This window comes from Brachyistius frenatus, unplaced genomic scaffold (genome assembly GCF_029030835.1).
Source record: "Brachyistius frenatus isolate BFR_SWC_R1_liver_20210118 unplaced genomic scaffold, ASM2903083v1 Contig_94, whole genome shotgun sequence".
NCBI lineage: Eukaryota > Metazoa > Chordata > Actinopteri > Embiotocidae > Brachyistius > Brachyistius frenatus.
Genome location: NW_027210693.1, coordinates 1,477,143 through 1,610,505, shown reverse-complemented (window position 1 = coordinate 1,610,505; position 133,363 = coordinate 1,477,143). Strand labels below are relative to the sequence as shown.

At 39.3% G+C, this 133,363-nt stretch overlaps 1 protein-coding gene across 1 annotated transcript; it reads right to left on the bottom strand.

Annotated features, from left to right (window-relative positions):
* Positions 1-14,684: 14,684 nt before the first annotated feature.
* On the bottom strand, positions 14,685-118,605 carry brinp1 (bone morphogenetic protein/retinoic acid inducible neural-specific 1). Its single transcript, XM_069710713.1, has 8 exons — positions 118,203-118,605; positions 93,128-93,395; positions 70,473-70,663; positions 60,586-60,755; positions 41,901-42,006; positions 28,684-28,920; positions 24,540-24,762; positions 14,685-19,293 (listed from the first exon to the last, which is right to left on the bottom strand). Exons 2-8 carry the CDS (start codon positions 93,343-93,345, stop codon positions 18,153-18,155), a joined length of 2,286 nt encoding a protein of 761 aa, XP_069566814.1. The 5' UTR covers positions 93,346-93,395; positions 118,203-118,605; the 3' UTR covers positions 14,685-18,152.
* Positions 118,606-133,363: the final 14,758 nt, after the last annotated feature.

Below are 133,363 nucleotides of genomic sequence, written 5' to 3'. Positions count from 1 at the left end.
TTTAAAGAGGCTAAAAAAAAAAAACTCTGTAGAGCTGCAGAGCTGGGTGTTAAAGCTCTAAAATCTCTACTATAGGAGTCATTCACATACGAAACATATCCGTGACATGCAAACTCATAAAAAAAAATCTGCATTCTGATGTCATCTGCTGTGTTGTCATCAGAGTAATATTTCATCCCATCACTGACTGGCAGCAGCTTCGGTACCTGGCTGTTAGTGCAGCGGCAAGAGGCACATATTAGATCTGATAAATTTTGGTGGCAGATGGCAAAACTGTGTGCTCTCCCATGGGGTGGCAGCCAGCTGGCCTCTCTTTGGGCCCATGTGGATTTAAAAAAAAAAAAAAAAAAAACTTGAAACTTCTCAGTTTGCACACAGGAAGTGTCCAGTGCAGCAGGCAGTCGGTCTTGGAAATGGCAACGGGACAAGATAAAGTGCAGTTGGAGCATCAGCTCCCATCATGTTGATCAGCTGTACGGGAGCTTTATGGGTTTAGTGCTCCCTATAACGAAGATGAAAAATGATGACGATGAAAAACGTGGTGGATAAAATGTCGACTTTGTGCAAGAACTGTGCGACGTGTCGTTTATTCTAGCAGCGAGACTTCCAACATGACGAATGCATTCAAGGAGACTTTGCGATGACGTGCAGTGAGACAGCGAGAGGAGGCGAGAGGAGGCGAGAAGAGACTCCTCCCCCTTTAGGAGAGACACAAAAGCAATCACCTTTCTAATGCACTGACAGACTGGAAGCTGGAGAGGGGCCGCAACACAACCCGTCACCACAAACAATGCAAAGAACATTATTATTATCAAAAACGTACCACACTGGACCTAAAACCGTGATGTGTGTCTATATAGAGCATATTCTGAAGAGATATCGGTTAGCAGCAAAACCGCTCCACACATTTTCCACTGTCCTATGATGGCTGACTGCCATGGTATCAGCATTAACTAATTACTCGTCCCACAAATCATAATTTGTTTTGCCTAAGATTCCTCTCAGTGGCATGCAAAATAAGGCCAAAGGTAATCCCATTGATTAGTGTCACGTGAACTCGGCACCTTTCTACAATGAGGTGAGCATGCCGTCCCATTAAATTAATTAATTACCTTTTGCCGTTTGGGAACCATTTAAATTTGTAAAAATGTGCCTGGGCCAGCCAAGGTTAATTGGGCATTTAGCTCTCAGAGCTCCCCCTCAACACCCAGGAGGAGCTCGTCCCTAAAACAGAAGCAGGTCCTTAATAAAAGTAGCACAGTGACCCTTCCAATAGACAACATGTGGTTCCATGTCTTTGACCTCAGCCTTCCTAATCTTCCTCCATCCTACTACAATACCTAGAAAGAAGGAGGAAAGGAAGGCTGGAAAGGTGCTCCTGGCTTGTGTTGGGAGACTGTGATCATGGTGTGTGTGTGTGTGTGTGTGTGTGTGTGTGTGTGTGTGTGTGTGTGTGTGTGTGTGTGTGTGTGTGTGTGTGTGTGTGTGTGTGTGTGTGTGTGTGTGTGTTTTCCCCCCCGACAAAGACAGATGGAGTGGGAGCCACCAGATTTACCAGAGGAAGCAGTTTATAGAATATTGTCAGGGGAGAGGAGGCAGTTTGTGAAATACAGCTTTCAAGTCACAGCCATCAATCTCACCATTGCCTGTCTAGATCAAGCAGGCTGGAGAGCCGGTTTGTTAGTGTTCACAAAGATGAGTGTGTTATGCTGCACTACTCTGCGGCCTCGGAGACAAAAAAAAAAACAGCTGCCAGCAGCTTCATGTAAGGATTGTAGTGGTAAAAGGTGAAGCTGCTGGTCATTAGTATGTAAATAAATTGCCCCATTCTGTCAATCACAGAGTGAAACTGGGACAGTAAAACTGGTGGTTCTGTGATAATATTAAATCTTTTAGCACTACTTGCAGGCACATATATACACATATAGACATATATATATATATATATATATATATATATATACACACACACACACACACACACACACACACACACACACACACACACACACACACACACACACACACACACACACACACACACACACGGTAAACAAAAGCTGACTATCCCTGTTTTGACTGCATTTTAAAGGCAATCCTAAAAAGAACTATGCTAATCAGGATTATTATTACTATTTTCCTTCTTCCCCTTGTTGCATCTTTTCATGCAGTTTTTCTGTCTACTGCACCACATTTCAGATAAATATCATAACAATATTGTACTTTTATTTAACAGCTGCACTTACCAGTTGCTATAAATGTACAATATTTACATTTACAAGTTCATCCCTCAGAAAATTTTTAAAAAGAAACTACTTTAAATAGAAGAAATTTGTTGAATGAATAGATGTTAATGATATAACCCTCCACGCATGAGAGGAGTATTTCAGTATGCAGTGGTCTTATAGGACTTAAACTATGATTCATGCAGATGAGAAAATTCAATGCTCTTCAATTCATCATTCAGCAAGCAAGACAGAGCTGCGATAAAAAAAAAAAAAAAAAAGAAAGAACAAGAAAAGAAATGTTACTGCTTCCATGTACGACGTTTGATTCCTTATTAACACCAGCCTGCAAGGCAGCGACACTGGAAATGCCATCTGATATATAATACAAAAAAGAAGAGGGTGTTCTTTTGAAATAAAATAGAAGGTTTCAAATACCATTACTACCATTATTGTTTTTGTTCATGCTGTGCAGCGTCCCGCTTCAGCTTCCTTCTGCCAGGCTCCAAATTTGATTCAGCCATTTGGCTTCCGAGACTATGACTGTAGGAGTTATATTATAAATTATGTTCTATTCAATATATGAAATACATTTATACTGAGATCCAATAACCTTAATAGTCCAAAAACAGTGTTGCTGGCACTGTGTACTTGTACAAGTGTCCAAACCAACTAAAAATGGATTTTCTGAGAGCAACCGAGGAGGCCAGGAACACCTTGAAAACAAAAAAGATCATATATTTTGACCAAGAGAAAAAGTGAATCCATCATGTGGGTCAAAAAAAAAAAAAAAAAAAAAAAAAGCAACTCTGGAAAGAACGTGAACTCTCAGTTTGAACTCACTGACGAACAGGAAAGGAACAAAAAAAAATAATTCTGAACACTACAGGATGTTCTGTGTACGTACAAATCTATCACAACAAGAAGTCAACATTTCCAATTATCACTGAAATCAGCCCGACAGTTACGCCGACGTCTTCACAGTCAGCAACAGCGGTTTCATCATTTGTGTGGATGATATGAAGATGTAAAGATGGCGCTCATTATAAGGTGAAAGGTGATGATTCATATTTATAGCAGAAGAATCTGTCATGCTTGAGATTTTGTTTCATAAATCCAAATAGGAGAGATTACCGTGTGCTTTATAATGTTATTGTGTTGTTTTGATCATTTTAACCTATAATGTGTCTTTCAGTATCTTGAAAAGCACTAAACAAATAAAATCTATTATTATTATTATTATTATTATTATTATTATTATTATTATTATTATTATTATTATTATTATTACTACATTCTGTTGTTTTGGTTGATGAAAATTGCTTTCTGATTTGTGTTTGTTTCTTGCGTGACTTTGTGTTGTGTGCTGATTAATTGTTGTATCCGTGCGTCTTCAGTCATTTATTCATCTTGTTGCGGTCGTATTTTGTGTTTTGAAAGGTTTGCTTTGATTCATTAGTTCATGTTTTCGGTGTAAATTTGCTTAGTAGCTTCGGGCCATCATAAGTAACGCCACCTGAAACCCCAAAAACATCACAACATGGAGACAGACTATTTCACCACGCACAAAACTGCATTAAAGGCGTTTCAAGTCATTTTCCTCTCGCTGCGAGACACACGACAACATTTTAGCATCTAAAGATACGTTCTGCTGTTATTTTCGAGCGACTTGTTGCTAAATTCACTCTGTTGAACATCAGCACTCGCACATTTCTGTCATCCACAGATGTTAACAAGATTTCAGAATAACAACAGCCTTGAGGTGTTTACGGTGTAGTGTCTTCAATTATCAGGAGAGCTACCTGCCAGGTTGTGTCTAATTCCTTGCAAGGCGAGAGTGTACACTAACAAGTGTGTTTATTCCTGTCAGCTGCTTCTGTGCCCAAAGGAAAGCGCAAACTTAAGTTCACCTCTTCCTTGTTAATTGGCTTCATTTATTTGACATTTATTTAACTTAGGCTGGATTGTTTACTCCATTTATCAATTATATAAAAAAGGTAAGTTGTGCATTGTCCTGCTTTTTCTTTTTAATCACTCAAAGCTGCTTCACTATTGACCAGAGGCTCTGGGTTTGCAATCTTTAAGAAATACATGTCTTTCCTCAAAACATCAGCAGTCCCTATGAACCAGGCTGTCAAAAAAATAAGAATCAACAAGATTTTGCACTTCCCACATAAATTTCAGCTGTATTAGATTCCATATTTTCTTTTTTTGTTTTTAACCCGTGTGACTTACGTTGTCGCCACCTTGTTCTGATTAAATGAGTCACAGAGAATTGATTCTTAGCCAAACTGCTATTGGATGCAATGAATTTGATGGAAGGCATCTGTCTCCTCGAGGGATTCTGCTCCTGCTGCACTCTGCCAGGTGTTAAGTATGAAGCTTCAGATACTGCACCACAAAAACCGAGACCCAGGACACCAATTTAAGCACAATAAACGTGCAGTAAATAACAAAGAAGCAGCTTCATCACCCCTTGCTAAAAACAATTTAATGTGAAAAGGGAGATTTTTATAATCGTTTGCATTATAATTATGTCGGATTTCTTTTAGGAAATTACAGGCGAGTGCTGGTATTTATTCATTTGGTTCGTCTAAATATAATTAAACTGCAAGTTTATCCATTATTCATTTGAATAATAAAAAAAAAAAAACTGCATACTGCAAAGCAACAAAGGCTGCACAAATCTCTTTAACTTCATAGCAATAAGCCTTGACAGAAATGACAACCATGCCATTGGCCAACAATGCCAGCAAGCAAGACACAAAACAAACCTGAGCAAAGTCATTATCCCAAAAAATAGCAGAATAGAAACCGACTGAAAAAGCCATTTTCTCTTGAGACCATTCTTCACAACCACTAAAACTAAAAACCCAAGAATTAGTGAGATATATTTACATAAATATATTCACATTGAGACAAGTGTGCACAAGTTCATGTGGAAGCAAAATCTAGTCTCCCTAGTTTATTGTTTTAGATTCAGGCATTATACCAAATCATTTTCAAGATGAGTTCAAGCACCTTTAGTTAAGACAAGCTTTGTTAAGGGTACGAGTTGTACTACTAAGTATGCAGTTTCTTATATAATATAATAAATAATAATGATTGATTATAAACTACAATGGAGCACACAGGAAACCATGTTACTGTTCATGCATAAATTAAGCTGACAATTCATTTACAATGGACATATAGAATGTCTAATATAAATCTGAATGACTTCAATAATGAGAAGGACATTTTAGTAACAGTGTTCCAGCTAAATTTGATTAATTTTAATCACAGGGGTTTAACATATTTGGACTGCAAAATGTGACTAAATTAAATAAGAAAAAAATACATAAATACATAATTTATTTTACTATCAAAAACAACCTTGCACATTTTCACATTTAAAAATTCTGTTTATGTTCATCTTCATGTCCAACTTATAAAAAAATAAATTTATTTTTCATCCCAATTAGTAAACAAGACATTAAACGGTTCCTGGCTTCGTCCCAAAATGAACACCTACACGACTGTTTTCTGCTTCCTTCATTTTGAAAGCACAAATAAATCATATTATAAAGTAATATTTATGAAGGCGAGTCGTATTGTGGCTGCAGTTCAAGTAACTCCATGTACAAATTCCCGCATGTTCACAGTATTCATATTATTAGTGCGAGAGGTTTACAATACGCCTGTAGGATTCTGTAACGCAGCGTTTAGTTACTGCAGTGGTTCAGTTACTCCTCCAATGAGAGGAGATGTTAACCGAGGATGACAAGGTGCTGGCTGAACAGGTAGCTTGTTGCATTGGCAGAATTTACTAATGGCTTAAGTGTCTGTCTGAGCCCATCTCTCACTGGGAGGATATGATGGGGGGGCAGGGGGGAGGCACTGAAGCAGTAGGTGTGCATACCGTGCACTTACCAAGACAAGAGATCTCATTAGGTAAATATATAATCTATGGCTGTGTCACTACTTGTTATAGAGAAATGGGTTAAATGCCAATTAGATAGATGTATGTCAGTATCTTACATCTTGGCCCTGTAAGGAGGATTAGGAGTCAGGCACGGAGACTACTTCATGCAAAAAGACTATATATATATATATATATATATATATATACATAAATATATTCCATTCAAACACATACGTATGTATACATACATACATATAGAAATAAATATCGTTCGAATGCAAGTTCCCTTCAGTTCAGTCCCAGTCAACTAAGTCTAAGTTCAATTACAACCACTCCACATATTTTATTAAGTTAACCTTAGAAAAGAAAAAAAAATGTTTTAAATATATTTTATATTAAAAAAAAATAATTAAATAATATATATATTATTATTATTTATTTATTTTTTATAGACACACACACACAAGGTTACCTGTAATTCAAATGGTTGCATCCAGATCCTTGAAGTGGCTCCTCTGCTCCTCCTCATGCAGCAGCAGGAGTCATCGTTGTGCCTCCAGCTTGCAGAAAATCCTCAAATCATTTTCTCCCAGTAATCGAAATAAAATCCATCCTGCATATATTGTACAGGTTACATTTAAATTAATGTCAAAGTCTCGAGAAAAAAATAAAATAAAAATAAGGCAGCTTTAGTCATAGTTTTTCAAATGCTCATAAAACCAGAAAACAAATGTTTGTCACCTACTAGCAGGATAACTTGCCAAGAAAAATGTTTTTAAAGCAATAAAATGTCATGTTTTAATATCTTAAAACGCAGCAACGTCTGCAGAGCCGAGTTTTCCCACCGGAGAATAAGTTTGTTCCTTCCGGTGAACAATAAAACACCGGAGCACGCAACTTCCGCCTTTAATAAATTCACCATCAACTTTTGTGTAGTAAAATACCGGTTTGCACACCTGATACTTGGTGCTGCGCCACGTTGTCTTCCTCCATCGATCCTCGGTGACTCCGTCTAATGACGAAGTCTGCCGGCGCTTACCGCCCCCTACAGGTTGATTTTAAAACTGCAACGGTTACGCTCCAATTAAATCTTGACATGTTTCTGTGAAAAATGAACGTGGGTAGATCTCATGAGGTCAATCGTGTGTTATTAAAGATAAAAAAAAAAAAAAACCTCTTAAAGAATGTTAAGAAGTAGTCGTGGAAATAGAGGATAATCACTGGCAAAGTTATGAGAAAACAAAAGCTTGACAAGAAAGACAACAAGAAAGAATGATTATCTTTATTAACAAAGATGAGTTGTGAGGTTTGGCAGGCGGAGCTATCATTTGTAATTCTCACTCAATAGCGAAGCAATTATTACCAGTTAATTTATTGAGACTGCGATGCCGTTTCGGAAATTAGAGCGCCTTAGGCACAGGCAGGTGTGTGTGTTGGTACAGCAGTTTCAATTTGACTTCATGTCTTCGGCAAAAGTGTTACATCAGGCACAGTTGTGGTCATCCACCACAGACGAAACGAGGGAAGTCTTCCAACAAAAGCCTGCTGAAATCCTTCATCTTCATCCATGTTGTATTTTCCAGTTTGATTGTCACATTGGTCTGTCATCGTATATTTTAAAACATTTATTTTTTTATTATAACAGGGAAATTCCATCTTTCAGGCCTGACATCCTCTGAGACTTATTTTAGAATGATGCCAAACATCAAACATGTTGGGTTTGAGTTCCTCTCTTACTAACGTTAACATGTCAAGCTTCATGTTTTCCTTGGATTTCATTTTCTGTGTCTCTCTGGCGGTGAGAATAATTTTAGTCTTGCACGTCGTGGTTAGTTGTGTTTCACACAAATAGGAGGAAGTTGATCTCTGAGCTCATAAATATGAGAAAGCCTCCCTATTGTAAACATGCATCAAACTGTACGTAAGGTCAACAACACCGGCTTCAGGGGACATGACTTTACAGAGCTGGAAATATTAATAGTTTATGTTATGGTTACAATAAGATTTACGAGCAAGGCTTTTGTGAATACTGACAAATCAACTTCACATCTGAACATTGATTTTTCAGTTACCAAGGTTTTTAACAAACGTACTTTATTTGTATGTTTTTGTTATTAATCCAATGTTCAAGGCTTCAGTGGACCCACAACTTCGCTGGTTTAGAAAACTATGATCAAAAATTCATGTCAAACACTAAACAGAGGTTGACTTCATCTCAATTACACCAAATATTGACAGAATCAATGGTTGACATTTCTCATTTACTTCTGCTGGATCATATTGATCAATAATCCCAACATTCATTTTATTGTGATAAAATGTATTGTAAAATGTATGTTAAGAAAAAAATATATCTTTTGTCTTCAAAATCAAAATGTTTTCATCATTATTAAAGTTTATTGTCTTGAACAGACACACAATAATTGACCACATACACATGACCAAAAAGTGCTGCTTCAACACGCCACGAGGGACAGAAGTTTAAGTTTATGCAAATTACTGTCTTTCTGTCCCTCCTGGGTTCACACAGTTCACAGTGCTTCCTCTTATTGCCTCTTTTCTGCAAACCAAAATGATGTAAACTGTTTAGGAATTTTAATTACAACTCACTCTCACACTCTGCTGGTACAAGGCCGGCCCTTTTATGAACACAGTCTTTATGCAATGTTTCTAAGGCGCAAGTCTATTTCTTTTGCATCAACGTCTGTTCGGTAATTTGCTGGCATCAAACACTTCTGTCTGAGCTGACATGGGAGGATAGGTTAGATTCAGGCTGTGTTTATGCAGATTAGGCATCACTGGAATATTTGTTGCTTATTTTGGCACAGAAGTGGGGTTTTTTTTAGCATAAAAACCTGCTCAGACCATCTCCGCTCACAAAAGTAAAGGTTTGGTGTAAAAATACCTGGTGACATGAGTGGACGCTGTCTGAGGGACATGACTCCTTAATTTAGGACAAATTGTTTTATTCCTAAAGTCGTCCAAAGGGATGCCTCTTTAGATGTGTGGCAGCTCAGTGACAACAGCTGTCCTTTAAAAACATGGCTCTTGACAACATTAATATTTTGTATGAGCAGAAGAGAGCATGTTTTCATAAGATCCAGGTCAGTCATGGAGAGGAAATGTGTCATTCCACCTCCTTCTAATGCGGCCTTCAGAGAATCAGTGCATTTGTTTTTTAAAGGCAAGATGTATTTTAAACAAGATTTCTGAACAATATGGATATAACTCTAACCTCATAGAGGAGAAATACAGGACTTAGCACACAGCGAGGTGGAATATAGCTGCATGTATCCTACTGAGAACTGGTGGAGCAAAGTGCACCGGAGAGGACGGGTGAGGAGAGGAGTGCTTACTGTGGAAAAATCTGAACATTCAAAGATTCAAACTTTCAAACTTCACTAGAACACAGATATGTCAAATCAAAACAAGGATTTTCATTTAATCGTCAGCATCACTGTCCTCTTCTGTGCCAGAGGTAAGATGCTTAAAGTACGGTGATGTTGGATGGAGGATCTAAACATTCATGCAATTGTTAAGGGTCCTCCTATGAGAATTAAGTAAGTAATGCTGTGTATTTCATGTTGAATAGAAGAACTGAGTCCCTGATGTGCACCTCCCTTTACTCCTCCAAATCCCTCAACACGGTCCGCAGAGGCCGACGGATCCTCTGAGGGAGCGATGGGCTCTGTGCTTCATGGTCCACCTCAAATGGCCGGGGATTACCTCCTGTTAAAGGCTAACTTTTGCTTAGCCCCCTTTTTTTGACTTCATTGAAGCGCTTCCAATACTGGGTAGCGGTTGTGAGGAAAGCCAGAGGAGCAGGGGAGGGTAACTTCTGCCAAATCACGTCCTACTGTAGGCCAATGGGAGCCTACTGGCTGTAATGCAGATGTGCTCGTGGCAAATCTGCACATCGTGGACACATAGATCAGCCTCATCTAATGTCAGCCATGGTAAAAACCACAGCTTGTTTTTCCTGCAGTGCTTTTAAAGAGGTTGATGTGAGCGGCTATAATTGAAGGCTGCTCCAGCTCCACCTGTACATAATGCATTCCTCCCACTAATAGTGCAGTCAGCTCCAGGCTTGTATCCAATTCGCACCAGGTAATGCCATATTTACACCAACACTGACAGTCAGGAAAACTGCAAAACTGTTTTGGTTGCACCGTCACGCACTGGGAATTTATACTTGTGGCTGCTCCTTCACTCAATTTCAGGCACATATAGATATAGCAGGAAAAGGCAGAAGAGAAACACACACATGCAACAACAAGGCACACAACCTCTGTGGATTCGGCAGAAGGATCCTCTTCTTAGCAGAGATTAGCATCCGTGGAATATGTTCCCTGATTTTGGTCTTATCAAAACTTTGCCCATCTCCTGAGGAAAGAGCATTTTCTTATTGACCTTCTCTCCCTCCAGTCTTGATTCAGTACCAAACAACAAATGTATTGTATGCTGAGATATCCAACATGTATCAGAAGTTCTTCCTTTGCTGCTGCAGTCCGTCTCGAGCTTGTTTAAATGTTCCCATCTCTGTGCAGCACGCTCACAAGCATCACAGTTTTGCTTTTTTTGCAAGATAAAACACCAGGAGAGCAACTGCTGTGAACCAGAGACATCTCGGGGTGGAGGTGGAGTGGGGCGAGTGTGGTATTTAAGGCACACGGTGGCTTCCCTGGAGATGCAACAATGATACAGTGTCTAATCAATTAAGCAGTCGGTGACCTTTTTACCAATAACTTTGGCAGAAAGCATCAACTGCCCTTTGCAGCTTGAACACCTCCTACTGACCTACCACCCACAAGGGCAGCACCCAAGAGCGGACCGATTCCTCGGCAATGCCAATACATTTGACACTCGGTGAGGGATTCCACCGACGCTGGCAGGAAAAAGGTCACAAACCCTGCTGAGCAACAACATCAACACATATCAGACAAAGTTATTTGCTTGTTCCCACATAGATATATATAAAAAAATTAAAAAAAAACACACACAAATCATCAGTTGTGCACAGAGTGAAAAACTGGGCAACTAAACTAAATTGTATCAGTAAATAAGCAAATACTGCATAAACGATGCCACTGAGTTTCTTTATGGGATCTACATCTAGGAGGCCCTTACTTGGACAGCTTAGTTTCCAATACATACTCATTGAGCTTGTCAATTAGTTCAACTGGAATCTGTTCCAGATAATAGAGTACAAAAGGAAAACTGCTGCCAGGCTTCTAAAATTGACCTGAACATTGTTTTCAAGATGTTAACTTTTCTTAATGTTTTTTTCAATAACCTGGAATCTTGGTTGCTTTAGTGCAAAACTCAAAGAGTCTATGGTTTCTGCTAACTGAGGAACTTTCAGTATGTGAAGCAGCTGTAGCTGCAACTGCTTCACATACTGCATTAAAATAAAATTTTCTTAAAAGCATTCCGTCGGTTTCTTTTTTGTAAAACCAATCCTTTTAGTTCAAAACACGGACTGGGATGACAGAATATTTTCTTTAAACGGGAATGAGCTCCTGGGAACTAAACAATCATTTATGTCCTTCAAATCAAATGTTATTTCCTTTAAAAAATATTTTGTTCATTCCTCCTTTCCACTTAATGTTTTCAAGTACATACTGCCAAAAACTATGAAGATGTACAGACAACAAGGCTAAACTTTGTGTGAATAGAAATAAAGCTTCATTTAGACACATGATCCAGTGACTGAACTAAATTGAATTATATAATGTAGCCTAAGTAATATTCAAACATTGCACCTTTCTTTAAGTAATATTCAAACATTGCACCTTTCTGTGTACACTCTTACATGCGTTGTTTGAATTTGTGTCAACATGTACATACTAGTAAAAGTCATGGATTTTCAGTGTTTTATGTGTTTGGAACTGTTTGTGCTGAAGCAAAGACAGTCGCACACAAACATGGGTTTACACCTACAGTATGAAACCATGCTAGAGGAGTGTGCAGGTGGCACATCACTGCAGAAACCTGGGTTTGATTCCTGGCAGAGGTTCTCCTGGCTTCACCGTGCTTTCCAATCACCGCTGCTGGCAGAGCCGGCTGGTGGGAAGCCAGTGAGAGAACGTGTCCAGGATTTTGCAGGAGCGCTGGTGAGAGTATAAATCTAAACATTTATCTGTATCCATGAGGGAATACAGAGGAAAGTTGCTGGGTAACAGGTGAGGTGCCTTCGGTTTTGTTGTTTGATCTGTTTTGTAACTGCATTGTTTTTTTCTTCTTTTTTTTTTTATTGTATGTTTAAGTTCTTAATCTTGCTCTGTGAAGCTCTTTGGGATGCTTTGTTGTATCAAAGGTGCTATTTAAATAAAACTGAGTTGAGTTGAGTGTGTGTGGCTTGCAGAAGTCCAGAGAGAAACTGGCATGCACACTGTCAATATCACTAATCTTAAAGAGGATCGCACTAAGTCTCCGACAAGCTTAAAAAATAAGACCTACTGTTATTCAGCGTCACGGCGCCATCCTGAACCTTCCTCCTGCTTTATATCCAGTTCACGAGCTACCTGGATTTTCCCTACCTCACTTAATTATGCTGTTATGATATCATTGCTGAAAAAAAAAGACAAAAGAGGGTCTTTCTTATATCAGAAAAATATTGGAAAAAGTTGTAGTAAAGGAAATTAACAATTAGCTTTCATTTATCCATGATGCTCGACAGTCAAGTTTAAAATCAATAACCTTGAGTCCAACAGGGATTTTAAAAGAATCTCTATTTTAGTCTTGTTTGACCATTTCTTATTAATCTATACATGCTCCCACTCAGCAGCATTGTAAAAAAAACATCTATACTATAACTTGTGCAAATGACACACAGCTGAATGTCTCTGTCATCTGAGTCCCATAAACAAGCAGGTAAACCGTATGGAAATAACAATGTTAGGAATGTATAGAAAATACAGCTGAATACAGTAATGATATGATGGGAAAAACTGGTAGTCAAAAAGAGAGAGAAAAAATATACTTATATCTGAGTCTCTGTGTTTAAAGTTTGGCAAGTGGGTCAGGAACATTAGAGTATTTCAGTAACACAACTGGGACAGCTTTCTATCACTTTTTGATCACTCACATCAAGAATATATCCAAAGTTAGAGGAATCATATCTCAAGCAAACTATGAAAAAGAAAACCCTCTCTAGGAGATTGGAGGACAGTAATGCTCTTGATGCTGGATTATCCAAACAGATAATCTCAAAATTGCAGCTCATTCAAAATGCAGCAGGGAAATTCCTTACTGAAACATGCAAATACAAACATATTAAACCAGTTTATAAATCTCTCCCAATGCAAAAGAGAATTAACTTGGACTTCATGGTTTTATACGTGTATATAAGTAACTGCACCTCGAATAAGAGCCAGGTCTTCAAAGGAGGCTTTTACTAACTTCGGTCCTGACTAGTCAGTATGTGTGGGTGGCTGGATAACTCATTTTATCCATTTTTAATCTAATTTATGAGTGTGCTTGTGTATTACCGACGAACAACCACAACTTCTGCCAACTGCTGCTGAACATTGACCGGGTGACCCCTCAGTGATCCAGAGACAAAGTCCAGAGTGCTGCATGCTGGCAGGCAACTGTTTTGTTGAATGAGCATATGCCTGTGCCTGTCTGGTCGGTAGGAGAAGGGGCAGGAGTTGGGGGGCGGTGTGTGCTGTATGAATGGGGCTGGTGTTTCTTCTGCTTAGGGTTTAAATTAGGCAAGTAGTAGCTATGGTGATGCTAAATCTCCAGGAAATGAATATAAATCAATTTGATGTCCTCCGATGGAAAGAAAAATGACTGTATGTGTCGATTTGGTCTTAATTGATTGTATTTTGTAAACTTTTGTAAAATGATTTTAACCTGTTGATCAATTGCTTCTATGTTGATGTGAAGCACATTGAACTACAACTGAAGTGTGTAAGAAGAAGCTAGACGGACAGCTCTAAAATCTGCTGCCTTGTCTGTCTCACGAGTTCTGGTTGTCTGAGCAGGGAAGAGTCTCTGGAAGCTCGCAGGTCCAGTTTACCCAGCTGTTGTGTTCACCACATCTCAATGCATACATGTTAGAGATATACAGTTCTGCTGAAGCAGGTTCCAGCACTGCTTTTAGCCATTGGACTGCTGTAAAGACAAAAAGCAGGAAATGATTAAGTGGATGAGCAGATGCACGGACCAGTTGGGGTCCGTATGATAAGGAAATAAATACAGAATCTGGTGATGATGAATGCCACTGATTTACTGGGTGGAAATCCTTCAGCGAAAGCATTAGTTCTTTCATTGCAATCAGGAAACAATAAGATGTGAAACCACACAAAGAAATGGTTGGCGAGGAAATAAATATTTGTTATCAGCAAACGTCAGAGACGGGATAATGCTCATGGGTGAGAGTCTTCAACAAGAACTAAAAACTTTGGTTAAGAGGAAGTATTTTTGCCAGGATGGGAAAACGAGGCAGCTCTCAGGATTTGATCAATACTCCACATATCGTACTGCTTTGTTGTGTGCTAGATGCTTGTGTTGTTTCTACAAAGGGAAATTGTACAAACAAGCCTTGCTCTTCTTATTAAATATAGCATTTTAATGAGAAATAGATTATTATATGAAACATTCATTTAAAATAAGCTGATATAATGATACCAACAGAATAGCAAAAAAAGTACATAGGCAAGGTATTAGGTGTAAAAATCTTCAGACATATCCATGGGTACATGTACAGTAAGCAACACTGTGGTAGCATAATGCCATACGAGTAAATGTGCTTGTTTTATGGACCTTGCAAGTGGCTCAAAATGAAATTGTAATATACAGCATGTTTTGACAGTATAAAAACAGTCATTAATGGTCATGAATCTAATTAGATACATAAGACATGGGTGCCCTGTATTTTGTGCTAATGTACTCAAATGAAGGGCTTTTTTTTTTTTTTTTTTTTTTGAAGTAGTCTTTGTATTCCCTTTCGATACTGTTATATTTTATAATATTGTTACCGTAGCAGAGCGTTGTTACTGTAACAGAGTTAATATTTACAGACATATTGTACAGCAGGGGACCAAAAAAAAATAAATAGCCACCATTACTTTAAGTCACGTGTTGTCTCTGTCTGGTGGTCCGTGTCCCCACATGCACAAACCTCCTCAAAGGTGGAACTCTCAGGAGGAGGTGAAAAGACTATATTTGATCAACATGAATGGTCTTAAATTCTGAAGCTAATTCAGTGTCACTCTTCCGTGTAACATCTAAAAGTTTTCTCCAGCTCTAAACATGTTAAAGGGATAGATAACAGGCACTTAATAATAATAATAATAGTAATAATAATAATGACGATGATAAGAATAATTTGGAAACAATTCATTTGGATAGTCCAATATTGATGCTGAACAATCAAGACAATATATTCAGGGCACCTCTGTAGGTTACGAGTTGAGTTTACCTTCAGTTTGTCAGACTCAGCTCTGTTTATATAAACTTACAGCAATCTCTGTGTATCCACATTACATTGGTACCGTTAACATATTTGTAAAAGTGTAAAGTTTTATTATACTAACATGAGCGCACTAATGAGCTCAAAATTCAGCAAAGTGAGCGCTGTGAGCTCGCGCTGTAGCTAACGACTTTCAGATGACACAACCCTGATGGAAGTTTTGTTCTGTGAGAATAGTTTGACCCACAGAGCTGAGCCTGATCCTAACCCATACGTGGGGAAACCAGTCATTCATATACTGTAATTGGATAAATTGGTATCTATGAAGCAGTTCTGAAGCATTAAAAGAGCTTCATAAACAAGCTGGCAAAAGAAAACACCAAGTCACACCGAGCCAGACATGTTTCTGTTAGCCTACATCCTGACATAACACACATCGAGTGAGGTAAAATTCTGGATGCAGTGAAATCTTGAGCTGAAAAAGCTTTTTTTTTCTTTCCTTTTTTTTATTATTATAAGGTTTTCGTGTTTAAGTGACAACCCACCACTGTTGTCCAAAGAAATATCACATAACTCTGCTTACAGCTGACCCCGAATGACTAGTGTCACCAAAATGTTAAAGAAAAACACGTATTTTAAAGAACACAAAGTTAAACAATAATACCAACACAACCGAAATATCTACATCAAAAAAATAACCAACATTTACAGAAAAACAAACAAACAAGTAGAACAACCAGAACAAGTGTAGTTTTTTTTTTTTTAGCTGTTTAGAAGTTGGGCAGCAGCCTTTACACTGGTAGGAGGGTTATTTCAGAGTTTGGGTGTCACAGCAGCAAATCTGACATCTCCTAATATGTTTGAATCCCCTTAAAAGGCCTGTCGAGCTATAGGTTGTACAACATGAGCGACCCTGGCATTGTTTTTGTCAACACACATCTGAATAAATGACTGTACCTACACAAAGTCATCGGCAATAGAAATGTTTCAGCATTGGATTACCCAAAAAAAATGTGTGACCATCAATACATAGGTAGTGTGTCAGATGTCAGTTCGATGATTGAGAGTGTAAAACACAGTTGCAGTTTTGTTGATGCTTCCAGCAACATGCAAAATTTTTTACATTTTATATCTTAACAGAAAAACAGACACTTTTACACGTGGTCATAAAAAGCTTACAGATTAAACACTGCCAAAAAAGGTATTTTAGGCTTTAATATATCAATTTCTTCTTCTTCTTTTTCTTCTTCTTGTTCTTCTTCTTTTTTCTTGTGGCACAACACAGATTCAATGGCTTTACAACACGATCTTATTCAACATAATATGAGTCGCTTGTCATCTTCTTATTTGCTGTGCTCTTATCTGAAATCATTTGAGAGAGTAAAACAAAAACATACAAATGCAACATCTTTTTTTTCTTTTTTCGGTATTATGAAGACGGTGAGGTGGCGATGACCGTTCTGCCTCACTGTATGTCTACCTCAGGGAAGTGTATGGCTTTAAGTTGTCTTGCAAATGTGCCTGAACGATGAATGTTTACATTTTGCTCTTGGTGCTGAAAAAGCTCCACAAATCAGCAGTCACGACATGTACATTTTGCAAAGCTGTACAAAATAGCATTGATTGTTAAATCTTCAGACCACAATATTGCACTCACGCACCAGGAGGTACTGCCTTGTGAAAAAACACAGCTTGAATTCCAAACACGGGAAGAAGCGCTCCAAATGCAAGATTCAGCAAAGACTGGAGTCGATCTCAAATGACACATTCAATTAATGAACAGCAATAAGCATCAAGCCCCCCAAAAAAAAAAAAAAAAAAAAAAAAGGAAAAAAATCAAATACACACAAGCACACACACATTCACCCACATATATATGTATATATAAACAGCTGGCTTTTGTTATTTGACATGACTATCCGTTACCGCCCTGCTGTGTGCCTTACGTGTCAGAACAATGATGAAGAGCCTCATAACTCACAAAGAGCAATGCAGATTCACTGTGGGTCTGAAATGTAATAAAGACTCTATAAGTAATGTGTTGACTACTTACTCACTAGGGCTATTTAATCCTTACAATGTATAAACATTTTTTTATATTAAACTGTCCATTAGATCTGAAATATTTTGCACATTAGCTGAAATAAAATGATATCTGGTCTGCCCTTGTGTTATATCATGATTCCTTTAAAAATGTTTTTTTTTTTTTTTCAATAAAGAATGGCAGTTTCAGATATAACCATTGATCCCTTAGAATAAAATCAAGGCCTCTTTTTCATCACCTCTTTACATAGATTTAATTTTTTTTTTCTCCTCTCTCTCTTTTAAGTTCTTTTAGGGAATTACAGACATGCTGGGACAAATATGATACAGTCCTTATAGTGGTTCCATTAATCTTCTTTATCTGCCAGAAAAGCTTTTCATCAATGCCTTTTCCTTTTTCTCTTTAAGAATTATGCTTACAAAGTTAATATTACATCAAAAGGCAGAAAAGGTCCAAAAAAAAAAATGAAAAAGAGAACAAAAAAAAGATTAATATCCCCTCATAGTTCATTGGTCGGGTGTTTCTGTTTAGTTTGCTGTCCTTGTGTTAATGTTACGTTCAGCAGAGTTTAGCAGTCAGATGATCTGATTGTTTTAGTATCTCTGTGCTGTACATGTCCAAGGCATGATTCACTCGAATCATCTCGCTGTTGTTGAGCTTGAGCCGATGCTTCAGCATACAAGAGAAGAGGTCCAGCTGGGGTTTTCCAGGAGCAGATGGAGGCGCTAGACGGTTAATTCGATCCCTAATGTCCAGTAACAGGAGCATAACAGATGAGGACGAGTAGAACTGAGTTCCTTGTGTGTACGACTGGTTCACCTGCTGCACAGCACTACGTAGCAGGTCGGCGTTAAAGCGCAGGCTGTAACCGAACACTTGGATGTCAGAGATTTTAATGTAGATCTGGCGCTTGTTAGGGTCTGCAAGATCCACGGGGCCCTGCCCTGTATCATTGCGGAGGCCAGTTGGGATCTTAGTGCGGCTGCGCAGGTAAATGTGCACCGTCTCGAAGAATGTCTTCCAGCGGTTGCCCAGCAGGAGAGTCCAGTTGAAGCACTGGGAGTTCTGCAGTCGTACCTTTTCCCAGCGCGGGTAACCGTGTTCGCCGAAGGGCATGCTCCAGCCCTCCGAGTGGCTGCCACTGAAGGGGTTGACGTACACGAAAAACATGGGGTCGACGCTGCTGTTTCGCATCTGGCAGATCTTCATTGACAAACCGATTATCATGTGGAGGTAGTCCATCCGGTTCTTGTTACTTTTGAGAGTGAGGGACATGCGCTTACGCCATCGCGGGTCAAAGAAAGTCTCCAGCCGGATCTCATTACTAATGAAAGTGGTATGAATGTACAATCGGGAATCCATTTTCTGTAACAGGTATTTGAGTTCCAGGTCCTGAAAGTCCAGATCAGTTTCAAAGCTGATGAACTGCTCGCTACGTTCTGAGTCCACATTCTGGGGCTCGCAGCGGCCGCGGTACAACTTGTAGCCCTTGTTGCAGGAGCCACATTGGGAGATGTTGGCCAGGCTGCACATGGCACAGCTGTTGTTGCCGCCTATGACACACGGGATGGGCCGCTGGCACAGTGTGACGCCTGTGTGGCACACGCATGTCCTTTGGCTCTCCAGGAAGGTCCCCCAGAAGCCATTCTCATTGCAGTACAGGAAGGACTGAACCCTGTTGAGCCACTGCATGACAGATCTAGGGAGACAGAAGGTGGGAACATGGGAGAGGAGCATTAACAGAGATTAGAAAGTTGAAAACTCAATTTAGCCCGAGCAAGATGGCCTTTCCATTCTGAAATGAACAGACACCCAAACGCCGACAGGAAAGCAGCGGGGAAAAAAGATAACAAAGATAGCTTTGTTAAATGCAAATCAGCCATGTGTACATATAAAACACCAAATCAGGGAGGAGAATAGTTTTTCCTTCAAGGGGGAGGAGTTTGATTATTTCCCTCGGGTGGAAGGCATTACTTGCTATTCTTACCCTGTCTTTTCTTTTCCCCTCAGGCATCTTTTTCCTTGTCATCTTGACAGTACTGGAACTTCTCTTCTGACTACAGAAGGTGAATTCTGAATCTTGAGTTTTCAGAGAGGAAGGCTGGTCAAGGTTAGTTTGACATGTAAATGAACTTAAACACTAACTATGATGGATGACGTTGCATTTTGAGCAGGCCCAAAAGCCCCCAAGCTGTAGCCAAGTGATTCAGGAAAAGACTTCTTGAAGAGGATGACGGAAGTACACTCTTTGATTCCACTATCTTTGGCTTCGTAATGAGAAAACAAGATCTTAAGTAAGATACATTTCAGACATTATTTGCCTGTCAGTAATAAAATATTTTGTTCGATATTCTTTAAGGCTTACATTCATAGTTTGCACGTCTTTGATGTCCCTTTCAACATCTTATTTTAAATCCTTTATAGTACTGAAGTATTTTCAGTAATTGCAGTAGTCGGAGGAACACGAGTGCACGGAGAAAAACAAATCCATGTCTGCCTGTTTTGTGAAATGGTTTGTCAACACTAATTTGTCTCTCTTTTTTGGCAATAAATAATCTCTCTTGGTTGATTATTATAGTTCTCATTTCATCACTCATCAGAGGGATTTTTAATATTAGCAACACCAAAATATTTGAAATTGCTGAGACACTGTTAAAGGCTGAAAACTGGATCTACGTTGAGAGGCTACATATGCAGCATGCTGTCTTTGAGATGGGAAACCCGTAAATGCTGCTTCAACCCAAAAAGGTTTGACATGTATAACAATAACTCATCAGCATACAATGAGACTTTGTGTTTCTTAATGAAGAGACACGGCAGGGAATCTAAGATTATAAGTAGCTCAATGCCAAGGATTAATTGAAGAGGGGAAAGAGATAACTATATCTGATAAAAATGAGTACAGTGACTAGAATCAATGCCACTGTTGCAAAAAAACAAACAAAAAACACCACATTAAAATATTTCTGTCAAGAAAACTTTGAACAGAAATGTACCAAAAAAAAAAATGCTGTTTTCATGAAGCCTGTCTTATTCAGAAAACTAAACCAAAGAAGAACCATGCAGGTGGGTCAGCTAGATCTTGTCATAAACATCGAGTAAGATCACTTGACTTTATAGTTCTGCTTTAGCTTTTTTCATCAGGAAGATACTTGCGTGATTAAAAGTTTGTGCAAGACCTGAATTTTAAACGTCACATTTACACACAATAAATCAAGGAGATGAAAATATATTGAATTTCTCATTTAAGTCTTGTAAAATCCTATAATCTAGTATTATTTATTATGCATAGCCGGACTAATTTGTTCTACAGTTAAAGTTTTTTTTTTCTCCAGAAAATCATTTCATGCTCGTCTATCTAAATTGGTTGTGAAGAATATATTTTTAAAAACCTCAATTTTAAATATATTATCAATGTCTTACTGTATTGATTACTGTCATTTCTTTAATGAATCTGAGTGCAGCTGTTTCCTTGATTTAGTATTTAGTAATTTCCCATGTCTCCCAATAGGAAAATGTATGTTTTGCATGGTTCAGGGGGTTAGTTGTGTCTGTGTGGAAAGAAATGCATTACATTCATTCTGAAATGAACTATTCTGTCTTTATTTACAGGGTGAAGAAGAGACTGAACAGCACTGATTTCATTTTAATGTTTTGCTCTCAAGTTGGGCATCTTGTTTTCTGTCCTGAATGAAGTGTTGATTAAAAAGTGTTCTTGAGTGAGTGAGTAGTGCTTTTGGTATTTGTAGTTTATTTCTATATTTATCTGTGTAGTCTGTATTTGCAGAGTTTCTTTTTCCTCAATGCTGCGGCTGTGTCGTAAATTGGACAAGATGTTTTCTTAATTTGCCGGCGTTTTGTCTGCTCGCATGTGTTTTGTCAGGTTGCAAGGAAAGGCATCAAACAGCTCTGGTCGTCAGATCATACATCACTGCTCCCTCATATGTTGGTGCGAGGCAAAGAAAGAGAAAGAGAGCATCAGAGCAGGAGCGGGGAATCTGCGCTGATCAGAGAATACAAAAAAAGACCAACAGATAGGGCACGCAAAATCAAAAAATGGAGTAAAAGCAAGGAACCAGTACTCTCACGATAACATGCGACAGGATATCTGCAGTATAAAATGAAATACAGTAATTTGGCCAGGATGTATTAAAGCAAAAATTGAGTTGCTTGTTTGACTTTAAACATGAATAATTAAAGGAAATGCATAGACCGGATGCAAATGATTTGGCAGGGAGTGATGCTTCTTCATGTCTGTCACTATTAATCATTCATAGTGAAGATGTGTTCATTCTGCTTGAAGCAAGCTGCTATATTCATTCCAGCAAATGCAACAGCAAAGCCATTTAAGTTTCCACAGTGAGTATTCACAGCAGAATTTACAGTGCTTGTAATGGATGGATGTCTTGTGGTGAGGTAAACCTGGAGCAATTATAAAGTGTTAATATGCATTTGTAATTATGGCCAGCCAACAATGCATTGGGTGCCTGTGTTTTCATTAGCTGATATAAATATGTTTATTGGCTGACCTTATTTGAAATATAATAGTAAAAGGGCAACTTGATTTAAAACTTTAAATATTTTGGGGATAAGTTTAACGAAGTTAACATCCTAATCGTTGCTCTCAGGGAGAACTAACTTGTTCTGTGTTGCATCCAGACTGCATTATCACCACCTACATACTACAATGCCTGTATTTTTAAGTTGGCTGTATACATGCTGTGCATTTTCACACAATTTAGTCTGCACTAACAACTGGCATGATAAACATCGTTTATGAAGTGGCGAGCAGGTCACTTAAATGAAAGACATTATTCAGAAAATAAGATTTACTCTGGAGTCCACGGATACCACAATGACCGAGTCATCTTTAGTATGTTGCCTAGGTAACATAGCATCATAAATGCTTTTCCTTTCCTTTTTTTTTGTCTTGCTGTTTCTCACTCTGCAGCACATTGTGACACCTACAGCCAAAGACTTGAAAGAAAAAGAAACATCCCCTTCGTATTTCATATTGCAGTCCATATACTGACATTATAGTTTTCCTGTTAATAAATCTGGAGAATGATTTCACCTCTCAATAGTACTTCATCATATTTCTCATCTTGGTTATATTGAGCTCATAGTAATTTGATTTGACTCTGCTGTGGCACTCCTGTATTCTCCTTCCGTGCTTACTCCTTCTTAATGGTGAAGCCACGTATAGGAGGATAAGCATGCGGGATAATACACCGCCCTGAGAGACCGCCATGATCCCACTTGTTGATCTGACAAAGAGTTAAGTGGTGTTTGTGGGGCGGTCTGTGACCCACCGGGGCTTTCACATGTATAGCTCGGCGAAATTCACCCTGCAGTGGTGTCTGGACGGTCTAAGGACCACCACGATTCTCACAGCACCTCTCCAAGTGCGATAATGCAAAACAGCAGGTGGAAGACGACGTCATTTTCCCATTGTGGGCCCTGATATATGAACGTGGAGCGATCCAAATGGCCTCTCACTGGGGATCTGTCTTGCTGTCATTTAGAACCCCAGTGTGTCGATGCTTTGCCACCGGGGCCGGGCAAGATGCTTTTTCACATCTTCATCAGCATCCTCTGCAGTCTCACTGGCAGGTTGGAGATGTGCTGGAAGGCCTCCCTGAGGTGGTTGGCACATTCCTTGAAAGCACTTGGACTGATGCTATATGGGCTCTCAGCTCTACCTCGATTCCCTCATTCTCTAATCAGCTGCTCGCTTGCCTACTGAAGAGGTAGGAGTTGGGGTTGGAGGCCCTGATGGTAATGTGGGATACTTCTTCATGAATCAGGGACTGACGCAGGTATATCTTAACGGACTGACAGCATAACTGACTCCGGACAAACTCACGCATGTTGTGATTGTGAAGTGAAAGTGATGAAACACATCATTTTAACACAGTACCTCTTATAGTGATACGTGTTCACAGTTTTAATTAAAATGAACATATGGGGGTTGAGACTTGGTAAATGATACTCATTGTGCAACATTAACAACTCCTGAAACTGTAACAGCATATAGAAGTGAGATAATTTGTCTAGAAGCTCTGTGTCAGCTTTAGACCACTCACACATGATGCAGATGTGATGAAAATAAATAAGTCCTCCATCTGATGCAAAGCTGCCTCACACGAGTAAACAAATAAACATGCTGCTCTTATTTCTAGTGCCATCAGGCACTCTTGATGCGTACTCCATGGAAGAGCAAGCACATACTGCAGCTCTTTGATAACACTTCAGAACAAACCTTTGCCAACTCACGCACAAATGTGGGTGTGCTCCTTTTTCTGTCAGTGACAGTCGAAAACGGCTCATTTTCAGACCACTTAAATGAATATTTTACGGATTCTGTTTCCATTTATACGGTGACATCCCCTACACGGAACAGTTTTAGGGGCGTTTCATGTGGCAGCCGGAAAACGTTGCACATTTTGCATAGTGTTTTCTGATATTTGCCACAGTGGACGGGGGGAGATTTCTGGCATTTAATGCAGTGCTGACACCACGGCACATCTGCAGCACGGCTGGTAGGCTGCAACTTGCAGTAGGTGGTGACAGATGTGTGCAATGACCTATCTGAAAAGTCCCACAGCTACATTTTCTTTTCAGACTGCAAAGTGAAATACAAGAGTGAGCTCAAGTGTTTTGGGCGTGTGCAAAGCCTCAGCACTAAGTTGACTTGATAGACAGAAACAACAGAAGCATAAGTTAAAATATATAATGGATGACATCCTTACTGTGTACGCTTCAAGAAGTGACAATGAAGAACCCATATATAAATCCAAAGGAGAAATTTCCCTGAAAGATGTCTCTCCTCCGTCTTTTCAGGTAAAGCGGGAGAGAAAGTATCCAAAAATATCCACACCAAACATTTTGGTTCATGTCGCTGAGTGACTCCACATCTAATATGGAAGTCTTGCTTCTACCTACCTCTCCCTAGGCATCTGGTGGTTGGGATTGTGGTGACAACGGATGCTGAGGCCAAAGAGCTTGCGGGCGGTGCGCTGGATCTTGAGTCGCTGGATCTCCAGGGAACTCTGAAGGAGCCTGTAGCGGGCCTGCAGGTCCCAGTCGCTGCCCCACAGAAGATGCACACTGCTGATGGGCAGGAAGTGAGTGGAGGGCAGCCTCTTCAGGAAGGACTTGAACTCATCTGGATGACAGCGAGGGATGGGGAGGGAGACCAGATTGCAAAACAGAGAGATAAGAGCCAGGGACTACATGTATATCTACATGTATTATTACTGTAGAATTAGGAAAATGCTAAATTAAGTTTAAATTGGTACAACAATTGTTAAATGAAAAGAAGATGCATGTTTTGCTCGTTTAAAGTTCACGTCTAATGTCTTTAAAGGTTGTTTGATTTCTGTGGTTTGCAGTTGTGGATTGTGAGTATTTTTGGAGAAAGAGACTCTCAGTGCAGTAAACATCCTCGTACTCTGTGCTTCCAGACACCTACTCCAGATTACTGCCCCAACAAATTTGTTCCAACCAGTGGTGATGATTGTCCCCGTGTCTCTCTTGCTGCCTCAGATAATTCCTGCTCGTCTCCCCCTCACAAACCTCCTGTTTACAACATTGGCTTCAATTTTTTAGTAACAATGGGCACCGAGATGTTACTAAAACTCCAGCGGCAAATACACAAGAAATATTTTAGTCAGTGTACTAATAAAAATATAATATAATATAAATTATTGACCCAGAGTAGCTAATTGTTATATCCCAAAAATAAATCTTAGCACATCTTTATAGATGGTATCATAAATATTTAAATTCCTAAAATGTCTCCTTAGCAATGTCACTATTTAATCTGAAAACTGTTCAAAAGTAGCCAAATAAGAAAAAAGAAACCACAAGCGCATTTTCTCTTCATACTATCACAGTTTAGAAGATGCATAGCTGAAAACCTGAAACCTAAATATAACATATAATGATGATAACAGAAAACCACCTGTGCTGTGGTTGAACGCATGGCATAGCTGTTCTTGGAGACAATACAAAGCTCCCCCACAGAACAGATATTGAACAGATGCACCTGTACAGCGTTGAAGGCCCCTCCTACCGTCCTCCCCGAGACAGTTTAACTGCATCAACCGCAGAGTTTGAGAGCTCTTTTTCAGCCACAACCATGAAATGTCTGAATGTTCTTCCACTCTCCTCCCAGGCATGTCAGATCTCCCTTCCCCCCTTTTTTTTTTTTCTTCAAAGAAGCCAGATTCCCTCTTCTCCCCTGTTTTTAACTTGCCATATTCCTCCACCCAGCTTTTAGAGATGTCTTTTTCATTCCTTGTCCTTTGTCTTGAAAAAAGACGGCAGCCAACATTCAAAATTATTACTGATTACCTGACCAAACCCCCCGCCCCTCCAAAAAAACCTCATCTCCATTATGAAGTCACTCACCAATGCCAGTTCAATAGTCACCAAGTCTTTTTTATAGAAGCTTTAAAGCCATCTAGGATCCCTTCCTTGATACACCATCCAAAGAGTCCATACAGTCCTGAGAGTGACTCTTATCTCAAGTCAGCTAGCACACCTTATCTAGAGATTACAGCTTTCACAAAGCAGCCCCACATTACTCCTGGTTCTATTACATCTTACTATGTTGGCTCCTACAAATACTTCATCCTGCCTACTGGTTTCCCAACCTACCAGGTCTTATAGATACCAGGTTGCCTTCCAGATTTCTGCTTTTAAAAAATAAATCCACAGAATCAGAGAAAATGCAATGCGGCCAATTCAGCTGCTCTTGTTGCAGGTAACAGATTTCCCGGGTTATTAGAAATTCATATTCAGGAGAGCACAGCGGGAGAACATTCTGTTCATGTGGGATATCCAGCACGTTACACAACTGCACCAATGAGGTTATCAGTTATGATTAATCGAATCCCCCTTTTTTAATTTTAAGAGGCAAACAACTGGTTTAATAAAGTTCTCCCAGAGGAGACACCTGTCTTTGTAGAGAGAGCACTGGACATAAATGATATGCACAAAAGAAAATGTTTTGACAGGATATATCTAAATTTGTTTACTAAATATATTCTGACAACAGTGGACACTTGGCAAATCACAACTTACAAAGCTGCAGAAGGGTCACGATGGGAAATTCTTTCTTATTTTCCCCCAGAATACGTCTTTGTGCTCCCTTTCATTACCTTGCAACACATTTTTACGATTGTTTGCATAACTTATGCATTCCCTCTGATGCATACAAAGGGACTGAGCTGTGTCCTGGTATAGTATTATATAGTGGGCTGCCGCAGTGCTCGTGGGCGTACGCTCAGCAGCTCAGTAGCAATCATTGCAGCTAGATAAATAACAACATTAGCTAGTTTGCCCGTGAGTGCTCTCGCCAACTGCTGCCAAGGCCAACTGAGAAAGGCTGTAGCTGTGATTATTACTACAGCCATAATATGACGTGTGACTGTGACTGCGGCCATGGCTGCACTCTTATTGTTATGATTATAGGTGAGACACATTAGTTTATGAAAGGTGGAACTCTAAGTACATGCAGCGGTTTATTGTGCGCAGGCTATGTGTTGGATTGAAGCTGCAGTGTTCCTGAACTCTCGTTGTGTTTAGGCGACATGTCTGTCATATCTGATCAAAGCATTTTATGTTTGAGTCCTGTGTTGCATAATGACTCTTTCATGGCTAATTTTAACTGCAGCAATAGACCCGTCACAGTACTGGTACCATTTATCCATAGTTACATTCAATCCCAAAACGCAGCTATAGTCTGAGCAACAAGCATCTCGACCACCGCAGCTTCACCCGGGACAACCGGGCAAAGCAGCAGCAGCTGTGGTCACGGTCAGGGACTTTACGCTGTCGTAGCTCTGCCTTTAAAAAAAAAAAAGTACTGAGCAATAAATGCATCATGTAAAGTGCCAGATCGTCTCTATTTTCTGTTGTACCTGCAGAAGATTTCCCTCAACTGGCAGCGTAATAACAAACCAACTGCTTATATGAAACAGAGAGGATGCAAAAAAATATTGCGAGGCCAAGCAAAACTATTTCAGGAAATGGACATGTGACATCACAAACTAATACAAAAACAAAAGTGAATAATGTCAGTTTGGTTCCGTCAGCAGCAATTCTCTCTGTGGCCATTCGGTTAGATTTAATTTTGGTTTCATCGTGTAGGGGTAAGATCTTTACGACAGACAACTTACGAGCACTCACAAAATATATCCACTTCCAAAATATTAGGAATATGGCTGACATTTTAGGCAACAACTTGTGCTCAATCCAGTAAAAGTATTTGGCTTAATGTTATAGTATAGTTAATTTTACAATCTGTACAACTTGATATAATATTTTTGGATTTACGCATCTGCTTCCAAGTTAGAAATAAAAACTAAAAAAGTATTATTTGTTTTTATAGTCCAAAGCTAAAGTGAATACGTTTGGCCAAAAGGTTCCACGCAGATCTTCTTACTTATTGATTCCTTTATATCTGATTTTGGGGCATGTGAGAACATCATTTTGTGATGCAGGAAAGTTGTTTTTAAAAAAAATCCTTGGTTTTCTTAGGTCTGTGTACTTCATTTTCAAGCAATGCGTTTGAAGATATTCTGCACTCAGCGACCTTCATGACTAACATTAACTTTCTTCTATGGTACATAAATATATTTATCTGTTGCTGGCAGGTTTTATTGGGACACTTTTATATCATATCAATAATAGATATAAATGGTGTCTTGCCATGCAACAACGAGGCACTAGCTGAGCTTTTCCCTCCACTGAGTCCAAAATTCTACAGCCCCTCTGGAGCTGGCATTCACATTCACTCCTCTACAAACAAAGAAGATTGTTTGCAGAGGGTTTCATTCATCTTTTTAATTGATAATTTGACCCGATAGTTGTCGTATTTGTTTTCATTCATTCAAAATATTCATACTTGTATAAAACAAAAAATAGGCTATTTGTCAGTGTGTTCCAAAGATGATACTTCAGATTTAAGAAGAAAGATATAAGATAAAAAAAATTAAAAAAAATTCTAAATATAGTATTGGACCTCAGATTTGACTCGATGTTAATAATTGTCGACCGTGAAACGGATTTTCCAGCTTACCAGAGTTTTCAAAGTCTTTATAAGAAGCTGCCCACGACTCAGACATTCCCAACAGCGTGTTCTCCATGATCTGGATGTCGGTGATGGGACAGTTGCATTGGGGATACTCCTCGGCACACTGACAGATGCACTGGTTGTTATGGCACACATACTCTCCCTCTCCATTGCACATGATGTAGCTCAGAGCTGACTGGACAAACTTCTCCTGCAGGTATTCTGGGAAAATGACCTGAAGACCTGAAACACAGATAAATGGGAAGTTATAATGAAACACAACAGAAATTATTGACTGAATAGTATATAAAATATTAAAGAAAAATAATTGCTTTCAGATGTGTTCCATTTTTTTTTTTTTATGTTCAAAATCAAAGAAACAATTTGACACATAAAAGCTTCCAAAAGCTCAAAACAAGATCTTGAAACTAATCTGTATTTAGAATAAGAACCAAAATAAAAGAGGAGAAAGCTGGCGCTGCTGTCAACGCATGATACATGTACGGGATCTCTTCACAGATACAGTCAGCACACACATGGGGAAAAAAAAGTTACGCCGAATGGGAAAAGTGGCAATGAAATGGCTGACTGCCCTACCAAGATTGCTTTGTGTTATAAGCACTCATTTATTTTTCTAAAGGATGTGCTTCAAAGATCGCCTCTGTTCAACTTGAGCTGTCTGTTCTGTGGCGAGTCGCTCGTCCTGATGTGACAATGTACAAACGTGATTGATGCCTGCTCTCTTGTGCCGTATTGGTTTATTTAGCAGTGAATTTATTTAACTTTGCGTGCATTTTCTCATGCGTACACATGCACTTCTCTGTGTGTTGCAACGCTTGCGGTTTGCACACCCAGACCTCGCAGCATTCTGCTAATTGTACAGTAATTGCGGCAGCTGAATATGTAATCTGGAGGTCAATTTGGATCTGTAGCTGAAAGCACCTCTTCACTTTTCACTATCACTGACAAGGTATTTATAATTTTTAGACTCGGAGGCAATCCATATCTCACCCTGGGGATCTCACAGAATTGAAGCCTGGACAGCTAACAGTATAGGCTTTCTCTTCAGTCCAGGCCCGGGGAAAATAAATCCCCTGCTCTACAAGCCACTGGATTGGAAAAGAACTAAATAGATTTTTCCTCCATGTATGAAACGGCATCTTGGCGGGGCCATATTTTCTTAATAGGTTTTGCTTGAGCACAAGCAGTGCCTCAGCAGAAAATATGCAACCAGGAACCAGAACAAAACATGTTATTGAATGATGAATGATTGCGTTATTATTTTTTTTTCACATATTATTTTCACCTTTGGTTGAAAACGGGAATCCATTTATGCAAAGTCAACATAATGTCGGCAAAATGAAAGGGAAAGTAAGCATATCATTTCATACTGTACACATGAATCATTTTCAGGGTCTTGTCAGAGTCAAACGGCATCTCTTAGTATGCACATGCATGCTGCAATTAATGCTCCTCATTTGCACCCACAATATATGCTAAATTATTTACTGTGAGTAATAGTAATCGTCATGGTGACAGGCTTTGAATGAAAGAAGCACAACTTGTGTTGCTATAAGGCTTTATACTTATTTCAAAGGCTAAAAATGGAGGTTGTATTGTTAAATTGAATGCAAACTCGTTACTTCAGACCAAATATAAGGCAACCAGAAAAGCATTTGCAACTACTCAAGTATTCTGCTGCTCTTTAACATGCTTTGCTTGTAATGTGTACGCCTTCTTGGGTAATAGTAAGCTCCTTCCTCCTCCACACCTCATCAGGACCACTGCCCATCAGCGATGAAGGGAACAGAAGGAGGAAGGGATGGAGGGAGTAAAGGGGATGGATAGATCATGTCTGACCACAAAAGAGTTGGGTTGCGCGGGGCTTTTTCTCCATCAGGCCTGTCTGGATCCAATATTCATTTAGCTTGATGTATTCCTGGGCTTGAAACTTTAATGTGATTTGTGGGAAAATCCAGATGGCAAGTTCACGGATCAACGCTGCTCACTGACAGTGCCGGTGCCAGCGGCCGGGTGCACAATAACACAGAGTGCCTCAGCCCTCCCCTCTTTCTCTGCTTCTGCAGAGCCTCATACCTCATACCTCTAACCCTACCGTCAACACGTACACACAATTTCTGTTTCTGATATCAGGAGCTGGAAGATTGCAGAAGGAGCCATTTGGGATGCCGACATTCGGCTCGGCAGTATCAGTCAAAAAAATCTATTGTTTTCCACTCTCAGTGTTTCTGTCCGTTCTCTCGCTCTCTCACTCCGTCTCTGTACACATCTCTACCGTCGCACTTTATTACACTCACTCCTACTCCAGCCACACATATGCACATGGCCCTTGACTCTTCCCCCATCATCCTTTGGCTCTCGCTCACTCCATCAATCACTCTCCTCATTCCTGTTTCTTCACCTCTTCTGCTCCCCTCTACATTCCCCCGCTGAGCACGCACTCAAGTATTGGAAATGTGATGTCTTGTCCTCCCACTCCAGTGTAGAAGTGATGTCATGCAATAAAAGTAAGTTCATCAACATTTGTTAGTGCAGTGGGGGATGAGTGAGAGAACTGGAACCCTGGGGCCAAAAATGAAATGAGAAATGAATCAGACTAAAAACATTGATCTTGCAGCTTTGCCGTGTTACAGCGCAGTAACATGTGAAAACATTAATAAATGATTGGGCTATAAAGGCGCACTTTATATGGCTGTGGGGCAGGTGTTACTTGAGGAAAACACCAGTTATTGGAGGAGGGAGTTACACTAACCGTCATTAAAGAGGAGAAGATGAAATGAAAGGTACATATTGGAATTCCTACGCAGCTATTTGATAACCTCCAACTTCATGCTCTGTCAGTGCACATAATTCCCTGCAACCCTTATGCCTGGCTTGCTCTAAATAAATAGCACCTCAAAATGGCAGTTAATCTCATTGCATACATCAGAGCCTGATATATTTCCTCCACGTAGTTTGGAGGATATCGGCCTGCAAACATTCCATGAATGCTAAAAACGGAGAGTCTGCAACAGTGACTTTGCCTTTCCAGAATGTCTCTTTCTTTCAGAGAGCTCTATTTTTACATGTTGATAGATTGGGAGTATAGGCTGCAACTGAGGCTTGTAACTGCTTTGGCAAGCAGTTGCCTGCTTATTGGAATGCCACGCTCCGCCTCATAAGTTACAGTTTCATTAAAGATTAATTGACCATTGTGTGGCCGCAATTTCACAAAATAATCATTACTTAATCCACTGGTGCAATAAAGTGCATTACTTTCAATGGGGGGCATTAAATTACCATTGGAGGTTATCGCTGCAGCCATGATACAAAACCAAAGACCTCTGAACTGGAAGATCGTCTGTTTCGCCTCGGCTCGGGCCGGCCCAGCAACTCCCTGCTGAGCCCATATACTTAATACAAAAGGGGCATATAGTTTTAAGATTTGCTGCGTTTGCTCATTTTACATGAAGGCTCCTCTTCTGCAGCGACGAGGTAAAGGTGCAGCTAAAGTAGCTATTTATCCACTTTTCATTTCTTTGCATAAAGCGCTTTAGGTCTCTGACAGTGTGTGTGTGTGTGTGTGTGTGTGTGTGTGTGTGTGTGTGTGTGTGTGTGTGTGTGTGTGTGTGTGTGTGTGTGTGTGTGTGTGTGTGTGTGTGTGTTTTGGGCTTGACAGAGGATAACATGTTCCACTGAAGATATTCTCAGCTCTCAGAATATGTTAGCATTTTTTAAAGTTCTGAATGAGGTGCACTTTGCATTCAAATGGATGATGAGGTGGTGTGTCTGTGCCGAGTAGATTATCGTAGATTATCATAAATGTTCTGAGCACTTTGGAAGGCAGAAGCTTGTGTTGTCAAACGGGAGTGTCGACTCCAAATTTTGTATTGCAGTGTTATTTACACATTTATGTGTGGGGGGAATTGTTTCGGACCATTTAGTCATTATTGTCACCTCAAATATCCTTTCCCAAGACAAAGGATGTCTGTTTTTTTGTTAGTTTTTTCCTTCCTAGAGAGCTCTATTCAGGTTGTTTGGATTTTTATGGTACATGAATACTTAGGACTGCACAATATTTGAAAAGGCAAAACAACAAAGAAATGGAAAATCCCATTTTCCTAGGACACATTAACATACAAGTGTCTGCATAAGCATAATATGTAATACACCCTTGTGTGTCTGTGTGGAACAGAACGACTTGTGGACAACAATGTGCTTCACACAATATCCCTACATAGCTTTAGCTTGGATGAAGCCCTCCTATTCATATTTTCAACACAAAAAGCAAGCAAGGATGCGAGAGCAGCAATCACTGTAAAAGCTCAAATTACGTATAAAAATGGTCTTGGCATTCAAGGTTTCCTCCTGGGGGAAAAAAAAAAAAAGGGAATTGCTGAAATTACATGTTGAAGCAATTGCTGGATTGAGGAGGGCAGGTAGTCTGGAGGGGAAGATGAGCTCTCCAGGGTGCTGAATTATTCTCAGTTGTGCAGCACAGAGGACACAGACACACATGTTGAGTAAAAGTAACTTTGGGAATATGTTGCTTCTCCTTTTCCTTTGTTAAAGATCACAGCAGAAGGCCAATGCAAACTTGTATAGTAGTTGTTCGTCCATGTAAGTTGAGCGCAGCAATTTTGTTTGCAAAATGCTCTCACAATGAATATTGGTTGTGTTACAAAACACAGCTTCAGCGAGTAATTAGATATGTGGTTGCTGTTGGCTGCGTGTGCACTTCAGTTGCACTGTTCAAGCTGTTCCATCATGTGCTGCCATGTGTCCCTGCACAGCAGTAGCAGGAGGCCTCGGCTGGTGAGATATTGTACCAGTGTCCCACAATCATGTGCATGCGTGCACCCACACACCCACACACCCACACCCACACCCACACACACACACACACACACACAAAACCACATTCACTCATGGACACGCACACATACACACCCTTCGTGGGGGCTCTTGCAGGAATCACATGTTTTACAAGAACCCCAGAGAGGGGGAGGAGAGACATATGACAAGCTCTGACATTTCCATTTCTGCTCTAAAAGATACAACTGCCCTCAAAGTGTCACAATGTGCTGTGTACACATCTCAGATCAAAAGGCGAGATTTAGCGACGGAATTACATCAAACGTCTCCATAATAACATGAATCTTTGTATTGAGAAGCACCTAAAGCCTTCACGTGTTGTTGGAAAGCAAAATGAACAATCTACTGAATTCGAGGCAAACTTGTACAGAAACACACAAACTTGATCTTTTGTGATTGCTATTAATATATTCAATCTTTAAGGGCCAACATGTTTTGTCAACATAAAACACTGTATATGAAATATGTATAGTGCTCTAAAAAAAAAAAATCAAACCAAAGATACAAATGCATTCGTATTAGTTTGGAAGGGTTCAGTAAATCATCTATTTTGCAGTAATTATATTACATTTTTAATAAAAGCCTGACTATTTATTTTTTATGTGACACCTTTTGATGCACGTCCACGGATATAATCAACAATTGAAAACATAAAACTGTTTATGCAAACAAGTGCTCTCACTGATCTTTCAATGCTTCAAAGCCCTTCAAACTGCACGAAGAAAATAAAGTAAAGAAACTTCCAATCAATTGATGAGAAGTCGCCTGTCCGACGGAGAAAAAAGAAAGGCTGAGTGGAAAACCATTGCACTTGCAGAAACAGCAGCCTGCAGCTAGCAAGAGTGAACAAAGACGGGAAAAAAAGAGATTTATGGTCATGCTGGCTCAAATGGAAACTCAGTCTTGATTGACCACTTCCAATTGAAAGCTGACCTCCAGGTCACCATGGAAAGATTTCATCAGGTGGTGGGGTTTCAGCCTGTTAGAGAGAAGTGAAAAAAATGTGTGCAGCCATCCATCTTGAAAATTATCCTGCGTTATCAGTTCTGTGGGCAGAAAGGATGCATGTTCTCATAAAGGAAAGCGCTGCCTCGCACCAATAAATGGGCTCGACTGAGAACTGCTTCAATACACTACGGTGATAGCCCATGTTATAGCATGAGTTACCCTGCGATTTCTAAGTGTCATCAAATACATATTTTTTTGTTTTCTAGGTTTCAGAAAGAAAAAAGATGACGATGGCGAGACCATGTTTTGTCTTTCAGAAAAAAAGAAAAAAAAAAGGAGGCAGAGCAAGAGAGAGAGAATAACTGATGCGGAGAAAAGAGAAGATGATAAAAATGCCTCTGTGGGTTTACTGTTGTGCTCATCCAACATTTGCTCTCCTTGTTTTGCATCAAACATTTTTTTCCAGTGAATTATTCTCTGGTAACCAAGAACTCTATGTTTACTGATATATTTTGGTCCCCAAATCAATTTTTCAACAAGTCCGTCACCCGGAAAAAAAAAAAAAAAATTAATTGATTTATATGTTTGTTTTGTCTTTACCATAATGTTTGCAGCATTTTCGCTGGGGGAAGAGGGACAGGCATCGAGCGACAGAGCAATGAGTATCTAATTCATCACTCTCTGCACGACTTGCCTACAGGGCCAGTTTAATTTATTTTCACTTCACCACTTTGAAAACTGTTGGCTCAGGCTATTCTAACATATTCATAAATCTTCCAAGATAGGCTCATGGCTCTTCCAAGATAGGCTCTTGAGGAAACTGAAGAAAGAGAAAAGAGAAAAGCATGTGGTGAGAATTGAGAGGAGCAAATTAGTTTGCTTTTGTTTTGATGCTAATTTATGACAGCTATATTGGAGGTGATTGGACCCTTGCAAGGTAATGGCTCACGGAGGTTCCAGGGCTTTTTATATTTCTTTGGCTGCAGTTAATATATGTAACCAATTTGCAATTTTCAACCTCCAGTACATTTTTTGTCTATTTGTGATGGATATCAAATTACACAAACAATATTCCAATCTTCCGCCCTAATACACTGAAAGGCCCTGCTGTTTTGTGATTCAAAAATAACAGTAATTTAAAAGTAATCAATAACAAGTACTAACAGAAAGCTCAAAATTAGGGTACGAAAGGAATATAAAAATGGAAACATTCTCCCTACCACCTGAAACATACTCTGCAGTAAAAGTTGACCTAAACCACAACAATCCTGACCATTTAACGACCATGTGCTAATTCCCTCTTTCATTTAATTCTCATTCTTCAATAAACTATTTTCCCGTCTTTGTCCCAAAGGAGGCAAACAAGCAAGAGTCAAGTCAAAGCCAATATCATCGGGTTTCTAAGCTTCAGCCTGGAGGGAGGACAAACAAATAAAGAACACATTAATGCGGGAAAATAAAAGTGTATTAAATTCTCTACTGTGGAGAAGCTAAGTAGTTCAGGTCCAAATTTGAGAGATTAAACGATTCAGTTCTTAAAAACAATGTGTGTGTTCCAATCAATCACAGGATCCTTTAAAATCTACGTGAAGCACATTAATGGCTCCTGCTGCACAGGCAGACTTGGTCTTTAGTCCAGTTAATAATTTGTGACACAGAATAGGACGATTATATCATGTTAAAAGTAATCAGTGTCAGCACATTTATTCTGCAATTTATGTTGGATCGATGAGTCCATCTTGCATGAACACAGTCCCGATGCCCTTGTCTGCTGTAATCGACTGCCAATACGATGATATATAGGATACACTCCGAAGCTAAACATGACCCAAATGAAACCTCCACAGTTAAGTGGTGGAAAACTGTCATACGTGATAGATAAAACCTTTGCTAAGTCACGCATGAACTTCAATTCAGATGTTTTTTTTTTTTTAAATAAAAGGGAGGGAAAGAACTGGGGGAGGAAGCATTGGACAAACATTTTACAAAGCAGAACTATGGGAGAGGAGCGACAAAAACTGAGTTTAGGCTTTGATAGGTAGCTCCCTTGATGTCAGGTTCCACTACGACTTCCTAATCTAAATCTAAGTGAAAGCAAAGGGAGTGCAGGGAGTGTCATATCCGCAACGTGTTATCTGTGGCTCACAGACCCGCCGGCTCACAAAGAACAGACCACAGGGGTGGGAAGGAGGGGAATAAAAAAAACATTCCTTTAAAAAAATAAAAAAAAAATGCTGTTACTGTATTTAGGGAAAGACAGTCTTAAGTGTCTCGAGGAAAATTTGGACCACAACTGAATTTACTGGTTTGCTTATTTCTTGCCTGTTAATTTGAAGCTGAATGCTGTCTCAGACCGTTTCTATACATAATCCTCCCAAAGCAAATCACTAAGAAAGCAGTAAAAAATGTTTGATCACAGGTTTGTAATCGGTTTCTTGTATATATTTTCGAACAAAGTTGTGCAGTTATACGTATGCCTCCAGGTAGATAAAGTGCTGAGGTCTGGAGTGGAGAAAAAAAAAACGGGAAAGGAAAAAAAGCACGATTAAAAGTTTAATTAGAAGAATGAAATGAAGTGGGTTTTCTATTACTGCATCCTTATTGTAACCCATGTGGTTCTGAATACTAATATGATCCCTTTATTTAATTCATAAGCAATTAAAATAGCTTGTCGAGATTAAGTTTTTTTTGTTTTTTTTTAGTTTGTTAATTTTCATAAGATGGAGCGAATGCAGCAAAAGCATTACACAAGTTTGTTTTTTGCAACATTTAACAATTGGTCAAAGATAATCAGAAATTACATTTTTAGATTATTCACAATAATCAGAATGTCTAAAATATAAAGAATAGTTTGGATTAATGTGAAGAAACAGAAAAAAAAAAAAAACACGAGTAGGAAATAACAGGTAAAAAACAAGAAGTAAATAGGCAGAAAAGAAAAATGGGCTGAGCAAGAGATAAAGAAACAGGGTGAAAACGGTTCTAGAAGAAAATAGTTATAAAGCAAAACCTGAGAAATAGATAAATACAGTAATAGAAAAGAAGTTGACAAAATGTACTTGACATGGCTCAGAAACTGCTCCAGTAGTGTGGGAGATCACATATTGATGTGCATCACTCAAACAGAAAAAGAGAAATGCATAACACTGAATGAGTTTCTTGAATTGCACCTTCTAAAAGCAGAATTCAACATTTCTTTTCAATCGCTTTGTTCCCTCACGAGTGCTGATGCAGACAGCTGTTTCCAACACACCCTCCCATTCATCCTCAGACAAAATACACATAAACAGAAGAGGCTATACGGAAGTGTCACAAAATCTGAATAATGGAAGTGAAATAAACACTGATTTTTTTTTTTCTTTCTGTATGCTATTTTCTCTTCAGCTCAGAATTAATTCATTTAAACCAAATTCAGGTTTAGTCAGACTATTATTCAGATGCCACTGTTATTCTCACCCACCAGTGTTTGGTACCCTATTAGATTGCAGCTCCGCCGACAAATCTCACACGTTCCCGTTTGCCAGTGAACATTTCAGCCAGGATTAAGCTGAAACATTTTTGCTGTATGATTTTTCCCGTCATGATAAATGAGCGCAAAAAAAATTGGAACCTTGAGACTGATGACTTTTGTCTAATTTGGTTGAATATAACAAAGTAAAAATCACTTTTTAAAAACCTAAATGTTGCTTATAGGGCTGTCAGTAATCTGTGATCGTCCACATTGGCCAGATGTGACTCTTCCCCTTTGTTTAAATGCCAAAAGTTAGCATTCTAGCTAATTGTCTGGTAAAAGGTCAATAGGCATTTGTAAATGAGACACATGGTGGATGTTCATTAGATGTGCTGAGAGCTGCTAGGGCTTATTAGAGTAGTAGTGAGCCCAGCCAATGTCATCCTCCTCAAGGGATGTTCTGTGAAGACCATTTATGGTGTATTGTTAAAAGAGGACAATGCTGTCAAAGCTGTTATTTTCTGGGCTCTGACTGTAAGGACCAGACCCAGGATACAGTAAATCTGTCAAGCTGCTTTTGGAACCACACAGGTTGTTCCATGTGGCTCAACCATTAACTTGCACTTTTATACATATCCAATTTTCCTAAGTAGATTATAGATAAAAGAAAAAACATTTCCACACATGCTGCTGGGATGAAGCGTTACGCTTTCTGTGTGCTTTTTATGTGCTTTGTTGCCAAATAATAATAATAATAATAATAATAATAATAATAATAATAATAATCAACGAGTTCTTTTTGAAGCACTTCATTAGCTGAAGTGAGGACAAAGCAGTACAGTTGAAGCAACTTCGGTTCCAGGAATTAAATGTGCCGTGTGGAGCGGCCCACTTGTCGTGTTTCTGCAGAATACGTATGGCACACGAGGTGGTGGTGTGGAGTTAACGGAAACCATTATCGTACATATATTATCATTGTGTCTTTCAGAAGGTGGTTGGGGACTGGCAGCAGTCACATCAGCTCTTTTCATCCCGTTAAAAAGCAGAGTTGTCCTCACCGTGAGGCACTGATACTCTAGTTATGGAGTGAATTGTAAGTCTCCACCAGCAGTGGAAGCCCCAAATATTTTTAAATTAAAATGTGAGGTCAGACATAATTGTATATCGTAAAATGCGCAGCGAAAGGTTTAAATAAAAGCAATTTGTGTTGAGAAGTACAGAAACTTAAAAACAGAAGAAAAAAAGATGAAATATAGCAATAGAACTATATATTGAGAGACATAGAAAGAAGAACAGGGACAGTTTGAGAACAAAGTGCTGTGCATAACAATAAGAGGTGCATTTAGTAAACTGTGCAAATTGGCTTGGAGGTAGTTAGGAAGAGTATTGATGGCCGTGTTCATGACAGTAAGGTGGCGGATGTGTGACGTGTGGTAACGAGGGAGACGACAGCTCTGTGTTGGCGCGTTCGGACTCCTTGACGATCTTCCCGACCGTTTTCTTTCACCTCCTGGTGTAAATGTCCTGCAGGTTTTGGGAGGGTACGTTTTATGGTGCACCGAGCCAGCACTTTTCTGGAAACCCTCGTTTTGCTCTGCAGATGGCTCCTCCTCGCTGTAGCTGATGGTCACAGCGAAGCCACATGAAATTACTGTCGATGTCGTCTCCGACGCGACACACACGGGAAGAACGGAGGAAATCGATACGATGACGTTCTCGAGCCTCCTCGGTTGACGCCCGATAGAGCAACACAAAGACACATCTTCTGATCTGGCGTCTGTCGGTCTCGTTCAACATCTCTTGCATCAGCAGCTACATGAAAGCAAAGAGCATCGAGCTACACCCATGCAGCAGCTATAGAGTAGCCGCAGAGCAACGCCCAACAAACCATTAGCCCGGCCAAGACTGATGCGAATACATTTCACTTCCACAGCAACCACATTATGTGTATCTTTCATTCAAAATGACACGATAATTATGAATCAGGATATACATGACCCAATAAAACATGCTTCTCAATACATATATGTGACCCGTTTACAACTGAGTGTTATCCATAATCATAAACAAGCACTCTACTGACAGCCATTAATATTTTATAACTGAGATCTTTCAACTGCATGCCATTGAAATTGTATATACTGTTAGATTCATGGAGCACTGACACACATACAGACGTAAAGACCATCTCTGTGTTTTCTCTGTCATCTGCTTGTGTTTGTTGACACAAAGGGAAAAAAAAAGGCATGTGGACACAACCTCATGTATCTTAATGCAAATGCATATTTTTTTAAATAAGAGAAAACTCTCGGGATCAAGAATAATAAGCAACAGCTTTATCATGCATTTCCCTGTAGAGTCAGATAAATAGGACTACGAAACCTGTCTGAATTGCATGAGAGAAAAAACAAATCAGACAAATTAATCCTGCCAACATGGGACTCGATGCAAACCAGAGCCTGTGACCGATGGGAATGAAAACTTGAACCTGTGTCAGTTTTATCACCACAAAAGGACACGTTCTTGACAAAAGCACTGGGCCTTTAGATCTGAGAGAAATATGTGGCCCACTAAAAGATAAGACCGAAAGAAAACGGTGAATGAGACGACTGGTTCATTATGAATGTATTTGAGCAGCACAGAGCTCTCCAGCGACGGCGTGCCTCTTCATGGGCCGTGTGAAGGGCCATCACTTTGAAGAGCGCTACGATTGTTGAAGAAGTTACACCATCAGCTGTCTCTGTAATTAACAGCAGAGACGATAATTGCTCTTAAAAGAACACATTTCCAGGCAAACTCTTAACACCCCCCCCCTCTCTCTCTCACCGTCCACACACAAAACACGTAAACACACACATACATAATTTAGCTTAATACAAAAGCCTAAGCCAGAAGGCAATCAGAAAGGCTTTTCCTTTCTATTGGGGTTATTATCAAGCCAAAGGAAAGAATCTTTCCCAGGCCTGTCATCTAACAATTGGGTGACAAAACAGTCTTCAAAGCACAAGGCTAATACAGCTGGTGCATGACAATAAAGATTTTCCCAAAACCTATAGAGTGCTTTGAGTAAGTGGCAGTGGAGGACTTAAAAGTGTTTCTTTGACAAACCACTTAGTTCTCTGATTTTAGAGGACGAGTGATGATCCCTTCAGAGAAGAGGAGGGAGGTGTGTGGATTGAAAATAAGCTTCTCTGATTCTCAAACCGGTTTTAATAACCTGCGTTAACTCGAATAAATCAAAGAACCAATCACGCTTCTCAAACACTTGACCACGCTTACGCAGGCTTTCATCATCCCTTTTCTCAGGGGTGACTGTCACTGCACGTAATTCATTCTCTTAGGCTAATTATTACTTGTGTCAGTGTTTAAGACAGGACTATTTTCACTTAAAAGAACAGAACCACTAATTGGTACAAGTTGCTATTTGCATCCACTGTGAGTGAAATACGGGTAGATTTGTATTTGTTTTCTGATGTTGAGGAAGCAGAACAAAAGCGACTGATGTTTGCATATTGAGAATACTTCTACAAATCAGCGTGCCTTTATACTGTATCCGTTGTCTTACTGCACCTGCATTGATAGTATGAGTTTCTGCTCTCCAGACTGATTAGTTTGCACAGTTCAAGCAACTGTTTTGAATTAAGGCTCGTCTTTGATCAAAGCTTTAAGAGAGACTTAAGAACACAATCACATTACAACACAAGCAGACATGAAAATCGTATTGCACTCCCAGGAGGGGATTGGGGAGCCAATCTATCCCAATCCCAGCGCCAATTAAAAAATGCACTGACATTCACTTCTCCAGGAACCACAAAACATTTTCCCGCATCCACCTTGGAGTATTTCACGTATGCCTACGGATCTCCTCTAATTTCAACAAGCCAAAATGGAGTTTGACCCCGCCGCCCTGTGATGTCCAACATCCTGGGGAAGCACTCCATTTGTTTACCTTGCAGGTGAAGCTTGCTCTCGGGGCTCTGCAGGAGGATCGAGCTAACCGAGTCCAGATTGTCATAGCTACTGCATCCCAGTGGTCCCGTCCGTGTCTCTGTCACCTGCAAGAGAATTAGGACTCAAATGAAAGTCACATTTCAGAAGGAGTGTAACTTTGTGTGTGTGTGGGTGCAAACGCCTGCAATGTACAATATGTGCATGTAGGAGGGAACACTTGCACATCTGCCTCTCAGTCATCAGGGTATGCAGTATTTCTCTTTACTGATGTATTTTGCTCACGATGCTTTAAATGTAAATGCAGGATCACAAGACCAACCAGCAATTAACAGTGTCAGCTCTTTAATATAACTGCTGCCAGTTATAGGTTACCGGTATTAGACAGTTTTCTTTTTTGAATGACTTGTGCTAATTGCGCTGCATTCACACTTATATTTACACCGTGGAGCCATCAGAGAACGGCAAATTAAATGTGCAGTTAAAGAATATATTGAGACAGGTTCTTACATAACACGCATATTCAATCATCCTTTTTACACCAGCCATGTGCTAATTGACAAAATTCTCAAAAGAAGTCTTAACTGCATTTTTAAACACCTTTAGGCTTTTTTTTTTTTTTTTTTTTAACATAGCAGTTGGTGACTGGCTCAACTTGTTAAAAACATGCGATTTATTTTTGGAATCACTCTAAAAAGGTTATTTTGAAGAGCAAATATTGGTGGCCATTTTTGATTTTATTTTTGAACTGTGGTTGTTTTGTTCCAGACAACAGCGCTGAGATTTCTGCAGTGGTTCTGCTTGCCCACCCCGAACCACTGTCAAAAGAAATAATGACGCTATTCAGATGTGAAGAGGCTGCTTTAAAATATAGAGCCTCCACATCTGAAACCTTGAGAGAGGTTGCACTTGAGAAGAAAGGAAGGAGAGAAATGTCTTTGCCTTTGCTCATTAACTTCTCCCTGTAGTTCCTAATGGTACTTTTAAAGTGTTCCAAGCAGCCAAATGAAAGAGTGCTGAGCAACAGAGATTAGAACGGAGAAAACAGGAATCTCACCAAAACCTTCAAGTGTGTTTATGGAACTGAAGAAGCCCATAAAGTGAATGTAACAGAACATTAAAGGCAGTTGTCAAATATGAAAATAATGACCGACATTTATCTGACATAGGCGATGGAGCGCTGACAGTCAAACTCGGAGTAGATTGGAAAAATGAAATGTTTTGGCCACGTGGGGGCAGCGGAAACGAGCTGCGAACACGTCACTGACGAAATGAAACCTTCTAAAATGGAATAGTGACTTTAAATAGTCGCCTAACGGAAATGTGTTGGGCGAACACCGTGTTTGGTGATAGACAGGCAGCATGGTGGTTTTATCGTAGCCTTTTCACAGAAAATAGCTGCCTGCTGAGGCGGAAAATGACACGGATGAGACCAGAGTGGACCAAACAGTACGCCTGCCGGACAGAAAACCAAAACGACGAGCTGAAAGACATACGATCTGTAAACAGATGAAGGGAACCGTAGAGACAACCAATTATTTTCTGTGTCTTTGAGCGAACCCTTTCACATGCAAGTAGTCATTAAAGCCACTTTAGATGAGAAGATAAAATCCTACAAATGGGGTGGTGGTTGGGGTGAGGGGGGGAGGGGGTTTACGGGGGAGGGGGATACAAAGGGTAATAGTCTTGGAAGTAAAGAGTGCATTGAATTCTGTGCATAGTCTCGATCTAGAACTTCATTTTTTTCACCATTACGTGGGATTAAACAAACAAAAACAAAAGAATACTACTTTGTGTGTATGATGTCGACCACATATGGCCTCAGTATGCTTCCGCTGCACACCAGTGTGTGTGTGTGTGTGGGGGGGGGGGGTGATTGACAATGTGATACAATTTTTCCTGTCTTTAATGTTGATACTGTACCAGATGGTGGGCTGACAAGCAAGAAATTAGACAGATGTATATCTTACCCTTGGCATCAGGCTGTTGGGGGTGGGGTGTGTGTGTGTGTGTGGGGGGGGGGTCAGAGGGGGTGGGATGGTGCAAAATCAAAAGACAGACAGAGACAGACTCTCTAGGAGAACTTTATAATCTTAGTATTTAATCAATGGGCTCTTGATATTGCAACATTAATTGGTATTATCTAAGGGCACATTGCTGAGCTGTAATAGCTGCATGTGTTTCTTTATCACTTTTACTGTCAAGGAATGTTTGAATATAAATAACCCCTGATCTCAACTTGATGCATTGGAAGAATCAGTATGTTACCGCTGCACATACAATTACACAACCTCAAATGCCTCAAAAGACCTTAAACACGGAGAGAAAACATTATTCAGAATCAGAATTAGAAAATCTAATATCGGGGATATTGTTTCGCAACAGTTGTTCAGGTTGGATGGAAGTTGTAAATATACAAATTCACTCAAAAAAGATGACATCACACGCAGTTGGTGGGTTGGCAGGGGAGTAGGGGTGTGATTGTAAACAACAACCGAGATGGCATGAAAAAACTCCCTGGACAAGCAGCATGGATGCAGTCCAGATCACAAATAATTAAATGTCTTGGCTGTAGGAACGTATCCTCCATTTTAGCTCTTATAGAAATAGTTCATAGTACCAATGTGTAATAAACTATATAAATGTATCATGTTAATCTTGCTGTAATATCGACACACAAACTACAAATTAGCAGTAGCGTTAAGTTTTTTATGATATAAAACACTTCTGGGAAGGACAATTACAATCCTACACGTACACTCTACACAGATTAGATCAGTGACACTATTTGCAATTTATTTTAATTTCTAGGTGTTTTTGGACAATAACATTTGTTTCAATGTGAAAGCTTCAAAAAGTAAAGTAAAGTTTAGCTTTTGTTGACGATAATACTTGATATTGAATACTAGTTACTTGCATAGTTCACTTCCCACTTCAGTAAATCTGGGAACTGTTTCTTGGCTGTTAAACTAGAAGTTAATGATTACCTCATTGCGGTTGACATGTACCTGGTCAACAATTTCCAAGGAGATTTCCTTTATTTCCTTCCAGTCTAATAAAGGTCTTTGAAATGCACTTCATGCACTTGCAGGAAGTGCCAGTGCAGATTGATCACAGAAGTCGACTTGCCAATCACACTCCACCATCTTGATGGCTGCTGACAGTGCTCTTTTGCCTCTCTTTTGTTGTGCTTATCGCCGAATGAATTACCAAAAAGGTTGAGCTGCATGATCCATGGTGACTGAGCAAGGTGAATATCTGTCCTCTGTCACCTCCGGACATCTTCCCAGGCAGCAGAAGAGGGGGACGCATGAGTACATTTAGATGAGAAAATACACACAAATCATATGCGAAAAGCATGAAACACAGCTTGCCACTGCCAGTTTACCCTTGCAGTTATTTTTCTCCAAGAATTATTATTTCAAATTAAGAGCAGACATACCCAGCTTTATGGATTAGAGACTGACCCTTGTAATCTGAATGACCTTAGGAGAGCTGAGCGTGGAACTTGTTATGCTCTCTCTTTTCTTTCTCTCCAGCACACACCAGAAGAGTGCTGTGCACCAGATTATGAAAATGGAGTATAACGTAATAAAAATACAAGGAGCAATCAAAGGACTGAAGTGGGCCGAGGGGGACTTAGAGGATTTGGATTATTAAGCAGAACACAACAGTGGAGTCCCACTGGGCCCAGACTGTATCACAGCGCACAGTCAGAAACCACGGTTCTGGAACATGCTCGTTAATTGTCATCTGTCATCAAGAAAAGCATCTAACCAAGTAAATAAGAGATGATGCACATGAGATCCTAAGTTTCCTCTGTCTCTGTACTTTCTGTTGGCAACAAACAAATGTACATGCACTATTCCCAAAGCCCCAAATGTTGGAAAACTAAGTTTCTCCTGTCCGTGAAACACTTCTTTGTTTTTCAAACTGCAAAAGTTAATCCCGGTGACACACATACAATGCAGCTGCAGTACATCAGGTGTGTGTAGGAGTATGTGTGGGTACTGGATGTGTGTGTGTTCGCAGTGTGTGTGCTTGTGTGTTGAGAATCAATTATATTGCTTCTTTCTCTTCATATTAAAATAAATCCTATGAGACTGTCTCTGCCAGTTACATGCATGATCAGTGGCTACGTACGCCAGCCAAACATTATGACCTTGAGTATATTTGACAATTTTTGATTATATGTTTACAGCTCATGCAAAGCACTTATAAATTATACATATCATAAAAGTAGTTCAGAAAGAGTCTCACTTTATTTGATTGGAAGTGGCCGAGCTGACCTCCTCTCAAGAGCAACGAACATTAAATCTCATGCCAGGATTTCTATGTGCGCTTAGCACAGAGGCCTATTTACTTCACTTCTAAAGCTGACCTTTCTGATGGACCTGCCTTTAAAAAAAGCCCCTTCAAAAATTAATTTGGATTCATAATTTCTTAAATACAAAGAGGAACATGCAGCAGTTAATGTGGGAGGCGAAGGTCAGCTCACGACTGAACACTGAGCAATGCAAATATTCCTACTGAGAGCCAAAAATGCTTACATTATCCTGGAGCACCGTGAATTATCAGGGACAAAAGTTAAATAACTTCCTCGTGACTGATGAGAGTGATTGGGATCAAAGAAAAGGTTATTAAGTTTAAGATATTTCTATTTCTGTCCAAATCAGTAAATGTTTTATTATTTACATGGAATTATTATTGTGTTATGTGAGTTCTTCTCATTTCTTTATGTCTCCACATGTGTCAATAGAAAATAAGCATATACTACTTCTTACATTTCCATAACTTTGTAACGCATGGAACAAATTCAAAACGCTCTCCATCGTTTGAGTCAATCAGCTTTACATTAGAGAGGAATCATATGCATTAGATACCAGCCTTGAATGTATATATTGACTGTTTCAGTGTGCAATAAAAGCACTTCCCACCAAGTTCATTAAAATTATCACAGCGTACGCAGCTCTCATTATTTCTATAATTCCTTAACTAGTAATGGGAGCAGTGCGCTCTCACTTCTCCTTTTCAAACTACACACTGAGAGGCGTGTATTCTCTGAAACCAAACCTCCCATTGTACTTTGTGTCTGAGTTGCATTTCAACTTGAAACAGTGAGCAGAATTAAAAGGTGGTTTGAAGATAAAGGAAAAACAAGGGATGAAGGCTGTACGATGGGTGAGTGGGACAGGGAACAGTACTGTAAGGTTCAACTGTCTTCGTTACACATCTCCTCTGCTGAGCCCTCCTAATCTGCCCATCACCTGCCATTTTCTTAATGACTTGCTATTTATGGCTACACAGAAATGAAGAGACTTGCTCCTCGGTAATTCTCCGAGCCTGGTTGTGGAAGCTCTCTGAGGACATTTCTTTCTGCCTTGTTCATATCACATAACGTGTGGCTAAAATGTTCCTGTAAGTCACATTGGAAGGATGAGGCAACTATATTTTGGGTGCTGCAGCGCCTTTCTCTTGAATATCTATAACTTTGTATGAATATTTAAATACTTAAATGCATCAAGTGTAAAAGTCATTGTTAATGTAACTCATTAGTTTCAAGTGATACCAAAAAAAAAAAAAAAAAAAGAGCAACTCTGGGGCATTTCTAATTATAACCCCAGTACCCTCAAGTGTTGTAACTCAAGCAACACTGCATATAAAATCTGTCATGCTTGCTTGTGGCGAATGCAAATTAGATGTAAACTGCTCCAAACTTGGCTACCGCAGTCGACAGAAATCTGGGTCATATTGTATACACGTTAAATTTCTCTTACCTCACACGAGGCTCACATGACTGGATTGTGAAATGAGAAATTGGGATCGTATGGCTGCGGCTGGCACACCACCTCACCACCCAGCAGCATCATCAGCACATACGCATATTGATTACTGGTGTAAATCTGTCCTGAGTAACTATGGATAGGTGACCTTGTGAGGGATGCAGGAAGCGCACGCCCCTGTAGGAATACACATTTGCACACCTCATGCATGAATGAATATAGAGCATACACGCCACAGCCAGACGTTCAGTCACGTGCACACTCGTATACAGTATACGGTCAGCATGCGAGCACACATGCAGCCAATTCCTCATCGTACTTCCTCCAGCATAATCACACATTTCCGCAGACAGACACTCACTCGTAAAATTGAAATTTTTCTATCCATTAAAACACTCCATTGGGTGTCTTATTTTCATTCTTAAAAGACCCCTCCCCTCCCCACTGGAGTCCTTGCTTGCAGCGATGAAATCCAGCCATACAAAGACAAACAACCATATGCCATTTATTTCTATCAGCAAGGTGTGATATTGTTCACAGTGGGAAGAGACCTTTCTCTTTATTTAAATAAATAAGTTGTGTTTCAGTGAGTGCATGCACATGTGTGTTTATGTATGTGTGTGTTTATGTATGTGTGTGTGTGTGTGTGTGTGTGTGTGTGTGTGTGTGTGTGTGTGTGTGTGTGTGTGTGTGTGTGTGTGTGTGTGTGTGTGTGTGAGCTCTGCTCAGTGAAGGTGATGATGAAAACCGACTTTTGCCGCTAAAATATGATTTCTGAATCAGTAAAAATGGATACTACCTCTATGCTGAATGGCCTCTGTGATTCCTTGTTTGTTTAGTAACAGAGTTGTGTCACATTTACGGACATAAATAATGTAAATGATGTATGATGTCCTCCCACCCCATCCTACCCCACCCCACCTGTCCCATCCCGTCCCCCCAATACTGTATAATCGTATTACATCGTAACCCCAGGCCGGCTCCTTTAGAACTGATCTTGAGCTCGTTTGCTTGTTTCTTTGTTTGTCTGAGTGCATTCATGCATCCTGCTATATCTTTTCATGTTTGTGAATTTCCCCCCAGGGAATAGTAAATAGACGTTTTTACTTTAATTTGACTTTATCAGTTTCATTCCAGGATTCTTTTTTTTTTTTGGTGAGATTTTTGCGACATTGTTTTTGTTGTTCTTCACTCTTTTTTTTTTTTTTTTTTTGGGGGGGGGGGGTTGTATTCATCACACAGCTGTGGTTTGTGTACCTGAGCTGAGATTCTGCTGACAGTGCTGGCAGCACAGCTGGGATATGTCTTGGGTTTGATTAGCATTTGCATGTAGGTAAGATCTCTTAAGCAGTGCAAAGTCTCAGGGAGACAGAAAGGGAGACAGAAAGGGAGACAGAAAGAGAGACAGAAAGGGCTATCAAGGAAGAAAGATTTGGTGAATTCAGTCACTTTGCACATAGTCAGTCATCATTAAGTGGTAAGCAGCTGGATGCAGTGTACACGGAGAGAAAGCAAACCCTTGCTGTTCAAAGCATATCTCTCACATCTGACATTTTCTGGCAATTACTGATTTTGAATACGAGTGAATTTTATTTAACAATAAAATCAGCGCCCCTTAGGGAATCATTTTAGATGCAACTTCTATAATGTGTTTTCAGTATTCCAACCATTGCAGCTTTCACAGCATGTGCAACCTGTAGGAGTCCAATAACAATCAAACAATTGTTTGTATTTCTCATTGATGAAAAAAAAAAAAAAAAAAAAAAAAGCAACTGCGTTTATAATGAGGAAGCTTTGCATTCGTGCCTGCACAGATGTCTGATGTCATCGAAGACTGATTGTCATAAACCCTGCTGGCTGGCCTGATGTTCACATACTGTTCTGCCGCCTCATTAGTAGTCTGATAATGACAGTTAATGAAGTAACGCTCACAAAAATTATACACAGCATAAAATTTGTGTTGAAATGCTGCAGATACACATATATAATAGTTTTTTTGTTCAAATCCAACAGGGTTTGTGGTGTGGAAGGAGTTGATTTAGTTGTAAAATATATTCAGTTTGATGACACGCTATTTCTCCACTTAACTTGTTTCTTTTAAAATGAATTTCTGCATCCATATAATTCAGTGACCAATGTACACAAAGGCAAACTGTGAGAGTGTGCAGGCTGCTGGATCAGATTTTGAGTTTCAGATTTGCCATGGTGTTTGTGAACATCTTATACAAGCAATCAAACTTGCTGCTAAATTTTCTCAAAGAACACTTTTGTGAATGAGTTCTCCAATATTTGGTAAATAGTCAAATAAAAGTTTGCAGAAAACCACTGGGGACATTTTGTTGAAGAGAGGGGGGCAGTTATCTCCGGATTAGAGCCTCCTCTTTCTTCAGAGTCAAATACAATCTACTATGAAACAACAAGGTTTTTTTCTAAAATATTAGTTGAAGTTTCCTCTCTTGTATGTTGTTGTAGACAAAAATCATCTTCCACAACACGCAGCACAGAAGGTGACTCAGTTCAGTTTATATTGTTTTTCTTGGTGCTTGTCGGTGCATGTTTATGTTACTCACCCAATGTTCACAGGTCTGGTTAACCATAACCATTATTGGGATTTTCAATTACAATCAAAGGCGCAGTACAATAAAGCATCTTTATCAAAAACAAATATAAAGAAAACAAGTTTTTATTTAATTTATTTATTTACACTTATTTTCTTGACAAGATGAAATATGAAGGATATACATTTAATATTTACATATTATTTTCTGAAATGACAACTGTATTTCTGTCTGCAACTTACAATGATGCAACCAGAGAAAAACACAGATTTACTTCAGTTACTGCGACACTGGAGTGACGCGAAGGGTTGGGCAGATGGAGCACCAGTATCCTTCTTTTAAATCCCCTCTCACAGTGGACATCCATTATTCTCCTCCTGGTCTTGAGGCTGGCTGTCGATGGAGCTGTTCTGGAGCTGGCCGAGGGTCGATCTCAGCCTCTTCGTCAAATTAACTGTCAGACTCCAAATTGCTGGGAACATGATCTTCATCTTCATAATGTTCTTCATATTGCAAAGTGGAGGACACTCCACAGAAGCATTTTCGGCTTTTAGAATCATTTTGATAGTTAGTTTCTTGAGCAGAGGATCGTTTTACCATCCATCTAGACACACTGGTTGATTGTGATGAGGACCACAAGGAAAAAGGAATTGTTGTGTCCCTCAACAAATGTTGGAAAATCTTTAATCATTAGAATGTTGAGACACGAATGCTAATTATTAAAGAGTATTATACAGGTTGTTGTCAGACATTGCGTAGTTTTACACATTACAGGTAGTTAAACTTCAGACGTGCCTAAAAGACGTAAAGGCCTGGATGACCAGTCATTTTTACTTTAGTACTTTTAGTTGTTAAATCTGGCCCTAAACACATTGGAAACTATTTAACCCTCCAGCCAAACCGTGAGGAATTTTGGAGTTTTTTTGTAAATTTTTTAACAGGCTATATCCTTCAACTTACACATAAAGCTATCATCTAGGACTGCAGTATTTCATTCGTGCCTTATCAACAAAATTAGGAACATCTCTCAGCGTGATACCGAAAAAGGAATCCATGCCTTCATCACCTCCAAACTAGACTACTCTAATTCCTTGTTGTCAGGATGTCCCAGTGGCTCTCTGAAAATCCTCCAGCTCATCCACAATGCTGCTGCAGGAATGCCGACTGGAGCTGGCATAAGAGAGCATATTTCCCCTGTTCTAGCGTTCCTACATTGGCTTCATGTTAAATCGAGCGTTGAATTTAAAAAAAATTTCCTCTAACGTACAAAGCCCTTATTAACCATCCCCATCTCACGTTAAAGATCTCTCAGTGCTCTGTTATCCTGACAGAACACTTCATTCCCAGAGCGCAAGCTTGGTTACAGTTCCGAGAGTTTCCAAAAGTAGAATGGGAGACAGAGCCTTTAGCTTTCAGGCCCCGGTCCCATTTGGGTTTTGGAGGCGGACACGCTCTCTATTTTCAAGACTGAGCATAAAACTTTCCTTTTTTTCACAAAACTTATAATTAGAGGCAAGCTAAAAATGACCCTGAACCATCACTTGGCATTACTCTCTTCTCTCCAAGCATGTGCCACAAACCGCATACATTTTTTAACATTCCCTTGCAGATTAATGTTTTATTGATATGCATATAGCATGTAATATTAATTTTGATTGTCTATTATTCTAATTCACTGTAATTAGTTTCAACCCTCACTAAACTATACCCAATATGTATTTGCAGGGCAGTTTAAGTCAAAGCAAGATGGCCGCATAAAAAGAACACAGAATGCACTGAATATTGACTCAATTAATGGCTATAAATAACTCTTAAGCTTACAGCATAATGTTCATAGATATATTAGCACATGAAAGGGCGAACACTTGCATGTGTGGGCAAATAGATATATTAGCAGTACCTGGCCAGCGTAGATTGAATAGGCCGAGTGTTTTGTGGTGTTTGTATTTATTGTATGCTGTTTTCTTTTCTCCGTGCTCTCCCTTCACCCCGGCAGGTTGAAGCAGACGACCGCCCACCTCTTCTAGCCATCTCCTATGTGGCAATTGTTGAATTGTTGAGTTTTATAGATTTTAAAAGTTTTTATTAAAGTTGTATTCATTAAACTATTAAAGTTTGTATTAAATTTATTTAAAAAAAAAATGTGTCTGGCTGATAATTATAATTGCTGAAAATTGATGGAAGAGAAAATACATATTTCAACATATTTAGTGTGAAAAAAAAATCTGATATTCAGCAATTTTATTCATTGCAGCACTGGCAATTTGCTTATTAATTTCTGGCCATGCAGTTTGTAAAAAAACCCTCTCATCTCTCTTTGATCTTTAGGGGATCAAGAAAAAAAAAGCAGATTTTAATCATATTAATAACAATAACAAAAAAATTACTAATTGTAACAAAAAAGATGCTTTCGGGTGTTAATTATTAATCATTGTTATTCATAAATGAATAGTTCAAAAATATACATTTTTATTTTTGGTGTGTGTTAAACTGCACGCATACTGCTACAAATAAACTAAACTGCTAGACAACCGGTGAATGAGCTCAGGGTGAATAAATGAATGATATAATGAGACCCTCAGAGGTCAAAGTTTCGATTGCTTCACAAAATATTTCAGTGGACTCGACGTTCAACCTGCGTATTTGCAGACAGGAAATGTCTAAAACATTTCTGCTCTGTTGACGTGTGTTTTTCATCTTGATTGTAAGTTTGCACTCTCAAGCAGGTCTCCCAGCCATACTGAATCAATATTGGTGGAGCAAAGCCCTTGTTCTCTGTGTTTATAGATCCATTCCTTCTGATGGACTTTGCTTCCTGCGCACATTCTGATTACTGTCTGTCTGCTGCCGACGTGACTGGAGAACTGCAATTTATGCTGCCTTTATTTATAGCCGAGATACACGAGAATGCCATTCAGTCTTTGAGGATTTTTTTTTATTTTGCTTATAAAACAGATCACGATCGTGCACATGGTAAAATATTATTAGTAAATATTATTAGTATGAACAAAAACAAATTAAATGTTGTATGTATGTTATATTTCCACTAAACTTGTTGCACATTATTTACTGCTGTGTTTAGCTGTTTGAACATTAATTTCCCCAAGATTTAATGTAATTCTCAGTATGTGTGTCAATATCGTGCCACTAATTCAAAGGACTTGATGAGGCTCCATGATGTAAGCCTCTGTGTACTCTGAAAACATCCTATGTATATTTTTTGTGAACATTAAAATGGCAAATTATAATGGGAAACAGCATTCTTTGGAAATAAAACTGTCTGCTGCTTCCAAAGGACATGTGAGTTAAATGTTGATAGGCCATTTACTAAAAGCTGCCCAAACTCTATCCTCTGATAATACATTGCTGAACGAAGTGCTAATCATTCATTCACCACCAGCACCCCCTCCTTTTCCACATTACTTTTGTGCCAGCAAAAACATTTTGACCATAAAAATGTGAGTTAGCACCATGAAATTGTGCCCATACTGAGCATTTAGACCATATCTGATATAACTATCTATGCTAATGTCTTAGTTCTCTTTTTTTTCAATTAGTTTGTGGTAATTAAACACAAATGTATCTTGCAATATGCATCATGTAAGACCATATCAGCTGATGACACGACCCATTACTCCCACACATCATAAAAAATATTGAAAACAACATCTGATTTATCTCCTTCATTGGAATAAAAAAAAAAAAAAAAATCTGTAAATATGCAAATCCCTTTTTCATTTTAAAAGTTTAAACGCTGGAAACAAGATATCTTGCACTTAACTGCAGAGTCCAATTTCACTGAATGTGCAGCAAAGGCTTTACACTTTCACATCCCACTTGTTTAAGTTACGTACTCGACCACTAAAAACTACAAAATTGCTTTGATGTCACACATTGTGCTTGTAGTACAGCGCAGAGGGGGGTTCTTTAAGATAATGTTATAATCTACAAGTCATATAAAGGTACCTAACATTGATTTTGTTATACAAATGACTTCAGAGCAATTACTTAAACTGAACCTGGAGCTTTCAGAGGCCCCGGGGGATAGTTTAGTTTACTGCTAGTTGGTAATTAAGCCCAACACTGTGCGTCATTACACTCAGAAAGCATGATGAACTGAACATCAAGTCAGACATGATGATAGGTATCAACACTTATGCAAGTACAAGAGGGGAATCTTAGTTCACCCCTCATATGTTGCTCATCTAGTGCACCACCAAAGCAAAGACACCATAAGTGTGCAGCCATTCCCACTGTACACAACTTACTTAATGCCCTTTGTGTACACAGCCATGTTTGTTTCACTTGACAGAGCAAACCTATTAAGCTGCTATTTTATCCTGTTAGAGGAGCAAGAGACTTCCATTATGTGTTTCAAACAAGTCATTACCAACACTTATGGGATTCAGTAGCTGATAGGTAAAAGAGTCCTGCATACCATTAACTAACTCACTGAATCACCCAATCAGCAGCCCGTTCCTGACTCTTCTCCAAGCCGAGACAAAGCCCCCCCTCTTGACATATGCTACAGGTCCATCAGCTTTGATCAGCAGACACGCAGTCCACTCAACTTTGCAGTGACGTGTGTGTGCGTGTGTGTGTGTGTGTGTGTGTGTGTGTGTGTGTGTGTGTGTGTGTGTGTGTGTGTGTGTGTGTGTGTGTGTGTGTGTGTGTGTGTGTGTGTGTGTGTGTGTGTGTGTGTGTGTGTGTGTGTGTGTGCTGGATGGATGCTCTCTCCTCTCAACACCTCCCACCTTCCCTTCCTGGGAAACTGACTCAGCAGCCACTGTCAGGTCTGCTTAATTTTGTCATGCTTGACTTCCTGCTACCTGGAGTCTCATCTGCCAAAGCCCCTTAATCCACTTGTCACTCACAACAACAAAAAGCTGGGAAGGTGCTCCTTGAATGAAGACAGGGGATGGGGGAAAGGTGGGTGTACCGGAGATTTGCCCTGGATTTCTTTTATGCAGGTGTGCGAGCAGGTGTATGGCAAGAGCTGTGGGAATTTTTGGAGTTATGGAGAATTTCAACACTGTTTCCAGTCATTACTAGCGATAAAAGCCCCACAAATTCATCTAAAGAAATCAAATGCATCATTCTGCCAAAGGTTTCAGTTTCAGTGAATAGCAAAATAGCAAATAGCAAAATTATTTCAAAGTCCACTTTGATTGATTTGATAAAAGCCCCAAAAATTCATCTAAAGAAATCAAATGCATCATTCTGCCAAATGTTTCAGTTTCAGTGAATAGCAAAATAGCAAATAGCAAAATTATTTCAAAGTCCACTTTGATTGCCCACCGCAAAACATTTGCTCAAACCCCAATGCATTTAAAAGCTGTCCAATTCATTCTTCTCTTTCTGATGTTTTTGTTTTGTTAAAATTTCATAAACCAAAAGCACTTCATCAATGGAATGAAAGGCACCGCAGCCTTGGAGAGTTGAAGACATCTAGGAGGATAATCAGGGCATTTTTTATGTAGAGAGGACAGAAAAATTTAAACTAGTTTTCATGGAGGTATATTGTGTGTTTCCAATATGCCTCCTGTGTGCATGGTGTATGCATAAACTACTTGGCAGCAACGGATGATACAACAGATTGTGACAGCGTTGTGCTGGAAATACAATCAAATTAAGTATAACTGAAATTAGAAAAAGATGGATGCATATGTTGGTTGCCTTTAAATGGCTGTAGGAATTTAATCAAATGAAAAATCGAACTTCCAGTCATGGAGGAATATTGCTTTTACAGTAAAAAAAACAAAAACATTTTTGGCTCAAAGCACTTTAAATTACTGGCAATATGGTCATATTCCCATTAATCTCTTCATGCTGATGATGATATCTAAATCGTATCTAATCCTACACTCTCACATTTATGTGAACGCTTTTCTTTGTTGCTCCTCAGATTACCATGAAACAGATGTTTATCACTACATCAAAATGTTGCTCACCTCGTATTAATAGAAGTTTGTTTTTTCCATCTGTGTTATTTCAGGTAAATGCAATCAATTGCACTCATACCCTCACTAATGTACAATTATAAATTGCAACTCTGTGCCCAAACAAATTGAGCCTTTGCTCTACACCATAATTAACAGCACATGTTTTCAAGTAGGACTTCAGCAACCAATTTGCTGAATCCAGCTGACTCAGGTTTGGCGTTTGACATTTTAGGTGTTCTTCATTTCATATTTACAGGAAGTGAAACACAGTTACAGGATGAAAGTCCACACAATTAGGTGGCAGTCCAATTTGTCTGTGGTGCAGCCTATTTTCACATCTGCGATCTATTTTCTGCTCAGAATCGTGTGATTATAGATCCATGGAAAACCGGAGAAGTCTAAATAATTATGATCAGCAGGGCTTGAAATGAACACCAGCTAACTCGTTCCCCCCCCCCCCCCCCCCCCCCCCCCCCCCCCCCCCCCCCCCCCCCCCCCCCCCCCCCCCCCCCCCCCCCCCCCCCCCCCCCCCCCCCCCCCCCCCCCCCCCCCCCCCCCCCCCCCCCCCCCCCCCCCCCCCCCCCCCCCCCCCCCCCCCCCCCCCCCCCCCCCCCCCCCCCCCCCCCCCCCCCCCCCCCCCCCCCCCCCCCCCCCCCCCCCCCCCCCCCCCCCCCCCCCCCCCCCCCCCCCCCCCCCCCCCCCCCCCCCCCCCCCCCCCCCCCCCCCCCCCCCCCCCCCCCCCAGAGTAGGTACAATTTGACTGAGGCAGATATCGCTATTCTACCTGCAGCTTTGTTGACTGAGGCCTTTTTTCTCTGCCTCCATATAAACATAACATTTCCCTGGTACTCAGACCTCAGTGATGTGTGCTTTGATGTGTCCTTTTCCATCTACTTCTTTCTAAATAGAACAAAATACATGTTCAGCTACTTTACTGCACAGTTGTCTTATTGTCCATCATGTAATTTGCCATGCTGTTGGCATGGTTTCACTCTTATCCACAGCATAGTAATGGTTTCCTACACACTAATATTGACATATTTCACATATGTTTGTCACATTTATATTATCGTCAGCATACCAAATGCCAAAGAGAATATTTAGAAAGATGTAAATAGTGAGTATGTTGAATTTGTCACTATACAGCTGTAAACATGTTTTGTATGTGTGCTGTTATATATTTCACATATCTATAATGTATTTCAGTCTGTAATCCATGCATAGCTGTTGTGGGTTGTCCAAGTCTACATGCCTACTCCATAATATGTGCAGGAAGCCCCACATGCCGAACTGTAGACTTGTTAGTCGAGTCGACATCCTCACACAACCAAACATCCCAGAAGCAGTGCTGCACACTCATGTTCACTCGAACTGTATTTCTATTTTCTTGCTACGCATGTTATGCCTTACAAACTGAGTACATATGAGCAAGGTCATATCAGACCGGGGCTTCCGTCCCGGGTCCCTGAGCTCTATTGTTTATTTGTTATACAGCTATAGTCACTGACTTATAATGTGTAGCACTGATAGTTTGGTGGGACTCAGTGCAAAAAGATGTGGCCGAGCCTCTTTTTTGTTTGTCATTATCAGTGTTAGGAAATCTACTTAAAAATGCAAATCAATTAGTCATTACGCTTTATGTTTGAAAAAGACGACCAGTTGCTCAGTGATGTGTTGCATTGCTTCTTACTTTACTTGCATTGCTCGTCGTAGCTCCATCAGGTGTATAAAACAACTCCACATCCTCCACAACTACGCCTTTGTATTCAAAAGCACGTCGAAGCAGGTAAGAAAACATTGTGCTTCAACAGGGAAGAAGACCACAATTTGGAGGGGTGTGCTGACCGTTCGGCAGCAGCTCGTCTTAATGCCTGACTGCATACGGCTCTCCAGAAGTCCGAGCCTCAGCTACGCAGGTCACACTTCTTTCAACTCTAATCAAAACTCCTGAATGCACATGTACTCATGGCTAATGTTAATGAGCCAGCTGAGATCACGCAACATTTAGATAAGCGTGTGGTAGAGGCTTGTCTCCTTCCCCAACTACTCCAAGCTCATGTGTAATGGACCAATCAGTCAACTGAATGCAATGAAGCTAAACTTAACTACGACGAGACACATTACTGGATGTATTAACTGTAATGCAATTACTAGTAAAGAAAAAAAGTAATCACATTACTGTAACAGATTACAAAGGGCTGCATGAGCGCTCAAAAGTGATTATTACACTTTTCACTGGAAAGACATTCTGTGTTTTGTGTACATCTAGAATTTATTCCTTTATATTTTCAATTAAAGAAAATCCCTCAATCCAAAAAGTGCCTCCCTCCTCGGCGAGAATGAACTCGGGCTAATTACCGAAACATGATCACAAGGGAGGGATTTTCCAAAACTCTGGCCTATTTGGTTTTGCTTGATGTTATTTATATTTTACATTTGGTGTTCCTACCCCCCCCCCCTCTCAGTGTCCCTGTGTGAATCAGTCTGTGAATGAACACAGTGGGCAAGCAGTTGTAGGCAGTTAGCTCACACTGCTCACAAATGGGGTTTTCTTTTATTTTTTTGATCAGTTGGTGGTCAAAAAATTAAAAAGAGACTCTCTTTGGCAGGAAAAAAAAAATCGAAATCATTTGCTGCTCATTATCAACATATTTTCTGCACCTACCAGTGGTAAAATGTGAATTTCTTTCTGTATAAAACCAATCTTATTTGACCCTTACATGTGATGAATATGCATACAGGAAGTCTGTGTTTAGAGTCAGAGAGTTTGCCATTAAGTCACATGCACAAAAATATGTGTGTTTTACCCATCTGCTCCAGCTTGTAAACTTCAGCTTGTGGTCCCATCATTTGCATTAGTGTATTTTCCTACTCTTATAAATGAAAAGTGAAATATGTTAATTTTGTGCGTATCTGTATTAAAACTAGTTTAATCCCTTAAAACGTATGCTGATGTATCTTCACTGATGTACATCCTCTTTGCATTTCTGTTTTTCACTTTCATCTATTTTTTATGATACACCATCTGTCTCTGGAGGAGGTGAAAGTAAAAGGTTTATCTGACTGTCAAAACACGTGGTTTATGAGGAGCCCGCACACTATGTTTATGTTTTCCTGACAGGCAATCTCTTTCTAATAACAGCTTCCTTTCATTATTAAAGATGGGAGGAGCACAGTGGCAACACAGTTTTACAGAAGATAGCTGGGTGTAAGAGTGTGACACCAGACAACACTGTTGATGAGACAGAATGTTCTTCCCCTTTCTTCACCATGTAGTTTTATTTGCATGTAAACTCCTCACATATTCTGGTTCGTGGCAGATTAGAATAGACACCGCGTTGGATACTGTCAAAAAGGTTGTCACGGAAAGCACTCACAAACACCTGTTGTTTTGTCTCTTGAGTTTTCTTAGTCTAATTAAGATGAAACGCTTCCCAAAATAATATTTAAAAAGTCAAATCTGCTCAGAAATACTGACTAAAAACATTAGTATCGGTAAACAATATAGTCCTGATGGGAAAGACCTGTCTCCACAGTGCTTTTGTGGCAAAAAAAAAAAACAACTCTGGCTTTTATGTATTGTATTAAAGGATCAGTGTGCAGGATTTAGGATTATCATTATATTGTAATTTGAGTATAATCACCTAAAACTAAGAATCGTTGTCTTTTCCTTATGTTGCACTGTCATGTTTCTATGGTAACCCTGAACAAACAAATCAAAGAAGGACTCTGCAGAGAGTTTTTACGGCCACTGTAGATTCCAGTTGGTTTCAATCTGCAACCTCACCACTGGATGCCCATAACTCCTAAACACTGCTCCTTTAAACGATCTCAATCGTCTTCAGCGCTGCAGTGATGATGCCCCTGCAAAATAGTGTTGGGGGAAACATGTTTTGAGCATTTTGCACGCTGGGAGGCCAACCCCCGCTTGCATCAAAATGGCTAAATTTACATCATAGACCAAAAAAGAACCGAGCAGGCCTGCCTTACTGCAATATCCAAATCTTAGTCAAAAGTTTCAGCACGTGTTGTTTCCTGTAGCTACGGGGATTTTGAAGATGAAAACACAGATAGCGGAAGATGAATGAATGTCGACCTGACGTAGTCAGTCAATGGCATGCTTTTACCAACAGTCAACATCCAATGAGTCAGACGAGTAAATATTTAATGCTATAAAATAATTAATAGACATAGAAAAAAAAGGCATCTAAGAAAATAATTTTCTAAGAAACGAAACCATCCAATGTATTCTGAAATTCAGGGGTCGGGTTAACAAACTATTTACTGTGTGTACGCTGTATAGAACGATGAATATTACATCTCAGGTGGAGCGTCCATGACTCGTTGGAAAAAAGTGTTGACAGGAGCAGCTACATACATGTCTGCATGTGCACGCGACCAACCTTGATGGCGTTGGTGGATATCTGGATCTCATGCAGCTTTCTCATTGTGCCGTCACGGTCAATGAAGTAGGACGAGGCCAGCTGATGGAGGGCTTCCACATTCTGAGTAGCGTTGGCAAGCTTCCTGTCCAGCTTGTTTTTGGCCAGGTACATGGTCAGTGCCTCTTCTCCTGCAGGTAACAGAAGGGATGGAAATATGATTAGGATTATGCATAAATACAGAACATACCTGTTTTTCTTTTTTTTTTAAAGAACAAGAAAAGTCGGTTAAGTATTTCAGGTATTAATTAAAGAAATGATCTTTCATTGAGTTGTACTAAATCAAAAAATGCGAGAGTACTGTAGATATGTTCATCTGGATTATTTCAGCTGCCAATTGGAGCTCTGAACATAATAGATAATTCAGAGGTCTGAATACCAAGGCTAGCAGTTTTAGCTTGAGAAACCAGATGCCCCACTTTTCCAGGAACAGTCTCCATATTTGCTGCTTTATCCCCAGCTGGCACCATCCCCAGAAATGTCCCTGGTTTTACCCCTATCGGGATAGCATTATTTCCATGAGAGGTCTAGTGATATAGAATTTTACCTGAAAACTGCAGGAATTTTATCCTGTGGAGAACAAATATATGGTATCTGGGCATATTTTTTTTGGTTCTTTCTTTCCAACCAGCCCAGGCAGGGAAAAGACAAGCAGAATACAAACTCAGATATAGAAAGTAGCATTACAGATTGCAGAGTTTTATTAGTGCCAGGAAAATTAGAAAATTGGGGATGAGTACAGGAAATGCTGCAGCTGGTGTTACAACCACGTGGAGCCAAATCAGCCACTTCAGGAGAACTGCATCTGGTTATCTGCACTGTCATCATTGTGTGGCACGTTCCTGGATTACCACAGTCCTACTTTAATTCATCTGGATGACTAAAATTACTCATGTGCATGTTTAAATCAAATTACTGACCCTGTGTTGTGATATTAATGTTGCCTGAGGAGGTTTTTTTTTTTTATATTCCCCTCACTACACAGATGGGATTGGTTTTATTTTTCTCTTTTGATGTGTCTTAAATAAACCAGCCTGCACCAGAAAAAAGGATCTTGACAGTTTTATTAGTGGCTTTATAGAATTTAGTTATTGCTGCTCTAACTATAACAGAAAGAAACCAAACACTCAAGTCACTGTTCTTATCGCTCATGACGGTTTTTAACACCTGGGTCGACCTGAAATCCTCCGTTATTTGTGGAGGTGAAGACAAAGTTCCCACCTCTAATGTGATATGAAAATTACTGCCACTGGAATGAGGTCACATAACTACAGTGAATATAAAACTGATTATGCACACACACAGAAAAAAAATCTGCATGTCTAATCTTTCCCCATAAATGCAGACCTAGAAGAAGAATTCAAATCTGAGAGGTCAGAAATGAAAACCCAAACACCTTTACCTTCCAACATAGTGATGTACACGATGCATATGCCAAGCTGAAATGTCCACAGGAGAAAAGGGGGAGGTTTGACTTTACACTGAGACCCTGACCTTTCAGTAAGTGTCTGCAAGGGGAGGAATGTGAACACTTAGATCAGCAAAAGGGCCAAATATTTACAGAGCACCAGACAGCTGCTCCAATTTGCATGTCTCGTGTTTGTTTGTTGACACACTATAAAGAGTTGAGCCGCTCATTCAATACACATCATATTTCTCCATCTTTCATTCCGACGAGCAGAAACAGACGCAGAAAAAGCAAACAAGCAAACACCAATTCACTTCCACGAGCGCACACAACCTCGCCTTCGAAGATTACTGTTCAAAATGGCAAACCGTATGCCTGGAACTCGCTCAAGAGCATGTCACATATGTTCAGGTTTCCAGTGCTGTGAATGGTTATTTGGCCCCAAGTGCTGCATTGGAATTGGTCACTTAACTTGTGGTGACCGTGACTAGGGGTGGGTAGCAGTCAGGGCCAATGTCTCATGCCTGGTTAGACTCAGGCACTGAGGGGACGGGGGCCCATTCTCTGACGCTGCCATGCTCTCGCTCCCTCAGGGGTTAGCGAAGTTACTTACACACACTTGACTTACACTACTGCGAAAGAATAATGGTCCCACATTAAGCGCTTGATCTGCCATTTTTTTTTTTTTTTTTTTTTTTTATCTCTATTGCAACTTAGTGTGGCATAAAGGAGGTCTTCTGTACATAAATATTTTGTGGTTATAGCTGCTGGACAAGCAAAAAAATCATTACCTCCATGGCTTTAAAAATTCATTTGTGTGCACCTTTCTGGAAGTAATACATTGTGTTACATTATTACAGGGCACCTCACTGGCACTCTGCCAGAATTAATCAGCTCATGCAGAGTTTATGTGTCTACAGCTGAGAGGTATTTAAAAACAAGGCACTGTTTCACCTCATATCAATGCGTGGGTGTGCATGCGTGCAATGGCATTTGCTAAATGTGTAATTTTTTTTTGTCTTCCTTGCGTTTGCATGTATGTGGAGGTCGATAAGGGTTCGGAGGGCAGGTCGGGTTTTAAGGTAATGGAATGGCTAGGGGTGCTCCATTTTGTGCAAATGGCACAGATGTGGGCCACTTTATAGGGAACATTAAACTATACTGCTTTATACTGGAGTGCAAAAGGAAAGAAGTTAATGGATTTCTGTTTTTTTCCGCAAGACTTTCATCATTCAATACATTCACAGAATACAAACATTCACATACACAGTCAAATTCATTAAAACATATCCTGTATTTATTATTTAATGCAATAAAGCTGTTGTATATTTTGGACAATTTTAGGAGAACAGGATCCTTGATAATAATTACTCAATATATATATATACTCAATAAATGTATGTATGTATTTAAAATATATTAAAAAAATTTAAAAAAAACAGGCCCCAGTAGAGAGCGGTAAAACCCAACCACTATATGACAATATATGGAAACTGTAACTATTTTCTTAGATTAAACAATAAACCATGCGATATACCAACCCAAAAATACATGGATAGGCTTTCTAAAATAGTATATAACAGTCTATTTAACTATATCTGCATTATTCCTGTTTGATGGAAGAATTATTCTGAAAGCGGGACTGTTGCTCTGAGATAGTCACGCTCTCAATGCCCAATTATTCCCTGTACATTTGATGTTGGCAGCAGAACAACAAGCACCACAGAGAAGTTTCAGGTATGATGTGGTAGAAAGTAGCAGTGCTGACAAGTTTCACCGGGCCGTCTAACACTACAACCCGGGCCACGGCCACAGTTCTGCATATGAATAACCTCCGTGACCGCAAGTCATTTCAATAAACTACTTCTTCCTCCCGAGTGCTGAACACATGAGACTGTTGCACGGAAAAGGTCTCCGATCCAGTCACAGGTTGTGTATTCACTCTGGAGTGCAGTGGGGCAAATGAGTCCTCAGCTCTAAGATACAGGAGGACTGCATCTCAGAGCTGAAGACCCCGTACACATGTCAAATCCTGATTCTGGAGCTCATCAGTTCTGTTTAATCTGTTTAATTGATCTTGAAGCAAATAAATGTAAACTCTGAGGAAAAAGTTGTTCGTTCTGTTGAAAGGTAGAAATGTAATAAAATGGATCATTTCTCAGTTTACTGCGCTGCCAATACAACCTCTCTTGATCTGGGATGGCGAGTATTGTAATTGTAGCAAAATTGAAATTAATAATGCTGTGTTGTGCAAAGGTTACAATTGAACATTTACCATTAGTTTATAATTGTCTATTGGAGTCACAGTGGTTGGTCAGCAAAAGAGTTTGAGTTGAAGGTTTATTTCAGCTCTCCAAGTAAGACAAAGATCTCTCCTGATATTTAGCTGTTCAGTGAATTTAATTGGATGTTTTTCTTTTGAAACTTTCGCAAACATTTGTATTCCACTGGACTCAAATGCTGGAGACCTCTGTGCACGCACACCAGTGGAATTTACAGCGAAATTGCAGCTCTTGCACTTAAAACGAAAAACTGATTCCAAACCTAGGAGAGAAAAATGACAGATGTGTTAAAACATATTCCTTACACTTGAAGCAAAATGCAAATCTGTCCTTCACACTTTTTTTTTTCTAAAAGCTATATCTTCCTCTAGCATTTACATAGAGCCTTGGATGCACAGTGACTCCTTCACTGTTCTAAACTCCTGGACGACCAGAAAGGTTTGGATTTTATTGTCGGTAAACATCCTGCACTTACGCCATCGCTCTCAGTGGCCGCAGGCAAATCAGAGGTGCTAAGTATCTATGTCAAACTGTTTTCAGTCTCTGCTTCGGAGCTCAGATGAATCGACTCGCAGCGCTGATGTCCTTTGTTGGGAAGTCTGAGGTATATTTTCCTTTAACGGCTTCAAGTCTCCCACGCATGCAGTGTGTACCCAGGTTGCAGTCGGCTCCAATGTTACACTTCAAAATATACATCCCATGTTGGCTCCTTTGAAAGCATTCACAGATGCCAGAAACGAAGCTTCAGGTGTTACATAGCTCGAATGTTCACACAGCAAAATAGCTGCAGGTAATTGGTAATTATATTCCCAAATGTTTGCAGGAGACCCTGTCAGTCGGTGCTCAAAGAAAGTAAGTGATAATCTTCCTCTTATAAATGCCTGTTAGAATAAAGCTTACCTTGACTTTACTACACCACCAGTGAGCCAAAGATTCAACCAGAGACAACACAAGTTAAAACTGGTGTTATATTCCATCAATGCTATTGTTGTTATTTTATTTGTATTTGAATCAGACAGGATCGTGTCATCTTGTGTACAAATATTTGTAAAAATGAAAATCTTTTAAAATGTTAACAACCACATGACAAGGAGAGTCATTATCTCACTGTATCCTGAACAAGAACCTCAACACAAGGCTATAAAAAAATAAATGAAATACATAAGATCTTAGGAAAGAGTATCTCCAATATATATATATATATATATGAATCCAAACAATCCAGTTTTTCATTGTGCCTCAAGGCACCAGAAGCACAATTGTTTTTGCCATAAAAAACAAGCTAAATGAAAAACAAACAAATCCATGCATACATAAATGAATAAAACTAATAATGTACTAAATAAAGGGCTTTAGTTTTAAAGCGCTGAGTTTAAAGGGCTTTAGTTTTAAAGCCCTTAGTGTGGCCCTTCTGAATTCACCATGTTTCTACTGGCAGCCAATTCAATAACTGTGTGCATCTGTATTTATTGATGCTCTGTTGGTAAATGTGTCACTCAATAATCCACGTTATGATTATGATGGTTTATAGAAATTATTCTTTATCTCAAATGTTTTAGCGAAAACATATTTCTACCCAATGCACTCGGATTTTCAGGCTCATGTGTGACTCAATGAGTTTGTTAACTGAAAAACAAACAACTGTGTTGACGAGATTCTTTGCGGCTTTCCAAAAAAAAAAAAATATTTTTCGATGAGTAATGAATCCGAAGAGGTGGAGAGTGCAGAGTTAGCAGGGCTGATGCAGACATAGTGGCCACATTAATGGGAAATATGCCAGGTTGAAATAAAATGAGATTATCCTTTAATACTCTGGAGTTGATTCTGTTATTTGTCCACTTTGCTATAATACTGCGGTGATGTGGTGATGCGGTTTTGGATAAGACAGATCAGCTGCAGGGTACAATTACAGATTTCCAATAAAAGTCCAGTGAAAGACCTCTGCGTAGACTGATCTCTTGTATTTGGGCTTTAACTTGCTCAGGGACACTCTCCTTGCTCCTCAGATCAGAAATAAGTGAAATGGAATGGCCTTCATGATGGCGGACCGGAACGGTTTCTGGGTCAAGCGAGTATCGAGGAGCGGGGAACAATCAGTTAGGGGAATTGGCAGGTACCCTCGACAGGTATGAGTGGCGACGGCAGACCGAGTGTGAAGCTTTCCTGTTGCACGGACGGTGCGGCTGGACACAGATGAACATTGAAGACTGCAGCGCCTGACCTCTATCCTCAGAGTTAATGTATGTTTCTTTGAAGGCCATCTGGACCGGAACCAAGTAGTTTTAGTTGCCTTAAATTGAGAACACCTTAAAGGTGCCCGATGGGGTTTACGCTGAGTTTTTGTTGACATTCAGTGTTACTCATCAAAACACATGGAGTGTCCTGGAGGCTTAACAATTGTATTGGATGCAATTCTTTCTTCATAAAACATGAACAAAGCTGTTTGATACGTTCATTTACGCTTGGTTTTCACCAATGTTCGAGAAAGAAAAGAAAGAAAGAAAGAAAGAAAGAAAGAAAGAAAGAAAGAAAGAAAGAAAGAAAGAAAGAAAGAAAGAAAGAAAGAAAGAAAGAAAGAAAGAAAGAAAGAAAGAAAGATGAATGGCACATGTTAGGTGATATAAGAATGGTAATGCATTTTTATTCAGTTCAGAGGAGGCGACCTCTAATGGGGCTCTTCACACTTGACCACTTAACTTTAAGTTGCCGGGGAGAAGCAGAAATCATTTCTTCCCTCTCAAGTATATAATGACTCATGAGACCACAAAGTGTAGGTGGCTAAAGAGAGAATTAACCTCTTCTTCTTACTTTATCACTCGTCTTGCATGCACATTTATTGGTTCATATAACTGTGTTCTTTAATGGGCAATTCCAAGATGGAGATAAGAGTGTGTTGACCCATAAGTTGAAAGTAAAGGCCCCAAGGTCAAAGACAACATGGTGATAAGTCAGAGGCAGGGAAGATGAGCCAGAGGTTAAATGTAAAGAGAGAGAGAGAGAGAGGAAACACATGAGATGATGCAATACAACAGGAGTGAGAAGGATGCTGTGGTTGAAAATGATACTATGATTATTTCTGTGACTCTTCTTTTTTTTTTTTTTTTTTTTCTTCAACTATTGTCCAATTTTAGCCATCTGCTGAATCTGGAGCTCTGGCATTCTTCCAAAAAACACGTAATTATATTTTGTGATGTTTCAGCCCGATATTATATCTCCAATTAAAAAAAAGAAAAGTGCTGCAGCATGACTCACCTTACAGACTACGGTTCTAAACCTTCACACCTGATATTCCTGTGAACAGTTTAGCTAAATTATTAAAGCCTAAGTGGACTGCAATATTAAGAAATAAAAGAAGGGTCCTGCCAGATTTATTTTTCTGCTAAATACTTAAACACCAGTTGTTTTAGTTGAAGTGCTGACGTACAAACAGCGTCTGAATTTGTTGTGTAGTTATTGGGGGGAGGAGGGGGGGCAACTGGGCAATAGGGACCGGCTCTATTCTAAGTCTTAAAAGTATAAAGGATCTCCACATTCATTTAATTTATGTCCACAAAACTAATCACATATTAATTGCTACATTCTACATCCATAACACGAGTTCTCCTTGAATAACTGGTTGCTCGTATACCTCAATTAAACCAGCTTTTGCAAGTGTGGAGTCTCAAGATCCAACCCTGTCGCACTGTTATATTAGGAGTAAAAAAAAAAACAACACGACAAAAGCATCATGAATGTTTCACAAAAGCATTTGATTGTGAGATTGCAAAGCTACAAACACTATTTTGCACTACTGGAGCGACTGCTTGGCAATGTTTCATGCATACAATTATATAATATGGGGTTTGAGTACTAGAGCGGATTATCTTACTAATTATATCTTGAAAATGCATTTGGCAAAGTAATCAGCTGCCTTCATGCATCCCTCAGAGGCAGAGATAAGATAAGAGATACCGGGGAGAAGCCATTTATATTTAGACTTGGACAGCAGGGGTGCTGAAACTTTTATTTTGGAAAGCGCATCCAAAACACTGACAGCCTCCATTAGAGGCATTTATACGACTTTCATCAGTGAGATTTTGTAATTATGATTTACATTGGCCCACAGTGGTGGAATTTTAGGGGGAGGGTATATTTAAATCAATTGATGAATTAAACATTTGAAAAGGTGAAAAAGCCTTGGAAATATCAATATTAATTAATCTACACTGCCAGTTTGCTGCAGTGCTTCTTCTCTCATATGGGCTATTTAAAAAGTGCTGTCCAGTGTTGGTAGATAAACCAGAGAAATACACACCATTTACCTGAAAGCTGCAGAAGTACTTTAAGGTAAATTTGACACGTACAAAAAGGCCCAACTGACATATGCGTGACTCTTGGGGTGTTGTGCATCAAATTATCACTGAGCTGTTAAATCTTTGTACGTTCAGTCAGCTGATCCACAACAGAAATGTCTTGATATGTCTCCTGCTTTGTTAACACGCACCCATCTTCCTAAAAGCACACTGTGTGGATGTAAAAAAGCAAAACTCCAAATCACATGAAGTTCTCCGCATTTGAAGGTGAAGTTGCTCGCGGCAGTTAACAGGCTGTGTGAGAAGTTGTCCCTTGAGGTCATCACACATTGTGACAAATTAAGCCGAATGTTGGGCAGTTTATGCGTTGCCAACCTGTCATACTGCCTGTGGGAGCATGTTCATTTTGATTTTTGAGAGCCACCTTAAGGATGGTCAGGAGCTATATGTAAATGTACTTGTTACGCAATGTTTGACCGGTAGTACAAGTTGTGGCCTGACAAGCAGAATAGTGTCTGTCATGTGGCAGCATACAATGTAAGCTGGATGTTAGTGTGAAACCAGCTTGACTAATTTATGTGGGCTTCTTTATTTTACTGTTAAAGATATATTTTTACCCAATAATAATTCATCTCCCACTTGCATTACTTATCAGTCCCTCCAGGATTTCTTTTTTTTTTTTTGTGATTTAAAAAGTACTTGATTTTTCTAAAGAAAAAAAAAATTGTGTTTTGTTTTTAACAACTATCTAATAAAGACAGAGTCATATATGGAATCTCTTTCTTTGAGTAGTTAAAAAATAAAAGTCAGGTAACTTTACAAACAGTTTTTTTTTTTTACAAAATGCAATCTTTTTTTTTTAACTTTTTAATTTTTTATTTCTTACAAATATAAGGGTGCAGTAAGTAATGTCTTCAGCAGGGCCTCTATTGAGTACCATTATTACAGAGAAATCATGGGGATTTTGCTAAATTGATAGCTCCCGCAAACATTGCAGTGAATGATTGACTTTGTATTCATTCCTGTGATCGCCAGATTGTGATTTTGTGGAGGGACTGACATTGTTGTTTTCGTGAGAGATGAGTAAATTCTTATATAAGAAAATGATTTGTTTAAAGTCAGAAATTTCCCTCTATCAAGATTACAAATGAAGTCTTGATTAAACTTTAGACTTTCATAAACTTGGGTTTCTTTTGTCTATACATGCCTTGTCACCAAACAGCTACACGTTATGCAAGTCCACGGAATTTACTTTGTGGTCACTTTAAGCTCACACGACTTCTGATTTGGAAGAAGGTCGTTTTGGTTTGTGAACATTTCTTCTGTGTGCTTCGGCCTGCCCTCTTGTGATGTCGCTGCAGTTTGGTGTTTCAACACCCTGGAGAGCAGGCTGGCCCCAAACTGCTTCACTGAGCTGATCTGACATTGTTGCAAGCAAGCAGATGAATAATCCAGGATGGCTTGCTGTTGGATGTTCACAGTATAATCATATGGGGGCATTGAATTGGGATATTTATTTGTACAAATAAAAAGAGAACTATTTAATTATTAATATTTGAAAAGAATCCATCTTGTTTCGTATCTATTAGCTGGTGCAGATAATTCAAATCCACTTTTACTTTGTGGTATATTAATCAAGTTTCATTAATTAAATTCACATTCCTAATCCAGAATCCAGAATTACTCGTTCCGTGTTTCTATATAGATACTATAGATACAGGTGTAACTTGTCGTCAAACTCTGGTCCTGAAAGAAGTCTGTCCAACCCTACCTATAAAGTATTTTATTGACGTGAAGTGAACCACAAATACATGAGTAAAAAGCCTGTTAATCAAGCATGGAAGTGGGTAAGTGAACCTCTCTTACCTCCCAGGGTGGCTGAGATGAGAATGTGGGTTCCATATTTCTTAATGATAGTGTCAATGAACTGCTGAGTCGTGGGTCTGCGGCCCAGCAAGCGTACGCTGCGCTGGAACTCAGGCATGAGTGGCACGGGGTTGCGGATGAGGTCCCTTCTCTCGATCGCAGTGTTCCTCACCTTCCAACGTGCAAATTCCCTGATAAATCACAGGGGGGAAAAAACACCAAAATCACTAAGCATATTCCACCGAAATAGTGTTAATTACAATGCGGTAACATTAATTATCAACACTCTGGCAAACGTATACACATTAGGTGGTGTCACATGAAGAAGGAGACTTTAAAAAAAAAAGAAGAGTATTTTAGCTATTTGTAAAGCAGACCAGAGTTCAGATCTTATTCAAGTTATTTTTGCAGAGCGGAGAACAATAGCACACATTTTTAATGAGTCCTGTGTTGAAGATGCTTTGAATTCAGATGTGCTCATTTGTTCAGTTTGACACAACTACACAAAAATCACCGGTTTGTAATTTGACCAGCATCCTGTGGTGTTCATCTTAGATCGGTTATGTTTTCAAGGAAATTGCTCGAGGAAATTTTGTCTGTATTGTTCGCTCTGACTTGATTCTCAATAAAGAAAAAAAGAAAAAAACCAACATGGCATTCATTGTATTAACAAACAGAACCACTGGCTACGCCGCGCCTGGTCTTGTTGTTTTTGACTGCGGTTAACGATGTATTTCGCAGGGTAAAAATGTTAAAACAATCCTGACAGAATATGTGTGTGGATGTTCACGATGTTTGCTTCGGTATCCACAGAGACACAAATATTTCCACAGGCAGACATTACAGGCAGCTCTGTTACTCTGAGGGTTAGGGGAAAACCAAATAACCCTGCCCCGAGGATAGAAAAAAAGAAAAAAAAAGAACCAGGTTTTCTTCGGCTGTCTGAAATGCTAAAGAACACAGACTATTATAGAGTCAGTGGTTAATGCTCTGCATATTCAGGAGCTGAGAGTCAGTGATTCGGCATTCATGTCAGCGGGTTTCCTTGTGTGATGAAATTGTCGGTGCAAAGAGTTGAATACAAATGTAGATTTAGTTTTTCTTATAAAACAAATGGTTCGTACATTTAATTCAGCCTATTTTGGTTTCCTGGGAAATAGACAGCCGCAAAGAATTTCTCATGTATTGGTTCCCTCTAACAGAGACAACAGTTATTTTCAACGTCATCATCATCCATTCTCTAAATCAAAGCAATGTTTTCATTTCCAGATGGATTCAAACAGCATCACACATACAGTACATGTACGTGCATGTTAATCTGTCATCATCGTTGTATGTATGGTACATATGCTCACACATATATACATACAATCCAGATGGCGTGTGTAAAGACAGCTTTACAGGGTCTATACTCAGTGTTCAGATTTGTCTTTTTTGGGGTGAAGGAAAATGCAATTTCCTAATTATTGACTGATAGTTTTAAAAGCACTTCCTAGGAATTAGATTTATATTGAATTTTGATACATTTAATGAATCGGATTTAATATATGAATGATGAGCCCAATTATAGTGAGTGTGGGACCTAAAGTGCAATAAAAGCTCCAGTGGATCGAGCCTAAATGAAAAGCTTCTTTGTTTCATTAATTTAACCTTGAAAGCTTCTTTGGTATCACAAATGCATTGACATTTTTTTTTTTTTTTAATGTAAAAATCAACCAATGAAAAGTTAATAGATAATAAATGAAAATACACGCACTCGTCCAAACATCGGAATAAAAATCCAATTTTTTTCACATTTTAGTGTTTCTTTCAGCTTTTCTGCTGCGATTTAAGTTGACTAAAATATGTTTAAATCAGTCTTGAAGAAGTAATATGAAGTTGGCAAAAATATGCCAACTTCATATTATAACAATAGAATAGAGCCTGAAAATGATTAATAAAATGAGCCAGTAAAAATTCTGCAACTTACAAATGAAGTTTTGTTTGTTATCAAAATTTGACCTGAACATACACAATTATACGTTGTATTTGTACTACAATATTTTTGAAGCATTGTACAAAGCAATTTCTGAGAGAAAGTCAGTCCTTTGCTCACCCTAACACTGCTAGGTGTCTACACTCGGACTATACAACACATGAAGAAATACACGGGAGGTAAAAAGAGGGAATGTTGTGGCCACATTGAGCTGGTGATAACACAACATATTGTTAATGTTCAATCCATTTTCTACGAAACCAAACCGCTGTATTATGACTCAAAAAAAGTGCATTTGTTGATTTTAATACTGTGAATCAAAGTCACAGCCGAGAGCTGGGTAACAACTTCATCTGTTCCTTCCTGAATAGGTGGGTCCCCTCAAATTGATCGGTCACTTAGTTTGAATTTTCTGACACACAGTCAGCGATGTGTCGGCCCGGCTGAGCACGGCTTGACGGCAGCAAATTTTAATGCTCTATTCAGCACTCTATATTAGCATTTAAAGTTCAATTCCCCCGGCTGCCAGTGGACTGTTAACGTACTCGCACTTTATAACGTAGCAGACATTTCAAAGGTAATATCTTGACAACTCCCTGAGAGGGGAGGTCATTCTACACATTCAGTGGGCTAAAACCAAAGTAAGAAGAGAGCATACGGTATTAGAGCGGGGGAATACTTTCAACACACGTGTCAGAAAGTCCGCGGTGCTTTTTCTTTTCCTCGTGTAATCACATCTAACATCGAGTTACGTCCCTCGACCAGTAAAGTCAATAAATACTTTGTGGCAGATTTGCAGAAGTCTTCCTTTTGAGAACTTCGCAATTCCTCAACGCTGCAGAGACACAAGTGCTCATCTGGCAGGACAGGGCTCACCACTCGCACGAGTACGTGCTGAGTCAGCTCCCACTGCTGCGCCGTGACTTTAGCTTCGTAGGAGGTACACGTTGCTGTGATTTCTGAAATCTGGAGCGAACATTCAGAGCCGAGGGGAACAGCGAGATACTCACAGATACCAAAATGTCTCTGTTGTCACCGTCTGCCCCGACGCTCCCTTTGTATCCGTCTCTGCTTCTTTCTTCCCTCTCTTAGAAAATCTTTTCATTGTCACATAACGTGTCTCATGGCTCGGTCACTTCCAATTATTATAAAAAACTTTATATGGCAGCCATATGTACTCGGGCCCTTCTGCCCTAGATTAGACATGCCAGCAGATGGAACCTGTGACATGATTCAGTGCTTTACTTCTCAGCTCCAAGACCGGTTTAACGACCTATCAAAGAAAGTTAAGAGGAGATAAATGGCATTGTGGCTGCATAGAAGGAAGCTAGGAGCATAGGTGATTATTGCTTTATGGTGTTTAAGTAACTCGTGTGGGGAGGTTGGGTGCATTATATTTGCCTGTTTGAAAGTCTCTGCAACCTTCAGAAAACACATGGACATTCATTTATTAATGCTTAGAATAAAGGAGACTGAGAGCCTCTTGTTTTTGTTGCAGACTGTCGTGGTGGAGCATTATACTGCATATGTAATGGGGCCTTTTGCATGGATTATGTGCAGCCATTGATCCGGCAAAAATTTATGGATTCTAATTTTGAACAAAAGTTTGCTTGATGATAGAGGATTTTTTTTTCTTTTGCTTTGAAGATTGAGCTAAAGTCAGTTAATCCCCCAATGCCCTCAATGAGGCCAACATTTCATCCGATTCCCCTCCAACGTTTGTCTCAGCTCAGTTTAGTCAAGTAAACATGAACAGTGGTTGCTAGGAAATACATTATTGTAATCACACAGAGCCAAGTCCCTCATCTCATATAGATGGAGAGGGATGAAAATGTTTTTCACTCCAGATCGTCTGTTCTAATGAATGCTCTGGTGGCTCCAACATGTCTGTGGCTGTTTCAGAGCTCAATCAAGAATAAGCCAGAAGAAACATAATGTTTGAAGCCCATCGATTATGCTGAAATGTAAGGTTTGTTTTAAAAACATCGACCTGTCAGTGTTCACTTGTCAAGGAGCGTATTTAAAATATAAACTTAGTGTGCATGAAAAGGAAACCCAAAGTCTTTCAAAGTCAACCCCTAAAAAAGGTTGTAAAAGTAGCTTTGATCTGTTTGGATTTCTTGCCTGAAATATTGATATGAACTGGGTGCAGGTTCTTGAATCTGTGATATAGTCTGTCCTTGTTAGAGCCAAATTACAGAGAATTCTCATGAATATGATTTTTTTTTTTTTTTTTTTTTTTTTTTTTTTTGGAGGATCGACTGGATGCAAAATGCAACGTACAACGGATCTGGCAGAATGAAAACAAATTAAAAATTTAACAGGAATGCATTAACACATTTATGCCAGTGTTCCAGTTTGATGTTTACAAGGGGTGTAACCATAGATTCATGCATTCATCAATGCATCAACTGTAAATTGTGCCAATTCAATTGCGTCAGCCTGCTAAGAAAAATAAACCGGACGAATAACTCAAGAGTTCAGCAACGATCAACCTTTGAACCAAACTTTTTCAAATGGCAGCTCACGCTGCGGTTCAGATTAAAACACTAAATATTTATAGTTTAATACATTTTTTGACACCATTTGGTTGCCATTTATTCTGCAATATCTGTCTTTTCTAGTTTCCACTTTTACAGGCAGGGTCAACTAAACGTTTCCTTCTGGTGTTGCTTCACATTAATCATCTGTAATGATTGCTGTAAAGGTTTCTAATACCAGAAAGGATGGGAATTCAAATTCATGTTAAATGATACATCATTTGTATTTAGTTTATAAAGTCCTCATAAAGCAGACGTGTTTGAACAACTATATACAACTATAAGCCATGTTGATGCTCCTTCAGCTGCAGCAGCAATCAGCTTCCTGTTCACCGGCAGCGTTGATTATTTTTATTTAACTGCAGTTGCCTCTTGAAAACGAACCTTTCTACTCTCTCTCTTGTTTTTCAGCCTCCATTTCACCTGTCGCTGCTTTTTAAACGGGATGAGAGGAGCACGTGGGATTGGTCATTACTGTAGCTCACCCCGACTCCACCTGCTGATTCTGCGTTCCTCCAACTAATAATGTATTCAGCATGTCTTCTACATTGTGCCCTGCAGCGCCTGCTTGGCGTCAGCACCTGTGGTCACCAAAATGGCAAAGATTTGCTGCTCAGGCCTCTTTGTGTTTGCACCTGGAGATTTGTGCTTGTGTTTGCATCTGTGCCCCGTTTTAAAAAAGACAGAGCCTTTTGAATGTTTACAGTAACAGTGATAGCAACTCTTGGAAGGCATTATAGACATCCGAATACCTTTTTATGTCAAGTTTTTTTTTTTTGTAATACTTTATAATTACTTTGACAGTATTTAACTTTACACATTTTGTACAACTTAAAAAGTGTGATGAATATAATGGTGCTCCCTGAAACCGTAATGGATAGAAAGTGTGAATATGTCTCGTCATAACACCTTCCAGGCAGCATGTTGTCCGCTTCAATTACAGTTGGGCTTTATTGACATCCGGTGAATACTCCCTAAAGCTGTGACAGGGGCAGGGAACGACCATCATCCAGTATGTCACTGCGGGCACTTATTTGATCCTGATGCAGCAGCTCAGATTAAAAAAAAAAAAAAAAAAAAACACAACCTTGAGAGAGCATGACAGACATTCAAAGTGGAAGTGTGGCAGCATAGACGAAAAGAGAGGCACAGAAAATCTCCAATTAATTGAGTGAGAAACTGTTTTGGCAGGATTCAGAGAGAACTTGCTCTTGGATGCTTCAGAAATGACATCAGAAAACAATCGAGGAAAAAAAAAAGAAGCGGGTTTGTCAGTGAATTACAGAACTTGTCGTACTTAGCTTCTTGTTTCACTCTGCCCTCCTCTAATACTGCATCAAAGTCTTTACACTCAAATGCAACACTTATTCAGATATGTTTTTCAGTCACATCTTGACCTGTCAGTATGTGGTAGAAATCACATTTCCGTCTGTACGCCGATCAGAAGCAGGGCCTGTGCCATTTTCTCTTCACTTCAAGCAAAACAACACAAACCATTCAAAGCAAATAAAACCTTATATCTTGCTATAAAGGTGTTAATGCTGTCAAAACACCCGGACTTGATTTGAAGCCAGCAAGATGTTGTCATGAAGAGCAACACGGTCGCACTCAACATTTTACAACGGCGATTTAAAGAATGCACCTGCTTCAGAAAAAAATAACACAACAACAAAATCAAGACAAAATAAATCTTGGATGTTTTTTGTTTTTTAACATTTGAGTACTTTGTAGGTTATTGTGTGCTTCTTCTTGAGTGACTGCAAATGCGCAGCACCAAATTAGGTCAATGCTAATAAATCTGTACAACTAAACGTACAATAGTTATTAATAGATTTTATTCAAGTGTAAAATGTGGCTTTCACTTTGACCCTCAATGTGTTAGTTACAAAACAAATCATATTTAGTAAAACAATGTCCTCTATACAGTCATATTGTTTTATCTCGTGTTTGGCACTGCAAACATGTAATAACAAAATTTGACAGCATATTTTTGGAACAGTGAAAGTTAACTTTACTGAGCGGAATTGTTATTTTAAACTTTATAAAAGAGGAAATTTAATTGAAATAGAATTGAATCTCATGATAGCAGTTTGGGAATTTCTTAAAGGTGAAATGTTCCCTTTGTACTTTCACTTTCAGAAGAATCCAGTGTTGTGATAATCTCAACAGTAAGACTCAGATGAGAGGGCGCGGAGAATCAAATCTCCTGTACATCTGTACATCATGTGCATTAGTGAAGCTCATAATGAGAAGTTTTACATAGACTACATCAGAGAGGTGATGATTCAACTCTCTTGTAATCTCTGCTGCTTCAGCTTGTGGTTAACGTTGTACTAAATTTCATCATAATTCAGTATTAGCTGTATTACAGCTATAACAGACAAATGTCATTTGCTATAATGAAAAGTACCTTCATGATCTTTGCAAATGTAATATTTGAACTGCTTTGATGCTGTAACAAAACAGCAACAATTGTTGAATACAGAGAAGTCAAATCTGAGTGCGTTTGCTGTTTCCAGACATTGTCAAAGAATAAGATTTAGATGAAAGAAGATTTCAGCATTTTTAGCCGTTTTAACTGTTAGAATGATGGCAGAAATCATTTTTAAGTGTTATTTAATTGTGGTAAACCGTAAAATACAATATATGAATGTGTGAGACAAAGATTTTGTTGGTTTTGATTAAATATAGATAAGTGAAATTCATAAAAGTAATGAAATGTTTAATATAGAGTTACATTATTTTGTAAACCCTGCTGTTGCACTGCCTCTGCCACGATATCCCCCCGAAAGCCTCCGCAGCCTTAGAGATGACTGTATGTGGCAATTTCTTCAGCCTACTTCACATTTGCTCTGGACTCATCCAGTTCTTCACGCCATGGTTCATGTTTCATATCTGGTGACTCATTCAGTTTGGCTATTCTTGTCTACATTCCCATGATACAGAGAATTAAAAGAAATGACTAAATGAAGGAAGAACCTCATGTTTGCACGCTGGATGGTAGCCCTTCACTGTACTGTATAAATGTGCCTTTGGATGAATCTAAATTTGGATGAATTTGAATGAATCCCATAGGCTAACGAAAGTGAGTCCATCAGATGAATCAGTAAACTGAAAGCCCAAATAAAAATTATATATATATATATATTTGTTTAATTTAGCTGAAGAATGTGTGTCCCCCTTTAAAATTTCAGTTGTATTCTTTGTGCCTCTAAAATGCGGCACTTCATGGTGTGTGTGTGTGTGTGTGTGTGTGTGTGTGTGTGTGTGTGTGTGTGTGTGTGTGTGTGTGTGTGTGTGTGTGTGTGTTCGTGGGCCACTGATGTGGTTTTGTCGACGTGTCTGCTCCTCCTGATGTGACAAGGAGCCGACTGTTTTCAAGCTTTGATAAAGGATGAACCTTTCATTTTCAGTCATTTGTTCCACTACTTGTTTGTTCGGGATGACTTGACAATCGCCGGTTGGGAAGGATACGGCAACATCATTTAAGTAAGTCATTTGTATTGTCACATAATAAAATACTCCTGAGGGTTACAGTCCACTTCCAACAGCCAATCAAAGCAGAGACTCTAACGGCTGTCTGTCAAATGCCCGACCTCAAAGCTGGCGCTGTTTGATGACTGGGACACAAGCAAACTCACTGTTTTGTGAGATAAATAGAGTTTCTGCACTTGTAAAGCTATTTTAATATAATACAGTGGCACTGAAACGGCGTGTATGCTAATGGGTTACCGCTCTGATTAGCATGAACATGATGATCCGTCTAAACAACCATTAAAAAAAAGGAACAACAAAGCTGTGATCTCTGTATCTGCTCTCAGTAAAAGGAGACCATGACGTGAACTGGTCATTTTTGTTTTCTGCAAAAGTGAGTGGAAGCGTCTTATCAGCTCTTGTGATGCATTTTGTCATTCCACCCTTTCTACTCTGGACAGAAAGATAAACACATACAAGTATGAAATAATGATTGATGGAAGTTTTTTTTTTTTTTTTTCTTGGAAATGATAAGGTTTTGGTTATACAATGTGAGACAAATGACTCAGGGTGTAATAATGCTATCTTATGAAAATTAATTAGCAAATTGGCTTACACATGGGGATTTTGCAATATAGCATCCTACATTATTTATGAATGCCCATTATACATTCCTGAGACATCACTGATTGAATCTTTGCCACTGTTCTTTATAGAGCCGTGCTTTGCTGACTGATAGCGGTGCACCATGAGGACCTCAACAGAAAACGCTGGCAGGCTGCTAGGAATGGGGGAGACTTTGATCCAATAATGGTAATTCCCCCATGAATGACTTTGTGCAGCGATTTTGTCTTCCCACTCAGTATTGACTTATTCCCTTTCATTCTGTACGCGGTGTTCCCACACAGAAACAGGGCAGCGTGATCTCATCCACTTGGATATAACAGCTTTCCAGAGATGTATGATAAATGTTATTACATCTAGACCACCATGCGGCCCAGTCAGATTTATGAATGTCCATATCTGTTGCATTTCGGAGGCTCACTTCTTTGGAGACTTGTCAAGGCTATGAACAAGAAGCCTCCATGATTTACATCTGGGAGCAACTTTTTCATTTGTCTAGTTCATGTGATTTACCAGCGCCTCACAGTAGGAGTCCATATTTTTTGGGTGTTGACCTCCGACAGGTTGTACTTCAGTCAGTTTCACCCAAGGTTGTTGCCACTTTAATGTCCATTTATCTGTCACCATAATTCATTTTTTTAGCCAAGTAGCTAGCTAGTTACGTCATTGTATTTAACCGTGGTGGCACCGGCAGGATTATATTTTATAGGAAGCACAAAAACTACCCGTCCCGTTGTAGAATACCTTTGACGTCAAGGTTTCCTCAAATGCACACACATGTTTCTGCGCTAAAGTTACCGCCACAACACAACCATTAAACTCTGATAATCCTATTTGTCATAATGTCAGTGAGTGAATGCAGCTACAAAAAACAAAACACTTGTCAGTTGTATTTTGTACTTCACAGTTCGAACAGGATCACAGCTACAAGGCGCCACTGTTTAACCCTATCGCCATTCTTACAAAGCTCTCATTGGTCAACCGCTTTTCGAACTGATGGAAACTCAGTGGAAACAACGACAGATTTAAATGAACTGCTGAACAGATCAGAGAAGTGGGCAAGAGATTCAGAGGTCTGGAACTGGCACAGCACATATTACAGCACAGTCACTCCCAACCAATATGATAAAAAACGGACTAATTCTACAAAGTAGTAGTACACAGTTCAATACATTATGGTTGAACAGTTTTATTTTCTGACAACTGAAGTGGCTAATATGTTATGTCTCTGTGATTTGGCTACAGCAGAATAGACCTCGTAAGTAAGGATATGAAATACACGTTCATGTTCCGTGGAGGGCAATAAGGACATTTTTTTTTCTTTGGGGAAGACCCCGTTTGTTCCTGTGCTGTCACAGTATTATGTAGCAGAATAAAAAGGAAAAAAAAAGAATTAAAGGGTGTGAGGGGGGCGCGGGTGGAGGGGGGGAGGGAGGATGATTACAGGGCAATGCTCTGTAATAAATCAAATAGGCAGATACAGTCGAAATCCTGTGTGAATTTATACCATTGAGAATTATTCAAAATACTATGAAATGGATCTTAATCTTATGCTCCAGTGCACATTGAAGAACTACCCAAAAAGAGGTGGGATATTAGCAGAGCTGTTTGTGATTTATTTTTTTATTTTATTTTCACTTCAATACCAAACACAGCAGAGGAAATAGTGGAGGAAATCGGGGGAGCTATTTTGAAACTCCGCTGTTCCGCCAGCACAGAGACCATTAAAATATGCAAGTGACTATTCCAAGCTAATGGGTTTAGATAAAATTAGGTATGTGTTTGACAGTAAATCACTTTAGACTCACTGTCAAAGTTCCCACACATCTGTCAAGATATTAAAAATACTGGGCACACTGTCTCACGGAGATAGTTGGGAATTTTTAATTGAATTCAGTTAGGTAACAATCCACAGTTCATAAATGCACTTGATAAATATGATCTAGTACAGAACTATAACACTATCACTGTCTGTTTGATAAACAGGTTATATTACTGTTACCAATCCTGCCAGAACAGTAAGGTATTTTGTCTGCTACCGAACTGCCTTAGTATTTGGCTAAAATGACATTTTCTCTCCCTTGAGCACGATTCTACGAGTTGCAACAACATATTTTCAGGATGTGACATCATGCAACATGCCTGCAGAGTCCATCTGTGTAAAATGGTGGCATTAGGCCGGTAATGACCAGATTGTTGTTGGTGCAGCAGAAAGGAAGGAAGAAAGGAAGGAAGGACGGACAGAGAGATGACTAGAGAGAATTAGTTGTGCAGGAAAAAGGATTATGCCAAGGTTACTGTGATGTACAAGGCTGTCTTCAATCTTACAGAGTGAGGGCTTAGTTTGTGTAGAATTTTTGTATTATTTCCTCAGCCAACTTTTGCATTGGATGTCAAAATTCAATTTCACACTCTCTTACTGTGTTGTTTTATTTACACGAAAACCAATAGCGAGCTGCGCACAGAAGAGGAGGAGGAAGGTGAAGAGAATAAAAAGAGACGCTGTTCCATTTTCTTTAAAAAAAAAAAAAATTGTGAATGATTTTTTTTTTTTCCAGAGCATGGAATAAAATGATGACCCAGTCAAATTACAAGGTCATGATTTTATTTAATTTTCTATCTGCAGAAAATGGACTGACTCCAAAGGGCATCCTCAACAGGCTCGAGTTAAAGCAAAGGGGAAATAAACACCATAAATCTAATTTACTTTGGGCCACAATGACACAGTTGATGCAATAAAGTATGCTCAGTGGCAACATAGCACACACTTAAATATGTTGGAAATCCATACTGAAACAGTGAAACTACCATTTTTTTCCCTTCAAATATTCAAGAACCTTATGTACCACGATACATAAAAAGATTCAGACTCCATATTCACATGTACGCATTGTAGTTATTAACTATTAATTAGAGCATATCAGCCAATGGAACGTGATTGCCTAAATGGGATATGATTGCTGGCATAATAGCTTTGTTAGTGCACTTTGTAATTGTGATGAGGCAATGAAATGAAAATGGATCTAATCAAAAACAATCTCTTAATTCGCTTTAATCTCAAGAATTTGATGGGACATGGTGCCGGAAGCAAATGCACGGGTGAGTTACACGAGCATGTGTTTGAATCTAATTAACTGTGTAATATGAGAAGTTCTGCTGATGAACTAGTCTGACTGTGTGGGCGGGGACTGAATGGGGATTATTATTAGCCGACACAACAAATAATGGCTTGAGAGACACAGACTTGCACTCAAATGAGAGCCAGAGTCATATGGAATATCACATAAAGCTGGATGATCACCTTGACTACACACAGGTAATTCAAAATGCCTTACCAATGAGCAGATTTCAAGTTTATTTTATTTATGTAAATCATAACACAAGCCCACTCATGGCCCTTTAAGACATCTTTCCAATATGAAATGTAAAAATAATTTGAATTGCTTTCAGAAAGCACAGTGCAGCTCTGAAGATCATTTCATCTATTTACATGTTTGGTCTTTCTGTATAGAGCTGATGAAACACTTCATCACACTTGGTGTCACCTCAAACAACGCTCTCCCACACATGTAATGAAAAAACCCACTAAGGTCAAGACCTTGATGCAGTAAAAAGAAACAAGTGCTGTTGATACTGCACTCGATGCAACTTATTGTATCCCATCCATTTGCTGCTGAACTCAATTTGCCCCATAATAACAGCCAGTCATGCCACAAATAAAACAGCATTATGTTGATGATTTCTGTGTGCTGAATTGGTTGTGTGTGTGTAATGGATAAAATAAGAAAAAGCTGTTTCAATTCAGTAACCCTTGTTGCCTTTGTCTCTACTAGAAACAAATTTAATACAACGACCTAACTTAATTCCTCTAAAAGACTGTATAAATAATAATACAATCTGAATATTTTTGTCTACATATTGTCTTGCAGTCAGATAAAAAGATGAGACTTTGTTTTGCCAACTTGTTAACAACTGCAACACAAACTGTGAAGAGCGCTAAGGAAAATAAGATGCTTGAGGCTACATTTCAGCACCTTGGACAGCAGCAGTTTTCTCAATAGAAGCAACGTTCATTGCAAGCTGTATTGGAAAGTAGCTCTCAAAAATAAAATAAAATAAAATAAATATGTATACATTCAAATGCGTATTATTTGTTTTATGTTGATGTGATTGCAAAAGTAGCTATTCAGGGAAATCATCCTTCATTTGTGAGCTTCTTTTTAAAGAGCTCAAGAATGAAGCTCAACATCTGATGTTAGCTAAATTGACAAATTATTCTGATTGGGAGATGTTCGGTTTGATAGCTCGTTTTGTCCAGAAAGCAAATATTTGAAATCAAATAATATCTCAAGAGACTGATTTCTCATAAGAGGTGCAGAATTAAGATCACCTGTTTGTGTCCTTTTTTTTTAGACACTTGACCCCCAGCTGGTGAGTACATTTCCACACTACTCTCTGGTGTTTTGAAATCCTACTTTAGCTGGCAGATATCATGTCACGAGCATGCACAAGTCACTGCCAATCTATAATATCACTGCTGCTTCACTGCTTCGAGTCTGAAAATGAGAAACATGTCATTACTTGTTAAGCCCGCTGGTCTCTGCTGTGCAAACCCCTAGAGATCACAACAACCTTCCCGAGGATATCAAGCCGGCGAAATCTGTGTCTTTGTTCTAAAACTCCCTTTGTACACACTTTTTACCCGAAAAACTTGATGTAGTAGATCTTTCTTTTAACCTGAATGACTTTGGCTTCGACTTATTATCACTGCCGAATATCTGCAGGTAATCATAAAGTCCTGGATATCAGAATATTAGGAGCACCATTTAATGTAATAGTTTACAGTGCAAAAAACCAAGATGGCAGTTTTTATCACAATTAATATGCAATTGGCTTTCCCTCCTGTGACAGACTAGATCTTTAAATAACTATGACTTCACAATTCTAAAACAAGTTACTTAGCACATAAATAAATACATGCAGTCAGTGGCGGCTGTGAATTCCCTGGATTACTAAATCATTTCAAACATATAACCTTTCTGAAGTCTCACGGCACGAGAGAACCTGCACTGCACTGCGTTTCTGACACGGCTAGGTTAACAAGGCCAACGTTTTCAGTGTTTTGCTGGAAGTGAACTGACTCAGATGTTCTGCGGGAGGTCGGAAATAAACCTTTTTCTGTTTCTGTGTAGGTCACACCAAACACCAAAACAATGCGCTGACTGCAGGACGGAGGGGTAGGAGAGGAGAGACGCCTCTGCTGAGGTGTTCAGAGGAGATGCTGTGCACAGTATGGAACATATTCAGAGGGTATGTATTTTTAGATATTGAAATACTGTGCTGTGAATTATCTCTCTTTAGTTTAAGTTTGCCCTTTGATTATTTCTATTGTTTTTAGCTATTGTACTTTTGAAATCATCTTAAAAGTCATTTTAACATACTACAAATGTATTTACTTGCAAAAGCAAACTTCCCAATGACCAAATATTATTATAATTTTGATACAACTTTGGTAGCTATAACTAACTATGTTAGTTTGTACCCGTTAGCCCGAACACAACTATCAGCTTCGATTGTACTGAATACGTGGAGTTTATGAACCTCAGCTGCGCCAAACCTTAAACATGAAACAAGATCTAATCAGCTCTAACTACCTGTGTGGATGGATAACATCCTTACTGCATACAATACAAAGTGAAGAATAGCAAAGGTCATGGACTGCAAGGACTGAAACCTTGGCTTCACGTTTGAGAATTAAAAACTGAATGGTACATAGTTTTTGAAATGAATTGCATGGAGGAGCGTTTGCTGCCCAGTGTGACAGAACTGATATTGTTTCAGGAAACAAAAGGACCTCCTTTGGTGGAACATTTAGTATGATTGAGTGGCTTGAACCAGCACATCACAGAGATGGTGTGAGGCATCGCTGCTCCAGTATCTCCTCTAAAAAGCTTGTTGCTCTCGTGGTGAGGTTGTATTGCCAGTCTCAAGGGACAGTGGCACAGGCGTCCCACGCAGTGAATTAGTCAGTACTTAACCCTGACAGTTTCTTCTACCCTCCTGTTTCTCCTCTAATTACCATCCCTTCCTTGCCAGTAATTAAGTCATCCCACAGCGTGGGCTTTTTACCACTAGATTGGAGAAGGAAAGTGGCAGAGTCCCTCCCCAGATCAGCTCCTGTTGGTTCTCCCAAACCTACATAGCTGTGAAGTGTAAATCAACACCGAGCATCAGCACTACTCCAGTGATTGTAATTGCAGTGCAGCCCCAAGACGGTATTGTGTTTTGGATATGTGTCTTTGTGTCTTCGGTCTATGTATAAACAATGAGTACATTTCAGTAAAGATTACAGTAGAACTGATGTTTTCTGCGAAGCCACAACAAACCATACTCACAAACGTGTAGTCACTCATAAAAACGTAAGTTTTTTCAAATAACAGTGAGAACAATCTGGAGATTTTAGCTGTCCTGGAATTTGAGTTTGCCTGACTGGCTTAGACAAGCGCTCGAAATCCAAGTGTTGGAAGTCGTTCCTGCTTCAGTCAGCAAATGGGAATTCATGTATGCTGCCAGAGGACGAGGCGACAGCCAAAATTCATTACGGTGACAGCATGTTTGTCAGCCATCTAATTTTCTAAATATTCTCAAACACCTGGTAACAGCATCTCTGGACATATATCTATGTTTATATATAGATATCTATATATCTTGGTCTGTCTGTGTGTGTGTATGGAGATATAGATAGTAATAGAACTTTTGTGACCATCCTCATTTGACTGCTAAAATCCATCATCTACATGAAAAAGAAACTGTAGTAAATTCACCTTTTGGCTGAACAATCTTATCAAATTCTTTGCCTTCATTTCATGAACAATCGTCCATTAAATGAGACGGCGACAGAAAAAGGGAGAAAGAGAAGGAGTGAGAAAGACATGGAGACAGACAGAGACAGAGACAGAAAGAGAGAGAGAAGTGACAGCAAATGAGGGATGACTTCCAACCAAAATCCCTGGCTGCTGGACTCAGGGACATTGCAATTACATGGTCAGCATCTTAAACCCTGAGGCCACCAGGATGCACTTTTATTGTGTTCTGCTCAATGACAATACAATAGAACAGGTGACATATGGCTTTAGCTGCTGCAGATAATGCCAATGTAAAAGTTTCTGCAATAAAAAGTTCCGTTCCTTTGTTGAATAATAAGATTAAATTGTAGAAAGCATTTTTGTTTTGTTTTGTTCACAATGCAAGGGGCATTGTTATTAGTTTAGTTGGGTTGCTATCGTTTCTTCTATTTTATTTCACATCCATCCTGATTCCACCACAATGTTTGTCCTTACTAGACTGTCTCTGTCAAGTTATCACGGCAAAAAACAAACAAACTAATGAATAAATAAATGAAATTATGTCATATCACCCACTGCATTGGTAGATAAACACATGGATGAATGAAAAATAGTTGAATAGGATATTATTTTTCTCTTGGTGCGATGAATTCATACCTCAGTGAATGGAAGTGAAAACATTTTGACAGATGAAACACACATGGTTTTATAAGTACAGCTATGATGAAATGCGGAGAAAGCTTTAATAACACGTGGCTGTCGTTGTTTTTTTTGTTTGCGGGAGAGCGGTGTAATTTGCTACGTGGTTTTTGTGAGTCGTCTGAATCACTCCACTGCTGCTGTGTTCTTCCTCACCTTGACTATGACCTTAATGCCAGCTCACCTGTCTTCTCCGCCGTTCCTTGTTTTAACGCTGAACTCATCGGACCCCCCTTCGATGTCTCAAGCACTTACATGCATTTTATTTATCACACGCTTTTAGCACCTTCCTGTCTCACTGCCTAATGGCATCCCGGACCCCTCAATGTCTCTGTCCTCTTTCTTGAGTCTGTTTCATCCTTCCTTACTTCCCGACTGCCCCTCTCCTTCTCTTCCTTTGGCTACAGCCTGCTGAATTAAACATCGCTGCAACCTCTCTCTCTCTCTCTCTCTCTCTCAGCAAATCTGCCGACTACATCGAATCCTCCTTCCCTGGCTCTATCTAATTACAGATGGCTCATCCAAACTAATTCAAGACCTGAGTCGGACAAATGTTACACCTTGTTTCCTTTTAAAACAAATGAGGTGCAGATCAGCACTGACGGACACTTCCATGCCGAACACATGCAGAAACTCAATGAGTGTTTTTTATTTTATTTTGAACAGATGTTAACATATTGCAACACTGCAACAGACAGTTGCCCACGGCAAAGTAAAAGGAAAATTTGAAGAAAAAGGGGAAGCGAGTCTCAAGATTCAGGACTATCTGTTTGATGAAGGGTTTAAATTAGAGACCGAGTAAAATAAGTTTGCAGATGCAAATTAGAGCTGCGGATTATTCACTCAAGTTTTAGTGCTGATCAAGTGCTTGTCTCTGGTTATAGCTGGGAATATTTAATATCATGAAGGGAATATGCAATTAGAGATATGCATAATGTGCTTGCAATAAATAGAACCATGTCACATATGTCAAAGCTTGCATCCAACTTTTCTAGCTGCAGAACAAAGTTGAACTTTGAATGTCCCTTGTTTTAAAAATCCAGCTGTAACCGTGATCCCTGATTCAGTAGCAATCTATATTTTATGGCAATAAAATGATGCGACAGATGGTTTGTTGCACGGTGCCATCTGAGAAGTCGTCTTTTGGAACTGGGAGGGAAAAAAAAAAAAAAAAAACTTGGCTCATGATTGGATGAACCATCTGTCAATCAACATCTAACACCAACAAATTTCAACCAATGAGATCAATTTTGTTTTCAAACGAACAGTTGTCTCTCACTGTCGTCACATCTGGGGCCCGCCCACAGCTGCCAGCAGGACCTCATGGCATGATGATTGGTCCAAACTGCTGCTCAGTCGAACACACACACATAACTTGAAGCCTGAGAAGAAGGTTTCTTGCGCTATCGTGTGATTTTGATTTTGCAAGATAAGTAGTTTCAACCCTTAAATGTATATCGGCAGGTCATTAAGTATCCATGACGACTGCACATTACACACTGTATAGTTAATTTATGTCAGTTGAGGACTCCGTCTCCTGGTATTTATCAAACTAGTTGGACAATGTTCTGGTGTAAAAATGTCAAAATAAATTTTTAAAAAAAGCTTCTTTTTAAGTCTATACATGAAGGGTGTATACGGTTGGCAGGAATACAAGCTATATATTAAGTGCTGAATACAAATTATAGAGATATGCTGTAATTTCAAGTTTGACCTTGTGGTCAGAGTTTTGTCTCCGTTTCAATGGCTAATCCCAGAGACAGTGTTACAACGAAGCATAGAAAAGGACACAGCGACTGCATGTCAGATAATATTCTCTCTGGACGGTCCAAATATCTCCAATTACTGGCCATAAGAGAAGTTAGGCCTGACGAAAGACTCTCGTGTTGTTACCTCAGCTGCATGCAAGTAGTCGTCCAGGACATATTTCCAACTTGGGAAGCAAGAAGGTTTCTCCTCTGAAAATCATTGCTATTCAGCCGGCTGAGGCCGAGGCCAGAGGAAAGCAAGGCGCTGCCACGACTACCAAAAGCTGCTGGTTTGGCCAGAATCACAATCATTTCACCTGAAAAACACACACAAAAACGTTGCGCCTCTTCTGTCCATCTGCACTCGACCGTGAAACAGTGGAGCGGCACGCGTTGCTTGGGAACCACTTTGGAATAACCATGACTGTGTGACCGTGATTAGAGATTACTGTGATGACTAATTTGGGTTTAGTAGATGTCACTCTATTAAAGTTGGCTGAGTGCAAGTGAAGACAGTTTCAACATGAAAAATGTATGTATATCTATAAATAAATGTAAAAATGTATGAATAACATAAATATATTTGTTTTTGTGACTGTTAATGTTGCCCTAAAAAGATTATAAGCAACATTATTTTAATATAGTTTATTATATGGCTTTGTACAAGTGTCAGGTTGCTCGTGACAGAGGTGTGACAGAGGTTGAAAAACATACATCCGTTCTATATTTATATTTTTTTAACGCTACCAATTTTGTCATTGTCATTTGAGGCATATTAGTCTGTCATGACGACCACCAAGATGCTCTTTAATTCGATTTCAGAGTTTTAGAAACGATTATATCTTTATTTTTGTGCTGGAAAATCAGTAGATTTAACACTAGTCGTATGAAAAGCAGCTTTTACTGCTGTATCATCCAAACAGTCCAAAATGGCATTCAGCTGGATGGAAATACAAACTGAGACAAAGTGTGATATTAATGACGCTAATGTAACATTCCCAGTTGTTGTATTATACAAAGGAACATCTGCCTATCATGTGTTAATATTTTTCTTTAATCAGGTATTTTAGTAACATTTGGTAACAGTATGTAGGCTTTAATGAGTCTGTAATACTAATGATAACTGAAACTATTCCATGCATAAGCAAATATCTGAAATAAAACAAAGAGTATGTCAATTTCCCTCTTTAAAGGAGTCTGCATCTGCCAATTAGTTTATACAACGAGTTACATGTAAGCATAAGTCATACAAGCTTAGATGTACATAGACATGGCGGGGGAGAGGATGGGGGGGTATTCAGGAGAGTAGTTGTAGGAAGAGAGACTGCGGTTGAGCCTTCCCGAAGTGTTATGAGCATAAGAGACAAAACACCTGTGAATGAAGGTCCTCACTCAGTAACCCCAGATAAATACTGAACACTCTTCTTCCCTTGATTCTGAGGCTTCGTAGTAGGTTGTGTCTTACGTAGGTGGAAGAGCAATATGTGCAATCGTATTAACGTAGTTAGCCGAGGCACCGGATAGGTCTAGACAAGAAGTGTAATTGAGTCAGTCGACCTTTGTGGTGTCCACAATAATATAACACTTTTTAATCAAAGTCCTAAAATTGGACTTTCTTTGTTATTGCCACAGACAACACCCTGGTTTTGATTTAATTTAGTATTATATTCTCACAGGTAGTTGCCGAGTTTTGTTCAGCACCTTGGATACATTGAGGTTTTGATGAGCCGTGGTTCAATGACAAGAGCAGCTCCATCAAACCTCTCTATTCATTCAATTCTGCGTGGCTTTTCAAAATGTGATCAATCAGAGCGATGCATTTTCATAAATATTTTTATTATAAATAACAACCCTCATCTTCCTTCTTTGATTACAGTGCAATGCAGATTTGAGGCCTTTAAAATGCATTAATGGCGACCAGATTTGCATTTATATTGGATTTTTGCTCGGGCACACAAGAACCTGAGATAGAGCCTCGCGAACAAAGACCAAACAGAGAGCACGCATCATCTGAAACACATTTGACCTCATAATAGAGTACAAGCAAGAGAACGAGAGATGCTAGTGTGAGCAAAACAGGCCATCGAATTTCACCGCTAACTCAAGCACACATTGATATGCCTTATTCAGCTCAGGTCAGATACAAAAGCAATATGCTGCCAGCGGTGAAAGTGGCTTTCTTGTGACTGATGAATACCATACGTGAAATGTACACTTCGGCAAAAGGTTGAAGGGAAAAAAGGATGCACCTTGAACATTGCCATCAGTAGTGATAGAGTGGTGACAATTACTAATACAAAGCACACTCCAATAATTTCGTTAAGAGACATAAGTCTGGAGGGAGAGTAGTAATTGGTGCCCTGTGGTGTTTCTTTCCCCTTCAAGTGACGGTGACCTTTTCAGAGCACTAGACAACCGGCTGGAACCTCCTAATTCTGTGTTTATCCTTCAAATTAGGCACAGTGCCCACGTTATTAAAGATGGGGCAGATTTGTTTGTTGCTGATCAGGTTGGCATTGTCCACGCAGCGTGCCGCTGGGGTAATCTCTCTTGATAAGTGAACCCGAAAGGAATGGATGCTTTGTCTCTCTGCAAATCTGATTCAACCACTTTCCACTACTAAATCGTCGAGGCAGAGAAAGTCCCCGGGGAAATTTACAAAGCGATTCGGTCCTCATTGGTTGTTAGAGTAGAGCACGGCTGGGCAATCATGTGCCAAGGAGGACTGAGGGTATGTATGATTTCATTCCAACCAAACACTACACCAGCTGATGTCGCTGATTTCCTCCCCCTCACTGGTTGAAGATGTACTAATCACTGAAAATAACTGGTGGTCCAGGTTGGAAGAAAAATCCTCCAGAAGAATCTACAGCTTTGGGGAACGTTTCACACCTTGGCCTCAAGTACGGTATGACTATTGACAAAATCTATATCTATGCTGAAAAGCATATTTCATTTCGTCCACGGCAGCAGTCATATAGCACACTGCACTGCGGGACATTTCTGAGATCTGCAGCTACAAACGTGAAATGGATCAATCAAACTTTACTTTGTCATACTGATGTGCAAATTTGCTGATTGTTGTCGTTTGATTTTTAATGAGAAACATCACATTTTTCACACTCTTAATACACAGTTTAATTGTCTTGTCACGATGAAAGCGATATCTAGCCCCGATGGCGGAATTTCATGCCACTAATGGTTTGTTAAGAGTGAGAAACGAGCGAAGCCACCTGGGCACAGCAATATTCCCAGCAGCAGCCGACATGCAAACACACACTCTCTGTTTTAATAAATCACTGCAGCATCACAGACACTCGACGGCTGCACCGAGTCTGCGGAAAGTGACTTCTGAAGTTTTGCCTCTGAGATTCATGTCTCTGTGCAACATCCTGCTCTGTCAAGTTACACATTATGCAAATGCATTGTTTACTGTTCATGTGGCAATATCAAGGCACCAAAGCCAGTGGGGACCAGAGGGCTGTGGCAAGTTACCAAGAGAGACGCAGCAAAGAGAGAGAGGACTAAGTCAGGAAAGGAACCGCTAAAAAAGAATGAAGCAAGTGACTCTCTTACTCTGTTTCAGTCCTTCTGTAACTCTGAGTTAGCAGACTGCAGCTGGATGCAAGGAAATCAAAGCACGTTGTTCTGAGAGAGAGGATTTTCTAGCCATCCAATTTGTGTACATTTACCTCAGTATGTGAGCTGTGAAGAAATCTTTGATGCGAAGCAACAAAAAACTTTGGAGCAGTTCATTACTTTTCCAATTACTGAATGTTGAGCAGGATTATTTGGATACAAGTACAGAAGAAGAGACAAAAATTTAATATTGACAACAATCAGTAATAAGTTATGTAAGACATTAGTCATTGTCATGGTCCCAATGCAGTTTAGGGTTAGGGTTCGCATAGAATGAGAACTAATTGGATATGAGAATGTTATTGTGTATTTTGATATGTGTGAAATTGAAAAGTGAAGGAAGTCATGAATGAAATTACTCCTTTGGTATGATTTATTTGCCTTGTGACATTTTGGGCCTTTTACTTTCCAGTGGTGAACTATTTGCACTCCTTTAAATGTGTTCAGACTAGAGGTGTGTAGAGTGTGAATTTCAAGGAGGGAGACTCTAATCCTAAACACAGTGAAATTGCATTATGTGATGGAGCCAGCAGTTTAGGATATTGACTCATGACTTAAAAGTCAGTTTGTTGTATCTACCGCCCTGATTTTGACCTTTTTGAAATACGTCATAAATGCATTTAAAATGCGTTATGCACAGATATTAAACGTGTGTTATTAATTCCCAAAGTAGCAAAATGTTCCACTTAAGCCACACCAGTCAGTGTTATTTCTGCTTAAAATAGTAGTCACAGAAAACACTACAAAAAAGACTAATAAAAATGTACAAATGTTGCTTTACAGCTGCAATACAACTCTAACTGCAACACTCTTGTTGTTGGTTTATGAGGATTATTTTCTTATCCTTTGTATTTTCTTGTCAGTCGATGAAATTGGTCCCAAGTAACAGCAAAGGTAAGCGAGAGTCTTAGTCGCACTTCATCAATATAATAAAAATAATTTATAGTGCTGCGACTGACTGCATCTAAATTTAAAAATAAGTGCTCTTATTAGAAATGTACACAGTTCAGCTTTTTGCAACTGAAATCTCAAAATAACAAAAAAGCATTAAAATAGACATTCTCCTAAAAAGCATGAGAGGCATCAGTACACAGGCCAAAAGTGAACTCACCTATAAATTTTATATCTGGTCGTAAATCCTTGGCGGAATCTTTCCACAAAGGACAGATAACTCCGAGAGTGGTGGAAAGGTCCACGGTCAGAGATGAGCCAGTCATATTGCTTGGTGACATGTTGTTCAGTGGCCGACGGGTCCTGGCGGGAAGACTGAACTGTTATATGGTCCCATATAAACAGGAAGCAGATGACCTCAATAAACCTCCAGTTCATGCTTTTTTTTAAGCCGCTCTCTGTTCATTCTCGCTCCATTATGTGGAGACCTGATGGGAAGAGAGAAGAAAAGGGAGGGAGGGAGGGAGGGGAGGGGGGGGGTGCAGAAAAAGAGAGATGTTACACCACAAAATCTATTTTAGCAGTACAAGAAGATGTCATAGAGTTAGGTTAATTGTCTTGTACTGAACAAATAAGATGGTGCCCTTGTCATTGTCACTTAATGTGACATGGTATGTATTTATTTTCTGCTCTTTTTTAGATCGTTCACACTTCATGCCTCCCAGGATTTTTTGTAATTTTTTTTTAGAAAGCCACGCAGATTGCACCTCTCCATACAAGGAGCGCTATTCTTTTGCAGACGAGCAGGAAGTACACCCTCAGCGATGGGGCTGTCTTTTTTTTTTGTAATTGGTGTCATGATAAGCTCTGACAAGGTCAGAAGACTGCTTTATGATATGTTATGACACCCAGCCACTAATGTGGAGGAGCACAATCTCCCTTTACCCAGTGGTGTCAATTACTGCTGGAGGAAACGTTCAACTATTGACTTCATGGTTACGAATGATGTGGTACAAAATGTTGCTTTTTTTTGTTCATCAAACACAAAATAGGACCTCAATTTTGGTCCTGCGTAAGAAGAGATGGCTGATAAAATGATATCATTTTTCTTATCAATAGCTGATAGCATTATTATACTAAATGTGACCCCGTGCTCTGAAAATATTTAAAATCATTTAAACAAAAAAGTGGACTCAGGGGTCTGCAAAGTGGCCGTCTACTCTGTAGTAACAGTTTGTTAAAACCCTGGAGGCAGCAGACGATACAAACCTCGCCCTCCCTGGATTATAACGCACACTGAAAATACAATACAATAACTAATATTCTGATATTCACATCCTATTTATTGGAAGCAAATGGAAAGAATACATCTAGACAACATTTTATAAACTCAAACAAAACGTTAAAATGATACAATCCTTCATTGTGCGTGACTGTGAACAAAAATATCTATTTGGCACTAAAAAATTATGTGTCGTAGTTGCCGATAAGGAAATGATTTTCATCAGTAATTGCATTAAGGAACTTCGGCCCCTGGCCGTGGAGCAACAGTGTGCTATCAACTGCTACTGTATGCAAAAAAAATTCCCTCCCTTTCATGGTCTATTAGACAATAACACATCATAAAAGAGCAGGGAAAATTTAATGGGCCTAATCCTTTCCAGTTAAATACATGATGAACTACTTGATTGCCAAAGTTAAAGTAATCACGGTGGCACGGTGACATAGTGATAGAGACATTTTTATTATTTTCTTTTTTTCTGTCATCATAGTTCAAATTTGTGTAATTTTTTTGTGACGCCTTAGATTAATTCTGTATTGAATTATTAAAACACTGTTTCACCTACTTGCAAAAGGACCAGGAATAATTTGGAATAATTTGAATATCATCTCGCGTAATTTACAATAATTAGACTATTTGAAGCACAATCAGTTCTTAAAGTAATGAAATGTCAACTACTGAATGAGAATACTGAATAACAGCTATAAAAGCAGGCCTGTTTTAGGTTCATTATTTAAGATTAATTTGAACTTTGGTGTCAGAATTAAACAATATCCAATTTAATAGGGAAAGACAATGATGAACAGGCGATGGATAATAACATTAGTGCGCATACAGTACAAGTAAATACAATCATTAGTAAGTTAATAAGTAATAAGTTACTACTTTTACTGATGACAGATTGGACTACGAAATCTTATTGAAATCTTTTGATGGCATGTCACAATAAAAACACAAGACTGCTTACAAATAAAGAAGTAATATGAGAGTGCATTTTGAAATCCAGTGTAATCACGACCACATTTTATAACAAGCTGAAATGACCTTTTTAGCTTGTCACATACGTTTGTATTTAAAATCCAGTTAAACATTAAGTATCTATGCAGCTTCAAAACATTTTCTCCAGCATTTTTCTAGTTTGTATTGGCCACGACAAGACACATTATAAAACTGCTGTATTTGCAGTTGTACAGTATGCCTCCAACCTTTTTCCCTGAGACTTACTTTGACAAAACTAACACTTATTCACATAGCTGAGCTTCACCAAACCAGCTGAATAAGCTTCTTTTTTGTGAAAAATAACAAATTGATCCTCAACACACACAAACCTAGTAGTGTCTCTCATCAGCTGCTGTCATTGTCTACTGCCAAGATGATTAATGGTAGACGATGGTTCAAATATGGATGTTGCTGCACAGAAGCTATAAATTCCACATGGATGCTTCACACACATCTCGATCCAACAGCATAGAATCTCTAAACAATTACTGCAGTTTCAAGCTGGATACCGAAAATTTGTGTCACCAGTTCAGTATCCGACCAAATGTGACATATGGTCACAATCTGCCATTCTGCCACTGAGTTATGGTGTTGAATAATGGACACGAGAATGCAAGAAAGGACACCAAGCAGGCAAATACTTTTTGGGGGGAGTTGTGAAGCCACAGTCAAAGTGTATTGTAAATTATACAACTTCTCTCTCTCTCTCTCTCTCCCCCCCCTCCCCACACACACACACAATGATAACACTAAAGTTAGTTGGTATGTGCTCTTGATTGGTCCAATGCCATGAAAACCACCTCTGGAGTTTACTCAGAGGCTTCGTCCTTTCCACCACCTGAGGTGTCTTTGCTGTCTGAATCCCTGAAAGCTCCCGCAGAGTGTACATTTACATTCATATGGCCACATGATGAGAGTAAATCCTCTGTGCTTCTTCCGATAAGCCACGGTCCAATCCGTACATTATTAACTGTCTATCTTGTACTGCCGTGCAATGATATTCATCCCGTGCCAGATTTTCTGCTTGTTTGCTTGGTGAGTTTTTCATCTGAACATTATCACATTTTAAACCAGAAGTTATTGCTCGATAAAAGAGACCGCTGGTTGAAACAAATAACAATAATTGGCAAAGAGGAATTCTGGCCAAAATATGAATTATTATAGCCATTCAACTCTAAAATCTCATGTGTTGTTACCTTTTCTTCATGTGAGATCTTTCCCCGTTATCAAAAGATGCAATTTGTCTGAATAATGAGAAATGCTCTAATGCAGGAAATATCTTGTAATGGCAAAAGATAAGGTTGAAAAAGGAGGAAACGTTTTTTGCGGTTAGAAAATATGTGACTCTCCAAAGAAAGGCTGACAGATTGATCCAAAATGCTCTCAAACCGCAATCACTGCATGCACCCTTAAAAAAAAAAACAACCTCAGGGCTCCACCTTTCTGAATCAATGCACACTGGTGAAAAGCACTGTCCACATGAGGTGGGGGTGATGGACTTGTGGTATTTTGGGGGTTGGAAACGTGGTGCAGTGAACCAGCTGCACATCCAGAAATGGCCTGGGATTAGGAAACAGATACACTCTTATTCTTCCCTTTAAAAGATGCAGACTCTACAGAAGGCTGCTCTTTCAGTTTAAATATGGAAGCTACAGAGAGCAGTCGGAAGCATTTACCACACAGGGAAAGTTTTTCTTAAGAATTCACTAATGTTCACATGCATGAAGTGCTGACTCACTAAGAGCAAATATGCAGCACGGTAAATAAACCACTGAGGGTGCGTGATGTCAAATTAGCTCGGGAGGAGATAACACATTTGGCGAATAACGGTTACCCAAGTCCTAAGAGAACTGCTCAATCTATGAAACAGTTCAATGACATCACAAGGAGAGCCAAATAATTTGGCGGAGTACCACAGGGACAGTTTAACAACTGGATGCGGCTGTTAACCATCCAGTCTCTCACTGGTACTGATGAATTGACTGCGTTTGCACACCCAGCTCAGAGTCTAGCAAAGTTTAAGAGGCTGGAGGTTAAAATATATATCCATAGTTCATCAAAACCTCCAAATCATTTCACGGCTGATGTTTTGGTGAAGGGATAATGGGGCCCTGCTCTTCCCCGATCTCCACAAAGTGGATTTGACAGGACAGAGTGATATTTACAAAGGTTTATTGCCACGAGAGAAAATGTTAAATGGCAGAGGCTGTGCAGAAAAAAACAACAACAACATTGGCTGTCGGACATTTACTCCATATCCCATGTCAAGTTGATTATGTAAATATTTGTTCTCACTAAAAGTCACACGTTTCATCATGAAGTCCAAAGAAAACCTCATTACCATAAATACTAAACACGTGTGGCAGTAATTCTCACCCAAATATCAACGGTCACAATTGGCAGGTCTCGTCCAAACAATCAATTTGAACTTAATTCAATTATAATTCATAAATGGTGGCAAATGATATTTTGTTCAGTGTTTGTTAATCAACAAAAGATAATGTAACACATTTTATGAGCCCACTCCACTCCTTCACTCTAATATTTTCAAACCTTCCACCAAAATGTATTTGTACCAAGCTAGATTCTGTGATCACAACACACATATCGCAGATTTCATCTGGATTCAACACATTTTGTTGGGGATTTGTGTAAAACTATATATAGGTACATCTATTTTGTGTTAATAACTGTTATTTTCAGAGTGGATTAGCGAAACAGAGAGAAAGAGAAATAAAGTGGATCACGTTTACCCTTGAATAAGCAGGGTAAAAAGGGGAGGATGTCTGCTTCAGGAAATCACAAGACAGGACAAGGGAGGCTTGTTTTCTCCATCCTCCTTTTAAACAGCCTTATTCATGCTGCAACTCCTCCTCCATTCTGGTTCTTTCAAGGGGATTCAATCTCCATTCTGGTCCTGTCACGAGCTTTGCCAATCAATTCCTCTCTCCCCAGTGTGGGGCCTTATAGTGTCCCTCTTTATTCTATAAAGTTCATAAGAATGGGGGGGCTTGTTCGCCTTATTTGTATTCTAAATCCCAGGGAGGCTAGAGATCAGGAAGGAATGAAGCCTTTTGCAGAGACAGGTAGACTCAGGGGAATTAGAACAAATATACTGTATTTCTGCTCTATTTGTCCACTGTTCATACATGACACCTGGCCACCGATATGTAATATTTATTTCCTACATTAAGCGTCAAAGGAGCTGGATGGGTATATGCAGATGGAGTTCTCTCTGAACTGTTATCAGCACAGCTGCCTCAGAGACAATTTACTCCGTGATACAGGTATAATGCGCGTAGTGAAGCAAAACCTTTGACGCAGGGTTATGGATGGCTGGCAGCCTAAAAATGATTTTTTTATACTCCTCTGGGTTATTTTAACACAGTTCATATTAATATGACCTCAATGGGACCAAAGGTGAGATTCATGCAGGATTCATGCAGGGGAATGACAGAAACAGGAGAGAGAGAGCAGAGTTGCATCTAAATATGCCAAACCGCTGTCATCTGAATTCTGAGAATTATTATTGCACTGCTCACAGTCATGTCTGGAAAGGGATGGTAATGGTCTGCCACTTGCAATTGCTGGGAAGCAACAGAGGAATGGGAGGACCGGCCGTGGCTAACTGCATTTGTACTGGATTCTACCCCCTCCCACCCCACCACCACCCAAACCAATCTCTCGCCTTGCTCCTGTCGTATCTTTAAGAAGGACTGCAGTGGCACCCTGACCTTCAGAAAACGTGGCTGAGCAAGCAACACTGTTTGATAATTAAATTCTCTGGTTGGTCAGCAACCAATCAGCTCAGCTCGGGAATCAATGGCTGATTTTAAAGAGCAAACTAATTCACTAATGGTCAGAGTTATTTCAATTTACCTGGCTGCTGAATTATTGTGTCCAAATCTATTCAGGGAGGCGAAGGATCAATGCAAGCCAAGGAGAGGAGCGGCAGAGCGGCAGAGCGGAGTCGCTTGCATCTGTCATGTGAAGTGGTGCAAGGAGTGTGCTCTAAGGTTTATTTGATAGCCGTCCAGTTGAACAGCAGAGATACGGGGGCAGTTTATGAGATGGTTCTAAACAGGGATCGACTCCGTCATAAAGCAAACTAATGAATAAGGTTTCAAAGTAAGGACGAGGGCCCACACTGCGGACGGTAAAAGTCAGAGGGGTTTTGATTCAGACAAATCAGACACATTGGCGAAACTAAGGGCAATTACATTTAGCATGACATAAAAAAGGAATTAATTTTGCAATAAGAGAAATAAAACCGTTGCGACACTTGAATTCCGTTGTTTTCCAGGCAGATTTTTATTTTTATTATTTTAATGCAAAAACCTCGGCTTTCTATGAATACTGTGACCGGGAGCTCTGAACCGATTATCAGCAGCATACGTCTCTTAAACACAGGAAGTGAAAAACAGCACAGCAGAACCGATTTGCTTCTACGTCCGTCTCAATCCAGAAGAAGGTGTTTTGAGCTGATAGGAAAAACAGAAGGATTCAACCACTTCAGCCAGCGCCACAGTCTTTAACAATGAGATGCAAGGTAGCACAGGCAAGCCATTTGTCACCACATCCACCACTGCTGTTGTTGGCTACTGTGGCTGCGTTACAGATGAAGATTGATCATTTGTCAACTTGCAAATTGGCTTTCAAGTGCTTTCTCTAATTACTCTGTGGTTTTATTGATGGGAAACCACTGACTGCTTTCCTTCGATTTCCCTCAATGGGCACAGTCTTTGTTTTGAATATGTTGTCTCTCACGCTCCCCTTTCCAAAGGCATTAGATGGCCAAATAAAATGGGGCAGAAACGCTCCAGTCTAAACAGTATTTGCATGCTGCATCTAATGTTCCTCTGAAACAATGTGAGATTAAAGGTAAAAATGCCAGAATGAATTTTATTCCCTCAGCTGGTCATACTCAAAATGCACCCAGAGGTTCCCCCGACATGAATCAGAGCCTGAATGGGAGTTGCTGGGAGGATGTAAATGACACTTTCGCACTGCAGCTTGGCCTTGCTCATGCATGTAAATGTCAAGTAATGTTATCCACTGTATGGCTTCAACTGACTAGACCCAAAAGGTCTAGACCAGAGGAAGGCATGAGGAGAATGAGCAGGAAATGTGTTCATCCTACAGTGTGCATATAAAGAAGAAGAAAGAAAAAAGCATAAATCAGCTCTTATTGTTTTACTGTAATCACCAGCAGAACTGAACAGCAGATCATCTCCTTCCTTGTTTCTGACGTCTGTGACTGATCTGTTATAATTGCTGTCTGTAACATTCTATTCAAATCGGTAAAGTGCGAAGTGTTGCGAGGCAACTGTGAGACTGCAACCGGATCACAGAAGTGCGTTTTATTTTAGACAGACATACATGAGGAAGTATCATCTTATCAAGGTGAGGGCATGATTTCCTCATCCTATTTCAGTACCACCGTGCAGGACGCTGTCAGGAAAAGAAATGCCACCTTTTCATCAGTTTTTCCGTGAAGAGAGAAGCTTGAACAGAACGATGTGTTTCACTCAAACTTGTCCCTCCCTACTTGTACTCCTATCAACTGTCCTCTTCTAGTGACAAGTCTGGGGGGAGAAAAAAAAAAGGGAAAGATAAAACAAAACGTGTGACCAGCAAATTTCTGACAGTAAATGCTGCTTCACCTTTTCACAACAACATTCCACTTTTTTTTTTTTTTTTTTTTTTTTTTTTTTTTTAAGGCGCGCTGTCTCTAAAAAATACATAACAGCTGCTGTCCTCTCGAGGGACCAGACCACTGGCGCTATGTGGAGAGAGGTTTTGTCCAGCTGCAGTGGGTTATTTTTGTTTGCTTTTGCTATCCCCATTAGCTCCCTGCACTCTGATGCAAAGCCATCTCTGAATTTACTGACCTCATTTTCTTCCCAATTAGATGTTCACTGTCTAATTCACCCCTTTGATGAATTGCTAATCATGAGACTTTGGCAACAAGAGTTCCCTCCCTGACCAACCGCCTTGCTTTTCAGCGGTGGAAGGATTTGGGTGTTGAGGTGACGACCGCTGAGCCTGTTGTTCCTAATTCAAGGCCATATATATGGTGAGATGAAGGGAAAGCAGAGGAGCGAGCGCAGACTCCCAGTGTTTCATAAATCAGCAAAATTTGCAGAGACGCAGAGCAGATGGTGGAAATAAAAAAAATAAAAAAAAGTTCTCCCATCTCAATTCATTGCAGTTTAAGCATTACAAAGCTAAACCGTATTACGTATGCCTTGTGTCAGTACTCTGCATGACTATCAAAATTCTGAGGATGTTTTCAATCTCCTTCGCCGTTAGAGTGACGTTAACCTGCGTCGACTGAAACTCATTCATCTACGAACACACAATATGTCAGCTCCACATATACACTGTTAGAAACGTCTTTAAAGCACGGGCTGTTTTATTTGCTTGTCGTCATCAAATGAAGTAGATGCACGTACTATTTGACCCGGGAGGATTCGTAATGATTCCCAGTGTGGACAAAACAGATTGGAAATAATTGGACATACTTATAGAATGTTTTACTGTCTTATGCAAATGCAATGAGCAAAGATACATCTCTGTATAATTACCTTAAAAAATGGAAGTCACAGTTTTTCTAATTACAGGTTTATGTTTTGTTTTTAATCTGTGGTATCAACTGTTGTTGACTTTCAGTGATTTCAAGAGCAAAAAAAAAAAAAGAAAAAAGGATTGCTTCATTGCATCTTCGAGGAGAAGCGTAGTGAAAAGGTTACTGCATTGGGGAGATGCTCTGTTACTCACATGCATGCTCACAGTTATACAGTATATAGATCCACATGCGCAAAGGCATCCTGAGCAGACATTTTTAGGCCTGATATGACTAAAAGGATTGTGAAATTTTGCTGAGAAAAGCTCTTTCCTTTCTGCACCACATTTCGTCTGCTCTTCCTGGGAGGTTATCGTTTGCAAAAACATGCCCTTGATATGGGTTATTGCAGCCAACTTGTACCCATTCCCCATGTTAAGTTTGAAAATAGAGTGCTCTTGACCTCTTGCCTTTGAAATTCTTCCACTGTCGCCACATGCCTCCCCTAAGCTGTCCTCTTTTTATATTGTGTAGCTCAGAGCCTTTTCACCACAAGGCTAGCATTTTTTTTTCTCCCATGCTCCAACCTTTCCAACGCCTCCTTCCTCTCTGAGACAGCAGCAAAACGTAGTCATAAGCCTGGTAAAATGCATGCCTTTATAAACAAATCCAAGTACCCAGTAAAGCCTCAATGCCTGATTGCCAATAACAACTTCTCTTTGGCTGCTGAATAATTTAAAGACCAATTTTTCTGGACTCCCCCTCTATGAGCCACAGAAGAACAGCGTCATTTCTGAAGGTCTTCTTTAAATGTTTATATTCAAAATCGACAGCTAATGCCTCTTTACGATTTAAATTTGAATTAGGTGGTTTAGATATAGGTAATCCTTCCTTTCTCTGGGGTATAAAGCACTAACTGTACTTCACGTGTTAATTAAATCACAGCCATTATAGAGTTTGAAAACACCCCCCAGTGTTCAGTAAAAGATAACGTGTTTGCATAAAAATGCTCTACACTCTTACATAGATCAAAACCTAATTTGTTCTTTAGACAAAATAAAAAACAAAATTGGAAAATATTTAAATAATTATGAAAGAAGGGGTGATTTATGAGCGTGGTGAAAATGAGCTGGTGGCAAAAAAAGGTATTTCCATCACAAATTTCACATCGTTTTTTTCACTCGAGATGTGGAAATGTCTCGCATCGTGGATGTGAAAGATTCTACATGATGCAGAAAGAGAATATAGTCAAACAAAATATAGCACCAGTGTTACTCATACAGGCTCTACTCGGACGACCCTTTAGTTAAATTAAGACTTGTCCAGGTCAATAAAATCAGTCTTTCAGCTCAGCAGCATCGACATTTGAAGGCTTCTTTTCAAACGGACTCATTTTTGGCCAAACGCGTCTCTGAGTTTCATGTACTACATGAGCGGACGCCAGGCTTCTCTGTGTGCAGCCACCTGGCCTGTAACTAACGATCAACCTGAGGCTTTTGGTGAACATCGGTAAATTGTAACATCTACTTACAGCCTGCATGTGAGGTGTTCAGGGGACATCTCTAAATTGAAGCTCCAGACAAAAAACACTGCATTACACTCTTCCCCTCTAAACTCCAGTGAAGTGAAGTGAAGATTCAGACAGGAATTATTGTAACCAACGTTAGTAACTTAAGGTGCTACTTTCAGACTTATATTTTAAGCACACAGGAGTTGAGAGTTTGATATTCATACGATCATTCTTTGGAGCATTCCTTAAAAATATCACAAAGTGTTATAAATGACTGCCAGCTCAAATGCAGCATCCTGATAATGCCGAACAGAGCCATCACTCAATTTGCAAACCTTGCTCAGCGGTCTTAACTTTGTTGCCAGAAAAGAGTTTTTATGGCAGATGTACACAGAGGGGTGATGAAGTACCTACTGAGATTTTTTAACTGGGTCATAACTTGGTATTTGAACATGACATCATATTGGAGAAATAAGCCACCTGCGAGAAGCAGCAGTCTCTTCCCAACTCTCACATTTTCAAGCTGTTGGTTTGGGCTTGGTTGAATTCTCTAATCTGCCTCAATGGTTTGCCATTAAAGTGATTTTTTTTTTTTTTTTTTTGCTGTGAAGACTTGTTTGACACCCTGTTGAGATGAGTACATTTTTAAACGTTCATTTAGCGAGTTGATTTATTAGTCTGCTTTAATTGCTGTATCTATTGAGATGTAATTTTTTTTTAATATTTTACGATGGCCAGACAGTTTGTGGATTCCAGAGTTTTTTTTGAGAAATGCCTCTGTTAATGTTGTGTATAACACTGTGTGGTCCACTTCCTCTTGAGTGGGCGATCATAGATCAGAACTTATTGACTGATTGGCAGTTCATATTTAAGTTATGCTATTTGCGGAAATTCTTCCTAAGTGAGACTCTCAGTAGGAGGACAATCTTTGTCTGGTCTGCAGATAAGCTTATGTAATCCTCTGATTTCCTCCTCTGTGAGAAAGCTTTGGCTTGGGGGAATCATTGTTTTTGCATGATGTGTGTGTGTGTGTGTGTGTGTGTGTGTGTGTGTGTGTGTGTGTGTGTGTGTGTGTGTGTGTGTGTGTGTGTGTGTGTGTGTGTGTGTGTGTGTGTGTGTGTCAAGTGTCTAGTGCATCTTATGATAGGGGTAGAGAGATTGCTTTTGGTAAAGTGGCAAAGACACCACAGTAAGAAGCAATGTCATCCTAGTTGAACGGGTTAATCAAGAGAGCTGATTAGTGATTATCTCCCACGCGGGTAAGAGAGGAGTGAATTTTTAGGCTTACTTGATTGGATGATGAACGAAGAGGAGGCTGCCTCTTGAATTTTAAACTGAGATGATGATGGAGGGAGGTGGGAATGAAAGGATGGCAGCCAGGAGGTGTGGCTTGCAAGGAGTAATGAATGAAAGAGACGCCTAGAGGTGAAAGAATTAAAAATGAAGTAGTCTCCTTTATTAAACTTGCGCTAAGCTCAATTACAGTGACAAAAGACTCGTGTGATGAACCCTTCGAACAAAAGAACATTGGATCTGAGCATCAAAGCAAAAGCACATTTAGTGGGTTCTTCCCTAAACTCAGCACTACATTGACAGAATATAAACTGAGGTCAATTTCCATTCCTCTTTTTAACGTGATCTGTTTTCAAAGGTACTGTTCTTACAATATAATCCAACCAAAGTCTACTACCTGTGCAGTTTTTTTTGCTCACCACAGTGACTTCGATGTGCCGCGTTGCCTCTTCTCTGCCCTACATCGGTGTCTTGTTGGTTTGCTGAGTGTACAAAATCACGAGACAGGATACTGCTTTGGCTAGCTTCACCTGGACTGGCCTCTCCATCATTAAAACTAACATCAGCGGCATCAGTCAGCAAGGCAACGCTGAGGTCTTTGGGGACAGCGTGTGTGTGTGTGTGTGTGTGTGTGTGTGTGTGTGTGTGTGTGTGTGTGTGTGTGTGTGTGTGTGTGTGTGTGTGTGTGTGTGTGTGTGTGTGTGTGTGTGTGTGTGTGTGTGTGTGTGTGTGTGTGTGTGTGTGTGTGTGTGTGTAGGTATAAATGTGTATGGGTATTTCTCCCTTTACATTCAGTCAATGTTTTTCTGTTTGCCAAACACGGCACACACATCGCACATATTTCCCTCGTTGGGTGAGCACCGATACAGAATAAATCAAGATGATCAGTGAAACACATATTGAAAATGACCCATATTTTACGTTAAACTAAATATACTAATAACTATATATAACCCATATTTATGTGACAGTATAGAAATTTGGACAATGTGTAATGTATACAAGCGCCTCCAGCCAATAATGACATTAAAGCACACCCTCTCGTGTAATATTACTAACAGCCACCCAGCAAAATGAAATTTTACTATTTGGGAAATCTACAACAAGGTCTACATACAATGTGATGCAAATAATAGAACTTCACCATCACAGTAATGCAGAACGCTCCTATAAGCATTAAGCATTACATTCCTTTGTCTGCAATATATCACTATTTGCAGTAGCTGATTAAATCATATGTGAGATGTCTCTGTATTTACAGTGCACACCATGCATCTTCTCCCAGTCAGCACAATGTGAGCAGTTTGATCCAAACACAAATCTGACTGAAACACAAATCATTGCGCTGTCTAGCTCAGGCGCGCTTGTCGGATTTTGTCGGGGTTTTGTGCAAAAATTGCATTTCAGTGTAACAAATAGGCCCACTGTGTGCTGATCTGTGATTCTGTGATTATTCATAGCTCAAACACTTTCACTGTTTTCTCTATGTCTGTGTCTGTGCTCTCCGTCGAAAGACAACTGTTTAAGAATGATCAGAGTAATCTTGGCACTTGGTGATTTCATGTTGCACCAAAATTAGGAGAAGACAGCTAATGGAGTGAGGTGCCAGATTGGCACAGCGCTGGCGACACTGCACTTATTATTCATGTTAAGAGACTCAGTCAATTTGTTTTTCCAATGTCTGCATTTCGACAGAAGGCAACAACGCCACCCATGGAAGTGTTTCAGAAATAACCAAACTGGGAATATTTTGATGAATTGTTTCCTGCACATGAATTTACTTGTGGGTATAACAAGATATCCAACAAAGAACATCTAAAAAATTAACTGTACACATTTGGCTTTTAGAGTCTGAACATGAAAAGAGACTTTATTTTAATGGAGTATTCAGTCTGGTTTTGCTGCCAAATGTAGACTTCAATTTCATTCAACAGAGGTATTGAAATCCAACATTTGGTCTTGTTTGGATCTCAATCACCTGATTTATGCGACCCGGAACACAATCATCCCAAAGCAAAGTATAATTACCGCCGACATTGTCTTGATTGTGTTTGACTCGGTGTAAAGCAAGCCCAGAGGGAACAGCATAAAGACCTGTTCTGCTTTACAACTGAATTTCACATTATTACACTTGTTTTAGTTCATCTCAGAAATCAAATTATTCACATGTCCTTCGGCAATTCTTTCTTTTTTAACATATACATATATATATATATATATATATATATATATATATATATATATATATATATATATATATACTCGAAAAAAATGAACGATCCTCTAAGTTTTCCCCTTAACCCCACTTTTGTGCAAAATCTCTGGAGTCTTGAAACCCAGTTCGGTAATTGTCCTCACCACCTAAGGTTCCATCGCCTGTCACTCCCCTTCTCCCTCTATCCTCACTCATGTATCCCCATACTCACCATTTCTGTCACCATCAACTCCCTTAAAAGAGGATCATGGGAGAGCCCCCCGCCAATTTTTATCCACCTCTAATAGGCACTTCCTTGTGTTACATGATCACTAGGTGTCAAGATTAAAGAATGGCTACTGCTTCCCAGGGCAGACATAGATGGGAGACAGAGAAAATAGCACTCCATAATTACTGATAAATCGAGCACACTGCCTCCTCTCCTTCCGCCTCCTCCCTATCCACCTGGCCCTGATGTCAATGTGAGAGGCTGAGCAAGTTAAACTGAGGAAAAAAGTTGACCACGCCAGACTTTTTTTGCGCTGCTGATATTGCAGTTAAGTTCAAGCAATTCAGGGCCAATTGACTGACCTGGAGCTTTTATTCACCCTCCAATCGTCTCTTCTTTGAAGTGGGACTCAGAGTACTAGACTCACATAAAGCAACTGCAGTCAGAGCACAATAGTTCACAGCTCACAGTCCAGCAAAACTAAACCACACTCCACCCTCCACCAAACACAGGTAAGCTGCAATACAGCACATATTTCCCTTTATTCTCTGACAGGGTTATAACCTCCAGAGGAGGACAAATGCACAACACAGTGAGAATCCCACTCTATGGACCACTACACATGTGTAATGTCAGGGACAGTAGCTGGCACCAGAGGTGGAAAAAGGGCCAGCTGCTTCGCTCTCCTCCCTCTACCAGGCAACTGTGATTGCCAAGTTGCCAAGTGGCCATTGTTCATTAGAAATCCCAACAGCCTGGGTGGAAACCAAAGTAGATGTGAATTGGAGCCAACAGTTCATGAAAGCCTATTTTTCAGTAAAACTGTTTTTGTTCTATCCTGTTACAAGGAAATCTGAATATTTAGTTGAGTCAGCAAGGAACCAGGTGGTGATGAGAGTCTGGGCATTACCATCACACAATCTACCTATGAGATAATGGGCTTAATATAGTATGTAATCTATGTGCCAGAAAGCTCCATCTTGGATAGTGGAGTTGGGCTAAATCAGCCCCAGTTAATGGGCTTTGTGCATGAACTGTATTAGCCTGATAATCACACTCAAGTGCTATCTCATTCCGCTTCACCTATTCAGTTTAATATCATGTTCATGTTTGCCATGTTCTGCTTGGAGAGGGGACTACTTTCTTTTGCCCTGAGCAGCCATTAGCCAAGGTGTACTCACTAATTTCAGTTTACACAAGACCTGTAGTCGCAGTTGCTTGGCTCAGTTACCATTGTTTATAACCACTTAAAGAAGTGAATTGATTTTAAAATTATTATTTATGTAGCTGAACTTACAACAACCAATATAGCTACTTGTCACCATTTTGTGGTGTTTTTCTGTCCCTATTTGTTCAAACCTTTTTCCAACCAATCAATTTGTTCAACTGGGGGAAACCACTGTCATTGAACACATCATCAGTTTGACATGAATCGCTGAACAGGATGATGAGATGTACAAGGTGATTGAGGGATCTTAGTAATGTAAACATTTTGAACTTTCAACCGTCCGACAGTTAACGTCATGAAAGGTAACTGGTGTGTTCAGAAACAATATGGCTGACTCATCCTAAATTGTTTAGAAACGTAAAAATGTTTAACTGAAAATCAAAGCTATTTTATGTCTTTGAATTCCAGGAGTACTTTCAATAGTGAAACGTAAGTGTAGTCTAAAAGTACGCTGACATTTTAAAAGATGCCTCCCTTTCTTGCACTGACCCTCTTCATTGCTATTGACTTTATGCCATGTGAAAAACTGTGCAATACATCTGGGGAATATACAGTATGACAGTAAGGAGAGCAGCAGCCATCGCAGAGCACACTCCTTCAACCTTGGTGTTAAGGACTATCATGGTCAGAAGAAATACGACAATTGCGAAGCAAGGTGATTAAACATTAAGGAATTACTCTGGACAACTGCAAAATGTGTGAGGAATTTGCCATTTAGTCCCCAATTTGTCCCATAGATTTGTCCTACTAGGTTTCTAAGTCATTTAACATCAATTTTTTTCCTCACTCTTTGGCCACGGTTCCCCTTCTGCTTTTAAACTGGCAATAGTTGATCCCATTTTCAGAAACCATGCTGACAGTTGACTTAACCCCCTTTCCTGCAAACCATAAGGGTTTTTGCAGATTGTTCTTTAAGCATTCAGGATTAAATAAAAACGAATAACACTGCTGGTAGTTGTTATGGATAAAAATATTATCTTTGCCATAAATGTTTTAAAAAAGAAAGCTGAGAAATTCTCAAGGAAAAAGCTCTCTATTGTGTCTCCAGGTTGAGCACTGGTCTTCTTTTAAAGGGGAATGAAAGTAATTGTTACATTCATCTATTTTATACGTATTTTAACGTCGTCATCAGTGACAGTCTTCATATGTCATTAATAGACCATAATTCAGTACATTTTGTTTGCAAAACTAAGTTGTTTAAGATGGAGCTCTGTCTGATTCAGTATCTCTCAATCAACATCTGCCTTCTTGCTTCATCTTCAATGGATATTTCATGTGGGATTTGGCAGGGTTCACTTTTAGTTCTTGATGTTTAATCCCATTTCACTTCAATTCAATTTAAAAATACTTATAAAAAAAAATCGAACCATTAAAAAAAAAGATTTGACTGCTGAGTGCACCTCTACCCAGTTTCACATTTGCTACTTGTTAGTTTCACATTCAGCGCAAAAGTTTTCCTGATTCTTTTCAAAGTGCTTTAAGAATTTTAAGACTTATATCGCACGCTAATGCCCTCAAGCTAGTCCCCTACTTATACATTACAAAATGAACAGCATTTTGTGGCTGCTTTCAGTTGCATGCATTTTTATGCCACTTTTACATTATATGGACAAACACAGTAAAAAAAATAAAATAAAAAAATTACTAAAGCAAAGAATATTTAGAGGCCAAGCAGTAACAGCAACAAGCAGAGACCTTGGAAATTGTATATTTTATTTATTAGCTTTTAATCATATTCTTCATCCTGAGGCAAATCTAGTTTATATTCAATAATATCCAGAACAATATTCCAGCCTTCAGGTGTGAATTTGCCTTTAAAACACAAGTCGTTGTGAAAATCCACCTACAGCAGTGAATCCACATCAGTTGAAAAGACAGGTAATTATAAAAGTCTGTCAATATTTTCTTTTCATTCTTTCAGTGAGTAAATTAAAAATAATGAATGCATGCCTGATAAGTAGACGTTAAGCTGGCCAAATGCAAGTTGAAGATATAACGTTACTGGAATTACCACAGCAGCCCTGAAAGCAATGCCAAATGATCACAAATGTGCATACATTTCAAGTCAATCAATGTTTCTAAAGCTACATGTCAAAGGATGCGGTGCTTAACTAGTCAAGCTTCCATACCGGGAATGCAAATGTACTAATGGTTCACCCATTGGGACATGTCGGATTGACATAAGTGAACATGAAGGGTCTATGTTTAGAATTCTAATTAATATACATGCCTGCTGTTGTGGCAGATTTTCAGCCTCAGCCATCCAAAAGATGCTTTAAGTGCAGTACACATGAACACAGGCACAGGCAAGGTCAGGTGCATAAAAAAAATCTATAGGTTGGTACTTCTGTGAAAGCGCTGCGTCAGGTCGTTTTATGTGCTACTTCTGGAGTCGGTACCACAACGACTTTTACAGCAGCAAAGTTGTTGAGGAAAAAGAAAGCTGTACTAATCAACTGTATCTCTTACAAATTACATCCATTGTGCTTAAGTAGTTTCACTTTAGAAGCGACACACTGCTGTTGTGATTAACTTTTCCTATCACATTTCAGACAAAATGTTGTATGTGTAACATCTACAAAACATTCAGCTCCACTGATTTTTTTTTTTTTACTAGATTGATTCTACACTATCCACTCATGCAAAACCTAAAGTCTGGTTAGTATATGGATTCGGATTAAAGCATGATTAACTCAAACGGCTTTTTTAAAGTTAAAACAAACAGAGATTGTGTTTAAATTTAAAGTTTTCAACACTGTGTACTGAAAAGAAATGAGTGTATTTCAATTCCCAGTACATTGTAAAAGAAGTACATGTTAAAATGCAAATATTTGTATTGGCTTAGTCCGCCAAGCAAAACAATAAAATATGTTGTTTGTCTACGTCCTTTACAATCACAGAAGCATTTTTTGATCTGACATTCAAACATGGCACGATGACATCATTTGCATTTGCCCTCCAACATTGATACAAATCATTTGAAAAAATAAACCAATTTTATAACGGGACAACATTATGGTTAAAGTTTCATATGTTTAGGCACTCACATGACCTGTCTGGGGAGGTTGTCATAGCTACAATAAGAAACGCATGGCCAGGGTTGGGGAACGATCATGGTCACGTTTAAAAACAATGCTGACTGTCAGTTGTTAACAGAAAACCAACAGCAGTCTCCTGTGTTAAAGTGTGATGTTTTGCTGACCTGTTCATCGACCCCAGCTTCCTCCCTTCACCGGGTTTGTCTCTACAGACTGTAGGCTTAAACATAAAACATGTTGTTTTGAGGTACTTTTGTTCTTCTACCTAGTTTGACTGTTGTCAGGCCTAGTAAACCTACTTGTAGGTTTAGGAGGCCATTATCAACAACATATATGACCATTGGGTAGTATTAGCGACGAGCATCCTACACCCACAGCGACAGGTTATGTTTAGTTTTGATACCAGAACTACTTGATTAGGTTTAGCAAAAACATTACGTTACTTCAAACTGTAATGCCAGCTAATATACGTAGAACACTTAAAAACATCTAAATATACTTTTTTGTCACGAAGGACACACACAGCGGTCTACCAGGCGATCCCACCGAACCTACTTGTCATAATTACGCCGGCCACTAGAGGTCAGACTTAGGGTAACGTTCTCATCAACTAATAGATGCAGTTTGTTTGCCGAGTAGGTTCAGTGGGCCCCGATTAGCCCATATATAAATATATACTCATATATTTGGAACAGATGTGTTATAATAACCGTCTATTTAATATTCTAATAGCAGATGGAGTGCGATCTGTTAGTTGCTCGGGAAAATTTCCTTATACATCTGGTAAAAGTGCTGTAAAATTGACATCAAAAGGTGCATGTTCAGTAGGGGCTTCACACAATAATCTAAATCATAGTATTCATCACAGTTACTAAATCCAGTTTGCGATTTATAGCAAAGTGAATTTACATCGTCCGTGGCAGCACCTTGTAATCAGTGTCAGCGCAAATACTCATTTCACAATTAGATTACAGGTGGGGCTAAAAATTACCACTAATAAACAAAACAAAATCATACTTGCTGATCCAATTGCAATTTATGTGCAGTACGATTATTTGAGAAAGATAAAATTGTTGAATTAATGTGTTTATTTCTCGTTGCTTAGCCTGATAAAAAGAAAACTTCTCATTCAGCCCACAATCATTTTTCCACTCCGATTAAAATATTCAAATCTGATCAGTTGTTTGCTGCATTGTTGGTTGTTGCTGTCCTGAGTAGCAATATAGGTCACTGATGCTGAGAGCAACTGGCATGAGCCAAACATACATTGACTCACCAGCATCACATCGGTCATGGGTCAGTGTATGACTCTGCTCTCTCTCCAAAAATCACTGCTCCACTGTTTAATTTGTTTCTTCTTTCAAAATTGGGACATATTGTATTCACGGAAACAAGCAGCTTCTCATCTCCATCCAGGCTTCATATGATGAATCCCGGACTACTTTCGCAAATGTTTCTCTCTTCTTAAGAAATAATTAAGGGTACCTAAAATGTTCCAGTGGGGAGTGTTTCACACTTGTTAGTCAGCACAACGAAGGCTGGAACAGATTAACACATTCCCTGTGAGAGACCTAATTAAAAAATGTCTAAAAGATTATCTTCCCATGATTGTTCACATTCTAAAATATGTCTTTTTACAATAGCAGACAGTTAACTGAATCTTAGAAAAGAGTCAAATGTATGCTTGTTGAGACGTCAATTTGAACTGAAAATGTTTGAGTGAATTGCCTATGACAGTAACTGTGTGTTTTAGACATGAAGATAGCAGCTTGTTTGGGTGACTTTAATATTCCGTGATCATTTTTTTATGGACTAAAACCCAAGTGCCGGGGAAAGTGACTCTCCTGCAATTCAAAATGAGTATCACATTTTAAGCAATTTTCTGACCTGTTCAATCCTTTTAAAAATGTCCCTGCCACACTGACAATCAGGCAGTGACTGCATTTCAAGATGGGTTACAATTTCTGCCATAACAGGCTTGTCTGTTCATAGTAATCCAAACCAATTCGCAAAGGCAAAATAACACCACATTCGGGCACAGTTGAAGCTTTGGCATTATTTTGATGTGAAAGGCTGTGCTCAGTAGGTGAGTAGTTATAGGCTACTTACATACATGCAACGATGCACACATTGCCAGCAAGACTTGTAGTAAGGCGGATGTTAAGTAGACCACTTTGTGTAACCATGTTGTATTCACGTAAGTACTTGGTTTCAAGTGTTTGCTGAGGATGAATAGTCAACTAATTATCCACTTTTACGATAACTCATTTCAATTCCTCACCACTATCAAACGTTACCAAAGCAACTGCCATCCTTTAGGTATTAATCTATTTTGGTTTCCGCCATCATATGAGAGAATATCAGATTCTGCAGCTACGAAACCCATAATGCTCCCATACGAGGCTGGCGGATGTGTCACTGGCTTACAAGGCTTCTTTTTTTTTTTCCCCTATTAGCTATTTGAATTTTGTTTTTTCTTCACATGGCTCATAGCCTGTTTCAAATGAACCAAACTGTGACCAGTGAACCGAACGGGTTGGATTTTTTACTTGAACCGTTCCACCCCAGGTAGCTAGCACTTCACTAGGTTTACCAATTAGTCTCAAATTTGATCTGTCTGGAGATAAATGCCGGTCAGGTACAACAGTTTTGTTTTTTCTTTAAAACAGACAGCTACCTCTAGAAACAATGCTGCACAGAGCAGAAAACGTGAATGAAAACAGTAAAGTTTCAGGCCTTTAAACCAAAACAGTGAGTCTCACAGAGCTCAGGGGAACAGAGGTGGGTGGTAATTCTTCATGGGTTCATTACTTATTTCACATTAAAAAGTACAAAGTAATTCAATCCATTCTTGAAATTAAAATAATTATCAAAGCTGATTTCACAGTATAGTCACGCTTTAGCTGTCAAATGTGTAAATTGTAGAATAAAGTGATGAGAAACATACGCAGCAACCAATATATAAAATATGTTGGCTGTAAAAGTTTTGGAGGTATGTTCTATATTCCTGTATGATGCATCGACATGCTAATATAAATTATAAGGCACACTGCATGACAATTCCTCCAAACGCCACTTACATGGCTGGACAGCATTTTGGCTATTTTTAAATTTACCCCAAAATGCAAAAAAAAAAAAAAAATCTCCACAACAGAATTGCCAATTACTGGTCATAGCGGCACCTTATCACCATAAAAATTGGGGCCCTCAGATATTTTACTACTGAGAGGACTGCATTGTGTTTAAAATAGCTCAGAGACAACTTCTAGACCGGAGCAGATCAAATTATACCGCTGGGGGCAACACAGGAGGCAACAGTGAAGCAAATCAAGTTAAAGGTTCGATGTGTAATCGTCAGCCAGCGCAGACCTCTGCAAATCAAAACATCTGGCTCCTTCTGTTACATGGGGTGAAAAAATTCAAATAGATGTACAACCAGTACTGTCACGAAGCCAGCAAAGACCAAGGCAGTGTCAGGCAAGATAAATTACTGGAGTTGCTACTGTGTTGTCGGAGTTATTATATTTTGAGGGGTAATAACTGAACTTCCAGGCAGTGCTTAATGACACATGGGTCAGGGTTATAAAAGCTCAATTTAGCATCACTTTTCTATCCAGTGTCTCCTACCTGGCAACCACCAAGTGTTAGGTCAAGATGCATAATCTGCAGAGGAGAGCGAGTCTGTTACCCAAATATAATTGGAAGGCAGAAGTATTTATAACAAGCATGTAAGAAATATGTTTACTGGATTTGACTCAAAAACATTCATTAACCAAGACTGATACATTCCAGGTAAATTAAGCCCCAAATGCCAGAATTGTCGATGCGATTAGCTAATATTGTTACGTCTGTTTGATGAGCAATGCAAAACTTAAATTAGAATAAAGAATAAAGAGCGTATTCTCAAATTAAAATGATAGTCCAAAACTTGGAGCTACTGTAAATACACTTAATATTGAATTATTTTTAAATAACATCATCTTCAGGTTCCCCAGCAGTCCGAAAAAAAAGACCCAGTAGACTTTAGTTTTAGGACCTGAAGATGCATATACATGTATTTAATAAATAATAGATTTCTGTTTGCTTGTGAACTTTTAATGTGAAATGTATTTCTTGATTGTGACATAAAATGCCGCTTGTTTTCTCTCGCAGAGATTCAGACGGTGGACCCCTGCTGTGAGTGATGAAAGAGGGAGCTAGAGTGAGACCACAGATAGGCCACAGTGCTTAGTGTGCATACTGAATGCTTAAATAGTTTATACAAATATAATAGTCACTGTTGTGGGGATTTTTGAGTCTGCTTTCAGCTCCCCTGAGGCTTCACATAGCACAAAAATATTCCTTCACAAAACTATGGTTACCTTCTCAGACAACGAGTCTTTTCTATTATTTTCTGGATGTAAACAGTGTGTTGAGCAGGTGAGTATCACCCAACGCAAAGGTTGTCTTTGAAGGCCATTGTAAAACACTAAAACTAAATTTCCTCCAAGAATTATTAATCATCTTTAATTACATTTCGCAAGATCGCAATTGATCATCTTGTGTTATCCTCGTGTTTTTACATCATACTGGACGAGGATGTTGAGTCCAGTGTGGTCTAATGTGACTGATAGCAGCAGTACGTGGGTCAGACAGCCCCCAGTGGAGGTCGACTGAATCAGCTGCCGTTCCAAAATATTGTAAACTCGCCAGTATTTCAGTGCAATTTTGTCACATGTCATTACGTGACCCTGTTGTTTGTTTCCGATAAAAACAGATTTTTTTTTTTTCCCCAAACCTCTCGGGATGCAGCCTTCTGGCCACAGCAGCTGCAGCCAGCACCCACATAAAAACAATGCTGTGCCAATACAAGAATACAAAGAGATAGACAGAGAGGGAGCGAGCCGCCCTGTTAGTACAATGCAAGTTCTGTTCTCTATCCACAAAGACAGTTTGAAAATAATATTCGTATCTATAGAAACCGGCGATAGAGAAGGACTGCGTGCATATGGTGTGAATGCGTGGATTTTAATTATGTTTATGGGTGTTCAATTCTTTATCTTATATGAATCAGAGGCACTTGCTTTGCAGACAATTCATCAATAAGTTGCACTGCCAAGGTCTGTAAAAGGACCTCTGCTGCTGAATGTTCTCTTTTCAGTCCTTGAAAGCATCATCAACATTGGGTCATCTAAAGCCATGACACAAATATAGCTTTAAGCCACTGCTGGCATTTTCATTTTGGCGACGATGACTTAGAATGCGTTCCCTCTGAAAATGATTACACGTTGCCAGCATTTTGCCATCGAAAAGGCCACCAGATTGAATGAAGCATTCTGAATAAGGCAGCTTTTCTTCTGCAATATCCGCTGCCAGTGCAATTTTCTGCACTGCATATGTGAAGAAGGCAGAACAATATTATAGTGAAGTGACTTGCTGTTTAATGTAATGTTAATCTCAAATATTAAAGCTTAAAGTTCAAAATAAGTACGAGGGATGATTTACAGTGACGTGCCACCCTGACAATTTTCCGCCTGCTCTTTAAAAGGCAAATATACGGTCTTTCAGTTCGATTCACATCTTGCGTCGCTCATTACTCACATTTATGACCTATTCAGAATTATTTCAAGTGAAACTGATTTTTTTTTTTGTGCTTTCAACCTTTATTACAACTGCGGGATGTGCATTTTTCTGGACACAGGCTTTTGGCTAATTCTACAAAGATGAAGCTACTTAAGTTCACTTTCCCAAAAAGAAACAATGACAAACAAAACAAAAACTGCAGTGGCAGTCACGGAATTGCAGATAAATGCTTCCGGTGGACCAATTTCAAACAGAAGCTGCTCCTCTAATTTCATAGAGTTGGTATCAGTATCACACACAGTTATCTTGCCTTTAGCCACATAATGACACCGAGTGTAAAAGAGCATGAGCTCCCCTCGCAGTTAGCCAGCGGAACAGCAATCAAAGCAACTTGAGGGAACACGGAACGGCAACACGGAGAGGCAACTTTGCCTCACTGGTGACACACCACACACACATCCAACAAAACAAGCGTGTACGTGCAATTGCTTTCATGTGCGCGCAGTCTCGTGCGCTAAGAGCCACAGTGTGCACATACAAACACACAGCCAGCTCATCACAGGCAGCAGGTCACCCAAAACGCATAGAACCAATATCACCCAAATAAGAACAGGAAGCATGACCGCCGCTGATTTCATATCCGAACGGGGACGACACTCACTTGAAGTTAACGGCCAATGCAGTTCCCGGACTGAACTGATCAACATGGATGTACAAAGCCTGACTGCAAACGGAATTAGCTTGAAAACAAATAATGATGCCGCCAGCCCAAAGATCTGCAGGCCTGCTAATACACCTTCACTCTGAATGTTGCCCCCGTAAATCCATTGAGTGAAGCCGCGGCAGGTCTGCGTAATATGCCAACCGTGAAATGTGAGATCATTGTTTCTCTCAAATGTTTTATGCTCCTTTAAATCCGCACTTCTGCACCATCACCTCGGGAAGATGCTGCTTCACAACATGCGGAGAGAAATTGCAGGCGCGTGCACATACATGTGAGAACAAGTCATTTGCACAATGTTTGGAGATGATGGGTTTATAAGACCGAGACTCATTCTATGAATTTGAATAGCCTAGGAGCGCTCCGTCGACATTCAGCCCGGCAGAGCTTGAAAGGACTTGAACAGCGATTATTTGAAGGTAGCTTCACCGCGAGAAAGAAAAAAATTGCCTCCATCCTGAAAAGGACACCACCGGCCACCTCAGTAACATGCTGACCACGCAACATCGCCATAATTGTGCCACAATATAGCCCTGCCTACCAGAACACTACCTCGTGGTCCGTCATAGATAGAAAAAAAGAAAAGAAAAAAATATATATAGATATAGATATATACACGATACATTCATATAATGTTAAAGATCCGAGCCAGTAAAACCATATAGGCTACTTACCTAAAACTGATTCTCCCCTCTTAGCTGTATTTGTGGTCCAAGATTTGTTAGTTCTCTAGCCAACAACTTCTGCTGGAGCATATGTATCCAGTGCTCATGCTGGTGGCTCAGTCGGTGATGTTGGATTGCGGATGATTTGGCAATCCTTTTCATGCTCAAGGGAAAAAAATCCTTCGTTTCTGCGTGGTCTCGGGCATTGGCGCGCAGAGCAATAAAGTGATGAAGTCCGTCAGAGGGAGAAGGAGAAAAGGGAGCTCTAAGAGTGAGATTTATTTCGACGTGTTTGAAACTGTTCTGCCCTCTTTTTTTCTCACCGGTTTGCGGGTGGAGAGGTGTGGGATGGATATCTAGGAAGGGAGGCTGCACAGATACTCAGAAGCACAGACTGAGGGCGAGAAAGGGGAGGTACAAAGAATCCAGTCTGGGATTGTAGAGGACGGTCATGGCAGACAGTAAGGGGTGGGTCTGGACTGTATCAGGCGGAAGGCGATGGAACTGAGGGTGGATGAGGATAAGAGCCGTGTCGTGACTTTTCTCTGCTGATAGGTAAACATTTACACCAAGACTATTGGATGACCACTATAGCTTGCTTGGCCATTACTAATTCAGCTGCCCGAGCGGGCTGAGATCAAAGCTTAAAAGCAGACAGGCTGTATAGGTTCAGAGAGATTTGGAGAAAATTGAAAGGCAACAAAGTGAGAAGGCGTCGAGTTGCGCAGAAGGTGCCACACTTTGCCACGTGTAGGCTGTGTACTTTACATAAAACACAACGTGACCATCGGTCTGTGTTCATGTAAACATGTCTTGCTGTGAACTTTCCTCTAAAAATCCAACATATCCAAGACTCTGTGGAGTCTGTTTAACTCTACGAAGGCTTTCATAGTTGCTGTGCAAAGTTCTTAAAAAACAAATAAACAAAACAAACAAGAAAAGCAACAGGGACATTTCCCTGGTTGCTGTCCATGGTGCTGAAACCTACAGCACTGATTTACACAGTATGTTAGGTCAACTAACAATGTTAGGTCAGTGTGACAGACATCCCGCCTGCAGTCCAATGCACTATTGGACAAATAATATTCATATAACTTATATTCACTGGTTAAATGACTGAAAGGCCCCGAGCTTCTGCATTTAGTCGTTTTAACAAATTGATTAAGACTTTACATGGTGCGCTCTAAAGGCTGATTTTAATATTTCTAGACTTAAATCAAATCTAAAGGACCTTTTGTTGGTTTATTTATGGTAGGTTGGTGTCAAACCATAGCACATAGCATTGGCACTTCTAAATTCATGCTTACAGCCCTGATGACTGGTTCATTCTAACAAAAATAAATTGCCTAACAGGATTTGGAAATGTGTTGAGCATGGCATGAGCATAATTTTGTGGAAATATTTCCTCAGGCAGTCTACTGTGCTGTATTCTCTTTGTTAGATATTAAATGCCTTGCGCGATACAGCTCACAATACATAGACATGCATGATTTTCAATGAATCCGTCTGAAATTCTTTACGTATAATTCTTATTATTGTAAAAACAATCATCGTAAATTAGACATTTCTGGAAAATGTTCCAGCCCTGTGTGCGTGTGCTTGTTTAAGTATTTGACTGAACAACTCAAATTATTTACCCCGTTGTTAAAACATTGCAAAAATTCCATGTGCCAAATTTATCTTCAAAGTTTATCCCTCAAAGTCATTTAAGATTTTCTCTGAGGATGAGCTACTCCTTCTTTGATATTAGATATTCCACAGACCTCTGAGACTCAATAAATAAAAACATGAATGGTCAACTTAGATCGATAACATAGCTGAGACTTTGCCTCAAACTACCCCAGGTCAGGTCAACTAAGGTAACTAAAAGTTTAAGGTAGCCCTTGGCTGTTTTTGTGTGTTGAATTTGAAAGATTCTACTCGTTTTGAGACATCACACCAATAAAGATCAATATATATACGGCAATATTATATCATTACATTTTGTGATCAAACAAGATTATATATCCACTACAAGGGACAGATGATAAAAACAAAAAATAAAAAAATGATATATAGCTCCTTTCCTATAAAATCATCTCAAATTTGGAGAGCGTATTTGACCACAGGTTACACGTTGGAAAGTTACATTTTGATTAAAAGCCTTTATTGCAGGTAATGCAGAAAAGTTGACTTTTTAACTGATTTTGACAACTCTTTATCCTTGGCAGTGACAGACCGTTTTGCAACTCACTCGCTATCCAAGGGCCAACTGCAGTGCTTGAAGCATCCACCAACGGGCGAAGAACCTGGCGGGACCAGCATTGCATAGAACTCAATGAGGCCAAATGGATAAATGGTGCCATTACAGTGTCATTAGCCTGGAAGTGGTGGTGACACGTGACAAGTTTCCTTTGCAGGCATAGATATAAAATGCTCCAGGGATCATTGAAGGCATTACATTTCATAATTCTATTGGTTGTGGCTTTTAATGTGAAACGTCCCTTCAATTCAAGATTTATTGTCACTGAAGGTAATTCGTTTCCAGACACATTCAAGATGTCGTCTACATTTTGGAATTCTCATGTTGCTCTGAAAAATATGGATTCATGTTATCTGCAGTTGAGTAACAACATAATGTCAAACAATAAAAGAACAATTCTCACCTTTTGTTGTCTATTCCCACTAAAACAAAGTAAATAGCAAGTCAGTCTGTGGTACATAAGTCACTGGATTTTCAATGGGACTTTCTGAAAGAGTGTAGATACACACTGTATTTCTGTCAAAGCTTCAACAAACACAACAAAGCAAGCAAAGTGCTTTATGTGGATTTGTAGGTATGCGTTATTCCATGTGTTTCTGTGGCTGGTGCTGAGGTAATGGGAATAATTGAATAAGGCTGTATGTTGTGTGAATGCTGATGGTAAATGTCCCAGTGAATCATCAGTATCACTGTTGCACGGTATACTTGTGAAAAAAATGTGAACGACTCCGTGTGTGATTGGGTGATGACAAGTGCCAGTATATCCGATGGGTCACAGAATAACATCAAGAAAAATGAAGAACTATCAGTTAGAGAGCCAAAGAATGATGAAAGTTCCCATTTTCATGGTTAATGGTATTCAGTCTTTTTCAGATACAGGATATTATTGCCAAGTTTAAACCTTTTTTGTTAACATTGGTTGTTCTTTGGCAAGCAAAAATTTCATTAAATTCACTTGATCCCCTTAAACTATGAAATTACGGCAATCTTTGAAGTATGAACAGATTTTTCAGCATTGCAAGATAATATTAAGACTAATCTTGTGAAGGATTTAAGGCAAACCATAATGAAACTCTTAACTCAGGTTTTTGCTTTATGAGTATAGTGTCAGAGAAGTTAAGTCACAACATTATTAAAAGCAGGGATCCCTCTATCTCTTCCTATTATGTCCAAAATTTCAAAATGAATTTGATACAACAGAAATATACCAGGATTAAAATATATGATCTATCATTGTCAGTATGGCTTTGAAAAATATAATTGAACTTTGATGGCAGTATCGTAATCTCTTGATTTAACATTGACGGCCTTAAATGAAAAATGTTGAAATATTTCTTGAAATATAGGAAGCTTTACATATAATGAATTGATATTTTGCTCGCTACATCATCAAGATAAAAGATGTGTTTAAAGTATTTTTCTGGTATCACAGACAGGAAACTTACAATCCAAAAGTATAAGTCTGGCACATGTACGGTACCACGTGGGATGCCTCAAGGTTCTATTCAGGGACTGTTGTTATTTTTGTTTACATTCACTGAACTTCTGAATGCTGCTGACACAATACTGCCAACATATTTTGCAGCTCCAGTTTCTCAGCAACAACATACTGACAATAATACTGACAAAAAATACTGACAATCATTTTTTAAGGTAAAAACTGATTTGTTATTCAGTAAAGATTTCACCACAAGGATTTTTATCAGCTCAATAGATTCACATTTATAGAACTTGAAGATTGGGAATCAATTGGTTGGAGGCTTAGAAAGAAACCAAAAGGATAAATTGTCAGAAGTAACAGACTGACCCATTGTTGCAGATTTCTCATGTGAATTATCCGTCCCAGTCTCACAGACTACTTCTACTGAAACCATGAAGAATGTGTGACTTGAAGTCAATTATTTGAGAAGGACATAAAGAACTCGTAATTTAGAGTTACTGCATTACTCAAACCCCATTTCATACTTTTAAATCACATTTCAAAAGAAATTAAATCATTTTTTTTTAAAGTATTTTCGACAGTAAAACATTATTAGCCCACATAAACCAAAGTGCAAAGCATCCTAAGAACCTAATTTTAGTGCTTCAACTTGCTTATGGACATCTTGCAGGGAAATATGTCACCATTGACTGGCATTCAGCATTTATTTACTGGTTAGGATGTGTTCCCCCATGTCCAATATTACCAACGTTTGTAACTCGCAGTATTCTGGGTGTGCAGAACATCACTGTCAAATAAAAATATACTGCGCAGATTTGACTCCATTATCCACATAACTAGAATAATTGGGCCATATTCAACACCAGCCTAGACATAATAACCTTTACAGGTGCTAAATTTATCGAGACTGTAATGATTTCACTGCTAGCACCTTGTTGGAAACCATGGGTTGAATCTTCCTCCTAGCTGCCCAAAAGACTGTTACCGCTTGCTAGATTGACAACTTACTAATGGCTGATCTCTAAGGCTTAGGCCACAGAGATGTTTCTGCCCGGTGTTAGTACACGCTGTTGCGGAAGCCTGTCACACTGTACTCAGACCTCTGCCTGACAGGACTATGAAAGAAAAGACAGATGTCCAAACAGCCACCAGGTCCATCAGTCATGGGAATTTTCTCCACTTGTACGGCACAGGAAGCGGAGGAGGGGGTCAAGTGGGAGAAACAGATGAATGAAGATGACACCATTCTAGCCTCTCTGCTACTCTAATGAAAAACAAACTCATTTTCAGAAAGTTTTTCTGGGTAATAAGACAGTCAGCCAGCCACATCCAAACATAGAAGCAACAACTTTTACAAGTTTGAACTCACTATTGCAGCCAGCTCATGATTCTTCCAGCCAATAGACAAGCCATTAGTACAAGAATACATATATATATACATACGGTGCTTTAAAGCCAACAAAACAAGACTGATAAATTCATGTAATTAGATTCAAGACTCAAGGACTTTCTTTTTTTTTTTTTTTTTTTTTTGCTCAGGCATAGGTGTTCAGGACTTACACAGCAGCTCTCAGTCATGTATGCATCAAAAAACAACAAAAGCATGATAAAAGATGCGCATAATTAAAAACTATCTTAGCAATTACTGTTAAGGAGGAAAATGCTGAGAAAACTGAATAATACAAATGGAAGGACAAAGAGGAGAAGAAATTACAGTGATGCCCTACATTTGAAGGTACAATCCAGGTAAATGTCAAGCTAAATACAATCTGATACAGAGTTAATTCAGCAGAGACACAAAGGAGGCTGTATAGGGTACCTCATAGCTCAGGCACAACTTACAACTGACACCATCTTGGGTGGAGTAAAACCTTCCATGTCACACAGACTGAGTGACTTATCACAGTCACAAGTACAATAAGGTATTTAATTAAAATGAAAAAGAATGTGGGTGATCTCTACAATCAAAATGTGCTAATACTAGTTTTACTAGTTACTAGTACTAGTTCTAATCTCAGTGACAATGCACTTTACTTTAAATGATTATTTATTTTCTCTAATAACCTGTGTACTTTTGTAACTTATATATTTGTTGAGGAAAGGCCTATGGTGGATGAGGTTCTTCAGGACAGGGAATGTTGAAACAATATGATTTCTGGCGTGTTAAGCTGTAATAGTTGAGAGATGGAAAAAAAATACTGTGAGAAAGAAAAAGACCTGGAATTCATATAAATCACTTCTCCTGGATAATGTGTTTAGTATCAAACAGTGTATCGAAGAGGAATAAGCTTTTAATTAAAGTAAAGTCACTCAATGACATTACTAAACTGCTCAAGACCTGCTGTGACAATGCACAAAAAGTTTTAGTTTAGTGACAAGGACCTTGAATGAAGGATATAATGCAGTTTGAGTGGTGTTACAGGTAATCTCACCGCATGTGGCAGTGTTGCAGCCAGTATGTGGGTGGCTGCTCAGCAGGCACACGCCGTAGTTGTAATTGCCCATCTGGCACAAAAGCACAGGACCGAGCTCACTAAGGGTGCACACCAGGTTTAGCAGAGCATTAAAAGAAGGTTTGCAGGCTTCTTTGACAATATGTTTGAGTACTGGATGATATTCATCAATCTGCCAGTGTTTTTCAATGACTTTGCTGAATTCTTCACATAGAAGAGAACTTGACGGCTCAGTTTCCTGAGACTATACAAAACTATTGCTTTGGCTGTATCATCGCAACCTTTTCTTTAGTAACCAAAGTAAGTCAGCTCAAATAAAAAGGAAAAAAATCACAGGTTGTAGGCACATGTCAGAGACTATCAGGCTGACTTAACCAGTGTCTTAACTTTGAAGTTACTGTATCTGGATACCTTGATATAGTACTATTTGTGCCAAAGTCCACTACAGCATACTGGGACAGGGTCATGTTTTGCCACACCTAGATATGAATAACCTGGTTAGGTTTAGGAAAATTAAACCGCATGGTCAAGGTTAGGCATAAAAACTACTTGGTTAGAGTAAGGAAAAGATTTCTTTAAAGATATCTGTGCAACTTTCTCACAGACTCAAACCCAGTTGCCTGGGTGAAAGTCCTGAGTTTAATCCAACCAACCACACACATATATCCCCATCCAGACAATGGCACATTTGTGCTTTGTGGAATTAGCTCCTTCACATTAACTTCTTCTTCAACCCTGGTCATACATGGTAGTAAGGTGTATTTCTCATATTGTTCAATGACAGCTGGCATACAGCTTCTAGGCACATTATCACCCCCTTCTGATGGGAGTAATGTATTACAACCAGGCACAGGAGAAGACAGGGGAAATTAGGAAGAACAATAGTTGCATATACTAATCGATTTTTTTTTTATGTTATAATGACCATTTGAATATTCAAAAATCATATCCCTAATCTGTTATTGAATATAAATCTATATTACTGTATATAAAAACCAAAAATTGTTAATGTATTAAATAAAAAAGGGAGTTGTAGCAGTAATAGTGCGTCCAGTTTGCTGTTTAGTTTTAGTTAGTAAACTTCTATAAAATGCAAAGAAGAACGGTAGAAGGTTTTAACACTATATAATGTAACAAAAACAAAAAAAACACACACATTGTGTTAGAAATTGTTTCTTGAACAATTCATTTGAATCGTCATTTTCATACCTTTAGGTCTCTGAATAAAATGTCTGAAATAATGAGAGATGCTAACATTGATCATGTAGATACGAATCTGGGCCAAATTAAGAATATAACTCCTTCAGACTGCTGACTGTAGGGAGTTCTTTCTGCTCTTATTGCTCTTGGCAAACCATGCAATTTAAACAAAAAAAATAAGGCTTTGTTTATTTCTCACTCGAGACAGAAAAAGAGAATAAACATATGCAATAGGATTACAATGGAAAAGAAAACAAAGCAGCCTTGAGAGCAGTTGTACAGTCTAAATAATTAAGCAGCGATTAGGTTGTGGCCAAAGGCTGTCTGATGGGCTCAGTAGCATGCTGGCCTGGTCTGAAGCTCTCCATGCATTATTCCAGCCAGCAGTGACAAAATCTCATGCCTTCCACTTTTTCCATTTTCCACTTGACAGCAACTCGTACCGTCTTTAGCATTCTCTTTTTCACAGTAATTCTATATCAGGATTATATATCTGTATCTTCATTTCCTTTTTCAGATTATTTTTTTGCTCCTTAGCCTTTTTCACTCACTCATCATTTATGTATTCTACGTAGTGCTGTGAGGACTTGGATCTCTCAGCTTTGAAGCATATTACACCCATCATACTTGTTTTTACATTCATTTAATCATTCCGACGCTACGTTTCATGCCCTGCTCTTTTATTTGTTAAATCCATGTGTACTTTTTATACTTGCAGAGTCCTGGCTGCTCAATTGTGAAAATAACTGGCTTGGCTAATGAAGTGCTAATTTAAGCTGTGATGATATTTTAATCACCCGGAGCAAAAGGGGGGCTTGCAGATGCCTAGGCCTTGCAGGAGTCTGGCACATTATCGAAGCTTTGGTCTCAAGTTTATCACATTTTTGGTAGATGTGCAAGTAAAAAATATATACACAATTTACTGTGTCTATGTAACTATGTTTATTCCCAGATTTAGAAAGCACCATGTACACCTGTGTCTCATTACGAACCGCAGCATGAAGGCAATCAGCAGAACTGCATTTGAGAGGAAAATTGAAAGTGAAAGTGAGACTGAAACCTCATTAAATTAAAGAGGAAAAACACAACTATTGTTTGAGGGACTGAGTCCTTGGATCTCAGAGAAAAAAAACTGTCAGGAGGTCAGCGAGACTGTGGACTTCGCATGCTCATAGTTTTGTACTATTAACAAGGTAAAAGAAAAGAACGATTGGAGACACATTGGATTGAAAAGAGACAATCTTAACCCGAGTGAAGAAGGTCAACGAACCCTTTCTATTTGACCAAAGCCTTGCCTTCATTCTAGGTCAAATGGCTGTCAGCTGCACTGGGCCTGAATAAAGGGTGACTAAATAGGCCACCTGCAAACTGGTTGTAATTCAGTGCCAAATCAATTAAATTCACAAATTAAATAAATTGCAAAACAGTTCTCGATGAAATTCTTTGACAGTGTAAAGTACAGCATATGCCTTTTTGAACTTTTTAATGTTTTTGACATTGGGTCTGTCGCTTGTGTATATTTAAAGTATTTGAATGAGCCTGAAAGACGGCAGACCCCAGACATTGAAGAACTGTGAATCACCTTCCTGCCTCATGATCAAAGCTTTCGCTTTTAGTCTGTAAATCCTGTTTGCATGAAGGTTTGCTCAGCCACCCTGAAGGGCAGACCAATCAGTAACTATTGGTTCAACAACATTGAAGTCAAGCATTTGTTTCGAAATGTAGTTCCAACAATGGCGGCGGTAGATCGAAATGAAGCGATACTAACAATCGTAGCCATGTTAGCAAATATCGAGGAATTTTAGACAAAGTGTGCAAAGTTTGCAATGGTCATTTAGTGACAAGGCATTGTACTCTGCTCACATGTTGTATACAGCTTGATGAGTTGGTGGTTAATGCCGATTGGTTAAAGGCTGCTCTAATAGTTTCCGAATTAACCCGAGGTTGACAGCCCATTAAGATCCAACAATGGAGCGTGGCCAGACCATTTATATTCACACAGTAAATTTGGATGTGGTAATACCAGGCTACTGGTTTATACCAAGAGGGGCTTGGTCACCAGTTTAATCCCCAGACCAGCAATAAAAATATGAGTGCCGAAAGAGAAGAAGCAGCATTTGTCTCTCCCTTATTATCTTGAGTGAGGCCTCTAATCCTTCTTGCTCCAGCAGCAAACAAATGAGACTGTGTGTTCTACTGGGCAGCTTCCACGTCGAATGTTTGTGTGCATGAACTCTGTGAGTGTGAACAAGCTCTTTCTGCGAAAGGGATTAGTGATCTCAGCAAACTTTCCCTGTGCAAGTATTTAAAATATGAAAATTCACTTTATAGAACTCGGTGGAAGAAAAATAATATATTTGTCTGCAGTTAATTTGATTTGACTGCTTTTTTAGTTTCTATTCACCAGCCTGATAACGCTGTGTGAATGTGCAAATATCTGAAGCAGACGTCTGAAGGAGAAAGAGTTCACACCAGATAGCAAACAACGTGTCATAAATATTGACATTTCACTGTGACAGCAGCAAACTACTAAGTTCCTGTCTGTATCCCCTCAGCAAACACAGGAGCACACACACAGACAGAGTCAAAAATACACACACACACACACACACACACACACACACACACACACACACACACACACACACACACACACACACACACACACACACCCTTTTGTGTCGACAGAAGAGTCTGAGTTGTGTTGAAAGCCGGTACAGTAGTGAGAGCGACAACCTGTCTTCTAGGGAAAATACTGCCACAAACGATGCTGGATTTGCTTTCTGGTTTGAGCAGCCTGGTACTCCTGGAGCTCACTGTGCCAAGCATCTGGAGCAAAAAATAGCACTGACTATAAACAGAATGGGTTTGAGCACTATGATGAGAACATTGCAAAGACATTAAAATATCATGGGAGTAAAGCTCAGTTTGCAGTGTAATGAAAAAAAAAAAAAAAAAAAAAAAAAATTTCCTGCAGTGTGCATTTGTTGTGTGAACATTTATGAAGAGAGTACATTTGAATTCTACTCACAGACATGAACTGCCACAATAATGTTCTTGTTACTTTACAATTTTGTCACCCAATCCTTGTCTAATTTGATTAACTCACTCTGTAACACCTGACTCATTCCCTGCTCCCCCATTGTACCATTTGTGTTGATAAAGGTCTGTAGCGTGAAGAGTTAAGGCAACATTTCAAACGTGACTAATGTCCGGATGAAAGCTCAATCTCATAAACAGCTGGGATGGGCTTGAAGTTATTGAGCACGGTCGGTGGGGCTGCGAGTGGCCAAATCACTTCATCACACGTGCCAATCTTCCTCCAGCTCTAATGTAATTAGTGTGGATCTCCTCTGCCTGCTTTGGCCTTTTGTTGTTTGATAAATGTAATTGGATAAAATGAGCATCAGTAAGCTCAGGCCTCACTAGTCTGAAAAATGTGACAAGAAAGCCATTGTCATTAACAAAGTGGCTGAAAATTTGTTCAGCTCACTTCTCCTTGAAATAAGGTTAAAACTGGACAGCAAATTTTAATATACGACAAAATATGTGGCATAATTTCTGCATACTTCACCAGACAAAGTTGCTAAAATATTGTTTAGCTCCAAACTAGGCCATGTCCTTTCAAGTTCATTTTTAACTCTGTGAGACAGGAAACACATATTATGTCTATTACTGACCATATCATTTCATTTTTTAATTCCCCTTTCACCTTACACCATTTAAACATGCACCAACATATTTCTTTTTTTTGTCACATGGGCAAATATTTATGCCTTTTAAATGAATATGGCAAACTTGTTAGCAAACAGTTGCTTATTTATACACCCAGCAAATATGGAACATCATTAGCATAACACACTGCAGGGCCCATTTGTGCTGCTACTTTGATCAGAGTCAACTAGTGCATAAAGCCAATGGTAAGTTTAACCCACAAAATTTCACTTCACTTCACAGGAAAGACTGTCAGAATAACAAGTGTTGTCAGATTGTCCGCATTCAAACCCAGATGAACAATGACACTTTATAGGCACTCTGTTTAAAGGTGAAAGAGGTAAAGAGAATTATGAAAGCATGATGATTGAACTGAAACACACACTACAAGTTTGGATAGTTCAACTTATTAACTCACATCAGAAACCTTGTAGGTGGAAGTATACCCACCAGCGGTGAAAACACATAAATGATGTAGAATATCATTCAAATGTTGGCAGGTAGTAAAAAAGCCTTAGTTGAAAGTTTCCTCCTTAAAGTCCCTCCCCTGACATTGATGAAACCTCAAACAACTCATCTCTGTTTCGCAAAATACAAATTTACCTTTTCAGACCAAAGATTCACAACAAGATGAAACTGCTTTTGAACTTTGTAGGGAAAATGTTCAGCCACGTGAACTGGCCTGTCTCAAATCGTCTCAAGCCAGCTGACGGTGTCGCCTGCCACTCAGCTTGTCAAGTCGCTGGTGGGCAGTTTTATAACGTCACCTCTTTCAACAGCCAATCAGCACGTAGCAAAGTCAGCTGGTCACATCAGTTACAAACTGTCAGCGGATCAACATGTTTTGCAGAGTTTTGGCCAGAAGAGAAAAAAAAAATCCAGTCTCAAATTCATGGCATAAATGTGCATGAGCCCCTTGGGTACTCCGTGGAAGCACCTATGGGCGGCTCCAAATTCTCAACCCTCTAGTTTTTATGTTTTCGCTGTTTCTTTACCAATAAAAATCCAAGTAACTCAGAATCAATAACCTCCTTTGGTGTTTTAAAACATTACAAATTACATCCAGATACTAAAAAGCCTCAGAAGCTGGCACTTAAAACTGAAGATCAGAGAGTTGTTGCTATGGAGATGTTGGGCCGTCACATCTAGTTGGTTTGGTGTAAACGGGCAGGTTTCAGAAATGTTGCAGACTGGCAAATTGTGAGTAGGTGCGAGTTTCTAATGATCTTGTCATTTATCTTTGACCTGAACTGGCCGTTAGGTGCAACTCTACAGCTTTTCCTTCATTCAGTAGGGCGGAACTATGAATATGCAAACAGTCCCGCCTCCATCTCCAACCACTCCTTCACTGCTCGCCTGAAGCTTGAGCCGGCAGCTCAATAATGTGGAAAGCCTCATCCTGTACCTTAATGGGATTGGCTCTTTAGGTATGAGACCCTGGCTGTCTGAGTCTGTGTTTTCGAGACTGTCAGACTGTCACTGCAGTTCCAAAAACAAAACTGCCCAGCCATGACATTGACTGCTTATTTCGCTCATAATATATGTCTTGTAGTATTTAAAAAAACCATCACAAGGGCGTGTTACCAAGGTTAAAAACTTCATTGAAGGGGTTCTTTAAACATTTCTGGCAGAAATGAAAGTGGAAGGTTGTAACAGTGGAGAGAACTATTTGAGGGGCATTTACTTACAGCCAGTAAAATGTATGTGCAGTATATGATGAGGTAATGATAACACAACAGATTAATTCAATTTTGAAATGTATTGCCTCTTCAATAAAGATGTGGAGTTGACTCCAGAGTATGTCGAGCAGGATTAGAGTTGCTGATGTTTATGGCACTATCAGTTGCCTAAAATATGAATCTGGCCACATGTTATGAAGTAAATTGCATGAAAGAGTCTCCTGTGAAGTCTAATCTGTTTAAACAGCAAGTAAACAGATAGGATAGACACTTAGGAAAATGAATGGAATACCATATGGGTCGCTAATATATCTTTAGCCTGTAAGTTACTGCCAACTGTGGTCTGTTATTTCCCTCTGAATGATACTTTTATTATGTGCATTTGCCAAATCCAGCAGTGATGGTACGTTCAAAGCTGTTCCCGAGGATTTATTTGACTGCGTGGATAAACCTGACTGTGCAGTTGCACAGACAGCCAACAGTGATGTTGGAGCGTAACTAGTGTGAAGGACGAATTTAAAATGATCCCATAGTAAGATAGTCCAATAATATGTCATCAGAAATAATGATATGCAGGAGTCGGCTGGTAAAAAGATGTATCCTTCAGTCTAACACAGGCAGCGCTATGATTAGCATCTGTGCAATCTTTGTATCAATACCATTATTTTATTTTCTAAATGTCCCAAAATGTTTTAAATATGTACTGTGTTCATTTATCTATGTTCATATTGCGACAGGCAAAGTAGTAGAAAGAAAATGAGACTGCAATTTTTTATTTTTTACTCTAAGGTGTTTAGTTAACTGGATCTAAGATCTGTGTGGACTGCTTGGCCTCAACCCTAATGAAGCTAGCTTGCCTGGTAAAACATTGGAACTCGCATTAAATTATGCTGCAAAGAAATCAAAGTTTGCGACCATGTCTGAGTTCAAAAAATCTTTTGTCTGTTCTTTTTTTTTTTTTCATCAAAGCCCCTTTGTATCCTCACATGAAGTAAACACCTTTTTTTTCTGTGACGTTCCTCGGGGCAATACACACAATTTATACCACTAACAAGCATAAATTACACCAGAGACTAGAAGCCATTTGGCTCTCCATGGATTTTTGCTTTTGCAGGTTTGAAAAGAGAATTGCACAAGCATTTCTCAGAATCATTTTGCATTTTGAAAGGTAACAGTCAAGATTGCCAATACTGTTGGCATCAAAAGACTGTGTAGAATTTTTGAATAATCTCATATAAGACATATCATTTCAATTATTCACAAATAATGTGCACAACAAGAGTGATTGATAATTTTCCATCTTTTTGTCTGTGATGGGAAGATGGTGGTATTTAACTAATCCTTTGGCAAGAAAATGAAGGAGGAGGAGGTAGCAAGACAAAATAGCAATAATAACCATGTTGAAAACTTTCAGATACAAAAGCAGAAGGCATACTTGGAATTTACACATAATGAATTTCATGATTTCCCATGCAGACAGTCAAAACTAATACCAGAGTAAAAAAACAAAACAAAAACTACATAATAAACTTATGGTATTTCTGATTTAACACATTTGTGAAAGCCAAATTGAGTATAGATTTTTTTAAACCAAAAACATTGTTAAAAGAATATGTCTAATTAGCATTCCATTCCTCTTTAATCCAATGTTCAGATCACGTCAGTGTTTCATCTTTATTCCTCATCCTCCCTGCAGTACATCTAAATCCCTAAAAGCCTTTGTGCTATCTGCCTTGTAGGAAGGCAAACAGCCCATCCTTTCCATACTGTTCCACAAACTTTGCAAGTGCTGTCTTTGTCGTCTGCCTTTACGTGTGCAGAATTGGAAGTAAAGGATAAGGTTTGAGATATTAAAATAGTCAAATGCAGCCTCGGCAAACATTTGTTCCAAGTCTTTTCAAAATGGCTGAGCCATCTCTGCACAGGGCGGCACAGTGGTGCAGTGGTTAGTAGTGTCACCTCACAGCGAGGTGGTTCTGGATTCGATCCCCGGCCGGAGCCTTTCTGTGCGGGGTTTGCATGTTCTCCATGTGCCTGCGTGGCTTCACTCCGGGTACTCCGGCTTCCTCCCGCCATCCAAAGTCACGCATGCCATGTTAATTGGTGATTTTACCCCCCAAAAAAGGTGTGACTGAGAGTGTTAATGGTCTTTGTTTCTGTCTGTCTTTATGTGTTGGCCATGTGATGGACTGGCGCCCAAACTGAGCTGGGATAGGCTCCTGCCCCCCCCCCCCTCCTTGCCTGTTCTAGTATGACATTATGCAATACGATATATCGAGCCTCGTCTTCTTGAGTGGATTTTCAGTGTTTCCAGTATTTGTAAATTTGAAAACTTTGAAATTATGATGAAATGTATTAAGGGTTCATAGTTCTTGCAAGCAAAAGCCATGTGGAGATTATAGACTGGAAACCCTGTTCTCATAGATCTCTGAGCCTCTCTT

What these genes read in the sequence shown, in the direction of transcription:
- brinp1 (XM_069710713.1), bottom strand. Translation starts at nt 93,345, where the DNA reads ATGAACTGGAGGTTTATTGAGGTCATCTGCTTCCTGTTTATATGGGAC. An exon ending in TATCCACCAACGCCATCAAG is followed by an intron (nt 42,007 to 60,585) that starts GTTGGTCGCGTG and finishes ATTCTCTTGCAG; the next exon opens with GTGACAGAGACACGGACGGG. An exon ending in CACCAGATGCCTAGGGAGAG is followed by an intron (nt 19,294 to 24,539) that starts GTAGGTAGAAGC and finishes CTGTCTCCCTAG; the next exon opens with ATCTGTCATGCAGTGGCTCA.